Source organism: Schistocerca piceifrons, chromosome 2 (genome assembly GCF_021461385.2).
Source record: "Schistocerca piceifrons isolate TAMUIC-IGC-003096 chromosome 2, iqSchPice1.1, whole genome shotgun sequence".
Classification (NCBI taxonomy): domain Eukaryota; kingdom Metazoa; phylum Arthropoda; class Insecta; order Orthoptera; family Acrididae; genus Schistocerca; species Schistocerca piceifrons.
In genome coordinates, this window is record NC_060139.1 from 709,575,199 (window position 1) to 709,686,666 (window position 111,468).

General features: G+C 41.9%; 1 protein-coding gene and 1 pseudogene across 1 annotated transcript; both read left to right on the forward strand.

The window, feature by feature from the left end:
• The first annotated feature begins 4,414 nt into the window (after positions 1–4,414).
• LOC124775776 (esterase FE4-like) lies at positions 4,415–82,729 on the forward strand. Its single transcript, XM_047250606.1, has 8 exons — positions 4,415–4,438; positions 13,893–14,030; positions 32,286–32,417; positions 32,583–32,733; positions 35,189–35,332; positions 54,625–54,806; positions 72,164–72,296; positions 82,602–82,729. Exons 1-8 carry the CDS (start codon positions 4,415–4,417, stop codon positions 82,727–82,729), a joined length of 1,032 nt encoding a protein of 343 aa, XP_047106562.1.
• On the forward strand, positions 7,559–7,676 carry LOC124778646 (annotated as a pseudogene).
• Positions 82,730–111,468: the final 28,739 nt, after the last annotated feature.

The window sequence follows — 111,468 nt, forward strand, 5'->3', positions numbered from 1 at the left end:
GATCAGACGTTTCATGATCCCCATTCCAACCGAATCAGTCCGTGCATAGAGGCCAGACGTGGTGTAACGTTATACTTGTAATTTTTTGAATACCACAACAGCCTCTGACCGCAAATATTTCTTTATGCAATTCGCGGTTTCTTTCACTATGGTCGTCATCTAATTGATCTAAAAAGAGAAAATTTCCATAATATAAAAAATGTATGTATTAGTGCGCTACCAATTATTACAAGCGGTATTGTAATATACATAATCTGGAAGACGAGCAAACATACCTCTCTTTATGACGTTAACAGAGTAATCATATAAAATATGTGTTCATGAATGGCACCATGGCATAGAATGAAATCATGATAAAATTGATAAAAGAAGGCCCCTAACGTCGGGTCGTCACTGGCGTACTGTGTCTACAACTAAGGTACGAACAGTTGAGGGGGTGTGGCCGCTAGATGTCGCTGGCCGAGCGCAGTTTCCAACGGCCTGTTAAAAAGTAGAAATATTATCTGCATAAAACTAAATCGAATACACTAAAATATACTTTAAGAAACAGCTAGAGTTTTAACATGGGTCCAAATGGAAATATTAGTTTAATTTATAAAAAGGTAGCTGCAAACATGCGTCTGTGAAAAAGTACAACAAAATTAATTGACAGCAGTATGGCAAAGGATAACGAAGTCACATGCACAGCGGGCATACTACGAACGGATCTAAGAAACCGCGGGCGGCTCGGGACCAAGTCATAGAGCAAATGGACAGAATAAGAAACACATTTAATAAAAACTGTAAAGCTTAGACAAAGATATCATAATAAATGGTAATTTAAAATTATAAAACCTAGTTGCTAGTGGTTGTCTGTGACGTAAACAGTGCACAATTAAGCGAAATGAAAGCAACATAGCAAAACACGATAAAAAGGCTGCGTGCAGAGCAGGATCGCCCAATCCAACACAGGAAAAAGTGGGCAGCACTGGGACGGGGGAGAAACAGAGTTCCACTAGCACATGAGACCGACAACACCGTATCATATAATGAAAAGAAGGCGCAGGGTGATAATTCATTATGTTCACTAAGAAGTTTAGAAGACTGGCATTTCCTATTCCCACAAATCTCTGTGTCTTTCGAAAGATTCAATGGACGTCACTTAGGTGCAGTATATACTGTCTTCAACTATCTTCATATTGTAGTCTATGCTAGTTATGGTCTGCTTGTGCTCGATGAAGTGCTCTCCAGATGCAGTTCTGTTTCGTGGGCGTGTGGATTCCTGCAACCTGATGCTAAAATACCAGCCCATATGCCCAAGATAAAACTTCTCACAAGCAGTGCACTGTATTCTAAAGACGACTGAATTCAAAAATTTATTTAGTTTGAAACGTCCCCTTAGAAAAATTTATGAATTACTGTGCTGATAAACCTCTTACATTATTTGATTTTCAAATAGCTGAGCAGAACTGAACGTACTGACATTTCGCTCTTTACTTATTCTGATCAACACTAAACTGACACACGATAATTTTACCGCAACTCAATCTGACTTTCAATAATCCCTACAAAAGTATGGCCCTGACTAACATTAACCTGCACCTTTCACAAATCACTTACCTCACAAAAATCTTCGTTACTCGAACTACTGCAATAAAGCGAGTGCCACTACTGCCAGCTAAATGAAAGATTCAAACTACTGTACTGATAGGCATAGTTAGCAAATGAAAGATTTTGATAGAGAACAAACAATGTATTTACCTTAATAGTGTTCAAAAGTCATAATACACTCCTGGAAATGGAAAAAAGAACACATTGACACCGGTGTGTCAGACCCACCATACTTGCTCCGGACACTGCGAGAGGGCTGTACAAGCAATGATCACACGCACGGCACAGCGGACACACCAGGAACCGCGGTGTTGGCCGTCGAATGGCGCTAGCTGCGCAGCATTTGTGCACCGCCGCCGTCAGTGTAAGCCAGTTTGCCGTGGCATACGGAGCTCCATCGCAGTCTTTAACACTGGTAGCATGCCGCGACAGCGTGGACGTGAACCGTATGTGCAGTTGACGGACTTTGAGCGAGGGCGTATAGTGGGCATGCGGGAGGCCGCGTGGACGTACCGCCGAATTGGTCAACACGTGGGGCGTGAGGTCTCCACAGTACATCGATGTTGTCGCCAGTGGTCGGCGGAAGGTGCACGTGCCCGTCGACCTGGGACCGGACCGCAGCGACGCACGGATGCACGCCAAGACCGTAGGATCCTACGCAGTGCCGTAGGGGACCGCACCGCCACTTCCCAGCAAATTAGGGACACTGTTGCTCCTGGGCTATCGGCGAGGACCATTCGCAACCGTCTTCATGAAGCTGGGCTACGGTCCCGCACACCGTTAGGCCGTCTTCCGCTAACGCCCCAACATCGTGCAGCCCGCCTCCAGTGGTGTCGAGACAGGCGTGAATGGAGGGACGAATGGAGACGTGTCGTCTTCAGCGATGAGAGTCGCTTCTGCCTTGGTGCCAATGATGGTCGTATGCGTGTTTGGCGCCGTGCAGGTGAGCGCCACAATCAGGACTGCATACGACCGAGGCACACAGGGCCAACACCCGGCATCATGGTGTGGGGAGCGATTTCCTACACTGGCTGTACACCACTGGTGATCGTCGAGGGGACACTGAATAGTGCACAGTACATCCAAACCGTCATCGAACCCATCGTTCTACCATTCCTAGACCGGCAAGGGAACTTGCTGTTCCAACAGGACAATGCACGTCCGCATGTATCCCGTGCCACCCAACGTGCTCTAGAAGGTGTAAGTCAACTACCCTGGCCAGCAAGATCTCCGGATCTGTCCCCCATTGAGTATGTTTGGGACTGGATGAAGCGTCGTCTCACGCGGTCTGCACGTCCAGCACGAACGCTGGTCCAACTGAGGCGCCAGGTGGAAATGGCATGGCAAGCCGTTCCACAGGACTACATCCAGCATCTCTACGATCGTCTCCATGGGAGAATAGCAGCCTGCATTGCTGCGAAAGGTGGATATACACTGTACTAGTGCCGACATTGTGCATGCTCTGTTGCCTGTGTCTATGTGCCTGTGGTTCTGTCAGTGTGATCATGTGATGTATCTGACCCCACGAATGTGTCAATAAAGTTTCCCCTTCCTGGGACAATGAATTCACGGTGTTCTTATTTCAATTTCCAGGAGTGTATATATAGCAAAATGGCTCTGAGCACTATACGACTTAACTTCTGAGGTCATCTGTCGCCTAGAACTTAGAACTAATTAAACCTAACTAACCTAAGACATCACACACATCCATGCCCGAGGCAGGATTCGAACCTGCGACCATAGCGGTCGCTCGGCTCCAGATTGCAGCGCCTAGAACCGCAGAGCCAAATATATATAGCAGTTCATGACATCCAGTCTTACAAATTTAGTGTCTCTGATGGACACACGTCCAGATCATCCGCTCTCAAAACTCCGCCATTTCTCTCCCGACATCCACCACTGCTGGCGGCTCACCTCCAACTGCGCAACGCTTCGTACTGTTAACAGCCACCGGCCCAACACTACAATAGCAAATTCCAACAATGCAAACCAGCCACAGACTGCACACAGCACAGTCAGTGATTTTCATATAGAGCGCTACATGGCGTTACCAACATAAAAACCTTAACAGCCTACTTACAAGTTTGTCACATATCTTTCGTCTAGGCTGCATTTTTAGTGTTACTTATTTTTAAGCAGCATCAGACGGTTGCATTCTTTAATTGCTTCTAAAAGGGCTGACAAAATTGTCCGTAATATGTCATCAGGTCAAATTTTTTCTTACTGTTTACTGTTTTCTGTGGTTCTGCTCTTTTTTTCTTTATTTTGTTGTATAGACGGGTGACAGAGATTTCCTTGTACCCGTTTGCCACGACTGTCTGTTTTAGTATATTTAGTTCCTTACGAATTTCTCGTTTACCTAGTGGCAAATAGATAAATCAGTAAACCATGGAAGTAAAGAGGTATCTCTTGTACCGCAATGGGTGGCAAGATTTAGCGTGAATACATGTAAGTTTTTCTGTAAATACCAAATGTAAGCCTATTGTTAGTTTCAAAGATTGCGAAATCCAAAAAGTTAATACAGCTATTCTTCTCAGTCTGCGTGGATGTATAGCACAAAACCGTTGGGCGAAGACGTCGATATCTTTAGCGCTAAGATTACGTCCGCCACTAAGATGGCATCTACGTAACGCAACAGATGACTTGTTCTTTACAGTCGGAAATTTATAAAAAAAATTTATTTCCAAGTCCTTAACAAAAATGTCACCTAAATTGCCAGCCAAGCTATTTCCCGTTGCAAGGCCTTGTTTTTGATAAAAAAATATTGTTATTAAACGTGGAGTAACTGTAGGACAGTGAGAGCTCCAGAATTTCAACGAACTCTATGGTTTCTGCTGTGAGCCACCAGGTAGCGTCTTATCTCGATGGTTTCATTAAGGGTGACATTGCTTTATAGGTTAATGATTCCAAGAGCTGCCAAAATTGCATAATTATTAACTATGCTCGTAATGGCGTAAGCTAATTGGCAACTGTTCTTAACTCCGAGAAGTGTGAATGCTGTTTTCAGTTTAACAGTTAATGTTTTATTATGTTTACAGCTAGGGAAAGTCCTATTGTTAACAAAGATATGAAGTGGATTGCCATTCTTCTGTGTCTTTACTTGAAACCTCAGCTTATGGATACTGGCACTTATCATTTAAGAAGTTACTCTCTCTTTCTCTGTAAGTAAAAATGTAACGCTGTTAATTTTTTTTACTTGGGTACCTCAGTAATACAGTTCTGTACAAAAAATATTTTAAAAAAATGGTTCAGATAGCTCTGAGCACTATGGGACTTAGCATCTGTGGTCATCAGTCCCCTAGAACTTAGAACTACTTAAACCTAACTAACCTAAGGACATCACACACATCCATTCCCGAGACAGGATTCGAGCCTGCGACCGTAGCGGTCACGCGGTTCCAGACTGAAGCGCCTAGAACCGCAAGGCCACACCGGCCGGCTAAAAAATGTTTCACTTATGTACTCGTAGTCACACATTGTGATAGCAGTATTGCATTTATGCTGATGCAGGCCGGCCGGAGTGGCCTTGCGGTTCTAGGCGCTACAGTCTGGAACCGAGCCACCGCTGCGGTCGCAGGTTCGAATCCTGCCTCGCGCATGGATGTGTGTCATGTCCTTAAGTTAGTTAGTTTTATTTAGTTCTAAGTTCCAGGCGACTGATGACCTCAGAAGTTAAGTCGCATAGTGCTCAGAGCCATTTGAGCCATTTGCTGATGCAGCAGTGCATTCGACGACGCTGCCGTTGCCATAGCTGTTTCTAATGACGCTGTGGACACATAAACACTTCACTGCATCGATACAAATCTAAAAGTGCTGCGTCAACAATCTCTGTCAGCATTCCGCGGGCGTAATCTTGCGATATTTTCCGTCTGCTGGTCTTTGGCCAAATCAATATTATCAATAAATGTTAAATCAAATACAGTCGGGAGGTTAACGGTACACAACGATTTTTCTGAATGATTAACCGCGTAAAGTAATCGATACAGACATAATTCGGATTAACCTTATCATTACGGATATTTTAGAACCGGTAACTGTTAGTTGAATGTAAATACTCGTACATAAAACTGCAGCCAGCCACTTTTTTGAAAAGTTATTTATTATTCAGTAACCGGATTTCGAACCTTTTCAGGTTCATCTTCGGATGGTTTTCTGCAAGTTACATCACTATTTCTAGCATAATTCTCGGTACTGGCTCCGTATTATTTTATTCCTGGGCATTCGCTGTTAATGCCAATTTTGGTTAAAATATTTGCTCATAAATTGACTGTATTATACGTTAAAGCATGAAGATAAATAAGATATCAGATCACTTGAGGTTTGTTCTTATAGTAATTCATTTATGTATTTATTTTATTTTGTGCTCTCATGTCTGACTAAAATATTTGCCCTTCTATCGACTGTAATACATCTCTGACCAAAATAGGCCAATGCCATATCTTTTTGTCAAGATCTTTGATACAAGCAACAATTGTCTAGCACATGCTGGACTCTGGCAAAGTTTTGCTCTCACAATGTAAATGAATACAGTTTGTGTAAAGGTTTGTGAAGTGATGTATGAACTCGCCATCAGAATAGAAGCAGACAGATGGACACTAACAGGAAAAAGCCGCCCATATTGTCGAAGTAAGTAAAAAGCAAAATTTGCATCCATATCGACAGATAAACAATAGTCATGGTCATACACTAAAGCACGTTCCATCTTCTTGTCACAGAGCCAGTACTCAGCATTATGCTAGAAATAGTAACGTAACTTCCGGAAAACCGTCTGAAAATTCATCTGAAAAGGTTCGAAAACCGGTTAATGCAATAATAAACTATTCGAAAAAGTGACTGCCTACTACTTTGGTAGGCATGGGCTTCGTGTCTATATTTTCTGCAATAATGCGTTCACTGTGCTGTTTATAGTACCTTATCCGCGCTCCTATTTTTTTTATTTATTATTAAACCTACACGTATTTAATTTTGTATTTATAATCCTATATTCACGCGACCAGACATCTTGTTCCTCCTGCCACCGAACTTCACTAATTCCCAGTATATCTAACTTTAACCTATCCGTTTCCCTTTTTAAATTTTCTAACCTACCTGCCCGATTAAGGGATCTGACATTCCACGCTCCGATACGTAAAACGCCAGTTTTCTTTCTCCTGATAACGACGTCCTTCTGAGTAGTCACTCAACTGCATAAAGGCTGTACCAGTCTCCATATAAATGAATTGTCCTGATTGCTTCATTGACTCAACATTAGTCAGTTTAAACCACTTAACACAGAAACTTGAAATTTGGTGAGGGTGTTGTTCTTAAACTGTAGCATCTTTTAAGAATGGGTTTTTCCAGACAGGGAACGAAAGGTTTTCTTGAAAATATGTAACTATTATGTTCATTTTGAAGCTAGAACAACGAAAATACTTTTTTGTCACAAATAGAGAAATAAATGTATCAGTCTGTTCGGAAATTCAACACCTAAGTGGATGAAAATGTTTTACCAAAAATTCATTCATTATTAAAGAGCTGCTAAAGCACTGTTGAAGCTAAATTGTTAAAATTGATATTTGTCTTCTCGGTTTCAGTTTTTTGGAAATTCAGATCCTAAGGGGGTGAAAGTTTGTTTGGAAGTAAATCACTATTAAAGAAATACTAAAGAATTTTCAAAGTTGCATACATGGAAACTGGCATTAGACGTCTTGGTGAGAAATAAGGAAATGTGTGTTTGGGATAAAACTTTTTCTTTCGAAGTGTCACCACAAGAAGTAAAAAGGCCAGATTACATTCGGAAAAGGCAATGTTTCTATGGCCTTAATTAGTGTGAAAAGTTTAGAAGGGGTTACAATTTGTAAACTAAATCCAAGAAAGCTATGTAACTGTCACCACGACAAATCGGCCCTGTCCGAATTACACAGAGAAAGAGTCAGCTGTATCAGTTTTTCATGTTTATGAAACTATAGTTGTCGTAATTACTATGCAGGGCAACGGCCTTGCCGCAGTGGATACGCCGGTTCCCGTGGGATCACCGAAGTTAAGCGCTGTCGGACGTGGTCAGCACTTGGATGGGTGACCATCCAGGCCGCCATGCGCTGTTGCCATTTTTCGGGATGCACTCAGCCTCGTGATGCCAATTGAGGAGCTACTCGACCGAATAGCAGCGGCTTCGGTCAAGAATACAATCATAACCACCGGGAGAGCGGTGTGCTGACCCCACGCCCCTCCTATCCGAATTCTCCAGTGAGGTTGACACGGCGGTCGAATGGTCCCGGTAGGCCACTCGTGGCCTGAAGACGGAGTGCTAGTAATTACTATGCAAACGCGAGCGAGGTTGCGCGTTCTAAGCTACTAATGTTCATAAATTACGAGCATAGCTCCAACCTCATAGCCAGAAACAACAGTGACACTGAATATATTACCGAAATGATTGGAATACCTTCGTAAGCTTCATTAGTAGTGTTTATTTTCGGACTTGGGTCTATTCTGATATCATCAGTTCCCTTAAGTGTATTGGGTCACTGATGAAGCCGAATGGTTTGAGAATGGACACAAGTGACAATCTAGTTACCATCAATAAATGAGGGAGACTTCCTAAAGAATTTTTTTTCTGAGTAATCTGTCTTCTCACTAGTTAGATGCAGTCCGCCACGAAATCTCCTGTGCCAACCCCTTCATCTCAGAGTAGCACTTGCAACCTACGTCCTCAATTATTTGTTGGATGTATTCCAAACTCTCTCTTCCTCTACACCTTTGCTCTCTACAGCTCCGTGTAATACCATAGAAGGCATTCCCTGATGTTTTAACAGATGTCATATAATTCTGTTCCTTCTCCTCGTCAGTGTTTTCCACACATTCCTTTCCTCTCCGATTCCTTGCCTTATCAATCCATCTCATTTTCAACATTCGTCTGTAGCACCAATTCTCAAATGCCTCGATTCTCATCTGTTCCGGTTTTCCCAAAGAGCATGTTTCACTACCATACCATACCGTGCTCCAAACGTACATTCTCAGAAATTTCTTCTTCAAATTAAGGGCTGTGGTTGATACTATTAGACTTCTCTTGGCCAGTAATGCCCTTTTTGCCAGTGCCAGTTAGTCTGCTTTTGATGTCCTCCTTGCTCCTTACTGGTTATCTTGCTCCCTAGGTAGAAGAATTCCTCAAATTCATCTACTTCCTGTTCATCTATTCTGACGTTACGCTTCTCGCAGTTCTCATTTCTGCTACTTCTCATTACTTGCGTGTTTCTTCGATTTACTCTCAATCCGTATTCTGTTCTCATTAGACTGTTCATTCCATTCAGCAGACCATGTAATAGTTCTTCACTTTCACTCGGGGAACAATGTCATCAGCGAATCGTATATTGATACCCTTTCACCTTGAATTTTAATTCTACTCCTGAACGTTTCTTTCATTTCCATCAGTGCTTCTTCGATGTACAGATTGAACAGTAGGGAAGGAAGATTACATTCCTGTCTTACAGCCTTTTTAATCCGGGAACTTCGTTTTTGGGCTTGCAGTTTTATTGTTCCTACCCATCTCTCCCTACAGTTTACGCTTATTTTTCTCATAATTTGGAACAGCTTGCACCGTTTTACAGTGTCGAATGTTTCTAACTGGTCGACAAATCAGATGAACGTGTTATGATTTTTCTTTACTTTTGCTTCCATAATCAACTACAACGTCAGAATTGCCTCTCTGGTGCCTTTACTTTTTCTAAAGCCAAACTGACCATCATCTAACAATCTTCAGTCTTCTTTTCCATTCTTCTGCATATTATTCTTGTCAGAACCTTGGATGCATGAGCTGTTACGCTGATTGTGCGATAATTCTCGCACTTGTCAGCTCTTGATGTCTTCGGAATTGTGTGGATGATATTTTTCCGAAAGTCAGACGGTATGTAGCAAGACTCATACAGTCTACACACCAACGTGAATAGTCGTTTTGTTGCCACTTTTCCCAGTGATTTAGAAATTCTGATGGAATGTTATCTGTCCCTTCTGCTTATTTGACCATAATTCCTCCAAAGCTCTCTGATAAAATCTGATTCTAATACTGGATCCCCTGTCTCTTCTAAATCGACTCCTGTTTCTTCTTCTACCACATCAGACATTTCCTACCCCCTCATATAGGCCTTCAATGTGCTCTTTTCACCTATCCGCTTTCTCCTCTGCATTATCCAATGGAATTCCCATGCGCTCTTAATGTTACCACCTATAATTTTGATTTCACAGGAAGTTATTTTGACTTTTCTATTTGCTGGGTCAGTCCTTTCGAAAACCCTTTTTTTCGATTTCTTCACATTTTTCATACAGCCGTTTCGTCTTAACCCACCTTCAATTCCTATTTATTTCATTCTTCAGCGACTTGTTTTTCTGTATTCCTGAATTTCTACTTCCTTCTTTCTTGGTATTTCTTAATGAAACTTACGACGGTTTTACAACCATTTATTTCACTGAAACACATAGCGTAACGATCACTACGGTATAGTCGCTACCTCCCAACAGTAACTCATAGAGTCCACACTTATAGATCACCAAACAAGTCCATACGCCTCAAGAATTCCGCTTTGCCTGAGATTTCTGTAGACAAAAATAACAAGTCAATATCGAAGACCGCCTTTCACCAAATCCGAACGGCGTACGTCTGCGGAATGTAAGTTGATGGACTACCAGCACAAACTCGCTCGAAAAGGTACTATTACGGCTCTTGCTCTTTGCGTCCATTTCTTTCATGACTGACAGTACTTGTCGTGGGATGGCCACCCTCCAGTCATTGGTGGTCAACGATTGTGTGAAGGCTCACGCACATCGCCCTAAAGTCGGCTAGGTAGGGAGCTGCATACTCACGGTTGGCACGCGAGGGCTGCAGCCCCTTAGCTACACAGGCAAACGTTATATCGCGCTTTCATATCATATCGAAGCCACGTGCGGATCAAATTCGAAGCATGTACAACAAAAGTAGCAGTTACTGCAGGCGAGCTACAGACAGAGTGAATTAGCCGCATCGCAATACACTCGACAAGTTCAAATACACGTACGACCATACAGATTTAAGTTACTCGCGATATCCTTAAATCTCTTAAGACGAATTCCAGGGCAGTTCCTTTGGAAGCTTGTGTTCCGTCTCTAATGACTTCTTTTTTGACTGGACGTTAAACCGTTCCCTACAATATGCGGCTGGAAATGTTTATGAAAAAATCTTATAATTTATTAATCTATTTGATCTTTTAATGTCTAAATGGAATGACTTAAGCTAATCAGGAAGCTTATTTTTAATTTTCTAATACATGTTTCTGACTACTTTTATTTCAGAACTATGTCTGAATTCCTTGTTATTCCATTTTACCTAATGAGGATCGCAGAAGTTGCAACTGCAGTTCGCGCAATGAGCAACTGTGGAACTCATAATATTTTCAGAGCGACGCACACAGCACATTGATAGAGTAGACTATACAGTTCCTGATCTCTTAGACATCTATGATCTATTAGTGACAACTCTATCTGCACAACATTATATTATGAAGAGGTACAGTAGAAGGTCGTTTCTGACAGTGAAATCTAAGAAGTAGGTAAAGTGAAATTATTGAGATTACAAGTAGGTCATTACCTACATAAGAAACCCCAACACTGCACGTAATGAAGTAGCTTATTTCACTATCAGTAACAAACCAACATAAAAACGAATAAACCTATTTGTTCTGCATAATTCCGTGGGCCAAAAAGTTAAAAAAGAAAAACATTCCGAGAAAACGTTATATGGTGAGGCTACATTTCTAAATTAGAAAAATACGTTTCAAATTCTCATTCTAACAACACATGTCAAAATAGGAGGAGCTTACATTCAACACATATTTCTTTTCTGAAAGCAGTCTGGTTTTATTCAGGATTCCAGAACACAATAATATCCCCACTCTTTTCACTAAAAAATACTATTTTTCAACATAATCTCTGTTGAGTGCGAGAGCCTCATGATACCTTACTGGGAGGGCCTGTATTCCCGCACTGTACCACCCTACTGGTCGATGTCGGAGCCAACGTATTGCTGCATCAATAACATCCCCATTATCCACTTACTGCTTCCCATGGAGTACATCCTTCAGTGGACCAAACAGATGGAATTCGAAAGGTGTGAGATCCGGGTTGTAAAGTGGATGGAGAAGAACAGTCCAATGAAGTTTTCTGAGCTCCCATCGGATGCGCAGATTTGGGTGAGGCCTTGCTTTGTCATGAAGAATAAGAACGTAGTTTTCGTTTCTATGATGGCGAAGATGCTGAAATCGGTTCTTCGATTTCCTGAGGGTAGCCCAGTACACTTAAAAGTTGATCGTTGCACCATGAGAGAGGACATCAAACAGAATAACCCCTTCAGTCTCCCAGAATACCGTCGCTATGACTTGTTTGGCTGAGTGTGTGGGTTTGGACTTTTTCTTCGGACGAGAGATGGTATGGCGCTACTCCATGGGTTGCCATTATGTTTCCGGTTCGAACTGTCGAACCCATGTTTTATAGCCTGTGACGATGTTCGACAAAAAATTGTCACCATCAGCCTCGTAATTAGCCATAAAATCCTCACACATGACCTTTCGTTGTTCCTTATGATCTTCTGTTAGGCGGCGATGAACCAGGGGACACACACCCTTGGGGACCCCAACTGGTGGACGAGTGTGTCAGCTCTACCAACAGAGACATCCAGTTGGGCAGCGAGGTTTCGGACTGTGTGATCCGTCGATCACGTCGTATGAGAGTGTCCGCTCGTTCCAGCTGTTTACGGCCTTCGCGCAGGAAATCGGAAAGGTTTGCACGATGACTACTCTTCGCCCAACGACTCACCTTGCTTTTGTTCACTATCAGGTGTGCGTAGACATTCAGCAAGCGCCTGTGAAGATCTAAGATGCTGTGGTCTTCCACCAAAAGAGGCTCAATGGTTATGCTCAGCTGGAACGCCCTTCCGTTACATCATTTTGAAGGCTACATTCAGCGCCGCCATCTATCAGAACTTCATGGAACTATAGGGACTGATGCGGAAATATTCCACGTTGTCCCACAACATATTCAACATTCCCTCAGCCGCGAAAAAGTATGTGTTGCATTACTTATTGAACACTGCTCGTAGCTTCCAAAATTGTTTTTCACATTAGTGTTCTTTACGTTTACCAATATGGGCTAATTGCTCTTCCTCACAGAGAGAAATGGTGCAGCAGTTACCACACTGTCCTCGCATTAGTGAGGACGACTGTTGAAATCCGCGTCTGGAAATTCATATTCAGGTTTCCTGTGATTTCCCTAAATCGCTCCAGGCAAAGTCTAGGATGATACCCTCGAAAAAAACACTGTTGGTTTCCTTACCAATCCTTGCCACAGGATCACTTCAAGTTTGTACTCTGACTCTCATGACCTAGCAGTCGACGGAACCTTGAACCCTAATGTTGCTTCCTTCCTGTTTCATTCTTCCTCAAAAATCAATATAGTACGAGTAATACCAGAAGAAAAACAGTGTTTAGAAAGAATTCAAGGATTTACGTTAGTGCTCAAATGAGTTGATTTCATATTTTCTCAACAACTTTCCAAGCCGGCCGAGATGGCCGAGCGGTTCTAGGCGCTACAGTCTGGAACCGCGCGACCGCTACGGTCGCAGGTTCGAATCCTGCCTCGGGCATGGAAGTGTGTGATGTCCTTAAGTTAGTTAGGTTTCAGTAGTTCTAAGTCTAGAGGACTGATGACTTCAGATGTTAAGTCGCATAGTGCTTAGAGCAATTTGAACCATTTAAAAGCGAGAAAACTATTTCCTTGCCTTGATCTGTTCGATGACATTATCCCGACACACAATTCAAATGTTTCTGGCTGCCTCTGCTACTATCAGCCCTCTACTGAAACCAAACAAAGGAAAATGAGGGGAATATTCCGATTTCTCCACTTTCTACTGTCCACGGCTCCACTCACTGTCTCCGAATGATAAAATGACAGTATGTAAACTCTGCAGCAATAGTGAATTACAATAAAAATGTCAGTAATAAATAAACCCATAGCAACGGGAATACTTACATGAAAAACAGAAACACTGGACCTGAGCACCAACGTATCAGATAAACTTGCAAAAAACAATCACCTTGGAAATTTTATCCCACGTCCTTTATTTTGTGAGATCTTACTTTTATCTTCTAATTTCATTCCTTGAAAGAAGTATGTTCTCACTTTTTCCTTGTAGCTTGGTGACATAGGTCTAAATTATGTAGTCATTTCGATGTACCTTAAAGTAGACCTTCCGCATCCTGCCCTCTGTAACAATTTTTTTTTATTTTTCTTTACGTTTGTTGCAGGCCCAAGAGTATGTAACAGTGGAAATACAAGAAGGCACTTTGAGGGGTCAGGTGTCAAAAACTTTCACAGACAAAGCCATGTTTATGTTTGAAGGCATTCCATATGCCGAACCGCCAGTTGGAGATCTCCGGTTCCAGGTAAGTAAATACGCCTCTCTATCGTTTGCTGCACATATTCTGAGAGTGTCGAATAGAAAAAAGTTCACAAACCGTACGTCCTTGTTTTGAAATATAGACCAATGACAGTTACTAACGCAACAGACTTTTATTTCTTAGTGTGTTAAAGAAATTCTCTCGTGAATGGAAGTTTAAGTCCATTGGCTTTCTGAAGGCAAATTACTTTTTGAAGAGCAATAAGTTTCACGTTTTCAACTATTCGAATCTGCGTAACATGGGAGCATACAGGCTAATAGTGCAGTAACTGTAGCCCAAAGGCATATGTAACAACGTAAAGGACATCTACAAGACTTGATTCAAGAACAGCGATGCTGAGTCCATATGTAGGGCGTGATTACAATAATGCACAATTTTCTGGTGATCATATTGATTTTTGAGTTATAGAATACAACAAATGTTGGTCGGTTTTGGAGGGACGATGGAAATTTTTTGTGGTGATCGGAAACAGGAAGTCTTTCCGGAGGTGGGTGGCGATGATACAATTAAACTCTTTTTCTTTTTCTTTTTCTTTTTAGGCGGCACACATTCCTGCAGACTGTCGTCATCAGATCCATGAAGAAAAGTTGATTCTTTAAGGCACTCATGTGGTGACAGCAGTCTGCCGAAACGTATATGTTGGAATAAATTACGTACAATCTGAGCAGAAAAATTGTGAGTAAAGAATTAGTGTGAACCTCAAAAAGCTGCAGCTAGGACAAATACAAACAACTTTCATAGTTCCTATTCATACAAACTTCTTTAATAGTTTCTGTTTGTATGCAGCTGAACAGCCAGGGTTGAAAGTAGAGTCATAGTTATAATTATAACTATAATTATAAAACAAACCATCAACACTGTAAACGATTCGAAATTACCAGTTCTTGCACTCAGAGGTCCAGTGATGTCTATGGACTCCTCTTTGAAAACATATTCATGTAACTGTCTTAGACGTTGCACCCTACAGAAGGAAAGCTTCTTTTTGAGTTTTTCCAGGACTGGGAATAGCGGCTTTCGCAGAACCGTTTTACAGACACTGCATTCCACGTGAAGACATAATTTCCTCCTTCTGTCAAGGTGAACTGTCACAGTGTATAATTCATGTATACTGGAAATCCTTATGTCATTTTTAACTGTTCGTATATAGGAATAAAACTTGTGTTCCAGTTCGTTTAAACGTACGAATCTCTCACTTCCCCTATAAGCAAGAATGTAGCTTGACAATCAATGAATAGTTCCTCTTTATCAAAGCGCAAACGAAGAAGAAAGGGCGCTCAGGGCTGTCGACGACGTCAGCACAGACAGAGCAGAAACTCACGTAGGCCAAGATGGATAAATAAATTGGCAATGACCTTTCCAGTGGGAGCGTATCGACAGTTGTCTGAATCATTTCAGGAAAATCATGGAAAGCCTGAATATGAATGCGCGTACGGAGGTGTGAAGCTCTCTCTTCTGAATGCGAATCTAACTATTTAACTATAGCGCCACCTTTCTCTCTTTTGATAAATGTTGCAATTACGAACAAAATTCTCGATTCATCTCAGGTTGATTCTGTTCACTTGAGACAGACTAACTATTTAATTGCGAGCCATCCGCAAATGCATCGTTCATAAAGTTTGCCAGTGACTCGTCTTAGGGTTTTCTCAGAAGTGTAATGGAGCAAATATTTCCTGTAAAAGATATGAATATTACAACCTTCGAACATATACTAAGCAAAAAAGGAAACGTAAGGAACCTCTTGTGTGCAGCCACCCTATAATCGACTTTCTCAACATAGTGTTACTGACAGTGGCCACAAGTAATGATAGAGAGTACAAACATCTATTGATAATTGCACCAATACTGAAACTTTCGAATTGTTTTTGCGTTGGGTAAGGTAGCGTCACCATCGAAACAGTAAGTAGTAGTGTTAGCAGCAGCAGCAGAAGTTGTAGTAAAAGAACTAGTCACGTGTGGATCTCTTTTACAGTGATATTTGACATTATCACGTAATTCTGATGAATTATCCACGCTGAAACATCCTAGCAAATTAAAACTGTGTGCCGGACCGAGACTCACACTCGGGACCTGCCCGCGAAAGGCAAAGTTCCCGAGTTCGAGTCTCGGTCCGGCACACAATTTTAATTTGCAGGAAATTTCATATCAGCGCACGCTCCATTGCAGAGTGAAAAATCTCATTCTGAAATTATCCACACCTTTTGCCAGTCTAATATCGATTGTAAGCTCTCGACCTATCCACAATCGTTTTCTTTAGATGAAAACTCGTTTGTAGAGTATAACTAAAATTTTAATGTAATAAAAATTTATCTTGATGTAACGTATTACACACCTTCCACTGTTTTAAGAAAACTGTGTGAAATCATCTGTCCCTTTTCACAACTGAACTTTTTTACTTGTATTTAGTTTATCAGCGTTCGTCTTGCTGCTTTTGTGATCTTCAGTTCGAAAAGTGGCTTGATCCAACTCTCCACGCTAGTACGAGTGTTGATCCAGAAGCGAGATTGCCTTCATTTTTACAGATAGACAGCATTGTTTATTCTCATAAAAATTTACGTCTTTGGAAAGAAGAATCTCAACTCAATATTTCTACATAATTACCATCTTTTTCTATGGACTTTTGTAGACGGTGCTCCAATTTCTGTATCCCCATGTCGTAGAACTTTGTCGATAGTCCTTTGAGGAAGAGTTTCACCTCTTCTTTGACTTCGTCGTCGATTCAGAAGCGTTGGGCACCAAGTGTTCTTTTAACTTGGAGAACAAGTAAAATCACTAGGTGCGAGGTCCGGACTGTGAGGTGGATTAACAGTCCAATCAAAGTTTGTCAAAAGTTCCTGGGTTTGGCGGGAGACGTGAGGTCGTTCAAAAATGTTCAAATGTGTGTGAAATCTTATGGGACTTAACTGCTAAGGTCATCAGTCCCTAAGCTTACACACTACTTAATCTAAATTATCCTAAGGACAAACACACACAACCATGCCTGAGGGAGGACTCGAACCTCCGCCAGGATCAGCCGCACAGTTCATGACTGCAGCACATTTAGACCGCTCGGCTATCCCGCGCGGCCGTGAAGTCGTGCGTTATCGTGAAGCAGTGTTATACCTTCTGTCAGTCGTCCTCTCCGACGGTTCTAGATAGCTCGCATGCGTTTTCGTAGTGTTTCACAATAACTATCTGAGTTGAGTGTTGCCCCACGTTCCATGAAATCGACCGCCAGTATCCCCGTACGATCCCTAAACACAATGGCCATAAAGCGGATATTTTGAAGTTCTTTGCGACTGGTGAACTTGAATGACGCCATTCTTTGAATTTTTCTTTCGTTTCGGGAGTGAAATAAAACACACGTTTCGTCTCCCGTAACAACAGATCATCCATATCATCTTGACGCTTTTGAAGATACTGGCGAACACAGCGAAGGCACCTCTCCTTGTGTTCTGCTGTCAGCATACGCGGTATGCGGTACCCATCGCCCGCAGCACTTGTGATAGCCCAGTTTTACCGCCAAAGCTCTTTCAACTACACCGTAAGAGCTCTCAGGAATCCGAGAAACAAGTTCACGGACGGTAATCCTGTTCTGAAGTACTTCGCGTTGGGCCGTCTCGATAAGCGCCTCCGAAGCTGAGGGTCTTCCACTCTGTTCTTCATTGTGGACTTGCTTCAGACCGGCACTAAACTCCCTGCACCATTTTTGTCAAGTTGAACGGACATACATTTGTCGCCATACAGTTGTGTCAACTTACTATGAATATCCACGGACAGAGCCCCTTTCCCGCACTAGGCGGGATCAACAGTGGGCACCTCATTTGCGGACAGGTGCTGAGCCATTACAAATACTGAGCAGCGTAGCGAAGCGCCGTAGGGTGCAATCGAGAATGGGGAACTGCCGCGCACAGCTGTGTTGGCGGATTTCGCTTAGTAGCTTCCCGTGCGGGAGGAGCTCTTTTGGAACCTTATTTCTGGATCAGCACTCGTATATCGTGTGCAAGCCTCCACTGCAAACCGACATCCTTCTGAACCTGTCTACCTCATGATATCGCCGGATGTCTCCTATCAACCAACCTCTTCTTTTACTAAGTTGTATTTTAAATATCTTTTCTCTCTAATTCTATTCAATTTCTCCTCATCAGTAATTCGATCGGCACATTTAATCATTAGCATTCTTCTGGAGCATCTTATTTCGAAACCTTCTATCTTCTTCTTACCTGAACTGCTTTATAGTTTGCATTTCACTTTCTCGCAAGGCTAAACCCCACAAAAACATCTTCAGGATAATGTTCCTAACATTTAAATTTGTATTACATGTCACAAACTTTCTCTTTTCCAGAAAAGCTTTTCCCCACATAGCAATTGTTCCCAGTCTTTGACCTCCCTGACGGAATTACGATGTCCCTAGCAAACCTCGAAGTTTTTATTTATTCTCCGTGAACTTCTATCCCCTTTCCAAATTTATCCGTTGATTTCTTTACTGCTTGCTCAATGTACAGACTGAATAGCATCGGGGATAAGCAAAAATTTTGTCTCACTACCTTCTCAGCTACTTCTTCGCTTCCTTGTCCTTCAACGCTTACAAGTGCCTTCTGGTTTCGGTACAAGTTCCAAATAATATTTGGCACCGTTTACTTTATTCCCACTACTTTGAAAATTTCGTATAATGTACGCCAGTCAACAGTCTTAGCAACTTCCTCTAAATCACTGAATGCTGTAAATTTTGGATTCCCTTCCTTCAATCTGTCATCGAAGAAATGAAGCAAGACCAACATTGCCTACGGCGTTCCCACATTTCTCTGGAATTCAGATTGATCTTCCGCTTCTACCACTTTTTCTTCTTCTGTGAATACATAATGTTAATATTCTCCTACCATGTCGTATTAAAGTAACACTTCGGTAGTATTCACAGATATCAGCACCTCTGGAACTGGAAGTACTAAATTCTTTTTTATGTCAGGGCATTTCCCCTTTCTTATAAAGTAAAAAATAAAACCGATGAACTACAGGGACGTATTCCTGTCGCTAAATGGAGTAAAAAAGGTTCTTCAAACATGTGTCCGGAAAAGCGTCGTTTCCATTGTAGATGGCGCTGACAAATGAAAGTTCCTCTGACCACGCACGTGGGTTCCTTGCATGTAGCTGGCAGTGTGATTGACGTATTGCACTGGAAACAGCAGAATAGTCCGGTATTCATGTCGGCAACATGCCGAGATGGTGTTTGTCTACGGCCAAGCAGATGGAAACGGTCGATAGGCAGCACGACTATACCAGAACAAGTATCCTCACAGAGACCAACCGCATCACGCAACATTTCATGCCCTTTTTGGGAGTTTGTGTCATTATGAGTCCTTTCAGACAGACGAACGTGCAGCGAGGCGGTGGAATATGAGTACACCAGATTTGGAGGACCAGGTTATACAGAATATTGAGACTAACCTTAGTGCAAGCTACAGACAAGTGGCTCGTCAACACGGTGTAAGCCAATGTACGATTATGTGTATACTGCAACGAGTGTAAGGATTATCAACATCGGATTTCCTTCTACGGGGACGATTTTGTCGATGGGTTTCTCACCAGACTATAACGATTATATGATTTCTGTCATCAGTCGTTTTTTCCGACGACACAGTCTTTGCGCAATCGTCATCTGCAGGCTACAGACACGGCACATGATCAAAGGAAATTTCATTCGTCAGCGCCATGTACCGTGGCTACGATATATTTCCGGACACATGTTCATAGGACCTTTTCCCCTCCATTTTCAGTCCGGAACCTATTCATGCAGTTTGTCGGTTATATTAATGTCCACCCTGTATATTGCACATGGAGTGGAATAGTTTGGTCATAGTTGGTTCTCCCAAGGATTTCAGTGACTGAGGAATACTGTCTTCCCGCAATATTTTATCTCCCATCTTATCTTCACATACGTTAGTTTCCATTATTATAACATTGTTCTTGTTACCCTTATAGAGACCCTATATAAGCCTTAAGACACAAAAAAGGAAGAAAGAAGAAGAACGACGCAACACGTTACGTAAACTGGCCTCAAACTGATATTCGTGAAGGTATCTACAGAAAAATGCAAAATTGTAAACTTTGGTCGCCAAGCATGAATTCGTGACGCTGCAGTGCACTTTCACCGTGCAAGTAACAGGGATAGTAAACAGGGAACATATGGATACCAGGGCACAAAGTATCGTCGAACTTCATTCCGTATATTCCGTTGGACAGTGACGATGCCTTTCAGAAAGGAGCGTGAACGATATACGCAGATGTCAGCGTTTGAGAGAGGACGTGTAATCAAAGAAGCCAGCTGTTGTAATAGGCGAATCACTCAGCATTTGAGCAAGTGGGATGCCACTATTGGACGATATTGGCAGGACTGGGTGAACCATCCCCGAACAGAGCGTCAAGAAGGAAGCTGTCTACCAATAGAAACGACAGAACGTGAGGACCAAGCAGTTGTCAGAGAGGCACTCAGAACCACGGATTCATCTTCATCACAGATCCGACGAACCAACTGGTGCTTCAGTGACCACAGGGATCACTAATTGGCAGCTCACAGAAAGGGGTCAGAACTCGCGGCGTCCATTGTGTCGAATACAGTTGACCTCTGTGCACCAACAAGATCGGTTCCGGTGGTGTGTGGCACATATGGCACGGAATCTCATGGAATGACATATAACTGCCACTGGCGATGGGTTTCGCTTCTGACTGAGCACCGATGACCGGAGAACTCGTGTATGAGATGCCCCAGACAGCACTGGGCTACCATCCTGACTGTCGCTCGTCATCGTGTCCGACAGCTTGGAGTGATGGTCTGGGGTGCACTTTCCTTGAAACTGCAGATCCCTTACAGCACAGCGTACGTCGAATTTGGGCTTACATTTCAGCAAGGAAAGGCCCGCCTATGGCAGGGGTTTCTACTGCTTGTCTTCGTGCTTCCAATACCCTACCTTGGCCAGCAAGGTCGGCGATTCTCTCCCCAATTGAGAACGTTAGGAGTAATATGGGCGGGAGCCTCCAACCAGTTCGTGATTCCAAAGATCCAAAACACCAGTTGTACAGAATTTGGAACGATATTCCTCAGTAGCACGTATAACAACTCTTTTAATCAATGCCAAACCTAATAACAGCTTGCATTATCGCCAATTTAGCACCCATGGTCAAAGCGTAGTGTCTTTGACTAGTAATCGAAACGTCCAAGTTCCCGGGTTCGGACAATGCCACTGTTTAAATTTTGAATAAAAGTCGTCAGGCCTGGCGGCCGAAAAGTTCCGGCGTAAGAAATTACCGTCGATCTGCCAACATCCTTGTCAAAGAGGGCGGAAAAGCGGAGAGAATTTCGGGGCAATCTTTTGCCGCAGGGATGGGAAACTGCCCTTAAAAGGCGGAAGATCAGAAATGATCAACGGGATAAGTATGCTGAAGGGAATGACAACCACTGCATTAATGACACGTAATATGTATCCACAGGACATGTGGCCTGTAATTAATAAAGTGTCATAATGATCTCCACATTGGTAAAAGATACCTGTCTAGTTCCCCACTTGGATCTGTGGGAGGGGACTGTCAAATGGGAGGTGACCATGAGTAAAAGATTGAATAACCAACGAAAGTGTAACGTTCCACGAGTTTGGACATTAAGTGAGGGACGTTTGACGTGGTAGGGAAGCCAGAAAATGTGAAAAGGGAAATGCGGAGACACATTATAGATATTGTGGGGTCATGGGGAAAGAACACGAGGGTTTCTATTCAGTAAAGAGTAGGGAAACATAAATAGTAGCAGAAATTGGTATAAATGGAGTAGATTTCATTGTGAAGGTGGGCAGAGAGTGAGGTATCGTGAACAGTTCAGTGATAGCATTGTTCTCATCGGAGTTGACAGCAAACCATCACCGGCAACAATAGTTCAGTTATACATTTTGATGTGGCAAGCAGAAGTTGAAGAGATAGAAAATGTATGTGAGGTTATTAAGTGGGTAATTCAGTACATTAAGGAAGATAAATATCTACTAGCCATGGGGGACTGGCCGGCGGTTGTAGGGGAGGGAGTAGAAGGAAGGTATACGGGGCAATATGGGCTTGGTAGTGGGAACGAGAGAGAGAGAGAAAGACTAATTGAATTTTGCAATAAATATCAGTTAGCAATAGCGAATACTCTGTTCAAAAATCACAGGAGTAGGAAATATACTAGGAAAAGGCTGAGAGATAAAGGGAGATTCCAATGAGATTACATCATGATCAAGTAGAGATTCCGAAATCAGATATTGGATTGTAAGGCTCACCAGGAGAAGACCACAATTTGTTGATGATGAAGAGTAGGCTGAAGTTTAAAAGGCTATTCAGAAAAAACCAATGCACAAAGAAGCGGGTTACAGAAATACTAAGAAATGTACAGATACGTCTGATGTTCTGTGAATCTATAGATACTGCAATAATTAGTAGCGCAGCAGGCAGTTCAGCTGAAGAGGACTGGAAATCTGTAAAATGGGCGATAGAAGGAAGGTAACTGAGAAGAAACCGTGGTTAACAGAAGAAATACTTATGTAGGTCGACAAAAGAAGGAAGTACAAAAATTTTCAGGCGAAGTCATAAGTACAAGTCACAACAAATAGAAGTTCAGGGAAGCTAAGATTAAATGGCTGCATGAAACACATGAAAATAATGGAAAAGAAATGTTTGTCAGAAGGACTGACTCGTCATATAGAAATATCAAGACAACCTTCCGTGAAATTAAAAGCAAGGGCGGTAAAATTAAGAGTGCAATGCGAATTCCACTGTTAAATGCAACGGATAGGTAGAAAGAGTACAATGATGACCTCTATGTGGAGAAGGACTTCTCTAATGACATCACAGAAGAACAAACAGAAGTCAACAGGGAGGAGATAGGGGAGCCAGCATTAGAATCAGGATTTAAAAAAGCTTTGGAAGACTTGGAATCAAATAGGACGAAGGTAATAGATAATGTTCCATCAGAATTTATAAATTCATTTCCGGAAGTGGCAACAAAATAACTATTCATATTGGTGTGTGGCGTGGGTGAGAGTTTCAGAAAAATGTCATCCATACAAATCCACAAAAATCAAGTCACGTTCCACAATGTCAAATGGTGCAATATGTTCAAAATTCTGAGAAAAAATGGGTGTTGGCTACCGGTAAAGACGGGAAATATACGTTATGTACAATAACCAGGAAGGAACAATAAGACTGCAAGACCGAGACGAAGTACTCAAATTAAAAAAGGTGTAAGACAGGGATGTACTCTTTTGCCCCTATTGTTCAGCCTACATATCGAACAAGCAATGACGGAAATGAAGGAAAGTTTCGAAAGTGGGATTAAAATTCAAGGTGAAAGGACATCAATGATAAGATTCGCTGATGACATTGCTATCGGCAGCGAAAGTGAAGAAGAATTAAAAGATCTATTGAGTGGAATGAAAAGACTAATGAGCAGAAAAAATGGACTGGAAGGAAACCAAAGGAAGACGAAAGTAATGAGAAGTAGCAAAAATGAAAACAGCGAGAAACTTAACATCAAAATTGAAGGTCACGAAGTAGACGAAGTCAAGGAATTATGCTTTAGGTAGCAAAACTAGCCATGATGGACGGAGCAAACAGAAAATAAAAAGCATATTAGGAAAGTACTATAAGACAGTGAAACGTGGACTGTGGGAAAACCTGAACAAAAGAGAATCGAAGTATCTGAGACATGGGGCTACAGAAGAATGTTGAAATCTAGGTGGATTGGTAATGTAAGAACAGAGGAGGTTCTGCAGAGAATTAATGAGGAAAGGATTACATGGAAAACAATGACATGAAGAAGGTAAAGGATGACAGGGCATCCGTTATTAGATGAGGGAATATTTTGCACGGCACTAGAGGGATCTGCAGAGGGTGAAAATTGTAGGGGAAGACAGAGACTGAAATCCATCCAGCAAAGAACCGAGAATGTATGTTGCAATTGCTACTCCGAGATGAAATGGTTGGCAGAGGAATTCAATTCGTGGTAGGCCTCCTCTAATCAGTCAGAAAACTGAGGACATAAGGCCAACGCGTTATTGACTTGTTCAGTTTTTGAAGTTCCTTCTCTTGAATAAATTACCCAACCTTTCTGAAGTTTTAATCATTTGTTTCTCTTTATACGTGCATTACATGTATCGATTTACGCCCCATCTGGATAATTCCTTCACGGTGCATCATTTTTTTTGTCTTGGATTCTGTGTTCCTTGCACCTATCAGCTTTTCCTTCTTTACTTGGTACTGGCTTTCTACCTGCACAATTGATATTCATGCAGCTGCTTCGGTTTTCTCCGAACATCTCAGTTCTCCTATAGGCGGCATCCATATTTCCCCTAGTTATTCGTGATTCTGAATGATTGTAGTCGTCTTCTGCCCTATCATACTTACATGTTTGGTGCTCTCTGTCAGTCTAATTTTCAAACGACTGTATTTACTTTCGTCAGTTTCATTTGCTGCACTTTTATACTTACTTCTTTAGTCCATTAAATTCAATATATCATGTGTTATCTAAAGATTTCTATAAGGTCTTAACTTTTTGCCAATATGCTCCCCTGCTGACTTCGTTACTATATTCTGAAAGCTACCTGTTAGTTTTCTGTTGTATCACTGTCCACCGCTAAAATCAAATGTTGCCTAATGGTCCCTCTGAAACCCTCGACAACCTTCGGTTCATTCAATTTATCTAAGTACCATCTCGTTAATTTCCCACATTTATGGAGCTTCCTCGTTTTAATCCACAGTCGACATTTGCTGCTGAAACAGTCTTATAATTTAAAATATGGCTCCGAAATCTCTGTCTTATCACAAAGTAATCATTGTGAAACGTTCCACGGTCTTCTGCTAGTCCACATATACAAACTTTTTCATGATTATTAATCAAGTGCTCTGATGATTATACTATTGTCTGTGCAAAATTCTACCAGTTAAGTCCCTCTTTATTCCTTTTCCTCGGTCCATTTTCACCTGCTACTCTTTCTCCTCTTCCTTCCCCTTCTATCTAATTCCAATAACACACAGAGTTAAATTTTCGTCTCCCTTAACTATCTGAGTGATTTCCTTTACCACGTATAAATTCTTTCAATCGCTTCTTTAGCATATAAATGTGGAACATAAACTTCCACTACTATGGTGGGTGTTGGATTTCTGTGTATCTAGGCAATGACAATGTGTTTCCTATGCTTTTCATACTAGCTTTCAACTACTCCAATTTTTTAAATTCATTATAACACCCAGTCCTGCATTCCCGGTGTTTGGTTTCTCTTTTGGCCAGAAACACCGGTCTGTCTGCCGCTGAAATAGACTAATTCCCACTAAATCTAACTTCAGCCTATCCATTTCCCTTTGTAAACTCTCTAAGCTACCTACGCTATTACTGGGCCTAAAATTCCACGCTCTGAGACATAGAATGTCAGTTTGTTTTTCCTCAGTAGTCCTCGTTTTTAGATTCGAATGGGGGGAGTATTTTACCTCCAGAATATTTTAACCAAGAGGATGCCAGCATTATTAAGCTATACAGTAGGACTGCATGACTGTGGAAAGAAATAAAAAGAAATTAGCTATTTCCCCCACTCCCCAACCCCTGCTTTCAGCGGTTCGCGGCAGCAGCGCAGCAGGGCATGTTGGCTGCTACTGCAAGGCCAGATCAGTCAATGATCCAGTCTGTAGCCCCTGCATCTACGGATAAGGCTGAGTCGCATCTACAGTTCACTGTGATTAGCCTTAAATCTACATCGATGCCCTTCTGTTTTGACAACATTATGGATATGTCTGTTTATATCGTTGAGACTTGTAAGTCAACACATCGCGGTGAGATCCGTGGCTCATGGGCGACACACACACACATCGCCGTGACATAATAGGTTTTGTAGGAGACAGTTTCCACGAGAAAATCCAGCAAAGCCGGGTACATGAGCACTACCAATCTTAATTTTGATTCTACGTTATTAGAGGGGACTTGTATTGATGCAGTTTCAAAGAAACCTTAGGTAGACCTCAACATAACCCGACCGGAATGCCACAAGTATTTGACGCAACTTCCGGTGTTCGGAGATTTGCAATGGCCCCGGATCCAATCCGCTCAGTGGATTGACGACGACAGATGGTATGCCGGCCAGTTTGAATGGGCTTATAGCTAATATTGCCAAATGCGCATAATATGCCGACTTCATGAAGACACAGATTTAAGACCAGAAAAAATCAAGAAGTAGTATTATACCATACTTCGTGGTATTCCAGTTTAAGAACACGATATAATTCACATACAGGCCTACCAATGCTTGGAGGTCTGGTTTGACGAGGATGGGACGTGTAGTTGGCGGTGGCGATAGCCTTATAGTTGATACCATTTTGACATTTTCCTCAAGTAATGTACGAAAAACGCAGAAAATCTATATCATGATGTGGATTACAGCTTCCATCCTCCCCAAAACAACACCAGCCCACTGAAAATAGAGAAACATCGTTCGTTTATCCTTACCATTCAAATGTATTTCATTTATATAATCTTGCAAAGAATGAAGAAAGGAACATTAGGGTATAGCATGTAGTAGACGACTAATTCATTAGAGGCAGGATGCAATATCGGACTGAGGAAGGAACAACCCTGGTATTCACCGGTTTAGGGAAATCTCGTAAAGTGTACATATGATGGATAGTAACAACGACATTCCTCTTGCGTTGGCAGGACGAGTCTCGGTCTTTATCTGTACAAAAGCAACTGTGTATGGTGCAGTCGTCGTTGAAGACATGCGAGTCCATCACATCTCGTGGTTGTTTTCTGAAACTCACTAACCTGTTTCTTCCAGGCGATCTCCCTTTCTCTGCAGTTGATTCCCAGGATGTCGATATTTATCCAACCCTGCAAGGGATGCCAAATGTTACACTCTACCTGAATGGGAAGAGCAATATCAGTCTCTATTAATTTAGTACTAGAGCAATTGTACACGACGAGGTCGTCGTTGGACACATATAAGAATATCACGTCTTTCAGTTGTTGATCTGAAATTCACTGACCAGCTTCTTTCAGATGATGTCTCTTTTGCTGCAGTGAAATCACTGCTCATAGATTTTCCAGATCTGGATCAGGAGCTATAGCTACAATGCTAAGATGTGAATGGAATTCTCTGATACTGTTTGGTCAGTAGAGAACGTACATGATTTAAAATGGATGCCATATAATTTCATTTATCCACTAATGTCGTCATATACACTACACTACACACAATGATATCCAGTTTGCTCTGCAAGCAGAATCAAGAGATCACTTTACATGCACGATATTACACTCACAGGCCGCGAATTTATAATGTATACAAAAAATACAATCACTAAGAAGCCGCTTCCTACGTGTTGATAATGGAGGCCATCGATAATAACTCTATCTTTAATTACAGATGGCATGATCGGCGCAATGAATGTGATTCATGTAATGAGCAGGAGCTACGATCAACACACTACAACTCATGATGGATTCCCTCACCTCACTGTCATTCAGCTCCAGCGACACTGGTTATGGAATTGGTTGCTTGTTTTTCGGCCAATCAACGCCACGGAAATTTTGTCTGATTATGTATATTACAGCACAGCTCCGCCTATGGCGTTCTTTTATGTTGTTGACGCAATGACGCATCACCAAGGTGCCACGCTGGAAGTTTTGTGTCATATTCGACACCCACCCTCTCCCTCTCACAATGATCTGGCAACATATTGCACAACATTATGCAGTACTATAGACCACTTAATGACGTAATTGTTACATAGTGATTTGAACCACCATCTTCCCGAATATGAGTCCAGTGTTTAAACCTCTGTGGCATTGGTTATTGCAAAGAGATTGGTTCTTAACATAAAAGCCCAGTTCTACACTGTTGATTCGCTTCTCTGCACCAATCACTGTACTGTTGAGAGGTACTTAAGTAAATAAATTAGTGAAATCAAAGTGAAGTAGAAATTAGAATATAAATGAAAAACTTAGTTTAGTTTAGAAGAATTACACACTGGCAAACAGTGGGCAGAACAGCAGAGCAGAAGAGACAATGACCATAAAGTCAGCAAGTTCCACATAAGCGGACGCTGTCGATTCAGCCGTCAGGGCATCGCCCGACCGGCTCACGTGTTTCTCAGTTGTAACATGTGAGCAAAGGCCGTCGCCTACATTCCAAGAGCCAATGACCATCGTTAAGAAGATTCTTTGAGAAGCTTTTCAACGTGACAGAAGAGGAGATGACCGTGAAGTCGTTCACCTCCAGTAAACTGAAGTGAATAAATACGCGAGATGCAGTGAGCCTGACAGACGAAGGAAGAAGAGAAGAGTAGCAGTAGTTTTCAGTCAGTTTCGGTGCTGAAGACCGTCATGCAAGAAGAGACTACATCATGCACAGACGCACCAAGTCCGCCGCTGTAATGGAATAGCAAGCAGAAGCCTCAGCGCCAGAAGACAGAAGTTAAAAGGTATTTGAAGTCTGATCTTTATGTACCCGGGTGACTCGTGAGGATGGGAAGGAGACGGCCTCACATCAGTAGTCACCTGTGAGCTGGGATGAAGAGCTGACAGCCGAAGACTGGGAAGCGGGAGTCCGTGGTTCGAGTCCACCACACTGGCCTTCTCCCGCCGCGCCGCTCCGCTGGCCGACGCACAACACACGCGGCCGCTTAGAGAAGAGAAACACTGGGACGCCACATCCAAGGTATCACCATCCGATGCACGACTTCGCTCGCAATAATTAAACGGGCCACCTCGCGCTGCGCGTCTCCAGTCAGCTGGGCGAGACGGCGACACGAGATACACACTGTCACGCGTAATCAGACGCCGCCGCTGCCGCAGCAGAAGGCTTCACAAACGACACAGCTGTCGTTTTCCGAGCCAGAACATCGAGTAAGGAAACAGTTGCACGAAACTTGCAATAAAAGTTATCTTATGTAAAAATGATCTTTCATTCGACCTCATACCCGAGCCAAGGAAGAATCCACCCTGCCCACATGTTGTTAAGAGAGAAAAATTAATTTATTTAGTATTTTCAGCCTGTCATAACGCTTTAGAATCAAATGCCCTTTGCAGTAATGCTCATGCTGACAATTGACTAGCATAAAAAGAGAAAACCCAGTTACATTTAGTACCCGAACTGTTACAGTACATAATACATTCACTCGAGGCACATTATCAACTGACATCAGGATGATGATGGTGGCTTTCTTCTTTCCATTTTGGGTACCACAAAGAGATTCAGTGTAAGGTTTCATAGAAAAAAAATTATAGAGTGTCTGTCATATTTAGCACAATGACCTGGTCAACAACATTTTAAATAGTGTAAATGACCATGTCTTCACATAGTAGCCTAATCTGTTATGCCAAATGAACTTAAGCATTGTAGTTAAAGTGATTAAGCTCCCTTGTGCACTTCTGAGTTGAAGGTAATGAAATTAAATTTACTGTATAGCTCAAAATCAATAAACTGTTCTCATATACTCATCCATTACAGTTACTAAAACATGTGTAAATCATGATCCCAAAAACCTTAATGAACTTATTTTCTGGCATTAAATAAAATTCCAGAAATTACTCATGTGAACTGAGAGTCCTTCTCTTTGCTGTCGAACATGAAATGACGAACGGATCACTGATGAGGTAGTCCCACGCTAGGCACCAATAATGTAGTGAACTGTGAATTCTTCTCTCTGCTGGCAGACATTAAATGACGAGTAGATGACTAATGAGATTGTCCAACATTAGGAGCCAACAATTACTTGATATCAATAATGAAATGAAACCCTCGGCCACTCGAGGTGAGTTGGCGAAAGTGGCCGCTGCCGGACGTATTACTCTACAAAACATCAACGTTGTTGAATAATAACTATGCGTAGACTCAGGAATGCATTCAGTTGCTTGAACCCATACAACTAGTATAGTAGTGTAAACAAACCAGCCACTAACATGTGTATACTGGCTCTCTAATTCGAATACAGTGTGGGATGCGATTCTCGGCTGGTCAGAATAAAGCACATTCATAATAGGTCCGTGTGCATGACATAAAATGTCGGTTTGCCAATCTGTTCACTTTACAAAAATATTTATTCACTACATGAGAAATCGATATTTGGGAAACATGGTTAATGCACCGAATTAATTGGAGTATCAATACTGTGCACCTATCAAATCAAATTATTTATTTATTCCCTCATATATGCCATCATGCCAACAATCAGCATTCTCACCATAATTACACAAAACTTGATTGTTGAATTTCAGTACTCAAAAATTGGCTCTCTTGTGGCAAAGGTATATCTATTAGATATATTATTTGAATGTATTATCATTTAGTATTAAATATGACGGATGAAACAAAATGACGAAGGAAAAAATATTTATATAGGCTTCCTAGAGGTATATTTTTACAGAATGATACATTTCATTACTACTGATCTTCTTTGGAATTTTAATAAGCTTATACTCCATGTTATCTAAGTAATGCTCTACCGTAAAGAATGCATTGCTTCACAGGAGCTTCTCCACTATATTTTTAAAGACGTTAAGTTAGTTATGTAATTAGTTACTTTCGTGTTCCATGGATAATGTTGCACGAAACTATTTAAGCAGATATATGCAAGATGGCTGTGAGTGAGCACCACATATTATTAAAAAATGGCTCGGAGCACCATGGGACTTAACATCTATGGTCATCAGTCTCCTAGAACTTAGAACTACTTAAACCGAACTAACGTAAGGACAGCACACAACACCCAGTCATCACGGGGCAGAGAAAATCCCTGACCCCGCCGGAAATCGAACCCGGGAACCCGGGCGTGGGAAGCGAGAACGCTACCGCACGACCACGAGCTGTGGACCCGCATATTATTCTTACAAGACGTTTCTAACCACTGAAGGCTTTCTATCTTAAAGATGAGTTACCCCAGAACACAGTTTCACACGACAATATTAAATGAAAATAAGCAAAATCTGTCAAACTACTGATTTGTCTCTTCCCAAGATTTGCAATTATTCCAAGAGCAACTGTGACTCAACTAAGTTGTTCAAGGAATTAAAAATGTGATTTTTCCAGTTTAAATCTCGTCAATGAGAACATAGAACTATTTTGAAATTTCCAACCTGTTTATTATGCCCTCACCATGTGTTATACTTATCGTTGGTGTAAAAACCCCAGCTGTGCAGATCTAAAAGTGTTGTGTGCCTTTTGTAATTGAGGATAAAGCCATTCGCGTAATATTAATCAGTCATATTATTAACAAATTGTGTATCATTTCTTTTTTGCTGCATGTACGTTTGAACTCATTATAATGCTAATGTCATCTGCAAAAAGATTAATTCTGCTTGTTGTGCACTAGACAGAAGATCATATACATACTGGTATGTGTTAAACTTAACATCAGTATTCATTCCCAGGAATTTCGTATATATCATTTAAAATATCGCGATTTTCTGAAAGATTTTAAATTTTGTTTAAGAGTGTCAATTTTCCCTCCTCTGAGTGATACTCATGGATTTGTTTTCATTACTCTCAATGTATGTTAACTATATGTTGAAAAATTGTAAACCTCCTTGAAGGTTCCATTTGACTTTCCCTGAGAATTACATTTGTTTTGTTCAGTGATTAGAATAATGCTCTCATCAGGAAAGAGAAATTTTTCTTCATGACTGTTACTATTTTGTAATGCATAATCCCATAAGTATTTCACTAAGAGTTTAGATTTTTTAATGTTGTGGTATCTCTACTCTTCGTACTCTATCTGCTAGTTATGATCAGCTATTCATACATAACGATTCCAGCTTATTTCGTAGAAACTTATAGCTACTATTTTAATAGTCCTCGCACGGTTCTAAGAGAGTGTCTATGACGTACTCAATACTCTATCTTGTCAAGATTATCAAGTATCACTTTTGTGAATCCTACTACAACTGATTCTCTATTTCCATCACTTTGTAACCCGAATTGTGACGTACTTAGAAGGCTGTATTTGTTCAGGTAATGAATCAGTCTTTTTAAATTGGTTTCGTTACTTTTAAGAAAGAAAACGAAAGAAAACAGGAAATAGGCACTGAGAATTGTATATTTACGCTTCTGCAAGTATCAGCTTGGAACAGCTTCTTCGAACAATTTCCTTTTTCTGTTCGCTAATTCATTTTTGCACTGTTGACAGCTAAATATTGTTTCTGCTTCTTAGAATACGCTCTGCACTCACAAAATTTTGACGTACCATGAAACTTTCTGTTTTGCACAGCCGCCAGTGGCCAAAGCTGCGTGGTCTGGTGTCAGAGACGCCCTGGCGCTAGGGTCGCACTGTCCTCAAATTGAAGACAATGAAGCAGTTGGGAACGAAGACTGCCTCCACCTTAATGTTTATGGTCCAGAGGTACGTATAATTTGTAAGGAATTGCTGCATAAATCACTAACCTGACAAAACCTGACTGAAACCTTTAGGAATAATAGCGAAACATAGTTATGTCAAAAAACTGGTTATAAGATTCTGTGTAATTTTTCACACGACTCAATACGATGATTTTACGTATTTATACAGGCGGCCTTACAGAAACAAGAACTTAAAGCTGTTATGGTTTGGATCCATGGTGGATGTTTCACAGGAACTTCTGGTGATAGCGCAATACCAAATTACTACGTCGACCAAGACGTCGTCTTCGTCAGCATAAATTATCGTCTCGGTCTGTTAGGTAACAAATATCATTAATATGGACGTTAGTTCTAGCTTAAAGGAACAAAATATTACGAAAAAACGTTTCGTTCCACATTTAGATTAGTGAGCAATAGTGCTCTTTCCTTTTGTCCAGGTTTGTTAGTGATTTCTTTTATACTTTCTGATAAGCAGTGTTCGAGAAAATCCTACGTGTCTGGACATAAAATCTTTTGTGCGTGTAATTATTTTCTGCTGAAATGTGTGTCCAAACTTTACATCTAAAATAAGCGATATTTATCTACATTGTACAAGTAATAGTCTAGTATCATTCTAGTAGGTAGACTTAATCTTAGTTGCAGAACGGACTACTAAAAAATTCCTACGAAAGAGATCTGGCATAAACTGAACCCTCAGTCTACTCATTACCTCACTATACACAGGGTGTCCCATTTATCTTGACCGCCGAAAATAACTGTTTGTACAGATGCAAATTGCACAATGTTTCAAGTAAATGTTCTTTAGCCGTCAAGGGGACATCAATCATCATGATTTACTCCGTTGTTGCTTTGTTCTTTACAAAGATATGAATAGCGGTATGACTTTTTTTTAAGTCACACCCCGTATTTTTTATTCAGTAATTCATTCCCTCTCCTAAAGACCTATTCAGAGATGTATCACAGGGTACCATTCATTGAAACACAATGTTATTAATTACATAACACAACACTGACTTTCAGCCCGATATCACAAACACGTCCACTTGCTGGAGTTGTCAGAAAACAAATGAAAACCAAGTAAAAACATAACACAAAATTGACTTTGACTCTCCTGTACCATTGCTCAGGAGTAAACATTCATAAGTGCTCAAAGTGGTGACTTTGGACATCGATACACTGGTGCACTCATTGAACGAAATAATTATTTACTGCTTGCAGTGTTGCCTGCTAAAGTGAATTACAAGCAAGCACGATACGTTCCTGCACGTCCTCTGTAGTTGTTGGAATATCCCGATAGACAACGCCTTTAATGCATCCTCAAAGGAAAAAGTCCAGAGGGTTTAAATCAGACGACCCAGCAGGCCAGGTAACTGTTCCTTCTCGACCAATCCATCTGGCAGGATACCTTCTGTTCAGAACACGACGTGCACACAAGGCGTTATGTGCTGGACATCCATCGTGTTGATACCACACAAGCATTCTGGTTCTTAGCGGCATTTCATCTAGAAGAGGAGGAAGAATTCGTCTCAGGAAGTTGGCATACGCTGTGCCGTTTAGAGTACCATTGATGAAATAAGGGCCAATAATTGTAGTACCAAGCATCCTACACCAGACGTTAACTCTCCATTGACGCTGATGTTCCATCTGTCTAAGCCATCGTGGGTTGTCGCTGGACCAATAATGCATGTTCCTGTCCATTGTTTGAGAAGGAACATTCATCGGTAAATAAAACATTGGAGAAGAAGTTCGAGTTGGCGAGGATAAACTGCTGTGCCCACCGACACAACTGTACACGATTTTGGAAATCATTCCCATGCAATTCTTGGTGTAGGTGTACATGGTAAGGATGGAACTGAGGACGTGTAAGAATACGTGTTCAAGCTGTCGTGTGCTCACATGTCGAGTAATAGCAACGGAAGCGAGAACAATAACTCCGACAGCTTCGTCTGTGCTAGTGCTACGACGATTGCGTTGTCGTGGGTTGAAACTTCCCGTTTCCCGAAGCGTCGCAGCAAGACGAGGAAACATCCGTCGTTAAGGTGGGTTCTTGTCAGGATAACGCGCTCTGTAAAATACCGCTGCCTGCGTAGCATTTCGTCTCCTTTCAACAACAATAATAAAAGAATCATTATGTCGATGCAATTTGTAGGAAGGACAGCCTTTACTATATCCATACTCTACACAATAATACTTAAAAGGACTAAACTGCCGTATTAATGTACCCGTACATAATAAAACAGTACTACAATTACTGTTCTGCTAACTTACATTCCCCATAGACGAGTAGAATTTTTATCTTCTATGGTTGACGGAATGACGGGTGTGCATTCTACTTATGTTTACATTTGTCAACGTCGGCACGTGGATGTGTTCCATTACCCCGAGTACCAGCACTAAGCGCTGGGAGCGCAAACGTCAATGTAGTGTTATGTAATGAATAACGTTTTGTTTCAGTGAATGGTACACTATGATCCATTTTTCAATACGTCTTAAAGGAGAGGAAATGAATTACCGAATAAAAAATACACGGTGCCATTTAAAAAAGTCATACCGCTGTTGAAATCTTCGTAAGAAAACAAAGTTACAACGAAGGCAATCATGCTGATTGATGCCCCCTGACGGCTAAAGAACATTTGCTTGAAACATTTTGTAATTTGCATCTGGACAAACAGTTACTTTTGGCGGTCAAGATAAATAGGACGCCCTGTACATAATTATCTTACATCTCGCCTGCAATATTTCTAAATAAATCATATTAAAAAAACCGTTTTGTAGGTTTCCTAAGCACGAGTGACGAAGTCGTCCCAGGAAACATGGGTCTTAAAGACCAGACAGAGGCTCTGCGCTGGGTACAGAGGAACATAGCAGTGTTTGGTGGTGATCCAGAAAAAGTAACCATCTTCGGACAAAGCGCTGGAGGTGCATCCATTCACTATCATGTCGTATCTCCACTGAGCACAGGCGAGTAAAGCGTTTTTAAATACTAGACTAAATTAAACTATTAACTGATGGATCTTTTTAAAAACTATACTCGTAGGTCTGAGTCAACTACTAACTTGCCATTACATATTACATTTATTAGTCACGTCGCATTATAGGGACGTAGCTTCTTCTATGTTCCTAAAAGGCGAAAGAATCAGCAATGATCAACGGCATGAAGATGCACAAGGTAATGGAAACCACAGCTTAAAAGACACGTAAGGCGTATCCATAGCACCCTGGAAAAGTGTCATGATGATCTCTCCATCAGCAAACGATCCCGGATTGGTCCCCCATTTGAATCTCTGGGCAGGGAATGCCAAGTGGGAGATGACTATGAGAAAAAGACGCAACAACCAACGACGGGATGACATTCTACGAGTCGGAGAATACAATTTAAGTAGTCTGAAAGCAATAGGACAGCTAGAAAATTTGAAAAATACATTGCGTAAGATCGGTCTAGATTTAGTGTGGGCCACTGAAGTGAAATGGAAGGAAGACAAGGATTAGTAGTCCGATGAATATAGGGTGATATCAACAGCAGCAATAAATGTTGTAACTGTAGTGGATTCGTATGAATAGGAAGGAAGGGCAGAAAGCAAGATACTGTGAACAGTTTAGTGATGGGGTTGTTCTCATCAGATTCCACTGCAAACCAACGCCGACAACCATAGTTCAGATGAACATGCCAGCGTCGCAAGTAGAAGATGTAGAGACAGAGAAAGTATATGAATGTAGTGAACGGGTAATTCAGTACGTAAGGAGAGATGAAAATCTAATAATCAAGAGGACTGGAACGCCGACGTAACAGTAGAACGGGTTACGGGAGAATGTGGGCTTGGCAGTAGAAACGTGAGAGGAGAACAACTGAGTTCTGTAATAAATTTCAGCTGATAATAGTGAACACTCTGTTCCAAAAGCCCAAGAGGAGGTGATATACTTAGGAAAGATCTGGAGACTCAAGAAAGTTGCAGCTGGGTTACATCATTGTCAGACAGAGTCTCCGAAATCAGATACTGAACTGTAAGGCATAACCAGGTGCAGATATAGACTCACGAGGAATGCAACCTGGGATTTTTTTGCAGGAAGAGTAGAAGGGAAAACAATCGCAGTGTCAAAATTTTAGCTGCTATGACTCACTGCAAATATTTTTTAAAAATTGTTGAGGTTACTTGTGCTCTATGACAGCGATTTATGCAGCCCTTCATGCCTAGCCCGTGATCGGCTGTCGACATGGGAGCATAGAGCCGCGTAGTGCTAACATCCGGTGTGACATACACGGATTTGAAGCCTCTAAACCACACAAAAATATTACACATCGTTAATGTTTTGACTAAGACGCAGTTCGTATCGATAGCTAAATTGTAACTCTTACAAATGTGTATCTCTTACAAAGGTGATCAGCAAGGGCCAATAAATAAAGGCAGAGCCTGATGTTATAATACAGACGATTCTGATCAATCGTGTTTTAATTTATTGAAATGAAATGTATCTTATATGTAAACGAGTTTATAATAACTCCAATTACACTACTCTTGCCGGCCGGTGTAGCCGAGCGGTTCTAGGCGCTTCAGTTTGGAACCGCCCGACCGCTACGGTCGCAGGTTCGAATCCTGCCTCGGGCATGGATATCTGTGATGTCGTTAGGTTAGTTAGGTTTAAGTAGTTCTAAGTTCTAGGGGTCTGATGACCTCAGATGTTAAGTCCCATAGTGCTCACAGCCATTTGAACCATTTGGACACTACTCTTACGGTAATCTATATATTAGTAACAATGAAAAAGTTCCTTGTTTATTTCTCACATCGTCACAATAAAGTGAAGTGCCATTTGAATGACGGAACAAACCTTTTCCTTACAACGGGCACACCTGGCGAAAGAAAAATTAATAATTTCAGGTACTTCATAGTACGGTATTTACTGGTTTTATTGAGATAGAATGGTATTCGAGTAAGAAATGGTCCTAGCAGCTGCTCTGCTTATTGTGCTGCATACCGAGCAGCCTTCGTAAAATATACCAATGGAAACTGATAGGGCATAGATGTCTGACATTTAAGAATATTGTTCTACTGATGAACCACGAATGACACAGAGCTATTGGAAATTCTGTTGGCAGTCTCCTTAAAAATACTTTCCACATGCAAAAACCTGCTTTGTTGAGTGTAAGATTGGTTGATCTTGGTGGAATCTGAATTATCTCAAGAGTCTTCTCGTTATTCTCCTGAGGGACAGAGACATTTTTATATCCAAGCCAGAGTAAGAGCAATGAATTGATTTCTGCATTTCGAACGAAGTATTAAAAACTATAATTTCCTGTTTTACCAGATTCTGATGGGTCGATTATGAGATTTTTGCCACCAAACAGTCTTTTTTTCTATTTTCGTCCTAATATATCTTGAGGTTCCTGAAGACGTATGAAGCTGTGGAAACAGTAATACAAGCGGAGTTATCGCTGTAACTGTTGTACATGAACGTGACTTAGAATAAATAGATTTCGCAACGGACTGTCGCTTCAGAATGATGAAGTGTGGCTTGTACGCAGTTATTTTACGAAATCTGACAGACTGGCGCCAGAAACAACACACGTACGGACAACATCAAGGTTTGTCTAATATCAGCTGTTAGTTAATAGCATCTCCTCTACACTTTTATATGAAGCAAACTTGGCTGTTTAACGACTTCCTATACTGTTTGATTTCTTAATCTGCTTAACCAGGTCGAAGAAGCGTTGAAATCGGCGGTACTCATTTCAATTGCGACTTGGGGGGTCCAGTCTTGTAGATTTCCAGATTTCCATTGTTAACGATGCTCTGCCACTCACGAGCAACTCTACATGTTTTACATCTAAAGAAAACTTCTCTAAAGAAATGTTGGGCACGTTATTTAATCATCAAGTTGATTATTGATGGGGAGTAACAGAGCTTTGTGGTCACCCTGTAAAGGAAATGTTTCAGATAGTTTTCCTTTCTTTCACACTTTTGCAAATTTCACTTTGGTGAGTATTTGTTACTTCGTGTAACTCTTTTTCTTCCATTTATACAGTTCACAATCAGATTTTAGGTAGCGAAACGGGGTTTGGACACCACTTGACATTAACCGCTAAACACAATGAATATTAAATCAGTTTTATCTTCATTTTTGACAATTACACTACTGCAAAATCAAGTGATAACTATTACGGATTAAATTAGTTGCAAGTTTGAGTGAACAGTAACTGCGGACAAATATTTCAGACAAACTATAAACGGAAACTGAAATTTGCTGTAGAAATTACAATCACGACGAGTCGTGTTATCTGTTTACCGATGCACAGTCAACCAAGGATAGGCGCCTGCCATGTTGTGCATGGGGAGTCCGCTACGGCTCTGGTAGGGATGGAAATTTGCACCTCTTTTTTTAATTTTTTTTATACTTGCAGTGCGTCTTGGCAGCTAACATTCTGACAGTGTCTTTCTTTCGCTGTATTATTTATGTACACCAAAAATTTCTGAGCGTGTTTCGATGTGTCAGATTGGACCATTCCTTTGTCAGATCACAGTTCAGTTCAGTAATGATGACAAGTAAATTGATGTTTAAGAGAATCGCTCAGAAGAATCAGTGTGGAAGGAAGTGTGATACTGAAGTACTAAGGAATGCTGAAACTTATTTGAAGTTCCCTAAGGATGTGGAGACTGCATAGGGAATATCAGAGTAAGCAGTTCAACTGAAGAGGTGTGCAGATCTCTAAAATGGGAACAACAGATGCTGGCTAGGGAACCAATGAAGATAACTATGAACAATCACTGACTAACAAACATACTTCAACTGATCGACCTAACAAAGAATTACAAAAATGTTCAGGGAAAGACAGGAATACAAAATATGTCACACAGTAATTAAGTAATTCGTAAAAACACGGCACTCAAAGTGAAATGGCTGCAGGAAAGACACGCAGAAATCGAAAAAGAAATTAACATTGGCAGGACTGACTCAGCATATAGAAAAATCAAATCAGTCTTGGATGAAATTAGAAGCAAGTTTGGTAACATTGAGAGGGAAATGGGAATTTCAGTGTTAAACGCAGAGGAGAGATATGACAGGTGGAAAGAGCACATTGAAGGCCTCTGTGACGAGGAGGACATGATTGGTGATGTTATAGAAGATGAAGCTGATATCGATGAGGGAGACGCAGGGGATCCAGTGTTAGAGTCGGAATCTGAAAGTGGTCGGAAGAATTCAGATAAAATAAGGCAGAAGGGATGAATAAGAGCCCGTCCGAATTTTTAAACCATTTGTGGGAAGCGGCAACCGAATGACTATTTAAGTTTGTTTGTAGAATCTATGAGCCATCAGACTTTCAAGAAAATACTATCCACACAATTTTAAAGACAACAAGGGCAGATAAGCGCGAGAACTATAGCACAGTCAACCTAACAGCACATGTTTCCGAGTTTCTGACAAGAGTAATATACAGAAGAAAGTAAAAGAAAATTGAGGATTTGTTAGAGGTCGATCAGTTTGGATTTAGAAAAAGTAAAGAGACCAGAGGGGCAGTTCTGAGGTTGCGGTTGTTAATGGAAGCAACACTGAAGAAAATCACGAAACGCACGTAGTTTCTGTCACCTAGAAAAAGTGTTCGCCCATGTAAATTCGTGCGAGATAATTGAAATTCTGAGTAGAGTGGGCTTAAGCTATAGTGAATGACTGGTAATATGCAATGTGTACAAGAACCAAGTGGGCACGATATAACTGGAAGACAGAGAAAGCAGTGCTCGGTTTGAAAAGGGTATAAGACAGGGATAGAGTATCAGGACAACTGTTAATACATCCGAGAATAATTTCCATGGTACTAGATTGAGCTGTAGAGGGTAAAAGCTGTAGGGGAAGACAGAGATTGGAAAGCATGTAATTGGGGACCTAGTGTGAGATGAAGAGGCTAGCGCAAGAAAGGAAGGACTGAGGACAGCTTCAAACTAGTCAGAAGACTGGTGAACCAGCTACCATTTCAATTTCCATTGAAGGACCTACACTAACATCAACATGTTACAGAAATACGCTGCTTTTCAATGAAGCTGAGCAAAGATGTAAAAGACAGACCCATTTACGCTGTGCAGTAATCATGGTAGCCTCTGAATTTCAACTATAAACATGTTGGCTGAGAATGCTAGGTAGCAAAGGCGATAACAAGTTTCAGCAAATTTTAGGATCTGTCATTACTGTAAAATCCATTGAGAAGAGGACTTACGTATTCTGCCGTAATATACTTCCAGTATATCTACAGTAATGAAATAGCAACGTGCTATGTTTGTTGTTATAAATGAAGCTCTGTGTGACATGAACTTTGAGCAATTAATAGAAGACAGTTACAATTAACTTTCATAACACATAGTAATTTTTGTAATTCACATTAGTTTTGCACTCGAACATTCAAGTAGAAGAATTATCTATAGCAGTTTTTTTTTTAACTAGGTTCATGATCTGGGTGTAGGATGATTAGCGAAGGGACTGCTTTCGCCAAAGCTCCTTACGATTTTTGCGCACCCACTTTTCATTTAGAATATAATTTTGTTGACTTTATAGTGTCATTAGATATCAGTCGCCTTCCAGTTTGTCTTTTTTACTGCACATGTAGAAAGGGACGCGTATCAGCGAAAGGCCACATCACACGTCAGTTTTTACAGATGAGCTGCAATTGGAGACGCGTTTGTAACGTTCGATCTGCAAAATGTCAATTACTTGTAATGCCAAAACGCATTCACCACTTGTTTATTCAATGTGAATGTCATCCACGATTCCACTGAATCGGCTATATCAGTTCTACACAAGAAATACGAAAAATATTTAACGATACTTACGGTGTCTGGTTGTGATACTGTTGCACTACAAATAATGCTCCACCAAGACTGAACTTTATTGGATACAGCGTGCAGGTCTATTCAGTCGACCCATCGTGCACTGTGTTTCAGTGTTGGAGAAATTGGTGCTTCATTTTTTCCGTGATAACACGTATAATTCGTTTAATCAGTAACGCGCCTGCAGATCGGAGTTGTTCAGAACGACGCATACTGCAGTGTTTGGAAGAAGAATTTCAGTTCTCAGGCGAAAGGCTGTCATTTTTGCTCTTCGAATTTAGCTGAAAGCAAGATATCCTTTGCCGCCGACAATGTTCAGCAGACAGCTTCTGGACACAACTCTTACCGCTTACTATTCAGGACAGTCAAACCCAAATCACTTACGTTTATTTGTTTTTAGGTCAATAGGAACTACAACAATGTCTTATGATACCATAGATTGTGGAAAGACTGTTAACCGTCTTTCTTCGAGTCCTTCTGATAATAGCATTGGGGGGGCCTGCGACGTCCACGTTTGTTACGTAGCTCAGTATCCAAAGGGCCTTTTTTATTTTCGAGAGAGGCCTTTCTCGGGTCATATAATCACTGGCTAAATCCTTTACAGCAGTCAGAAGTGAGGAGCAGTAGGATTATGCGTCCCTTCGACGAAGGTCTAATTAGAGATGGAGAACAGGGTTCGCATAGAAAAGAATAAATATCGTATCTTATTCAGAGGAATCAGCCTACCATTCGCCTTTTACAGTTCATACCAGCAGGAATGGAAGGTAAGCTTCAGTCAGTGGTGCAACTCGTGAAGCCTCTAGGTTATCATGTAGCCTGCCTCTGATGCGCCGGCGGAAGTGGGGGTGAAAGCTTCAGTGCTATCATTGGTCGTGACGTGCTTAATGGTATGCGGAGTAATAGACTAGAATCATTGATGGTGTTACTTGCGGAAACAGTGGACAGTGCAGAATATATAAATCACAAAACTCTTTTGTCATTCTTATAATGCCAGTGACCCACACGCTTTTAGCAACCCAATGCCTACGCACATAATTTTCTTGTTACCCAACACTCTCTCCTAGGAATCACTGACTGCCAGATCTGATACCATTCGCAAAGTGCGTTACATGGTGATAATGGAGTAGGGCTAAGTTTGGGTAACTATCAATTTCTATTGACATTTAGTGAAAGAATGTAGCAGTAATGTGGAACACTGCCTCCGGAGTGCACGTAACATGGTCAGGACGAATTACTGCAGAACTGATTTCTAGCTACAGACGGCGACGTAAGGTGCCCAGTTTGTAGAGAAACTGGTCATAGGTTGGTCGTCGTACTTGGCTCTAAAGAACTGCCAGTACTGCAGTTATTAAAAACCAAAACTCGAGCGAAATTTTCTGCTTTAATGTTCAGCTCTTGTCCATTTATATTTCCGGATAAACAAAAACAAAGAGCCAGAAAAATACGTTGATTTTTGGTATTGATCAGTTGCAATACATTAGTTACTGTGCTTCATTGTTAACGTGAATCTATAGCAATTCAAGTTATACCATTTATACGTAATTCACTGCCGCGAAGGGTAGCCACGCGGTTTTGGGCGTCTTGCCACGGTTCGAGCGGCTCACCCCGTCGGAGGTTCGAGTCCTCTCTCGGGCATGGGTGTGTGTATGTTGTCCTTAGCGTAAGTTAGTTAGATTAAGTAGTGCGTAAGCCTAGGGACCGATGACCTCAGCAGTTTGGTCCCACGGGAATTTATCACAAATTTCCAATTTTTCCGTAACTGACTGAAAACAGGTGTCTGATTTTTCTGTTAGCATTCTGTACAATTACAACCATTAATTGGAAATTTTTCTTCCTCATCAGGCCTATTCAAGAATGCCATTGCAATGAGTGGGTCATCGCTAAACCCTTGGGCATTTTCCAAAAATGCTACAGATAGAGCAATTCGATTTGCTCAGTATTTGGGATACACAGGGAAAACTTCGAATGATCTCGTAAATTTTCTGAAAAATGTGGATCCCAAAGACCTAGTAACGAACGCAAATGTTGCTCTTTCCGAAGAGGTATGTATAAGTCTTAAACTGCATGATTCAAGAACAAAGCGTTTGGTACAACTGTTGTATAATAAAATAGGGGAAGTAATTCACCGGCTAGCTTAACTTACGTGTCATGTAATTCAATTGATGCTGTAGCGAAAAATTACAGATTAGCAAAGTTACATAATGACTGTGAATTACAGAAATATTGCAAAGCCATATTTTGATTTAATTACTTTGATATTAAAATCTGTTCCCAAAGTTTCCTTTTATGTTATTAACCTTCTCCTAAAATTTCATTTTTAAGTCATTCTTCTCACAAGTTTTCTGTGTACGTGACTAATAAACTTAAGTCGAGATAATCGGCTGCTTGCCTTACTTCAGATATGCAAGGTGTGGCGAGCATAAGTGGAGACATATGTATTGGTGACTGAGGACAGCGTACTGAACAACATTATATCAGTATTTACGTCACTTGCAGGCTATGTTGTTAGGCTGGTTAATACCTCCACGTACACGTGGCAAGAGCAATGCATAAATGCTTATTTTCGTCTGGGCAACGGGTCATGTGTTGCGGTGTGGACACGTGGATGGAAAACAGTTAGTCTATACTGACAGGCGTAGTGCCCTCTTAGTGGTATAGTTATGACAGTGCAGAAAACATCAGGTCGTAAAGTTTGTGACGTATCTGTGGAGCACTGTTCGATACAGACGCAAAAAAAAACAACACACTGAAGTTTGTACATATTACAGTACCACACATCAAAATATCTTCATCCGTAACACCCTGTACATTTTATTTATTTATTTATCTACTCTCTGTGACAAGACAAGGACCATTAGGACGTCCCTTACATGAAACCCAGTTTTCTACATATTTTACACTATGTTCATTATGAAACAGATTTTATAATATGTCTTACATTGAATAGGGGATAGTAAACTTAAATAACTGTAACAAAAATAGTTCAAATACTAGTAGCTATGATAGACGACAAGGTACACAGCTCGTATTAGTTCACGTGTAGCTGGGCAACACAGACAAATTACAGTCGGGTAAGTTTAAGCTGAGGGAATTGGCATCAATGGGCGTGATGGATCGCAAGTAATCAAGAGTGGAGGTAATAAAGCGAATTGAGTGACTGAGGAAAGGAAAGAGAAAGAAGAGTAACGGGAGAAGATGGGTGCATTTGCTTTAATGTTTGACAGAGAGACGCTGGTTATAAATGCCAATGTTGAAAGAAAAAGTTATGAGGTTGACGAAAGGAAATGCTTCAGCTGTTTATTATGAATGCGAAGCGCAGGGTAGTTGTTCGCTTCCAGAGACGTACAGCACCAGCAAAGACGTAGCTGGGTAGAGTACTTGGCCACGAAGAGCAATGTCCCGCGTTCGAGTCTAGGTCCAGCACACAATTTTAATCTGCCAGGAAGTTTCAACAAAGAAGGAGTTTGCGAATGATTTTGTTTAATGGATGGGCACCACTAACGTAGTAGGTTATCGATTGCTGATGTTAGGTACTGGGATTCATGTGCACTGAGGAGCCGAACAAATAATCACTTAGAATGTTAGCTATTACATTTGCAATTTACACTATTTCAATTTCCAACTTTCACTACCCAATATTTTGCGTGTTAGTTAACCCCGGTCCTCTGAAAAAGACATAATTCCGCTCCTAGTTATCGACTACTAAGAGAATCTTTGCACTTTGGGTCTGTTCGTGAGGAATACAGGAAGTGTTCTTCTAGTTCTGGGGTTTATGCACACTGGGGAGGCGATCTAGCAGTTCGTAGGAAGTTGGATATTCTGAAACTTCCTGGCAGATTAAAACTGTGTGCCGGAACGAGACTCGAAATCGGGACCTTTGCCTTTCGAGGGCAAGTGCTCCACCGACTGAGCTACCCAAGCACGACTCACGCCCCGTCCTCACAGCCTTAATTCCGCCAGTACTTCGTCTCATATCAGCGCACACTCCGCTGTAGAGCGAAAATTTCATTCAAGATGGATATTCTGTTTGCAACTTTCATTATTTTCGATTTGTAACTTTCACCATTCAGTTAATCTGCGTAATTGTCAATGGAGGTTGTCTGAGAAGATACAGATCCGTTCCTAATCATCGATTGCCAAGAGTATAACAGATCTTTGTGTCTGCCATGAAGTTAACAGGAGGTATTCCTTCAGTTTCGGCTGAGTTGACTAATCACGTCACAGCCCGCCTCGCTGCGAAGTCTGCGTCTGTGTTTGAGCAGACATTTGGTGTTCTTGTGAGCACAGCGGGAAGTCTCGTCTAGCAGTCTGGCTCAACGGTTGCCTGTTCGAGCATATTTGTGGTATGAAATTGTCTATGTCAAGCATAATTACTTTCGCTTTTCGCATAACTCAAGTGGGAGGATTTCACTGAAAGTTTTGTGGCTTAAAAGCGTGGCTCCGAAGTGGAGATCCGATCTTTGATACTTGTGCTGAGAGAAGGTTTCGATATTCAGTACATAATCACACTTCTTATCAGTGGGCTTTGTCAATGTCTGTCGACTTGTATAGATTTTGCTTTATTTGTTTTTGTCCCATGTGGGAACTCTATGTGGCACGTGTTTTCTGAGGTTAATGCTTCAAGACCTCTCGTCCTTTAGTTACCTCTGGAGACAACTATATGGATTTATATTGAAACATTCTTTTAAACAAAATTTTTATTGCCGTCGCTTTCCTGTTCATACAGATTTATACCGACTAACACTGGTAGTTAGTACATGATCACTCGATGCGGAACGCACTGCTTCATTTTTGTAGAATCGTTTCTGCAGTTAATTAATATCAAAAATAAAGTCAGTAACCCTAATCAGTATAAGTCTTGATTCTACGCATAACTTTTAGCATATTTAGATAGGTGTTGGACATGACACACATTGTAGAATCATAGCCCTTCAGTCTATAGAAAGGGCGTTTATCTGATGTCATGTACCTGTAAACCATTATAAAAGACTGGATTATACGGCACCGGGCTATAATCCACAGTTTTACATTTCTCATGCAAAGTTACATGTTTGTTACGATTTACTCTGGCTCGCCTGCTAAATATAATTTCTTACAAATCATATTTTGTAACACGTGAAGCTGCTGTGTAATTTCTTTTCAGTTTCAATTGCACGATCGGTTTCGGTCAGAGACCATTTTCCAGTTCCTGTTGTGCAACGTTATGGATTTTAATGGAAAAAGGATGTCTGAAATTTTGAATTCAATTTCCTTTTGCTATGTCCATTGAAAGTTGTTGCACAAAGTAAGCATCGACGAAATAAATTTCGGGTGAACAGCCTGGTATGAGTGTCCTTTGCACACTCATACCAGACTGTTCATCCGAGATTTATTTCGTCATAAAGTACGCCTGGAGAAATTCAAGAATCACAAAGTAAGCATTGACTGTTTAAGCAACAATCTACAAATGGTGCAGTCAGAGCGCATTACTAGTTTGACTGATGGGTCCCACTAATATGTGTGAGATGGCATACTTGTTAATTTAGGATATATTCGGACTTACTTTCAGAGGTAATCCTTTTTCCAATCTTCTGCCCAACAGAGGTGCTCATCCGATGTTGAACTCAAAGACTGCGCAGTTTTCTGGTGTGGTATTGGCGCAGCGTCGAAAAGAATAGGAGTTAATTATTCGCGTTATATTACTTTTGTTTCACTACACAAACTGGGATTACCGCAACCCAGAATACTGTCGGCGTTCAGAACAGATTAGTAAACAGCTCTTAATAAATAGTAGTTTCGATCGATGGTTTTAACTTCTCTAAGTGAAAAAGCTTCATGTTTCAAATATGACTTTTTGTTCTCCACTGTATCCGTCAGATGCCTTCAAACATATTTTAATTTCGCTCAGCATGTACGACTTGTTTTTGGGCAGAAATGTTCACAGTGATTTTACTGACAGCTGCTGCATTAAGTTTTTAAGTTCTTAATGCCCAACTTTTGTTGAACGGCATTATGTGCCACCTTCCACATGGTAGACGCAGTTGACACCTGATGCTCCCTGTCTGTGCCACGAAGTCCTGTCCAACCAGTTAGTGTTCCCAAGGCTCCCAGATGGTGCATCCGTTGCGGCTAAGCGCGACACCTGATTATTTGTGGACCGCCTCAGTCATTGTGGGGTTACAGAAACGACAAGAACCCAGTTCTCGAATCTTCAGCCGAACTACCGTTATTTCAGTCGTCTGGTGCCACGTATGAAAAGTTCTCGGAAGAAAGATAATTCCATATGTGGGCATATTAAAACACTGCGTTTACGAAGACGAAAGTAACTGCTCAGCCCATTAGACTGCACTGTGTGTGTCGGTAAGCCATATACCCTGGAGGGTACAGGTGCTGATAAAATGCTTGGTTATCACATACAGATTTACTGCCGGAGTGAATCATCACAGAGGACTGTAGGACTTGGTACCCGAAATGTATGTAGGTATCACAACTGATTTGTTTCAGATTATGAGGTATTGTACAGGAGCTACGCGTTCTGTGACTCTCTGTTAGCAATGTAAAAACGTACAGGTAGCAGCAATGAACTACCATAACCAAACTATGCATACTGTTGGACTATTTAAGAAATGAATGTCGCTATACCGCGGAAAATAGTCTCAGTTTACGTTAGATTAACGATTTGAAAATCAATTCTGTACAACGAGAAGTACCTAGTATCTCTTAAAATATTTACCAGCTTCTATGTTTGTATAAGTTAATATCATCTTTAGGAATACTGGACTGAGTAAAGTAATCTTTACCGACTGTCGTCTTTTCGTAGACATCAGCAAAATCAAACACAGTTTTCGGTATTCCAAAATCTATTACATAATAGTGAAACAGCATATAGTTTTCTGATAATCGCAGCAGAAACAGCAAGTCGTGTTGATATCTAACAATTAGTATCGCAAACGCCATCTACCTCACAACAAAAATAATTCAAATAGCTCACAGCTATGAGATCGTTAGTTACAGAATAGCTGCTGAGTCGTAGGGTAGTCGTTGCCGTCGCTGGGGCAATTCCTATTACACATGCATATCGCGTTATCGGTATGGCTTCACAATTTTTACCTGGAATCGGCTTGACAATTGAACGCAGTATGGGCAACGCACGTTATACGACGGACTTACAACAAGTAATGCAACACATTTTTTTCTTGTCCAGTTTCAATTGAAGACATGCGTAATTTCTTGTGGAACATCGTGGGATATTCCCACCTCAGCCCGTGTAGTTTCATGAAGTTTTAATACGTGCTGTCGCTATACGTAGCATTCAAAATGGTATCTGTAACGGAGGTTCCTTCCAGGCAGAAAGTTGTCGTTGAATACCAGGACATCGCAGATATTCAGACGTGCTTGCAGAAAGTACAGTGAATAATCGGGCGAGACGTTTGTCATCATTGCAACAGGGCCCAGAAACCTGTTGTATCTCCTACATGACTGCCGGCCGGACACATCTGTCATTTCTACACTGTTGGAACGTGCAGACACACTCATTCGAGGTGATCGACAGACCACAATCAAACACCGCCTTGCACAAACACTCTCATTCGAAGTGATAGGCGGATCATAATCAAACACCTCGCTGCACAACTGGACGTCTCTGTAGGTAGAGTTCACAAAACTTCATTGAACTCTTCTTCCTCTTCCAATCCCACACATTCCGACTGCCATTTGTTTGGCCCAATGGAGGATACACTCTGTGGGAAGCAGTACGTGGATTATGAGGAGATTATTGATGCAGTAAGTTGGCTGGTACTACGGTATGTGGGCGTAAAGGCCATCCCAGTAAGGTGGTATAAGGCCGTCGCATTGAACGGAGATTATGTTGAAAAATATGATCTTGTAGCCAAAAGAGTGGAGAATAACAGCGTGTATAGAAATACTGAACAAAACCAACAAGCTTTCATAAAAAAATGAGTAGCATTACTTATGGAACGCCCGTCGTATAAGCGCGCTATGTAGTAACCTGCGCATATGACTGCGTTTGCCACATGCTTTCGTGTGAAGTGTGTGCAGTGAGTATGTCGATTCAGTGAGTACCGCGGGCAAGAACGAGTAAATTAGGCGGCTCGCCGTCGACTGCAGCAGATTGTAGCAGTGCAGCAAGTCACTCACCGTCCCATCCTAGGAAACGTCTGCTTAGCAGCCACGGTATCTGGAGCCACAACGCAGAAACGATAGAGTACATCTGTGAATAGGGCACTTAATTTACCAGGGCGTACACGACCTGCGCAATGTAACGATAGAAATGTCGCCAAATGTCGTCGGGACTGATGAGTAGCGGCACACGATAGTACACACCGTAGGAGGGAAGCGAGTTACTCAAAGACTTGTTACTCGATTTATTCCGCTTGTGAACGCTTGAGTCGCCGGTCACCGTCGAACGGTACGAGGAACCTAAGTTCGACTATTCGGATGTTTGTCTACACGATCACCTAAGCTACCGTTGCTTTTACAACACTGTACCGGCTACGAGAAAAGGCTGGAGATCTTTCAACAGGCATAACGATGTTTGATTGTTCTCCCGCCACAGGTGTCGTGCACTTTACGACCGTGGACTTTACTGTCTGTAACATCAGTGAGGTGCTTCCGACCACATATATTTTAAATGCGGATTTTTCGATTATTTTAGTGGTAAGAGCATTCCTTCATGTTTTATACAGGCTTAGGATTAGCTATTCTTTAAATGCATTTTTCTTATTTTCTACAGTTTTTTCTTCCTGTAACATGACTACAATAAATTATTAAACTTCCGTATTATTTTATCAATTTTGATTCCTCATTAATTTTGAAGGAAGAGTTTACACATTTTCTTAAATCCCTCGAGTCATTACGTATTATTATAAGATCTTTTACTTTTCGTTAAATTTGTTGTTTCTTCTTTTGTAATGGCAGGCCAGTGGAATCTTACTTAATTTCGGATTTTGAATTTATTGCTCCCTCGATCAGCTTATTTATCAGAGAGTACAATTTCGTATATTTCTGATTTATTGAGGAGTTTAGTTTTTATGCCAACCTACGACAGCATTCTTGGTCCTGTGCCGATGGTTAAAACATCCCTCATTTCAACTAGTAAACTAGGATTTGCCATCGGTTAACTGACCAAACTGCTGCAATTCCTCTTTCACAATTCGGGAAACAGCCACTGTATTTTCTTCACGGACTCTTTTCTCTAATTATGCATTGATTTGCGCATCTTCTTTATCAGATGGGCAAGAGTATCACTGTTCAGCCATGATTGTGCCATTTATAGTTTTTAAACGGCCTCGGGACTTAGTCTGATCGAAATTCACGCACAGCCAGTTCGTTTACTCATCATATTTTCTGAGCATCCGATGGCGATGACAACCCTTGAGACAACATGGCCTTCCTTTCGTTGTTGCAATAATGATTTATGTTCCTCAGAATGTATATATCTCAATCAACGCACGAAACTGCACGGAAACGATTGGCTGTCGGCGGGGGTTCTACCTTACAGACGGTGACAACATTTCCGCTGCCAGTGAACGACTGGCGTAAATTATTAGTGAGGGCAGGCTCCGGTCGCAAGTACTCCGGTAGGTCGGAAAGGCCACAGTACACGTGGCACCTGCAATGCAGACGGAAATGCCACGGTTGGAAAGGTCACGTAACCACGGCACGTTTTTTGATGTCAGTCCTATGTAAGGTAGATTTAACGCCCCATTACGCTGACGTTGTAAGAGACAGGAGACACGCCCGTACGGGAAAAGCAAACCGGCCTCTTCTTTTTCGAATGAAGCATTCCAGACATTAGCCTTAAGTGATCTACAGAAACCACTGTAAAAGTAAATCAGGATTACCGAACGCGCATCTGAACCGCCGACCGCCACTGTGGTCGTTGACCTTTACCGCAGGGTGCTCATTTGAGGTGAAAGCGAATGCGACGTGAGCGCATTAGATTCGCCTCTGACCGATCTGCGTGAGTTATAGATAGTTGCTTTTGGTGTTGCGTTGAACCAAGGACACGTCGCTACTGTAACGAGGGTGAAAGATTGTGCTCCTTGGTGCTAAATAAGCGTGTGTACTTCAATTACTTATTAGTGAGTAAATATAGCATACATGAAATAGATGAAATAATGGACATATGTTTGTGGTTAATGATTTAGTGATTAGTCTTTCCTTGTCGGAAATTAAATATACACTCATGTACAGATAAACAGAACGCCTTGAACGACTAAAGATAGGACGATCATGTTCACGGGACATGTACATTTTTTATTAGCAATTTAGTCATCTCGGTTCAGCATGTGTTATGGTGCCTAGTACACACAGGGTCAGCAACGGGCCCTGGTAACTTGTTCCGTGCGTGATTGCATCGAGGCGTATAAGGTGCGAATTGTGTCCTATGGTATAGCCATCCACACTGCATTCACCTGGTTCCAAAGTTCGTCTGTGGTGGTTGGCATTAAGTCACAAAGCTGCGCCCGTCGTTTTACCATATTCCACACATTTTCGATTTGTGACAAGTCTAGTGACCTGACGGGCCAGGGCAAATGGCTGACAGCCTGTGACGTCACGAAGGCACGTGTTCGTGCAGCAGTATGTGGTCGTGCATTGTCTTGCAGATACATGGCGTATGGTGTGTCGTGGTCGGTATGGTTACAGGTTGTAGGATGTCATTCACACGGGCCAAATTGGTCACAGTATCCTGGACACGTACCAGTTGTTATTTATGGTTGTACCCAATAGCACCCATATCATAAGGTGTTTTTTTGGCCCTGCAGATCTCGTGTGAATGCAGTCACTGTGATGCCACTCCCCTTGTCTTCGGTGAATCAAAATACGGCCATCATTTTCAAACAAACAGGACCCGGATTCGTCCGAAAACACTATCTGATGCCATTCCTGTCCCCAGTGACGTCGTTCCATACACCATTGCCGTCTAGCATGTTTCTGCACAGAAGAGGACGAGGTGCACGTAGCCCATGCCATAATAAACGGCGACGGATTGTCTCCCCTGACAGTGTACGATGTGTTATCTTGTTCCACTCTTGCGCCAGATCCAAGGAGGACCCAGATCTGTCCCGCAATGCCATTGGGATGAGTTTTCTTCTCTTCTTCATCTCGTCGTGTTCTACGGTCTTCCGTGAACTATTCTGCACACACCCGTTGCACTGCCGAAACATTTCGTCCCACACGAGCAGCAGTTTCCCGGATGGGTGCCTCACATTCTCTCATGCCAACAATATGCCCCCTTTCAAACTCAATGATTTGACCTACAGTTCGTACATATGTCTGCGAGGCATCCTGCAAGTCTGCTCGAGTCACACTGATCAATTACATTCGTTTTACAGCGACAATGAGAGCTGAAGGTACATTTTACCTGTAGGTGTTGCGTCATGATACCGATGCTGACCGTGATCCCTCGTGTCGGTATGGTTCCAATGCTAATCATTTCTGCAGAATACACTAATGTACATGTCCTGTGAATATAAACATCCTATCTCTAGTCGTTCAAGATGTTCTGTTTTTTCTTTCTGAACGTGAGTATATTAAGAATGTACCAAAATCTTCTGTGACAGGATAGCAAAACTTTGTTCACCTGTGTCTGGGTACCCAGCGCCGAGCCGGTAAGCGATGGAGCATTTCTGACCGAAGAGCCGTGGATAGCTTTGTCGGAAGGGCGCTACAATCTGGTTCCTTTCATGACTGGTAACACTGGCCTAGAGCGAGTTGGACACACACAGCGTAAGTAAAGCAAATATTCCTCATCACTTTTTAGACAGAAGGTACATTCTAAAAAAGAAAGGAAAAATTTTGCAAGGCATTAGTCTTGAGTTTCGACATCTGCAGAAGTGAAACGTGGTGGATCACGAGAAAAGATAAGCTTTTGAAACGTGTTACAGAGGAGTGCTCAAGACTGAGTGGGTAACGAATAAAGAGGTAGTGTTCCGAAAAAGAAAAGTAAGACACATATTGATTAAAGGAGGAGATTACTGTCTAAGGTCCCGTCGACAACGAGATCATTAGAGACGGAGCACAAGCTCGGGTCAGGGAAGGACTGGGAAGGAAGTCGGCCGGCCCTTTCAGAGGCACCATCCCGGCATGTGCATGAAACGATTTAGGGAAATCACGGAAAATCAAAATCAGGATGGCCGGAGACGGGTTTGAACCGTCGCGCGCGCGCATGAGTCTCTGTGTGTGTGTGTGTGTGTGTGTGTGTGTGTGTGTGTGTGTATTTACATTACCTGTAATCCTCTGAAAACTAGAGAAAATGAAGTCAAATTCAAAATTTCTAATGAGAAAATGATAAGAAATTTGTATCAACTTGTATCTCGTAAATAAGCAGGTTTTTCTGTGTTTTAAGTTTTTGGTGTATGTCTTCCTTTCAGCTATCCTGTTCAACGCAAATGCAAAATTCTTACCTGCACTGCTGAACTGAAGGTCACTTTGGGAAAGAATCATAAATTTTGATTGTTTGTGTATGGATTGCACAATATCTTCTTAATGTTCGAGAAAGTAGAAAACTTTGCTGTTTCCTCCACGTGCCGGAATAGACTTGTCCAGCTTATATTCGAATTTAACTGTGCTATCCCACCAGACTTTTAAGTATTTAGATAAATGGTCGAACATAGTATTATCAGCATTATTTGTCGCTTTTTGACATAGAGACGGACGTAAACATTGCACATTGTGATTTGTACCGGTAATAGTTTATGTATTTAATACCATGCTCACTATGTATGTAGCCATGCCCCAGTTTAATGCTGATGAATCCTTAAAGTTAAAAGGATCAGATAAAACGATGTATATATGTCGGAAGATTTTTCGAGTTTGACATGTTCTAAAGCGTTTTGTATAATATACTACCGTATGCATGACATGTTAGTGCTACTCTATCTACATACTCTGTCCTTTTTTAGCTGTTCCAGTATACCACTTGGTAATGCCCATAAGGTCAAAATAAAGGAGTGAAGCCAATAATTTTTACACTCAATGGCAACTTTGAGGTCTTTTAAAAAGTGTTACATGGCTCTGAATTCCAACCAAGAGCAGTAAATGCTTCCTTTCCGATATAGATTTTACTGATTTTAATGTAATAGTTAAATGACTTTCAACCCTACGGGTATTTCTCATTTGAAGTGTCATCACTAGTGGCAAACTGTATAACGTTATCAGCAAAATTAAGGTAACTGAGAACCACAAACGCAGTGAAATCAGACGAACTGTCGAACTGCCACCACAAGCTAACAAAAGATAGTGAATGCGTAATAATGAATGTGTGCTTATGGATTTTATTCCTTCTTCTGACCGGTTACGGGTGATTTTGAAAATAAATATTAAGAAGTCCGCTGCTCTGTACGAAATCAAAGTTGAAAGTACGAACGATATCAGCGCATTCCCTCTGTTTTCTGTTGACAGCTGGTGGTTCATTATCAACGGAGGCCCAAATAGAGAACCTGAACGAGAACTTTGGCGAAATTGTGGGCTGTGATTTACGACTTCCGACGAAGGAAGAACGGCTAGAAGGCGCTGAGTCCGTCAAAGAGTTCTACTACAACGGCAGCGACATCACGCTGAAGGACAACTACACCACCGCTCTGGTAAGACACGGTTTGTGTGATGAGCTGCTCGAACCTTTCCCTCCACTCAGTCTTCTTCCTCACTGTTATTTACGTTTACCTCAGCCTCTCCCATGCCGCATACCCACCCTCACTTCACCCCTAACCCCACTTCGCCACCTCAATCTCCCTTTTCTGTCCCCCTTCCCCTACGCTTTGTGAAGATATGCTTTTATCTTCCTTCCCTTCAGTTGAAGTACAAATGAAAAGTAGTACGAGGTGTGATCAGAAACTAACGGTAATTTTTCAATTTCACTGGATTAGTACGTCCGGTTTACAAATTTTGTTCATACACATGTTTCTGATATATGTTTGCATTTTCCGCTGTTTTGTATATTTATTTTGTTGTTGACAGTCGAAAAGGTTATAAGTGTTTTCGAGTGCTCGGTGGATTTTTACTTTAAAGAAAGATGGATCAAAGAATCTGCATTAAATTTTGCTTGAAAAATGGAATGAAGTGCAGTATCACATTCTAAATGTTACCTGTGGCTTTTGGTGAATCTTCTATGAGTAAGACGAGATTTGCGAGTGTATAAACGTTTCAAACACGGTCGAGAAGACGCTGAAGACGACGACTGCCCTGGATGCCACTGCACGTCAGTTACTAACGACACTGTGTAAAAACTGAAGAACATGGTTCTGGAAAATCGATCGATCATCTTTGGAGAGGTTGCTGATAGTATCGGCGGATCCTTTCGCTCATGCCAAGCAATTTTTTCAGTTGTTTTGGACATGAAAGGTGTAGCAGCAAAGTTTGATCCGAAATCGTTGCGTTTCGACCAAAAACGAAGAAAGTTACAACAGTATGGTTGGTAGGTAGATTAAAGGGACAAAACTGCGAGGTTATCAGTCCTATGGTCCTTAGTCACACAGGTCTCAGATTAAAAACATAACCAAAAAGAATTCTACCTGCTGAAATCTTGGGAAGGAACAAAATGCTTAAAACTATGTGAGTAACTACACTGAAGAAAAAAAAAAACGAAAATAGCAAGCCAAAATCGAAAACATAAAACTAGAAGGAAAAAATCGGTAGAAGGTGTTAAAACACTTTAGCAGACGTCTGATCGCAAGAATAAAGTGGATGAGCCAGGCGATCTGCGGCACACTAAAATCTCCATCCTAAAAACACAAGGCCAGAGAAGCAGGGATAGTGAAAAGACGAAAATCAAGTCGAGCAAACAGCACCAGAGAAAGCGAGGAAGAATAAAAAATTCAGGTAGAGTGAAAACCTTGGAGAAAAGTCCCGGGGCCAACCTTAAGATTGAGCGATGAAAATCCCCCTTTCGAATAAAACTTAAAACTAGCTTACCAGTTGAGTCATTGTCACCTGACACCATAGGTGTTGCGTCAGGAAGGTTAAGAGTCCGTCTCAGGGCCGCTAGATTGTGACAGTCCAACAAGATGTGAGCTACTGTCAGTCGAGAATGGCATCGGCACTGGGGTGGGTCCTCGTGACAGAGGAGATGACCGTGAGTCATCCATGTATGATCGATATAGAGCCGTCAAAGGACGATGGAGTTCCCACGAGTGGTCACATGGATGTCCTCCACATACTGGTTTGTCTTCTTTATAGAACGTAATTTATTTGGAGTAGTGGGAGAGTGACATTCGGTATTCCAGGTCCCGAAAACTTTACGGCTTAAGTCTAATCGGTGATCAGTTTTCTGCAAGCCGATCTCCAGAGTCGGTTTACCGGTAGCCTGTTTGGGCACACTGTCAGCGAGTTCATTTCCCAGGATTCCGTTATGTCCTGTGGTCCAGATGAAGGGCACTGAACGTCCACGGTGTTAGAGGTCATAAACAGACTAACTGGATAGTTATTACCAAACAATGGCGACGGATCCTCTGGTCGAGATCTTATAGGCCGCTTAAGGGGTAACCACAGAAGAGGAAGGACTCATCACTGCAGGAGCGAACATGCTGAAGAGCGTGAGAGATGGCTACCAACTCTACACTGAAAACACCGCAGCCATCCAGCATGGAGCACTGTTCAGTATGTCTAGCGTAAACATGAGCGAAGCCAACATGACCATTTACCATCGAGCCAACAGTGTAGACAATTTCTGCACTCTGTAACTTGCCGAGAATAGAGAAAAATTGGCGGTGGAGGGCCTCAGGATGAACTGAGTCTTTTGGGCCTTGTGATATGTCCAGACAAAGCTAAGGCTGAGATATAGAGCAAGGAGATGTATTTGAGTACTCCTGAAGGAGTGCTGGTAGGGTCAAAAACTCGTTCAGAAGAAGGGACCGAAAGCAAACTGCTGTCGTAATCCTAGACCTGGGCCATCCTTGCGGGAGATGGATTACTCTGGTTGAGAGGAGGAGGCACTGATTCGTATGTTCAGGTGAAATACAGACATGTGCAGCATAATTAAGGAGCAGTTGTTGGCACCTGATTTACAATGGAGGGACCCCAGCTTACGCGTGTAGGTTGTTCACAGGGCTTCTTCGGAAAGCTCGCGTCACAAGCAAAACACCTCAGTGGTGTATTGGGTCTAGTATCCACAATGCTGAAGGTGATGATGAACCATAAGGTAGACTCAAATAATCAAGGCAGGACTGTATTAGAGCTTTATAGAGCTATAGAGGAGTAGAGTGATCTGCACTCAGCTTGTGTTACTCAGGTAGCGAAGGGTATTAAGATGCTACCAGCACTTTTGCTTAAGCTGAGTAATATGGGGAAACCAAGTTATCTGGGCGTCGAAGGTCGTAAAAAGCGATAAGTCTCCACTATGTTAAGTAGTTGGTCATTAAGACAAAGTTTGGGATGTGGGTGGACGACAGTCTTGTCAACTGAAAACTGAGAGCTGTGGGTGAGGGCGATGACTGCGCCTTTTGTATAACTCTGTGCAATCGCCGTTCAGCAACCTCAATACTAGAGGAGCAAAAGTGAATAAAAAATCGTTAGCATAAGAGAAACGGAGGACCCCACAGCTGCTGCTAAACCATTAATGGCTACTAAAAATAGTGGAACGCTCACTGCAGAGCCAAAAAAATGGCTCTGAGCACTATGGGACTTAGCATCTGTGGTCATCAGTCCCCTAGAACTTAGAACTACTTAAACCTAACTAACCTAAGGATATCACCACATCCATGCCTGAGGCAAGATTCGAACCTGCGACCGTAGCAGTCGCGCGGTTCCGGACTGAGCGCCTAGAACCGCTCGGCCACCGCGGCCGGCTCACTACAGAACCGTGCGGGATCCCATTCCTTGAATATGGGCTGAACTGTGGAAACTACCAACTCGAACATGGAAAGTATGGAGCAACAAAAAATTCTGTATTAAGATCAAGAGCAGGCCCTGGAGGCCACATTCGTGTAATATATCAATGATGTGCTGTCTTCATATGATGTCGTAGGCCTTTTGTAAGTAAAAAAGACACCAATAAGGTGTTGACGTCGGGCAAAAGATGTATAGATAGGAGCCTCTAGGTATACCAAATTATCATTGGTGGAGCGGCCTTGGCAGGGATGGAGCCAGAAGGCCCTGAGACTCCGGGAGCCACCACTGACCATGCATTCAAGCAATTTACACAGAACACTGGTGAGGCCAATGTGTCGGTAGCTGTCCATCTCTAGGGGCATCTTACCGTGTTTCAGCACTGGGATGATGACACTTTCCCACTATTGCTGCGAGAAGGCGCCCTAACTCCAGATGCAGTTGAAGATGTCAGGGAGGTGATGCTGGTAATCAACTGTTAGATGTTTAAGCATTTGATAGTGAATATGGTCTGGTCCTGGAGCTGTACCAGGGCAATGGGCAAGGGCACTGTGGAGTTTCCACTATGTATGGCTCAAGGTGGCGTGCAGTAAAAGATAAGCACCTTCGTTCCACCCACTGTTTTAGGATACGAAAAGCCAGGAGATAATTCTTAGATGCATGTTGGAGCATAATGTGCAACAAAATGTTCAGCGATTGCATCTGCGTCTGTATACATAGCTCCATTTGTGGAAATCTCAGGTACACCAGCAGGGGTCCGGAATCCGTAAAGGCATCTGCCCTTTGTCCAAAACTGAGAAGGAGAGGTAAGGGTCCAACTGTTGAAACACATCGTTCCCAGCACTCCTGCTTCCGCCTCTTTATTGGGAGCAGGGTAGCTGTTTAAAGGCTATTGGTTACTGCAGTGATGGGCGCCGCTTATGACATTGGAGTGCCCAACTACAATCTCTAATGGCGGCGGCAGCTTCTGCGGACCACCAGGGCACCATCTTTCACTGGAGGATCCAGGGGAACATGGGATTGTGAAGTCTGCAGCAGAAACAATGGTCGCAGTTGTGTTTTGGACCACCACATTGATATTGCCACGTGGTGGAGATGCAACTGTGGCAGCAGAGAATCCAGTCAACATTGATAGGAGCCCCCCTGGGCAGGTGACCAGAGGAGTGACACAGGGGTAGGGACAGGAAGATTGGAAAGTGATTGTTACCACACAGGTCACCATGAACTTTCTAGAAAATATATGGTAGAAGACCAGGGCTGCAGATTGAAAGATGAACGACTGAGTAGGTGCCATATGCCACACTGAAGTGTGTGGGAGCACTAGTATTTTAAGGTCGAGTGGTGTCAGTAGATTTTCGATACGTTTGCTGTGGCCAGTGCTCACAGTTTCACCCCACAGAGAGTTATGGGCATTGAAATCACCCTGAATAAGGAGAGGTGGGAGAACTGAGAAACAAGTGCAACCAATACATTTTGAGGTACTTCACCATCTTGGGGAAGACAGACACTGCATACAGTAATATCCTGTGTTGTCCTTGCCCTGACAGCTACGGCTCGTAAAGTTGTTTCGAGAAGCACACATTCACTACATACTGACTCAAGCACTTATACACATACTCCACCTGACTTCCTGTCATAGTCAGTACGGTTCTTGTAATAACCCAAACAGCCGCGAAGTGCAGGGGTCCACATTGCTGGAAACTAAGGTTTCCTGAAGGGCAGTACAGAAAGCAGGTGAAGTGCTTAAGAGTTGTCTTAACTCAGCCAGGTGTCGGAAAAAACCTCCACAGTTCCAACAGAGGATTTAGCTTTCAGTGTATTGGAAGGGCATAAAGAGACGGAGGAAGCAGTTTACGCTACAGGGTCACCTGCTACCACCGTTTGAGTGCTTGTGGTGTTGTATCCATTGGTTCTGAGGCTCTCGGGAGATCTAGGTCCTCAGGGCACACTAGCATCTCCATCACATTCTCAGAATTGGAGCGTGCTGGATGTGGTTATGTGGGGGCCATTGGGATTAATTGCGTAGCCACTGGTATACATGCAAACTTGTAATGTTAATTAATGAATTTTATGTAATTCAGATAGATTCATAATGCTGTCTATGACGAACTACATATAGTAGTCAGTATTTACTATGAAGGTATGGCCGTATACATTTCGTAAGAAAAGTTACCAACTTTGTATATGCACTACACCCACGTGCGGTATATGAAGAAGTATACTATTACATACATCTGTTAAAGAACACTGTAAAGTATTTTACTTATTTCATCACTGCACTTCTTACTTTTGCTGTCTGTCACATTCTTTTCTAAATATGTTTGACTGAGAAATATGAGCTTTACATTTTTCATGCAGAATTTCGAGATTATAAGCAATACCACCTATCGGTTTGTTGGTAGGTTGGTTGATTTGGGGGAGGTGACCAAACAGCGAGGTCATCGGTCTCATCGGGTTAGGGAAGGATGAGAAATGAAGTCAGCCTAGCCGTTTTGAAGGAACCATCACGGCATTTGCCTAAAGCGATTTAGGGAAATCACGGAGAACCTAAATCAGGGTGGCCGCACGCGAGTTTTAACCGTCGTTCCCACGAACGCGAGTCCAGTGTGTTAACCACTGCGCCATCTCGCTAGGTATATCGGTTTATGTTACAACTCTACTTATAAATTTTCCATAAGCAAAGCCCTCTGACGGTTTGTGTCGTAGCCCCAATTGAGCATTTTATAATGCAATTACTTGTAGGACAAATGTTATAGACGGTTTATTAATCTGATGATTACTTCACCAATTTTTGAACTTTCTATAAACAAGTCTATACGTAGCTGGCAGACATATCACTACAATAGCGCCCTCTTGTAACCAACTCTAATGAAGACCACATAACATTACGATCTGTCTACACTTGGTTGTGGTTCACAGCATATGACGAAGCACAATGTACCCACAGACAGTATTGTCAGTAGTATTTTAGCATGATGATTCTTATATTTTTTAAAATTTGGTTAGAATTCTCCAAAACGTTCAGCAGATTCATTGTCACGTTATTGTAACCACAACATGTTTATGATACCTTGTACACACTTCTTTGTAGCCTTTGACAATGATATAATATCGAAACGCGTGAGTCAGTTTTCATCCATTAAAAAGTGTAGCCTACCTACAAAAGTAAATCTTACGTATTAGGCATAATTAGACGAAAGACTCTTTACTGTTTGATTACGCTATTGCCGAACAATCGAGTGAAGGAGTTTCATCCAGTAAATACCTGGGATATGAGTGGAACTATTTAGAGTGAAAGGTCTCCATAAAAATATAATCGTAGGAAAGACCTGAAGGGTGCACCCATCTGCAGGTGGTCGCTCATGTCGGCACCAATGATGTGTGTCGCTATGGATCGGAGGAAATCCTCTCTGCCTTCCGGCGGCTATCTGATTTGGTGAAGACTGCCAGTCTCGCTAACGGGATGAAAACACAGCTCACCATCTGCAGCATCGTCGACAGGACTGACTGCGGACCTTTGGTACAGAGCCGAGTGGAGGGTCTGAATCAGAGGCTGAGACAGTTCTGCGACCATGTGGGCTGCAGATTCCTCGACTTGCGCCATAGGGTGGTAGGGTTTCGGGTCCCGCTGGATAGCTCAGGAGTCCACTACACGCAACAAGCGGCTACACGGGTAGCAGGGGTTGTGTGGCGTGGGCTGGGCGGTTTTTTAGGTTAGATGGCCTTGGGCAAGTACAGAAAGGGCGACAGCCTCAACGGGTGCGGGGCAAAGTCAGGACATGCGGGGACCAAGCAGCAATCGGTATTGTAATTGTCAACTGTCGAAGCTGCGTTGGTAAAGTACCAGAACCTCAAGCGCTGATAGAAAGCACCGAAGCTGAAATAGTTATAGGTACAGAAAGCTGGCTTAAGCCAGAGATAAATTCTGCCGAAATTTTTGCAAAGGTACAGACGGTGTTTAGAAAGGATAGACTGCATGCAACCGGTGGTGGAGTGTTCGTCGCTGTTAGTAGTAGTTTATCCTGTAGCAAAGTAGAAGTGGATAGTTCCTGTGAATTATTATGGGTGGAGGTTACACTCAATAACCGAGCTAGGTTAATAATTGGCTCCTTTTACCGACCTCCCGACTCAGCAGCATTAGTGGCAGAACAACTGAGAGAAAATTTGGAATACATTTCACATAAATTTTCTCAGCGTGTTATAGTCTTAGGTGGAGATTTCAATTTACCAGATATAGACTGGGACACTCAGATGTTTAGGACGGGTGGTAGGGACAGAGCATCGAGTGACATTATACTGAGTGCACTATCCGAAAATTACCTCGAGCAATTAAACAGAGAACCGACTCGTGGAGATAACATCTTGGACCTACTGATAACAAACACACCCGAACTTTTCGACTCTTTAACTGCAGAACGGGGAATCAGTGATCATAAGGCCGTTGCAGCATCCCTGAATATGGAAGTTAATAGGAATATAAAAAAAGGGATGAAGGTTTATCTGTTTAGCAAGAGTAATAGAAGGCAGATTTCAGACTACCTAACAGATCAAAACGAAAATTTCTGTTCCGACACTGACAATGTTGAGTGTTTATGGAAAAAGTTCATGGCAATCGTAAAATGCGTTTTAGACAGGTATGTGCCGAGTAAAACTGTGAGGGACGGGAAAAACCCACCGTGGTACAACAACAAAGTTAGGAAACTACTGCGAAAGCAAAGAGAGCTTCACTCCAAGTTTAAACGCAGCCAAAACCTCTCAGACAAACAGAAGCTAAACGATGTCAAAGTTAGCGTAAGGAGGGCTATGCGTGAAGCGTTCAGTGAATTCGAAAGTAAAATTCTATGTACCGACTTGACAGAAAATCCTAGGAAGTTCTGGTCTTACGTTAAATCAGTAAGTGGCTCGAAACAGCGTATCCAGACACTCCGGGATGATGATGGCATTGAAACAGAGGATGACACGCGTAAAGTTGAAATACTAAACACCTTTTTCCAAAGCTGTTTCACAGAGGAAGACCGCACTGCAGTTCCTTCTCTAAATCCTCGCACAAACGAAAAAATGGCTGACATCGAAATAAGTGTCCAAGGAATACAAAAGCAACTGGAATCACTCAATAGAGGAAAGTCCACTGGACCTGACGGGATACCAATTCGATTCTACACAGAGTACGCGAAAGAACTTGCCCCCCTTCTAACAGCCGTGTACCGCAAGTCTCTAGAGGAACGGAGGGTTCCAAATGATTGGAAAGAGCACAAGTAGTCCCAGTCTTCAAGAAGGGTCGTCGAGCAGATGCGCAAAACTCTAGACCTATATCTCTGACGTCGATCTGTTGTAGAATTTTAGAACATGTTTTTTGCTCGAGTATCATGTCGTTTTTGGAAACCCAGAATCTACTATGTAGGAATCAACATGGATTCCGGAAACAGCGATCGTGTGAGACGCAACTCGCTTTATTTGTTCATGAGATCCAGAAAATATTAGATACAGGCTCCCAGGTAGATGCTATTTTTCTTGACTTCCGGAAGGCGTTCGATACAGTTCCGCACTGTCGCCTGATAAACAAAGTAAGAGCCTACGGAATATCAGAACAGCTGTGTGTCTGGATTGAAGAGTTTTTAGCAAACAGAACACAGCATATTGTTATCAATGGAGAGACGTCTACAGACGTTAAAGTAACCTCTGGCGTGCCACAGGGGAGTGTTATGGGACCATTGATTTTCACAATATATATAAATGACCTAGTAGATAGTGTCGGAAGTTCCATGCGACTTTTCGCGGATGATGCTGTAGTATACAGAGAAGTTGCAGCATTAGAAAATTGTAGCGAAATGCAGGAAGATTTGCAGCGGATAGGCACTTGGTGCAGGGAGTGGCAACTGTCCCTTAACATAGACAAAAGTAATGTATTGCGAATACATAGAAAGAAGGATCCTTTATTGTATGATTATATGATAGCGGAACAAACACTGGTAGCAGTTACTTCTGTAAAATATCTGGGAGTATGCGTGTGGAACGATTTGAAGTGGAATGATCATATAAAATTAATTGTTGGTAAGGCGGGTACCAGGTTGAGATTCATTGGGAGAGTGCTTAGAAAATGTAGTCCATCAACAAAGGAGGTGGCTTACAAAACACTCGTTCGACCTATACTTGAGTATTGCTCATCAGTGTGGGATCCGTACCAGATCGGTTTGACGGAGGAGAAAGAGAAGATCCAAAGAAGAGCGGCGCGTTTCGTCACAGGGTTATTTGGTAACCGTGATAGCGTTACGGAGATGTTTAACAAACTCAAGTGGCAGACTCAGCAAGAGAGGCGCTCTGCATCGCGGTGTAGCTTGCTCGCCAGGTTTCGAGAGGGTGCGTTTCTGGATGAGGTATCGAATATATTGCTTCCCCCTACTTATACCGCCCGAGGAGATCACGAATGTAAAATTAGAGAGATTAGAGCGCGCACGTAGGCTTTCAGACAGTCGTTCTTCCCGCGAACCATACGCGACTGGAACAGGAAAGGGAGGTAATGACAGTGGCACGTAAAGTGCCCTCCGCCACACACCGTTGGGTGGCTTGCGGAGTGTAAATGTAGATGTAGACACAAGCTATTCTCGTCCAACATAGCATATACTTGTGTACTCCTTACTCCAGAATCGTTGCCAGATAGCACTGATAGAAGAAATAGAGGAAATCCGAAGAAGAGCAGTGTGTTTCGTCAAAAATTGATTGAAATGGCTGTAAGCACTATGGGACTTAACATCTGAGGTCATCAGTCCCCTACACTTTGAACTACTTAAACCTCCATACCCGAGGCAGGATTCGAACTTGTGACCGTAGGAGGCGCGCAGTTCTGGACTGAAGCGCCTAGAAGCGCTCGGCCACAGAGGCCGGCTGTGTTTCGTCACGGGGTTCGTTTAGAAGCACGAAAGTGTCACGTAGATGCTCATGCAACTCCGGTGGCAGAAGCTATATGAGACCCTTTTTGCATCATGAAGTGGTATAGCGATAATAAATTCCCATGGGCGTACATTCTTAGAAGAGTCAGGAAACATATTTCCTGGTCTACCATGTATGAAGATAAAAACATAGTGTTTTCTTCCTTCCACACACCATTTGCGAATGGAACACAACGGCAGAAAGTGTGTGTGTTACACCAAGTATCCTTCGCCACATAAGGTATTTGCGGATTATAGATGTATCTTTAGATGTAGACATAACGGAGAATCTTTGATTACTTTCAACTGTTGTCAAAATTCGACGTTGAATTTTGTGGTAACGCCACTGAACTAGACGCTACCGTATCACGTCCTATGTAATCTCAATGGCAGTGAGGTCTGATGATGGTGTCAGTGTATATGACGAACGAAGGGAAGTATGTAGTCTGTACACGAGCATTATCCTCGTGGAGGAATGTCAGTTGAACAGACTGTTTGATACTCAAGATGTATTTTACAACATTTCTGTTTCCTCATTAAGCAACTTACGTGGACTCTCGTTCTACGGCATGGCTCCATTCTCTCCTCAGGTTTATTCCTACGTGGAACTGCTCGATGCAGTCCAGTAATTGGGTGGTTTTCTTGTCGATAGTGCAGTCGCAACAGATTGTGTCCAATGCAAGGGCAAATTCAGTCCTCGTCACTAAACATATCTATTTTGTGTTTCTCGACATTATCGGCGACGTACATATTGTATAGTGATCCATCGCTTTCGAAAGTCTACAGAGCAGCTCTTTTGCTCGTAACGCACCTGCCGTTAGACAGTAACTCATAGTCCTATGTGCAAATCACGTTGGTCATAGTCTGTGCCGCAGTCTTTCTGTAATTAAGAATAGCTAGTCGTCTATGTGATGTTCACTACCATGTGACCCTCCCTTTTGTCCACCAAGGCATCGCCAGTATTTTGTTGATTCCTGCATTTGTAGCTCTCGGTGCTTCCCTGACACTTCTATAACATTTGTTAAACCCAAGGTGATGCTTAAACGAACAGTCGAGTTTCCCGCAAGTCGAACACATATTTTAGGAGTTCAACGGTTTCGTGATTATTATACCATTTCTACACAGTCAACAGCACGATTTTAACGAATAAACCTACTCAAGGGATACCCTTCGATAGCGATCGGCTTTTAATAGGTTCTAGTGTGGAGCAAAATAAAAGACACATAATCTTTTATACATGACCATACAGTCGTTAAAAAACTGAGTTAAAAATTTCTGAATGAACACCGTTGAAACGATAACAGGTATAACAAAATTCAAATAAAAGTTCTATACTTTATAAGTTAATTACAATGGTGCACCAAAATGACCGTAGGAGGGGCGCGGTTCCGGACTGAAGCGCCTAGAACCGCCCGATCACAGCGGCCGGCTGTGTTTCGTCACGGGGTTCGTTTTTCGAAATTCTCTCTCCACTATTTAGGTCTCCATTTAGACATTTGACTAATAGCAAAATGTGTGGCATCATTAATAATAGATTCAGTCTCATATGATGAAGCGGTATTCCAGAATATTTGTCCGAAATAATCTAGAAATATACCTATATTGCTGTATGCGTGCCCGATGTGTGTCTCTTCATTGCTAATTGTCATGCTGGGTTGTTTAATAAGTCCTTCCCTGATAAATTTATTATAAACATATATTCTACGCATATTGTTCCACAACTGTTCTTTTTTTTCTTTTAATGTTGTGAAATACAAAATATCTTGTACTGGATTCGTGTTTTCTGCTGTAATGTCGCGTATTTTTTTTTCAAGTTCAAGCCTTTTCACATTTGTGTTACCTCTGAAACTGAAACTTCTTGGCAGATTAAAACTGTGTGCCCGACAGAGACTCGAACTCGGGACCTTTGCCTTTCGCGGGCAAGCGCCCTATCACCTGAGCTAGCGAAGCACGACTCACGCCCGGTACTCACAGCTTTACTTCTGCCAGTATCGCAGGAGAGCTTCTGTAAAGTTTGGAAGGTAGGAGACGAGATACTGGCAGAAGTAAAGCTGTGAGTACCAGGCCTCAGTCGTGCTTCGGTGGCTCAGATGGTAGAGCACTTGCCCGCGAAAGGCAAAGGTCACGAGTTCGAGTCTCGGTCGGCCACACAGTTTTAATCTGCCAGAAAGTTTCACATCAGCGCTCACTCCGCTGCAGTGTGAAAATGTCATTCTGGAAACCTTTGAAACTGTTTGTATATTACTGTTGTAACGTTACTGAAAATCAGTACAATAATGAAGAAACAAAGTGTTGTTAGGGTCAAAAGGTGTTGAATGATTGTGATGCCGATGCGTCGTATTTTGGACGTGCAGTCTGCTGTTTCTCTCGGATCACATCTTCAAGAGTGAATATTTTATTGTTCATATACACTGATAAGCTAAAACATTATGACCAATACCCACCGCGACGTTGGGTGCTGCTTGGTGGCGTTGCGGGCCGTGACGTAGCTTCAGAAGTATGTAAGCGGAGCAAGGATGGACGGTGGATCACCGTAGCGAAGATATGGGCTGCAAATAGGGAAAACCACTGGGATAAGCGACTTTGCAAAGGCAGTATATTATAATGCAGAGTCTAAAGAGTATCCAGACAACGGCGAAGCTGGTCGAAACTTCAGGTGCTACTCTCGTTAGCATCTAACGAAAAAAGTAGGACGACAGTGGAACTAGCACGGCGCTAAATGGTTGGACGTCTACGACTCTGGTGTTCGGATGTTTTTCTGCTCTATAAAGGAGCACAGATGATGATCTGTGGCCTCTCTGACGAAAGAGCACAATGCCAACGCACGCATAACTTTTCGGAGCTCGCCGTTCATCGCACATTGTTGAACATGGAGCTCCGCAGCAAACCACCCCTACGTGTTTACATGTTGACTCTGGGACTTCGTCAGTTACGATTGCAGTGAACACAGTACCATGGGGGCTCGACCGTCGATCAAACTTGTCGGCTCTTCGGACGAATCACATTTTTGCTACATTAGGTCGCTGGTCGTCTCCACAAACGCCGTCGTCTCCACAAACGACGGCTCGAAAGGTGCAGCGCTCCACGGACGCAGGCTGCTGGGCGCAATATTGTGCTATGGGAGACATTCTCCCGCGTTTGCATGCGGCGTGTGGTAGTAATCGAAGACACGCTGGCAGCTGCGAAGCACTTGCATCCCTTCGTACTTGATGTCTTCCCCGTCGGCGAATTCATCTTTCAGCTGTACATTTATCCATGGCTCGGAGCTAGATTAATGCTATAGTGGTTTGAGGAGCATTGTAAAGAACTAACGCTGATGTCTCGGTGACGAAATTCGTCTGTTGTAAATCCAATTAAACCCATATGGGTCGCTATCGGAAGCCATCTCCACGTACGCAAATGAGCGGTCCGATATTTACACGAATTACGTGACCTTTGCGTTGGCGTCTAACGCCCTATATCTCCATAAACCTACCAACAAACTGTCGGATCCCTGATACGCAGAATCAGTGATGTATTTCTTTCGAAAAACGGACAAATAAGCTATTAAACAGGTGGTTAGTTTGTGTGTGTGTGTGTGTGTGGGTGTGCGTGGGTGTGTGTGTGTGTGTGTGTGTGTGTGTGTGTGAGCATGTGCGTATGTGTATATGTGTTTATCGTTTTGTATTTACTATGTACAAAGTTGAAAAAATAAAAACCAAGGTGAGGTAGATCTTGAATAGAAACAAAAACGTGTTACAGTTTGACTATCTGGTAAAAACAAATTTGCAATTGGGAACACAAAGATAACAAAAAGAGATCACAGTAAACGGGAAGCACAAATTGATGCACGTGGGACGCGAAATGAAAATTTATTAGGTATTTCCAAGTATAGTATTAGACAAATTTCGGATTGCCATGGACAAATCAATAGCGATAAATGATCTGGAGACAAAGAGACAGGCTTGATGAAGGGATGATGGTAATTCATCACAACGTTTGTTCAAGGCTTCCTAAAAACGAATTCATAATTTTAGACGAAGACACAGGATTGCTTCAAGGGAAACCAATAAAGTCATTACTCAGTCGCAAACAGCGAATAAAGAAGAAATGAGGACACTGTGAAATCGAAAACTGTATTAGTTGGAGCGGGTAATGAGTATTATTCTGACCATCACGTTTCAGTGCATGCAGGACGAACATTATACTTCAGATGAACATCCAGAGTTGAAATTCCAGCACAATTCCTGAATGCCTTAAAACATAATTACATGATACAACCCATGATACCTGCAAGCGGATATTTAATGACTCCCTTGCTCATAATTTTGAAAGAGAAACCTGACAAGTTAAAAAAGATCTATACAAAGCAGGTAATATCCCAATGTTCACTTCTACATCCGGTGAACTGGCAGCAGAGCTGGTAAGGAAATCGTTTGAACATGTTTATGTACCTAATACGAATAAAAAACCTGTCTTGTCTTTAGAGTCATGAACCGGACAAAACGAAAAAATATTTAACATCGTTACTAAACATGTAATATTTCAACGATTCCTGTCGGAACGCCGGTATGATTCAGGCATTAGATGTATATGCATTCCGGCTGTGGAAAAATTTCTTGAAAAATTTTTCAGACGTTATTATATGGTTAGGATGTTAACTTGGATTTAAGGAATAACATTCTAAAAGTTAAATACCTCATTCACCGTTTTCTTGTCCCAGATTTGTCAACCATTTTAAATATCCATGGTACGAGAGTGGTCATACTGAACAGAAACCACCTGAATGTGAGACTCCTTTCACTTTTTATTTAAAAACTGTGATCCTGAAACTGCAATTGTCCTATGTGCTTCGTGCACAAAATCGAAGTGCTTTCAGCATTTTTGACACGAACAGTTCTGTGTTTGCTCATTATTGTACAGATTTACAATAACGTTGCCACAATAATGCTTAAACAATTTAAAATATAACATAATTAAAGCTGGAAAGGTTACAACTCGAAAAAAAAAGATTTACATGAAATGAGAACAAAAAGCCCGAATCCAATACATGATACTTTATATTTTATGAAATTAAGAAAAATGAATATATACAGAACAATGTGAGTAGAATATGTACAGAAAAATGTGTATAGAATGCACATTTAGAATGTATTTATCACGGAAAGACTTATCAGACAACCCAACATGACATTTCGCATTGAAGACACACATTGGGGGCAGCACACTGTGCTATAGAAATATTTCTATCTTATTTTTGACCAATGCATCTTTGAATACCACTTCATCATATATGATTGAATTTGGCATTAACAACGCTGTACATATTGCCATTAGTCAAATGTCCAAATTAAAAACAAAATAGTGGAGAGGTAGCGAGGTGATTTCGAAAAAAAATGACCTTTAGACAAAGTTAGGTGCACAGTTGTAACGTACATCAAAAACGAAAGAACTCTCATTTGAAGCTGTTTTTGTACATCTGGTGCCATTTGGACGTTATTCATTCAGAAATATCAAACTCGGTTTTTTAGGGGGTTATTTCACCCCCTTAAAGGTCGTATTGACACTTATAAAGGAATATGTGTCGCATATTTTAGTGTGCTCTACAATATATTGAAAGCTGTGCAAAATGGAATTGTGTCCGTTGGGTAGGTTTACTTGTAGGACTATCCTCCATAAATTCACATGGCAAATATGGTTTTTTATCGCACACGTCAGTTATCCGATTTTAGGTTTTGTCTAATGTGAAAGCAGATCACTACTAGCACGGAAGATTATTGAGAAACAGTCCTATGCGCTTAATGTAAAACTTGACTGTTGGCTAACATAGGTAACATCTAATCCGGATATCACTGATTAGGTTTCCACTGACGACCGTTTGTCTGGTGAAAAGGTCTGGAAGAGGCTTCGCTCAGCGCTGTGAGTGAATATGATAAGCTCCTAGTTAAAATTAGCAGTGCCATTGATTCACAAGGCGCCACAATCACATTAGATTTGAACTTCCACACCTGACTGTAATCCACGTATTCTTCGTTTAAAGCATTACCTGGGATAGACACGTAAAGTCGATATGCGCTAACTGTCATGATTACATACTAGATATACAATGCAGTTTTTCCCAATGTAAGGGTAATTAAGGACACTCACGGAATGATTTTAGCCGATATAAAAGTCGATGATAGAAATATGTTCATGTTCGATATTTGGCCCAAAGAGGAGGAGAAGCAATAGCGTACAGGTCGCGTTACCATCCTGCGATCGAAAATGCTATCGTATATCCGTACGAGGGGTCAGTGCGGCAGATAACGTGCTGAAGGGGCCCGGGTTCGATGCCCGACCGGATCGGTGATTTTCTCCACTTGGAAACTAGGTGTTGTGTTGTCCTTGTCTTCGTATCATTTTAACTGACACGCAAATCGCCTACATGGCGTTACAGGGAGAGTCTAAGCCTATGTAACTTCGTATCGGGGTATAGTTTGGTCAGCATGAATCTTCTGCATTGTCGTAACAGGCTATCGTATCGTGCTTCCTCTGTTGAGATGACTGAACGGGTACCTCCTGAAAGCCAGAATTAAAAAAAAAAAAAAAGAATAAGACTAGCTTAAATCCCAATCATAGCGAAATATTAGGGCACATTTGGACGACTGGCTGGTTAGATATCTACTAGTGGCCAAAATTGCCAACACACGTGTTTGACTACCGACGCGAGGAACAGAGATGGCCGAAAGTTACAGAGAACCAGTCTCCCTTAATAGTGACTTAAGTAGTGGTTGGGTGTGCCACATTGGAAGCAAAAGCAGCAAAAATGCCTACTGACAGTCATGAAGCAATCACAGAGCCATACGAAAAGTAAGATATTATGACTCATTCCTGGTAGAGCATACTGACGTCATTCGTAATGTTTATGTTACAATTTTCGTAACGCTGGTCTAACAGAAAAACACATTTGAGGCTTACATTCTGAGTTTACTTCCCATTAGCCAAACTTCTATTCCGCAATTAATGTTAAAAGTAGCATACAATCCTTTCCAGCGACAGGGAAAAAAACATTTAATTCTTTTTTTCTATGTTCTTGAAAAATGTATACAAAATTTACATTTCATTTCTGCGCATATTCTGTATATCGTTCGATTAATTACACTCGAATAAGAAGATTGGCTGTGTGTTTACTGACTTCACAACAATGCTTATGATGCTTTCATTATGTTTCGCAGTTTGATTCGCACCTCTTCTTCGTGGAGGGAGTGGATGCCGCTATCAGGAGCATGTTTCGCTTATCCTCGCAGCCGGTCTACTACTACCAGTTTTCGTACGTCGGTCCCCTCAGCTTATATCCTGGTGGCCCAGGTACGAGAGGCAATTATTTAAATAACATACTCAGGAAATTCTCTTGAGCTATTTCATATCTATGAATTTAAGTAACTTCACCACAGCAAAGAAACTGACATGCTGATAATTTTGCTAATTCATTGGGCAAACGATACCACAAAAAACTATACTACACATTTTTCTTCACTTTTCGAGTACTCTGCACTGGCAACAAATACTTCTTTCAAGTTTATAAAATTGCTGAAAATTTTCAGCAAAACCTTCATTTATCAAAACTAAGTAATGAAGTTACACCAGTTGGAATGTGATGCTGACATTATTGATCTCGATACGTTATAGTGGCTCACCCTTTAGCACGTTGAACTGGCAGCAACTATCCTGGTAGTTCGCAGAAAAAGTAGGTTCTCAGGCACGTGTATCAGCGACATGCCGTACTGGGTCAATGCTAAATCCTTCAACAACAAAAAGTATTTTCGGCAAAAGCCTTAGCTGCTGTTTGATGTTAACTATGATTGTGATTGCTGGCTGTTGATTCGGACGTGACTCATCAGTAACAACTTTCTATGTATTCTGCTGTAACTGGAGCCAGTCGCTGAAATATTTTCCTTCAGAAATATGTTTCGTATGGCGACAGCATCAACTCATGTGTCTTTGCGAACGTTTTTCCATTCCGGTAAGGAAATTTTATGTACGTTCGCTGCTCCATTGGACTTAATAACGAGTCCTCACACTCATTACGAGTACAGTCGACTGGCCACAGCGGCAAACTACAGCTCAATGCAATAATCAACGCTGTCACCCCTCTCAGACATACTTCGTATAAAGTCTCTCATTTTTGCATATCGTGGAGAAAACTTTCCTAGTACCACTGGGAGAAGCTATTTTAAATAGTGTCGTTTTCGCAAGGCAGCTTTAGGCATTTCGTTTATATACAGATAGTGCTGAATTTTAAGGAGCTTATTTATTTTTATTACACACTCTAAGACGAAAATAGGCGCACCACAGAGGAATTATCCGAATGAGTCGGAAATCGGCAGATGCGCTGCACGTACACAGACAAACAAATGATTACAATTTCAGAAAAATTCGATGACTTACTCAAGAGAAAGAGCTTCATTAACTGATCGAGTTACTAACGCGTTGGTCCACCAGTTATTCGGCTTCTAATTAATTGACAGACCGATGTCCTTCTAGTTGATATTGTGCCAAGTTCTGTCGAATGGGCCTACTAGATCGTAAAAATCTCGAGCCAATCATGCTCCAAACGGGAAGAGACACGGCGATCTTGCGGGTCAAAGTAGAATTCGCCATGCCCCAAGACGAGTAGAAATTCTCGTCGTGAGCCGGCAGCCATTATCCTGCAATACTATAAGCCCAGGATGGCTTGCCACGAAGGGCAACAAAACGGGACATATAACATCACCGATGCTGTAATGTGCCGGGGGGGGGGGGGGGGGGGGGTGCGAGTGACAACTCAGGTGGTGCTGCTATCAAAAGATTCCTAGTTTTGGGGCAGTATGCCGGGCGACAATCAGTTTCCGCTGTCTACAGCATCTCCAGACACGTCTTCGGCCTGGAATCTCATTGACTGAAGTAGAATTCTCTTCAGTGACGGGTCCTGCATGAAACTGAGCCCCGATGATCAGCGAAGTCATGACTGGGACGCCCCAGTCACGTTGGGATGCCAGCCTGTTACCCATCCTACGGTCCGAAAACCAGGAGTGGTCTGAGCTGCCATTTCTTCTCATAGCAGGACGCCTTTGATTTTCATCCGCTCTGCCCTTATAGCACAGTGGTACGTCGACCATAGTTTACTCCCAGTTTTGTTACCCCTCACGGCAGGCCATCCTGGGCTTCCATTTCGGCTAGATAAGGCCCACCTGCACACGGCGGGATTTTCTACTGCTTATCTTTCTGCCTGTCAAACCCCACCTTAGCTAGCAGGGTCGTCGGATCTCTCTCCAGCTGAGAACGTTTGGAGGATTATGGAGAAGGTCTGCAAACCAGCTCGGGATTCTGATGATCTAACATGCCACTTGGGCAGAATTTAGCAAGATATTCCTCAAGAGGATATCCAGCAACTGTGTCAATCAATTTTAAGCCGAATAACTGGTGAACCAACGAGTTATTGATTTGATCAATTTCTTAAAGCTCTTTCTCTTCAGTAAAACATTCAGTTCCTCTGAAATTGTAATCACTTGTACATCACATCTATCGACATCCATCCATTACAGCTAATTTCTTTGTGGTGCGTTCTTTTTTGTCTTAGAATGTGTTTCCTATTTACAAATAGTGTATTTAAGTGCAGCAAGCTGCAAACAAACTTATTAAAGTAACACACATTAGTCCCAATAAATTTAATGAATTTGGTACACCAATTACAGGAATTTAATTAATAAACACCATAATAACTTTTATTTGTATGCAATTTATCTATTACGACCCTCTGATAAATTGGTGGTAGTTCACAAAATAAGTTAATGGTTTACTTGTATTTATTCGAATCAAAACAATTCGTATATTTCTACTAGAAAGATTTAAAACAGTAATATGCCCATTCTACTGAAGATCACCTCAGAGTCAAATTCCTGGACGTTACTTCGTCGGGACTTTGAGGAAAAACGAGCATAGCTTCCACGCAACATTCATTAGACTACAGAATATGCAGGTGAATATCGAGTACCTGCGCCCATACCAGAGAAAACTGTCTGGCACAACTTACTCAGATGATTATCATTGATGTTCACTGTGACAGTTCTGAAAGGCCATTCAGCAGAAACTGGAAAGTCTCAAAGGTGCAGCAGCAAAATTATCAACAGTAGGAGTGCATCCATTTCTACTGGAGTCTGCTAAGATTTGTCCTGCATCTGTATTTTCGTTAGATTAGCCACATCATATTTAGAGTCCTATAAATCTCATTTTGTGTAAGAAACTTTCATCGTGCCTGAATGAGACACTCTTAAACATCGCTAAAAATTACAAACTTTTAGAAAAAATGATACTTGTGGAAGAACTCCAGAGGAATGCCTGGTTTCACATCCCGCTACATCTATCTGTCAATTCCTCACAGTCTGGTCAAATGTATCCTGACCTACAATAAAACGCGGAACTCGCCAGTACGTGTCACGAGACACCTACCCGCCAGTGTAGTTGGTAGAGAAGCAGTGACTGCAAAATGGATTGCTCAGGGGCGCTCAGTGACATTCAACGTGGACTTCTCATTTAGTAACATACCCATCTGGGACGTTTCAACTCTTCAAAAGCAGCCCAAATTGACTGTTCGTGATGTGATTGTGAAGTGGACACGCACAGCAACAACAACAGATAGTCAAGATCAGAAGGAACTAACGGATTTACGGATAGGGACCGTCGAGCATTGGGGACGGAGGTTTTAAATAATCGCATGAAATCAGCGGCGAGAATCACCCGTGCGTTCCAAATCGCTACCAACAGTCCAGTTATCACAGTGACGGTGTGTAGGTTGTTCAGAAGAGTAGGGTGCAATGTTCAAGCAGTTGCTCACAAGCCACACGTTTCTACAGTCAGTGCTAACCGATGCTTGAGGCGGTGTTAAGACCGGCGCCAATGGACAATGAACGACTGGAAACCAGTGATCTGGAGCGATGAGTCATATTATACCCCGTGGCAATCCAGTGAAAGGATATGCGTTTGGTTAATGCCTGAAGAACATTACTTGTTAGGATATGTAGTGCCAACAGTGAAGCTCGGAGGACAAAGAATTACGGTATGGGGGTGCTTTTGGTACTTAGCGACGTTACATTTATTGCGTCTGAGAAAACGTTAAATGAGGAAAGATACGAACACGTTTCACACCATTGTGTACTGTGTGCAGTTATATTACGAATATTTGGAGGAGATTGCCACAAATTCCTCCAAAAAATCGTAACACAACACACACAGAAATGTCATACTAACAAATGTAAATCCACCTGATGATGGAGGTTTAAACCTTTGAAACGCGTCTTGGAGATAAATAAACAGTGACTTGTAACAGTAAAGTTGTTGTTCCATGTAATATCAGTAACAGTCACGGTAAAGCCTAACCTAAAATGTTCGCATTTAAATTTCAAAAGTCACAAGAGGGGGAGGTACACTCGGAAAACGCCAGGAGCTTGTGGAAGGTGCCAGCTGCATTACATCATATTGAAACAGATATTCCACGATCAGATACTGGATTGTAAGGTTTACCTGGGAGCGGATGTAGATTTCTGTTTCACTTGAGTGATGATATAGAGTAGGCTGAAGTTAAAAGAATCATCAGCAAGAGTGAAGGCACGAAGAAGTAGGAGGCTGAGGTACTGAGGAACGATGGTGTGCCTTCAAAGTTCGATAGGCTGTAGATACTGAGGTGATGAATACCGCAGTAGGTAGTTCAATTTAGGAGACCGGACATCTCTAAAAATTATAACCACAGGAGCTGGACAGACAATTACAGGCTTACGAAAGATGACTGTGAAGGAACTGTGGATAACGAATGAAATGTTTCAGTTGATGGACAAAAGGAGAACTGGAAACATGTTCAGGGAAAGAAAGGAATAAGACAATGTAAGTCGTCTAGTATTGATAGCAAATCGAAGTACAAGGAAACTAAACCGAAATTTTTTCTTGACCGGACATCCATAACTTTTATTCCTCATCAATAATAAAATCCGCCACAGCTGTAAAAATTATTTATTTCTAAAAATGAAAAACAATCCGGCTTCAGAAAATGTATCCCATCGTCAGGTACATTTTAAAATGTGAATTCACAAAGGATACATAACTGAAAAAGGTCCGGACGCACTAGTCTAACACATTATAACATCCATTATGCGTCGTTTTGGACATACAATTTAATACGCACCTGAAGACGGAATACATGGTTTGAAACCGTGTTGGACTTTCCTTTTTAGAAATAAATAATTTTTACCACTGTAGCGGATTTTATCATTGATGATAAAACGAAATTGCTGCAAGAAAAGCGTTAAGTAATAAAAATACAGAATCGTTGGAAGGATAGATGCAACATATTCAAAATTCAAACCCAACATTCACATCATTTAAAGCAGGGGTATCAACATTAATGTTACACAACGAATATTATTATCGATTGCGGAGATGAGAAAAGTTAGGTGGAAAGACTACAGTGGGGAGCACAGTTGAGTCTCTACGTGGAGGAGGAACTATAATACAATTTGCTGGCGTAGAAAAAAAAAAATAAAAAAATATCGACCAAGACCGATGAGTGAACAATGACAATGGAAGATCAAAATATCATATTAAAAAAGGGTGCGCTAGAGATAAAGTATAAAGTCTTCCTACTCTACTATTGAACCTGTATAGTGAAGAAGCTATAGCGGAAATAAAGGTTCCAGAGAGGAATTAAAATTAGTCGTAAAAGAATATCAATGATGAGATTGGTTGAAAGTATTGACATTCTCTGTGAAAGCGAGGAAGAATACAGGAGCGGTTAAATGCAGTGAGCAACGTATTAAGCGTAGAATGTGGTTGAAAGTAAGTCAATGAACACGAAAGTATTGAGGAGACGCAGAAATTAGATTACCAACCCATTTAATAAGAAAATGTGGCCCCATGTAGCAGAAGTAGTGAAAAGAATCATGATACGCTTAGGCAAAATAATTCATAACGGACGAAGGAGGTTCTTTTATCTGAAGGCCATACGGAAGGATGCTACAGACGGGTGTTGACAATGCAGTGGAAACGATAACATAACAAATGAGGCGTTTCTCTCTACAATCGACGAGGAAAGTAACACCTAGACAGCACTCGCTGGAGGACCCGACATGATGACAGTGTGTTAAGACATGAGTAAATTACTGTCACGGTACAAGAGGAACCTTCCGAGAGCACAAAGTGAGGCGGAAGATTGTGACTAAAATATACACAATAAATAATCGAGGACGTCGGATATGTTACTGAGCTCGAGCGGAAATCGTCGTGGTCCGCATCAAACCTGTCATATTACTCCGTCCCTCTCGCTTTTCCTGAAAAAAAAAATCTCACACGAAACTGATGCGTGAGAAGAGCTGGCGGACAGAGTGGTGTCGTCAATGCGCGTACTGGCTCCACAAAACGCGCAGTATCAATAAAAGTAAGTTGCGGCCTAGTTCCACACCAATGAACATTTGTGCCACGTGACTGGTGTCTTCAACAGCACCTTCTCACACGTCTATTTCAGACGCGAAACGCATTTAGGCATTAATAAAGATCCAATAAAGGAATCTAGGAATGCTTCGCATTTCGTTGCTCATTTGGTCTGTCAACACAGGAGGGTGAGAAGCTACACTCCTTCGTAGACTTCTTTCACAAAATTTAAAGTGATAAAATATGTAGAGACAGTGGAACACAAAATTGTAAAGAACCGCGCATATTCACGTCGAAACTGTGGTGTCACCGCCAGACACCACACTTGCTAGGTGGTAGCTTAAATCGGCCGCGGTCCATTTAGTACATGACGGACCCGCGTGTCGCCACTGTGTGATCGTAGACCGAGCGCCACCACAAGGCAGGTCTCGAGATACGGACTAGCACTCGCCCCAGTTGTACGACGACTTTGCTAGCGACTACACTGACGAAGCCTTCTCTCATTTGCCGAGAGACAGTTAGAATAGCCTTCAGCTAAGTCCATGGCTACGACCTAGCAAGGCGCCATTAACCGTATCTGAAGATAGTCTTATTTGTATTATCAAGAGCGATGTACCACATCAAAGAATAAAAGATAAGTATTCGAGGAGCTGCATACTTTTCTTATTAGAATTCACTACTTATCCTGTTCCAGAATTCACGCCCGTCTGCGTTAGATAGCGTGCATTTAGGCCGCCTCTATCTACAAGGTGTTGGCACATTTGCCAACACATCAGAAACAGTGATTATTTCTTAATGTAACAGAAATAAGATGTGAGCCCCAACCAAAGACGAGGATTTTCCTAGACGACTCTGGTTGTCAGTGTGATGATGAACAAGTCAGAATTGCTTCGAGGAACTCCTACGAGGTCTTTTTGGTATGTTTCGTTAACAACCAAAAATTCGATTTCGGACTAGAACAAATTTCTTACCACTACAATCGCACATGAGAAAGCCAAACACAAATGGGGGCTGGAAATGCTAACTTGGCAATCGATTGCTCTTGTGTATTAGTTAAAAACCAACATCCTATAGTCGACGAATATGTAAACAGAAAAAGAGCTGCCAACTTTGACGATCAAGATGCTTGCTTAATTATGTCTTATAAAAGCCCAACGTCAGAATAGTTAGCAATAATGCTATCAAAATAAGATGGATTTCAGAAAAAGTAATTTCGGTTATTTTTTCGTGAATGTTTGTGCACACTGTAGCTAATCGCTTTATGGACAGACTTCATAGTTCCGCCAGCGGAGGTATGATGGGCTTGAGGATTAGGCAGTAGCGGATGAGGTCCTGGATGCAGAGCGTGTGAAACAGGAGTGGGTGGTAATTAAGAATGTTCGCCGCTAGCAGGGACAGAACAAGAACTCTAGAACTAAGAATTTTCGCATTTTTCATGCTCTAATTACATTGCACTACACACGTTTCTCACTCTGCACGTAACAAGCTGATTTTCAGTAATTATTGTTTGCTAAATTCAGATTTGATTTTAGTTTTTCTCGATCACGTATGGTTTCTTCTCAATGTCTGTTTCTTCTCTGTTACGGAAATATACTTTAATTTAACAGAAAAAAGTTTCAGTTCAGATGAAACAGGGAAACTTTCTTTACTATGTCTATTTTGACATATCCGTTGGTCCATCTCATGTTAGCTGTCGTGAACACGAGTCACATTTCTGCTTTGTGCTGCCACCTGGTGAGTTTTTGTTCAATTTCGAAGAAACGGGATTAGTGCTGTACTGTAAAGATAGTTATTGCTGTACTCTGTGTTGTGATTGTGTGGGGTTTGTGATGTATGAGTATGTTCTGTCAGAAACTATTGTATAAAATGTCTAGAAAAGGTGTAAATAATCCCAGTAGGTCTTATTGTACATGTGAAGCATACACAGTGAAAAGCTGAGGGCATGAGCTTAGTCGTGTAGTTAATAAAACACACGAGTTGTATTTTGGCTCCAGAATTGGGGACCAAGGTAATCTTTTTGCTCCTCATCTTTGTTGTGGCACAGGTGCAAGTAACTTGCGTAAATGGTTGCAGTATTCTAGAGCAGCAATGCCACTTATGGTGCCTATTGTGTCGCGAAGAGACGCATCATGCCATTGACTGGTATTTTTGCTTGACCAAAGTCAAAGGGCATTCTGCAAAATCAAAATAGGCTGTCCAATATCCAGATCTGCCTTCAGCCATGCGGTCAGTTACTCACGATGCTTCTTCACGTCCCAAATCATCATGTACTCGGACCATTAATGAACATCGTCTAGAGATGTTATCAGACAGCAGCATCAAACAGCACAGCACGTGTTGGTCCGAATACGGAGCAATAGTATTTGCCACCAAAATCAACATTACCTCATTGCATTTCGCTGGGAGAACGTAACGACCAATGCACGGATTTGAATCTGTCACAGGCACAGTCTGAATTATTGGCTTCGTGATTGCAAGGTAGAATTTTCTTGCTCAGGTCTTAAAATGACTTCGCGTAAAAGGCGCCAGAATGCGTTTGAAACATTTTTCTCTTCCTTCAACGAATTTTTATACTGTAGGGACATTGGTGTTTAGTTTGGAGCACTGTGTCACGTTCACAACCCTAAGGAATGGCGACTCCTTATTGATTCCTCGAAATCAAGTTTACAGGCAGTCCTCCCTCATAATGGTAACAAAGATCTCTCAGTTCCAGTCGAAAACTGGTGAACAGGTAAGTTATTTGCTCAGTTACTTACACTATGACGTATATAACTGGATATTGTGTGCCGATCTGAATGTCATAGGGCTATCGACTGGTATGCAGCGTGTTTACGCGAAGTACTGATGCTTTCTGTGTGAGTAGGGCAGCCACAACAAGAAAGAACATCTAGTACGTAAAGAGTAGCCTAAGCGAAACGCCGATATTTCAGGTAAAATGTGTGTGTCGTTTGAGTCTTTAGTAAACCCTGAAGTATGTTTTCCACCCCTACATATTAAAATGGAGTTAATGAAGATGTCAGTGAAAGCACTGGACATCTGAAGACAATGTATCCCAGGATGAGAGGTGTAAAGATTAAAGAATGAGTGGCTCCTAGCCTCCAAATAGGACTGGTTATGCAAGATACAGATTTCACCAACTCGTTAGGTGAGACTGAAAAACATGCATGGAATACCTTCAAGTCAGTGTATACGCACTTTCTTGGAGATCACAAATCTGAAGGCTGTAAAGAGATTGTGAATAACATGATGTTTCCAACGTATGAAGTGTCGCATATCATCAAAGCTACAGTCCTTTGATTGCCATCTCGAGTTTTTTTCTCATAGGTTGGGGAATACAAGGGATGAACATGGGAACATTTTCATCAGGACTTTGTACTTATGGTAAAGCGGTTTAACTGTAGTTTGTCGGCAGAGGATTGTTGGTCCTTAGAGACAGTATAGAACATGAATACCCAAGAAAATGAATAAAAATGTCCTTCTAAACTTATCCTGGCGGAAATATTCGTCTTTCCAAGCTTCAAAACTTGATATTTTTCATAAATAATAAAATCTCTTCTTTTTGATAAAGGCAAGTGACGCGAAATTTTTATTTTCAAATCCTTATTCCCCATAACCCCGTCGAGTGAAAAACCATAATCTTATCTAGAGGGCAGACAAAGAGTTAAAATGTGTAATGAACTGTAATTCGTATAACAATTCTTAAGTAGATCTTAATTACTGACGTTGTTACAAGAGTTATTTTTATAGTATTTTACAGTACTATTATTGTTCCAAGTAGGAAATACCGTAGGTAAGTACAAATTGGCCCAAGAACACCAACGCTGGTCAAAACTTCCATGATTCGGGGATTAGAGCAGACGGTCTGAAGATTAACACGTGGCACCACTTGGCAATTTCTTTTTTGTGGGGGGTGGGGAGCATCTTTTGGGATGCGTCCTTCTACTCCCTCATTTCTGTACAGCGGTTATCGTTACTTGCTTCCTGCATCCAAAACTTTCAGTTTATTTTTAAAATTTTCGCTCGGAATTTGTGAACAATTTCACGTCATCGATATTACTGGAAAGGATAACGCCCGAAAATGATTGTCATTCCTATAGCAAGAGAAATACTTATGAAAAGGGGAAAATTATTCCTCAGATCTCAAAAGCTTAACTGCATTTCACTGCGTGCTAATTTTTATTTATTTTTATACTTTTTAATTTTTCATTATTTTTTCAGGCGCAGCACATGCCGACGACATGCGCTACATGTACACAACACCCACAGACCTGGATCCTGATTCGGATGGAGGAATTATCAGAGCTCAGATGATAGAGATGTGGGCTAATTTTGCCAAATATGAGTAAGTCATCTTCTGCTAGTCCTTAATTTTTATTTTATTTCCTGTGAAGGTTACTTCTAAAACCGTATTTTGAGATGCAGCTTCAATGTTCCATTATGAATAATGTTTCAAAAATGTACTGAGTGATGATAATAACACGTAAGTGATCTTTAATTTTTGTCGTCAACAACTGAACAGTGGTCTCAAATCGACAATCTCATTAAAATATACGCCACGTAAATAGCAAAATATTGTAGGCTGCAAGGCCCTGTGGTAATAAGGAGCCATGGGCTGAATTTATGTTAATCAAGTTTAGAGGTCTCAGCTGGAAAAATCTACTTAGCTCAAGACACAATGAGTTCGAAATTCTTTTCGTATCATCACCTTAATCGTTGCAGTAATAGGCATTCAGTCTACATGGAAACCTGGCAACTGAAGACACAAATTCTGAAAACCTGTGTTTGCGTAGGAGCTACCTGAGTCTACGCTCATATTTTCGTAGGAGCTACCTTCGTTCGCGTTCACTGTTACCACTGCTTTTATGATGTACAACATCTTCGTCCTGGCAGACCTGATGCATTAATTCAGAAGAACAATGGAATTTCAGAGTCTACAGTGCGAACTCACAAGATAATTTTGTCGGTTTTTTAAAATAATCTTTGTTGCAGTTCAAGCACAAATGTCTGTCACAGAGTGATACGTCGAGAGCCTTACTCTAATTATACGGTCGTGTTAATGCCAGTAATATCAGGATCACGATTACCGTTACGTAATACAATGTCGTAGTTGGTAGTTGGTGCGATGAATAATGGAAGAAGAGAAGCATTTATGGATCATGTTTGGATTCACCGGATATCTGGCGAACAGAATTTACTTGACTGGGTTCTGGCGCCACTGAAATTTACAAGAGAAGGTCTGGTGATCTCGTGACTTTTTCCTGTTTTTCCCGTGAGAACAAAAGTGTCGAGCGATAGGACTGATGACCTCAGTAGTTAAGTCCCATAAAGGTCAGAGCCATTTTGTCGAGAGATAAACAAAAATTGGCTGGTGCTAATGAAAACAGTTTAACAAATTAATCACTGAACTTCTTTACCAGCGTAACTAATTTCATATTCATAGTGTATCGGCCAATGAATTGTACCTCTGGAGAAAACCAAGTAAAGCTGTTGGTCTAGTCTGCCAGAACCCAATGGTACATCTTAGAGATGATTTAGCTCACTGGTTGCGATTAGGTGGATGGTTGAGTGCCACACCAGTTCACGCAAAACGCACCATTAGTGTATTCATTCTACATAATAATGGGAAAATAATTAAGTCTTTATTTAATCTGAATTTAGAACGAACTTCCCTCAAACATTAAACACTGTGAAAGTAGGAGAGACAGCCGTACACTCCACTTGTCAGTCATTTGTATCTCTAAAATAATTGTCTTTTGGGTGTCTGAAGTCTTTTACTCACATAGCGCACTGTTGTTTATTGTTTTTATAATCAGGGTACGAGGTTCTTCATTCCAGCGTAGTACTAGTATGCCCACGCTCACGATGACTTCATCGATGTTTCTCGAACTTCATCATCGTCTGACAAACTCGTTCCATCTTCGTATTCCTTCAAGTTTATTAGAAAGAACTGCGATGTCCATTTGGAGGATATCTGGTGTATGCCATGAATATGCAAACGTCTGACACTAACTCGTATACTACGAGTACTGGATGTGTGTTGGCAACAGCTTTCGTCCAGATATGACATTAAAATCTGTCTTAAACGGCGAAGTAGACTTCAGCGTTGATAGCGTCGTGTTGAGGAAGAAACTTTGTGTCCCCAGAAATAGTCACTGTATGTATTCGACATTAAGATTAAATGATAAATGTTATTTTCAGTTATTTTCTTATGAAAAGGATTTTCACGATTATCCTAAATAAGTTTAAAGAAATATTTTTTGGTCTGTTAGCACGAACACAATGTATTATTTTCTCCATCACCGTCCATTTGAGCTAGCACGCAATGTTTAATCCGTCTCCAGTTACTTTGACATCGACTGGCCGGTAAACTCTAAGTTCAATAGAGGACGGAACATAGGGGGCTTAAAGCTGATGGAAGGTTAGACCACAACAGGAAGTAGCTGCCATTTAAATACTACACAGTGGAGTGTGCGCTGATCTGAAACTTCGTGGTAAATTAAAACTGTATATCAGACAGGAACTCGAACCCGTGATTGCCTTTCACGGGCAAACGCACTTCCGACTGAGCTGTCCAAGAACGACTTATTTCATGGCTCACGAATTCATCTTGGATGGCTCAGTCAGTACTGCTCTTGCCTGCGAAAGCAGTGGTCACAGGTTCGAGTCCCTGTTCGTTGCACAGTTTTAATCTGCCAGGAAGTTTATCGTTGCAGTAGATGACACACGAAGAACATTTTACTGGTTTATAAATTTATCAACAAAACCTTTAAGTACATAAGCCACATAGTACCAAAATTTAAACTGAAGTTTTAGAAAGTATCGGTCACAATCCTCCTCGCCCTGCTTGAGTTTTAACAGTGAATTTTCGCTGATTACATGTCAAAATCATTTCGTTAATTACTTCAGTCCTGAAAAAAATCTGAACCCAAATCATATACGTATATTATCTACGTTATGGGGGACATCGGACTTTCGAATGTTTTAAAATAGTTTATTACTGCATTCCACTATAGCGTCAGTGTGAATTGCTACTGTTATGAACGCCAAAGTATTCAGGAACAAATAACTTTATTACTGAGCACACAGCACAATTTGATTACTTCATGCAATATACTGCCAGTTGTTTACAATGCTAAACACACGGCCTGTTGAAACCATGTCCAAAAACAAAGACCACAAGCACCGCGACAGTCAAAAATAGGATTAGGATAGCTGCGAATTGAGAACCGCAGTTGTTGACTCACGAACTCATTGTTGGAGTAATGCTGCAAGATCTTCACTGGTTGGAGTACTAGCACATAGTGCTTTGCTTCTCCTTTCTGGCGTTGTCTTCTGTTTTGTTTGTCTTTTTGTTTATCACTTGTCCGGTTATTTTTGTCTTTTGTGATGGCAGCTCTCTATGGGACACGTAACTGGTCTGTCGGCGCTGCACCCCGGTGGGACCATCTCTGCAGATCAGGCTACCACCCTAGTCAACAAAGACCAAAAAATGTCCACTGGGGTACAAAAATTCCGCACCCTGCAGAGGCCACATTAAGGTCGCTCTTTCCACGGTCCAAGCCGCGCTGGCAGTGATACAGACCCGACAGCAGAGTATAGTCCAACTGAAGTAGGAAAATTAGCATGAAAAATTCGTCTTGTTACAGATTTTTGTACAATGGTTGGGGAGAGTGTAACGAATAACATACAAAAGCTCCTGATCAGTGGGGTATGAGCTAGGGAGGAAGGCGATCAAGATGGTTCAAATGGCTCTGAGCACTATGGGACTTAAAAGCTATGGTCATCAGTACCCTAGAACTTAGAACTACTTAAACCTAACTAACCTAAGGACATCACACAACACCCAGTCATCACGAGGCAGAAAAAATCCCTGACCCCGCCAGGAATCGAACCCGGGAACCCGGGCGCGGGAAGCGAGAACGCTACCGCACGACCACGAGCTGCGGACGGCTATCAAGAGTAACGTGTCAAGGTTTTTCTTGAATATCTCGAAACCCGCGACATCTAGTGCAAATATTTCCCAGTATAAAATTAAACTACACTGAATTTCGTACAAATAGGGTCCTACACAGTTTTTCCTTGTTGCTAATAGTTTCCGCTTTACATGGAGTGGAAAAACCGCAGGTTATTGAGAACAGTGTTTCAGTTGCATAAACCTGATGCTTATTATTACACGAATAGGGTTAAAAACAAATTTTAATGTGTGTACCACGGCTTTGTAAGCGCAGTAGAACCGTATTAAGGGATAAACTACGTTCTGTGGAAATAAGATGGAGGACGGGAGGGGGTGTAGGCTAGAAAGGAATTATGAGGAAAGGTAAGTCGCATGATTGTGGTCACGCACTTCCTCTTTCATAGTTCTGCTATGTGAAGAGTGAGTAGGTGATTCCGCATTCTCTCTATCGCACTACGTCACAAAAACAAACTATACATAGTTGTATCGACCCTTTCGCAGCTCGACTTACCAGACACTGACGGCCTATCCGTCAGTGATGATGCAGTGTGCAGAGATGCCCGAGGATGTTTGTTTTCCGCAAAGTGCGTTAACACTACAAAGAAGAATGATGTGAACTACCAATAATATTAGCACAAGAAACCCATATGGACAGAATCTACGTAAATCTCTGCACACCAATGTAGACTGTTGTAAGGGAACTGCTTCGTAACCATCCCGTTCGGCAGTTGTAGCTTTCCTCTGGGAAAGGCGACTACATCTGCCACGAGCGCTTCAGTCTGCATGCGTACTATATTTCACCACTACTTTCTGTCCGGTTCTCTTAAGTAAGTACACAAAATAACTTCACTGAAACCACGTATATACAGTACTGTTATTTTCAGAAGTGAGTACTTGTTTGCAGTTTTATGACAGCTTTTATGTAAAACTCCATCCATCTCCTCCCCCTCTCCCTGTCCGTCTCCTACTCCCTCCTCTCTGTTCTCCAACCCCCAACGTCTGTCCATCTCCTCCTCCTTTCTCCCTGTCCACATCCGTCTCCCCTTTCCTTGTCTTTCTCCTCCACCCCATCTCTCTGTCAGCTCCTCCAACACTCTAGTCTACATCCATCTTCTCCTGCCTCTCTCTCTCTCTACTCATCTGCTGCTCTCACCTCTCCCTGTACATATTCTCGCCCCCCTCTTTGTCCATCTCCTCCGCCCCTCTCTCACTGTTGATCTCCTCTTTCCCTCTTCCCTTTCTCTATCTATTTCCTCCTTCCACTCCACCTACCCATCTGCTACGCACCTTCTCCCTGTCTCCATACATATTCTCCTCCCCCCTCCCCCTTTCTTCATCCATCTCCTCCCCCCCCTTTCACTGTCCATGCCCTTCTGTGTTCCTTGTCTCTTTTCTCCTCCCACTGTCCTTGTCCATCTCCTCCACTTTCTTTCCCCGTTCATCTTTCCCTTCCCTATCCATCTCCTCCCCCCCCCCCCCTGCGCTCTGTCCACCTCCTCCTTTCCCTTCCCTGTCCACATCCTTTCGCCTCTCTCCTTGCCCATCTTATAAACCCCCCCCCCCCCACCACCACCACCACCAATGACTGTGCCCATCTCCTTCCTTCTCTCTGTCTAACCATGTCCTCCTCCCCTTTCTTTTCCACATTATCACTCCTATCCTAATAAGAGGTTGCCGATTCTTAACTCCCACAGTATTCCTTTCATGATAGTAAGTAACATACACTACTTTCCATTAAAATTGCTACACCTAGAAGAAATGCAGATGATAAACGGGTATTCATTGGACAAATATATTGTACTAGTACTGACATGTGAGTACAATTTCACGCAGTTCGGGTGCATAGACCCTGAGAAATCAGTACCCAGAACAACCACCTCTGGCCGTATTAACGGCCTTGATAGGCCCGGGCATTGAGTCAAACAGAGCTTGGATGGCGTGTATAGATGCAGCTGCTCATGCAGCTTCAACACGATACCACAGTTCATCGAGAGTAGTGACTGGCGTATTGCGACGAGCCAGTTGCTCGGCCACCATTGACCAGACGTTTTCAATTGGTGAGAGATCTGGAGAATGTGCTGGCCAGGGCAGCAGTCAATCATTTTCTGCAGCCAGAAACGCCCGTACAGGACCTTCAACATGCGGTCGTGCATTGTCCTGCTGAAGTGAAGGGTTCCGCAGGGATCGAATGAAGGGTAGAGCTACGGGTCGTAACACATATGAAACGTAACGTCCACTGTTCAAAGTGCCGTCAATGCAAACAAGAGGTGACCGAGACGCGTAACCAATGGCACCCCATACCGTCACGCCAGTTGATACGCCAGTCTGGCGATGACGAATACACACTTCCAATGTGCATTCACCAACATGTCGCCAAGCACGGATGCGACCATCATGATGCTGTAAACACAACCTGGATTCATCCGAAAAAATGACGTTTTACCATTCATGCACCCAAGTTCGTCGTTGAGTACACCATCGCAGGCGCTCCTGTCTGTGATGCAGCGTCAAGGGTAACCGCAACCATGGTCTCCGAGCTGATAGTCCATGTTGCTGCAAACGTCGTCGAGCCGTTCGTGCAGACAGTTGTTGCCTTGCAAACGTCCCATCTGTTGACTCAGGCAGCACGATCCGTTACAGCCATGCGGATAAGGTGCGTTTCATCTCGACTGCTGGTGATACGAGGTCGTTGGGATCTAGCACGGTGGTCCGTATTACCCTCCTGAACCCACCGATTCCATATTCTGCTAACATTCATTGGATCTTGACCAACGCGAGCAGCAATGTCGCCATACGAGAAACCGCAATTGCGATAAGCTACAATCCGACCTCTATCAAAGTGGGAAACGTGATGGTAGGCATTTCTCCTCCTCACACGAGGCATCACAACATCGTTTCACCAGGCGACGCCGGTCAACTGCTGTTTGTATAGGAGAAATCGGTTGGAAACTTTCCTCATGTCAGCACGTTTTAGGTGTCGCCACCGGCGCCAACCTTGTGTGAATGCTCTGTAAAGCTAATCATTTGCATATCACAGCATCTTCTTCCTGTCGGTTAAATTTCGCGTCTGTAGCACGTCATCTTCGTTGTGTAGCAGTTTTAATGGCCAGTAATGTATGTACTAAGTTTGGTTGGAATCGATCGAGTGGTTTAGGAGTAGTTGTGGAATATGTTTTATAATGTGTATGATACATTCCTATAAACAATGGCTGAGAAGCGCCTTATTTGTAAGCATGATTTTGTTACTGACCCATGTAATGCTATTGAGAAAGGTATGTATTGATAATAGTGGTATCTTGCTCTAGTATGTCGTTGACGCCACAATGTGAAGCCAGTTGAACATGCTGTGGTCACTTGTAGATGAATTAATGGATGACCAGAAAGGTACTGCACACCTCTCATCATTAAATGGAGTACTGGTTGACTGCATACATCTCTTCCATTCAAGAATTGCTGGTACCTGTAGAGTGGGCTGTACTGAGTGGAGCCACTCACCATATACCCACAAGATATCTTGCAAGGTTGATGTCAATATGTCTGATGCAGTGGGACTGATATTGTTGAAATGTAGAACGGTAATCTACTGTAATGCGTTGCTTGACTTGTGTTGAAATATCTCACGTTCTACTAACCTAGGTGACCTGTTTCTGTTATAGAAGGAGCCAATTTAAGCCTGTGGGCATCTTCAGATGTTGGTAAAACTGGGGCTGCTATGATGGATTTGATAATCTCAAGCTGTGAAAAGAATTGCAGCCAGTGATAATGGAGACACTGAATTGGCATTGTCAAATATATACTGACAGCATGTTACATTTGGGGCAGGCTCTTCAGTGTGGTAAACAGCGGACAGTTCCGGCTGTTGTGCTTTTTTATAGCACTGCTCTTTTAACAACTGTAAATAAATACTAACTTAATAAACTGAAAATAACTCTACTATACAAAAACGAGCTCAGATATTTTGTGTAGCAACACGTGAGAACTGGACAGGAAATGGTAGTTAGGTATAGTCCATCTGTAAACTAAAAAACGACCAGCGCTTGTGGTAGACGAAGTCGCCTTTTCCAGTGAACGCTACAACTTCCGTACAAGATGACTGAGAATCCGTTTCCCCTGTAGCAGTGTAGAACAGTGAACAGAGATTTGCGTAGCGCCCTTTACACAAAATAAACACCCCAGGGCATGTCTGCACACTGCGTCACGAGCTGTTCGTAAGGTGAGCTGCAGAATAGTCAATATAACTTTGTGGTTTCACGAAATTATATTGACTATTCTGCAGCTCTCCTTATGAATCAATTTTAGTTGCTTTTTGTGATGTAAAGCGGTAGAGTAAATGGGTAATTGCCTGCTCGCTCTTTATATTCCAGATCTATGGAGGACTGAGTACAATCCGGCTACCTACTGCCCCTCTCATATCTATCCTCCATCCCTGAATTTCCACCCTGTTATATCCTCAGGACACACTTATCTTAATGTTGTTCTACTGCACTTAGGTGTGGTACACACAATTCGTATCTGTTCTCTACCAACTTCAGCTAACAATGAATATCACATCACTTGACAGTGCTTGCGGTTATTTCGTTTGTCTGTAAGCACAACATGCATAGACAGGAAATCTATCTGAGTCCTGGGACATCTGATCCGCGTCACTGCACGTACGTCAGAACCGACGTCTTCCAGCTCTTCACGGAAGCAGTCTGGATTCGCGCAGTGACGGGACCACCGAAAGGCCGCCTTGACAGATCAACCAGAGGTGATGGCGTGGGTGTAGAACGGTAGCTTCCGTGCCGCCGCATCGCGGCCCTCCGAAAATCCTCCACGGCTGAAACTCTCATCTGGTCAACTCTTGCAGACTTCATGGTGAATGGTGCAGTCGTGGTGTCGTCTGCTAAACTCGAAGTCAATAAACAACTAAATTCTGAGCCCCCACAGACTGCAGCACAAATCCACCTTTCGGAGGAATTAACTAACCTGGCTGCCGTCCATTCCAGAAGGCAGGATTCCTTTCCACTGGTGATTGGTCAAAGCAAGTCTCCGTTAGTAACATTTACTATGTAAACACAGTTTACATACACAGTCACAATATCAAGAGGCCTTTGTCAAGTCTTTCCAGTGTTGCCAACCTAACTGTGGTCGGCAGTCACAAAGAAAAATAAAGTATTGGAGTTCTAACGAGCAACTTCAACCTCAGTTCACTTATAATTGCCTCTTGCGTCCCTTAAATGTCTAGAGTGGCTACAATTAACATAATTTTGTGTTTCCGATAGAAAGTACATACTTTGCAAGATATTAGAAGACGTGTGATCAAGTCTTCTCGGGTTATCAGGCGAGTGGTGGCGTCGCCAGAAGATGATGGGTACGAAACTCATCGAAACGTTGCGACAAGACGACGCCACCACTCGGCTGAGGACCCGAGAAGAATTCATCGGTGGAATACGCCCAGAAAGAGTACAATCGCATATATTAGAAGAAGTATTTCGGCATACGAAAATAAAACTCCATTTAATGTGTTTGTGTGTATAGCATTTCTTCCTTACCGGTTTTTGCTATTTTATCCTGACAGCGGTGTACGTTGGCAGATTTTACGTCACATTTACCAATACAATATAAAAAACTTTATTTGAAATATAATTGTCGTAAAAGGCTCTAAACTAAATCTTAGGATAATGTATTAGCATTCATGCTTTTTTTTTTTCAACCATCGCACACATCTTCTTATGTTAAAGTCTCGTGGGGCTACTTCTTGCAAAACACGTATCTTATCCAGTTTCCTTAAGGTAATGTATTATCATAGTAATTTACAGAATAGATATTCAGTCATTTTGTCTCGTTTCGTCTGCTTACAGCCCCTCCGCTCTTTTTGTTTTTAGCAATGAGTCTATCTTAACTTTCTGTGTCACTATAGCTGCGCTTTCTTTTCTTCGTCTTCAAACGGGTGTCAGAACTGATACAGATGATAATGTCTTAAAATGCTGACTCAGTGCCAGATGAACTTGGATCTGGAGCGAATGTCGCTACTCTTTCTCTCATATTTCTGCTCTTCGGCCATGCAGACGCCATGGTGTCTTCCTGTTTGCAACATCCTAGCTTATCTACATCGGAACTGCTAGTAGTATTTGTCAGCACAGCGACCGAAATTGAGAAATGCTCTTCCGGTATAGTTAGCATATTCCCCAAGTACTGGGGTCCGGTGCCTAGAGGTTTCGCGGGAGCAAACATAGTTGAACAACGTAGGTTGTTGACGAGAACAGAAACTTTGAATTTCAACCTAAATTCTACATCAATAGGTATTTACAGTTTTCAAACATACGAGTACCAATTTCAGTTTTCGCACGTCTCTATGAAAAATTCGCTTCAGTACGAAGTACTTCTTCCTAAATTCTTCTCGTTTAACAACACAATTGACCAGTTGTGGAAGTTTCAGTTTTCCCGATACACAACTGACTAACTAATACCGTGCAGCAATGCGCGGCGCTTTCTGTAGTTCAAATGTGAAACTACAAGAAATCATTCATCTTACTCTATAGCGATCTTCCCTCAATTCACTCTATATATAAGCATGCAAGTTCCCATCAATTTAAGGGATGTGAGGTCACAAAAAACTAAGTTAAAAAATGTGGAATTAAGCTGCCTGATGACAAGCAGTATTTTAATTTATATTAGTTTTTACGCAAAGGAGTTTGTCGTTTGTATATTAGATTAACCCTAATGTATATTAATGTAGTAGCAACAATATCCGAGTCAGTTGTTCTTTGCACCCTTCGTTCTTCCATCTTAGAAAAGTAAAGTAATTTTAATTTCTACATAAATTAAAAGGAAAGCGAAACGATGCGTAAAATTTCTCACTTTGAAGGACTTTCTGTGCTGATTCCAAAACTAGTCTTAGAATGTTCCGTTCTATAATATTTCCGAACTTGTGGAGAACTACCAATATGACAGATATTTTAGTATTATTAATGCACTAGATGCGCTTAGATTAACGTTGTAAATGTAAAATACGATCTTTTGTTCTGTAGGATCAGAAGAGTGGATACTTCATTTGAATACAGCAGTTAAATATAATTTCAGTACTGACTGATAAATTCTCGTGTTGATGTTGTTGTTGTTGTGGTCTTCAGTCCTCAGACTGGTTTGATGCAGCTCTCCATGCTACTCTATCCTGTGCAAACTTCTTCATCTCCCAGTACCTACTGCAACCTACATCCTTCTGAATCTTCTTAGTGTATTCATCTCTTGGTCTCCCTCTACGATTTTTACCCTCCACGCTGCCCTCCAATGCTAAATTTGTGATCCCTTGATGCCTCAAAACATGCCCTACCAACCGATCCCTTCTTCTAGTCAAGTTGTGCCACAAACTTCTCCCCAATCCTATTCAATACCTCCTCATTAGTTACGTGATCTACCCACCCTATCTTCAGCATTCTTCTGTAGCACCACATTTCGAAAGCTTCTATTCTCTTCATGTCCAAACTAGTTATCGTCCATGTTTCACTTCCATACATGGCTACACTCCATACAAACACTTTCAGAAACGACTTCCTGACACTTAAATCTGTACTCGATGTTAACAAATTTCTCTTCTTCAGAAACGATTCCCTTGCTATTGCCAGTCTACATTTTATATCCTCTCTACTTCGACCATCATCAGTTATTTTACTCCCTAAATAGCAAAACTCCTTTACTACTTTAAGTGCCTCATTTCCTAATCTAATTCCCTCAGCATCACCCGATTTAATTTGACTACATTCCATTATCTTCGTTTTGCTTTTGTTGATATTCATCTTATATCCTCCTTTCAAGACACTGTCCACTCGGTTCAACTGCTCTTCCAAGTCCTTTGCCGTCTCTGACAGACTTACAATGTCATCGGCGAACCTCAAAGTTTTTACTTCTTCTCCATGAATTTTAATACCTACTCCGAATTTTTCTTTTGTTTCCTTTACTGCTTGCTCAATATACAGATTGAATAACATCGGGGAGAGGCTACAACCCTGTCTCACTCCTTTCCCAACCACTGCTTCCCTTTCATGCCCCTCGACTCTTATAACTGCCATCTGATTTCTGCACAAATTGTAAATAGCCTTTCTCTCCCTGTATTTTATACCTGCCACCTTCAGAATTTGAAAGAGAGTATTCCAGTTAACATTGTCAAATGCTTTCTCTAAGTCTATAAATGCTAGAAACGTAGGTTTGCCTTTTCTTAATCTTTCTTCTAAGATAAGTCGTAAGGTTAGTATTGCCTCACGTGTTCCAACATTTTTACGGAATCCAAACTGATCTTCCCCGAGGTCCGCTTCTACCAGTTTTTCCATTCGTCTGTAAAGAATTCGTGTTAGTATTTTGCAGCTGTGACTTATTAAACTGATAGTTCGGTAATTTTCACATCTGTCAACACCTGCTTTCTTTGGGATTGGAATTATTATATCCTTCTTGAAGTCTGAGGGTATTTCGCCTGTTTCATACATCTTGCTCGCCAGATGGTAGAGTTTTGGCATGACTGGCTCTCCCAAGGCCATCAGTAGTTCTAATGGAATGTTGTCTACTCCCGGGGCCTTGTTTCGACTCAGGTCTTTCAGTGCTCTGTCAAACTCTTCACGCAGTATCTTATCTCCCATTTCGTCTTCATCTACATCCTCTTCCATTTCCATAATATTGTATAAACCCTCTACATACTCCTTCCACCTTTCTGCCTTCCCTTCTTTGCTTAGAACTGGGTTGCCATCTGAGCTCTTGATATTCACACAAGTGGTTCTCTTCTCTCCAAAGGTCTCTTTAATTTTCCTGTAGGCAGTATCTATCTTACCCCTAGTGAGACAAGCCTCTACATCCTTACGTTTGTCCTCCAGCTATCCCTGCTTAGCCATTTTGCACTTCCTGTCGATCTCATTTTTGAGACGTTTGTATTCCTTTTTGCCTGCTTCATTTACTGCATTTTTATATTTTCTCCTTTCATCAATTAAATTCAATATTTCTTCTGTTACCCAAGGATTTCTACTAGCCAAAGTCTTTTTATCTATTTGATCCTCTGCTGCCTTTACTACTTCATCCCTCAAAACTACCCATTCTTCTTCTACTGTATTTCTTTCCCCCATTCCTGTCAATTGTTCCCTTACGCTCTCCCTGAAACTCTCTACAACCTCTGGTTCTTTCAGTTTATCCAGGTCCCATCTCCTTAGATTCCCACCTTTTTGCAGTTTCTTCAGTTTCAATCTGCAGTTCATAACCAATAGATTGTGGTCAGAATCCACATCTGCCCCTGGAAATGTCTTACAGTTTAAAACCTGGTCCCTAAATCTCTGTCTTACCATTATATAATCTATCTGATACCTTTTAGTATCGCCAGGATTCTTCCAGGTATACAACCTTCTTTTATGATTCTTGAACCAAGTGTTAGCTATGATTAAGTTATGCTCTGTGCAAAATTCTACAAGGCGGCTTCCTCTTTCATTTCTTCCCCCCAATCCATATTCACCTACTATGTTTCCTTCTCTTCCTTTTCCTACTGTCGAATTCCAGTCACCCATGACTATTAAATTTTCGTCTCCCTTCACTACCTGAATAATTTCTTTTATCTCGTCATACATTTCATCTATTTCTTCATCATCTGCAGAGCTAGTTGCCATATAAACTTGTACTACTGTAGTAGGCATGGGCTTTGTGTCTATCTTGGCCACAATAATGCGTTCACTATGCTGTTTGTAGTAGCTAACCCGCACTCCTATTTTTTTATTCATTATTAAACCTACTCCTGCATTACCCCTATTTGATTTTGTATTTATAACCCTGTAATCACCTGACCAAAAGTCTAGTTCCTCCTGCCACCCAACTTCACTAATTCCCACTATATCTAACTTTAACCTATCCATTTCCCTTTTTAAATTTTCTAACCTGCCTGCCCGATTAAGGGATCTGACATTCCTCGCTCCGATCCGTAGAATGCCAGTTTTCTTTCTCCTGATAACGACGTCCTCTTGAGTAGACCCCGCCCGGAGATCCGAATGGGGGACTATTTTACCTCCGGAATATTTTACCCAAGAGGACGCAATCATAATTTAATCATACAGTAAAGCTGCATGTCCTCGGGAAAAATTACGGCTGTAGTTTCCCCTTGCTTTCAGCCGTTCGCAGTACCAGCACAGCAAGGCCGTTTTGGTTAATGTTACACGGCCAGATCAGTCAATCATACAGACTGTTGCCCCAGCAACTACTGAAAAGCTGCTGCCCCTCTTCAGGAACCACATGTTTGTCTGGCCTCTCAACAGATACCCCTCCGTTGTGGTTGCACCTACGGTACGGCCATCTGTATCGCTGAGGCACGCAAGCCTCCCCACCAACGGCAAGGTCCATGGTTCATGGGGGGAGGCTCGTGTTGATACCTGACTCAATTTTGGAATTAGCGAAAGGAATGGTTCCCTCATGAAACAACATCGCTGCTACCTCTCGCGCTTCCAAACGTCTTTCTGGTCTGGGTACGTTGTAGCGGTACATCGGGAAACACCTCTGCTTCGCTCATATCTATCGTTTCCATGCGCACGTCACTGTCCGTAGACCTTGGAGTTCTTTTCTCCGTGAGAGGCCTGAGGGGGTACCCGACACAGCGATATCCGTCGGACGGCGATCCACCGCGCGTTTCACTCTATCACTACCTCCCGTTGGCATAGACTTCTCAACCCGAATCTGCGTTGGCTGTCACGGAGTGGCATTGTTTAAGGCCGGCGGTCGGACAGTGATTGGATGGCGGAATCCCGCAGATGATACATGGGGCTACGTGCAAGTCACCAGTGTCATGGCAGCAGGCATCCCGCCTTGTCGCTGCACAAGGTCACACTAAGGCGATAGGTACGATACGACGCAAAGGCAATTCTCCTCGGCGGAACGCATGGACACACACTGGACGCAACTGAGCTGGTTCGCACTGGGGCGACAGTGATTCAACACTGACGCAAAACAGCCGTTTTTATTTTCTTCGCGCAGAAAGGAAAATTTTATGAGAAACTAACTACAGTGACGGGTGCAGTTTTGCTTTATCTACGTAAAACAAATCGGATGACTTGAAATTTCACACACTGTGTATCGTACGATACTGGGCGTGCTGGTTGCGTCACTCGTATCGTGAGATACACAGGGAGTGGAATTTCAAGCCAACCGATCTGCCTACAAAATTGTATCAACATCTACATCCATACTGCGCAAGCCACCTGACGGTGTGTAGCGGAGGGTACTTTGAGTACTTCTATCAGTTCTCCCTTTCAAGTAGATGGAGCGAAAATACGTGCGTCGTGGTAATAGTCAAGCTTTTACAAGCTACGTAGAAAAGAATGAAAACAGGATTATGAGATTCGCGCATGGTCTCCGCTATGTAGTCTTCCTCATTCGATTTTAACGAAATTACTCGGTTAAAACTTCAATTTTTCCGCATCTTATACCCACACATCACAACTGGATAATGAATAGTTTTTCTTTTCGCTGTTGCTAATAGTTATTGTGATGCTTCAAAGTTAACTACAAACTACACGGATATTTTGAAAAGTTTTTTGTGAAAATTACAGTCGTTGGTTAGCTTACGTTTGGAGTGCCTGTTCCATACATTACTGCGTACGAAATATAGCTAACGAATAGAAATTATTTTCAAGTGTGGAAGGAGGGTCATACCTCTATTCATTCCCTAGGCAATACGTGAGATATATTGTAGATTGTAGCGACGTGGTTGGCAGGTAGGCGCCGCACACGTGGCTATTTCGCCTGCTGCGGTGCCTGCTATGTGGAGTGCGCAGCTGTCTCGCTTTTATCTTACTCGTTTGTAGCCGTTACAGACCGACAGTCGAGATGGAAAACTTAGTGTAGATGATCTGATGACTTTGACTGTATGTTTTTTCAGTCTATGCTACCTGGTGTCAGGAAACTTTGTGACAGGCATAAAAGAACTCTGAAAGCTACTTTACTCTTACTTACGAATGAGCATCTGTACGAAGCCGAGAAGGTCACGTCGGAATTTTCCTTATCATCGGCTGATTACATTTCTTGAAACACACTGTTTACCCCTACGCAGAATTCATCGGCCCCAACTACACCATGGATGATGAATGGCCGAACTCCAAATCCAGCAGTGTTCTTTTTTTCAATATCCCGTATGGTGAATAAGATTTTCACTCTACAGCGGAGTGTGCGCTGATGTGAAACTTCCCGGCAGATTAAAACTGTGTACGTACGGTGAATTATACATTACTGTGAAACTGAACAGTTATAGAAATACTATCCCAGCTTTATTAATTTATAAACATTATTTCTGCATGTACAATACAGAACAAGGTACCGTATTATGTGCTAAAAATTATGTTACTAAAAATAAATTTTTCGTTGTGGCATTTTCAATATCACTCAAAAACTTGTGCCAACATTCATGTATATCTACACCTAGATAGTTACTCCTCATGCCACCGTAGGGTGCGTGGCGAGGGCTACCCTGTACCAGTACTAGTCGTTTCCTTTCCTGTTCCAGAAGGAAAAATGATAGTCTGCATGTTTCCATCTGAGTCCTAAATTCTGATATCTTATCTTTGTGGTGCTTACGCGAAATATATGTTCACGGCAGAAGAACTGTGTGGCAGTATTCTTCAAATGCAGATTCTCTAAATGTTTTCAAGAACAGTGTTCCTCGAAAAGAACGACGCCTTCCCTCGAGGGATTCTCATTCGAGTTCCCGAAGGATCTCCGTAACACTTACTTATTGCTCGAACCATCCGGTAAGAAATCCAGCAGCCCGCCTCTGAATTGCCTCGATATCTTCCTTCAATCTGACCTGGTACTGATCCCAAACACTCGAGCAGTAGTCAAGAACAGGTCGCACCATCTTCCTATTTACAGGTCACCCACACTTTCCTAAAATTCTCCCATGAAACCGAAGTCGACTATTCGTCTTCGCTACACAGTTATCACACGCTCGTACCATTTCATTTCGCTTTGCGACTTTACTCCCCTATATTGAAAGACTTGACTGTGTCAAGCAGAATACTAGTAATACTGCATCCGAAGATTAAGGTTTCATCTCCCTACTCACCCTCATTTAACTTATATTTTTCCACATTTAGAGCTAGCTACCTTCATCACACCAACTAGAAATTTTGCCTATGTTGTCTTGTATCTTCCTATAGTCACTCAACGTCGAGACCTTACAGTACACCACAGCATCATCAACAAACAACAAGTGTCCACCCTTACCATCAAATTATTTATTTATATTGAGAACAATAGCGGTCCTGTCACACTTTCCTGGGGCACTCCTGGCGATAACCTTGTTTCTGACGAAATCTTTTGTAATGAGTAGGAAAAGTTGCGGTTAGAAAATTTGTGTCCTCCTTTGCCAGAGTAACTGATACTAGTTGCTCCAAAACGAGAAAACTGTCTGGACTCACTGTGCGGAATTCGCGGAATTTGTATTCGCATTCGGAGAGCTCACGAGAAACCACAGCTGACCCAAGTTTCATACGTAAAGCATCGTTCTGGTGCACTGAATATGTCAAGCAATGATAAGCCACAAAACGTCTAAGAAGAGCTTCTGGTTGCAGCTGAAACTGAAAAAGGAACATGATTTGTGCTGTTTGTTGCTTGTCGTATGACGAGTGGTATTGTACACCGCATCGCATATCGTATCATTGAATACCGTATCGCTTCAGTGTGGACCTCGCCTTACATCCCGCAGCGGCTTGCTCGTGTATCGTCCCTGGCGGGAAAAAAACATTGGAACTCTAGCGAGAACGCGACTCTTGACTGCGCAGGCTTCGCTCGCCATATCGGATTTATTGTCGGATACAGCGTGGGTTGCCAGGTGCTCTTTTTTTTTTTTTTTTTTTTTTTTACCGAACTGTTCGGCATTTCAGTCAAGAGGTCGGTGTTCAGTACCGAAGTATAAGTAGTTGGGAGTTTTTTACGATTTCATTCGTATCATTAATCTATTTATTCATTTGCAAGATCAGGTCCTTAACTGGGTGTTGTTAAAGTAAAAGAGGATTGGAGCATTCGTTGTAATTTGAAGTTTGCAGCAAGCAGCAACTCTTATTAAAAAATAAAGGTAAGAAATGAGCTATATATAGTGATTGTAAAAAAATGTTTAATATTCGTTAACAAGGGAAACTCCCCATAGCACCCCTCTCAGATTTAATAGTAAGGTGGTCCAGTAAATAGCCCGTGAGAAACTGAACACAGATCAAGCATGAAAACAGGAAGAAGGTGTACTTAACTGTGAAAAAAGAAACAAAATAGAAACTGTGAACGATCCAAGCTCAAGATAGGCAACATCGAGGAGTGTTGGATAGGTCTGACGTGGTTATGTGGTCAGGGTGTTGGACTGCGGAGGGGCACATTTGTGTTCAAACTTCCCTCGTGTTCCCTTTTTTCCGCCCAAAGATTTTGGACTGTCTGTCTGGTCATTGACGTATTTGTTCGCTGTATTCAAATTTGTATCTGTGTCGTGGTGTAGCGTCCGTTTCCAACAACGAGGTGTAAGGAAGGGATCTACCGTCGCGCACAGCTCATATTTGTTCCGCGCAAGTGCCAAATTTTACGACTTTTGCGCCCGTTTTGGAAGTTTTGGCTCTTGAATTTCTTTTGTTGTAACACAGTTTATTTGTTATTTTCAATTCTGTGAGAGGTCTATGCGGCATCTCGCCTCCTCTTACTATACATCACATTACGACAGCAAATGACTCATATTCAGTAACCACTGTATAGCATGACAGCTGCCAAGGCTACAAAAAAAAAAAAAAGCAGACACGTCAGTCACCGGAAGGAAAGTTCACAACTTTGTGGGAAAAATGATACACGAGGGTGATTTGAGCACTGATCTCCCGCTTTACAGTCCAACTCCGTGACCACATGATTAAAACGCCGTGATTCTTGTAATTCCCTCGACGTTGCACATTTTAAGGATGGGCCGTTCATTGTTTTTTTTTATTCCCTTTCTTACAGTTATATGTACCTTTTCCTGTTTTCACGCTTGATCTGTGTTCACTTTTTGACGGTATAGCCACTGGGCCATCCTACCACTAAATCTGAGGAGGTTGCGGTAGGGAGTTCCCCTTGTAGGTATTTTATTGCGTTTACCTTCAGCCCGCAACTCACCAAGTCTTTTCGCCAGACTATGCCCGGTAGTTTCGTCAACATAATTTGGGAACCTCAGATATAGCAGCTGCCAATATGTTGCATCCTCAAAATATAGATACCTCATTTGTATTTTTCAGCCATCTTTCGCTATATTTATTTCAAATGATGCTAAGAGCAATCATTATTAGTACATCAGCAAATTAACAAAGAACGATTACTAACTGTTGCAATTACTGTCTTTTCAGCAATCCAACGCCGGAACAGACTTCTCTGCTGACAGAAGTGTGGAAGGAATATAATGAATCGACCCAGTATTATTTGGAGATAACGAGACCTCTTCGCCTAAAAACTAAGTTATTTGAGCCGTATATGATCTTCTGGCAAAATCTACTGCCGTCGTAAATACCTATATGGTTTAACTACAGCGTGACCATGTCACTCCAATATAAGCTGCTGTTGAAATTAGCTTCAGAACTCTATTTTCAATTATCCAATCATACTCGAACACAAGTAAAAACATGCAAACGGTAGATAACTCCACATTTAAAATGTACCCTTAGCTTCTATGTGAACACATTTCACAATAAATACGCAGATTTTTTGTCGTATTTTTATTTTCATTCTTCCTTAGTACATCACACAGGCGGTTCAGCAAGTAAGGGAAATCACTCTTGCCGAAATATTCGTCAAGGGTGAATTCATCAACTCTTCTGATAATTTCTTTTTTAAGGAAACGTTGTACGTTTATTTAGGCAACAGAAATGTTTTCTCCTAATTATGGTAGAATTTTCCTAGAGTAGTTTTGCATCGCTATCATTTCTATTAAAGCAGCATTAAACGTTTTCGGCCTTGCAGTCACTTTTTGTCGTTAGACTTAACCAGACGTGCAGTTACGGTGTCCGCAACTTTTGCGTTGCGTGCTGCTGTATGATTCGTAAATGAAGTAGGATGGTATTTTGTTTCATTCGCAGACATTTAATGTGTGCTGTTAGCTTCAAACCAAAACATAACGTCGGAAGTCGTGAAATATTCGGAAGAAATAACGAAACACTTTCAAGTTTATAATGTTTAGCTACTCTCGTTGACTATTGTACTATTACTTGATTGAATGTGAACAACTATAATCAACTTACACTATGAGGAGGCAGAAGAAGATCTGTGGACACCGTAAATGCACTTATGCTTTATTTTCAAATGAAAATAATAATACTGCTCACGATTTGTGCAAATGTTTGTGCAGTACTCTTGAAGCACCAGATACAATAGATAATTGTCATAAACTTGCGAGTAATAATAACCTGAAGAACAGATTTTATCTAATTCTGTTTCCATAAACTACATTTTACGTATTATAACATGGTACACCAGTTTTATTTCTAAAAAGTGCAATGTCCACAAGGGCTGTGTTGACTGATATGAGGGTGCAACATGTCCATATTGAGGGTTGTGGTGTTAATTATTCAATTTACATGGCCACTGAAAGTGAGATGGCGCTGAGGAAGCCTGTCTGTGAACCCTCTGTTTGACTTCTCTAGCACTATAACTGTGCTAAGTTTACAATTGAACAGTGTTTGCAACACTCATTCTAGGGTACAACAATGTACCATCACAGAGACGTACAACTGACGAATAGGATCCTTTTGGACAGGATCGTATTGTGGGCTTGCAGGAAGATGGGTGGACATGTTGAACACAATGTATCGGTGGCAGCGGCACACCTGTAGACCAGGTTCTGGACGTCTGGTACGGACGCATGTCAATAATACGCATTGTGTGAGCAGCGACGGCCCACCATCCAGGGACGAAATCCGGGCATATGTTGCACCTGCTGTGATGACATGCGCCTAAGGCCATGCTACCACCTGTGTTTCCAAGAGTTTGGTTATTCACCTAACTGTTCCGTACTTCAAACCTGTGTTCGGTGTGCGCCGCAGAAATATAAGTGGTTAGGTATATTTAGTATGCCATTTATATCATTAATTTATCTGTTAAATAGCAAAATCAATTCAATATACATTTATTGCGCTCTCGTCTGATGGTGCGTGCTGCATGCGCGATCTTGACTGACAAGTGTCCGTGTCTTTCTTTCTCTGTATTCGGATGCCCACGCCCGCGATCGTCAGCATATGCTACGCACCCGTTAATCAGTTGAACCTCAGAGTGGGGATGGGGAAAACCGACTGGTTAACACCGTCAGCGGTATTTTACTACTGAATAACCGTTATTTTTCGCTATTTGTTTGGTCTCAGTTGCAACTTTTACTAATAACCAGGTAAAAAAACGAAAAGTCAATTACCTACTGATGCAGTGCTGAAATTTTTGGTTTTTAAATGAACGCGTCTTAAAAAAATTATTACGTAATTATTTTTCGTAAACTTTCTATTCCTTCGAAATGTTGCGTCATAATAGAAAATGGGAAAAGCGATCAGTGATATTTTAGTAAAAATGCCAACAGAAATGAACAACAGACACACGGCTTAAGGATTGTTAGCGTTGCTGAGACAATAATGTACCAGCTACCACGTGGCGTGGCCCCTTATATGGTACGTGTGTACGTACTGTGTGCCAGATTTGTCTGTATGGAAGTTTCTCACTGTAGCCTTCGGTTATGAGTTCTATTACAAAATGGCACCATCTCTTGTCCGCAACTATTTTACAAAGTACAGTGTCATTGAAGTACAATGCTCCATTTGCTTTAAAAGATGGAAAACGGGATGAATCACAACAACCTTCAACATCATGCGAGGAGCAAACTTACAACAGTTCATTAATAGTTTACGATGAAAATAGAAAGTATCTGATCTGCTGCCTGTGTCTACATAAAAGTCCTTTATCTACTTGTAGCCTTTCAAAATGAACGACTTAACCCGAAAAGTTTCTTCATCATCACTTTTCATCTTTTAGCACTGACCATTTGTAATGCGAAAATAGTGGTATAATTCTCGATTAAACATGATTTTCGAGTAGGCTTTCAAAAAATTAGAATCAATAGGAAAATACTGGTGATTTTTTTTTTATTATTCAATCACTTACCACTTTTCGAGAAAAGCAGCCAACGGTGGACAGACTAAGCTTTATTTTCTTTGCCTATTTAATTTAATATTTTATATCTTGAAACTAAGACAGTCATAATTTTTCACTCTTTGTTCGATTTTTGCTTTTATTACAGAAAGTACTAGGAATAAAAAACTGAGGTCGGTTATTTGAGATATCGGATATTTTGAGTGGTTTTGACAGTCAGGTTGAACTGGATATGAAGATAAAAAACGATGTAACTGGAAACAGGTAGTCTTAGGGATACCAGCCATCCCTACCTCAGAGCTGAACACAGTTGCGTTTAGAGTTTATGTTGTGCGGCCTATCGTATGCGTGTGTAACTTCAAAATGTGGACAAGCATAAAATGTTTCGGGTACTGAAGAGGACATTCACAAAGATAGTTTGTACGAAGACATCTGTAAATGATATAAAACATCGGTATTTTGCACGGACACATCCATATAACAACTAAAATTTTGGAAAAAATACAAATTCAAACTTCTACGTCCCCAGATTCGTTTTCGAGGAAAACGTTTTTAAGAGGAGGAAAAACGCCTAACATAGAAAGTTGTCAGATGGTTATTGGCGGTTACGTGTAATAATGGCTATGTGGAAAGAGTCTTCAGTCTCATGAATTGTTTATGTTCTGACGTGTTAACAAACTGAGTGTCAATATGGTAAAAAGAGAATTATTTCATTCGTTGTAATTTGAAGTTTGCAACATGCAACGACTTTTACCAAAAAATGAAAGGCGCTAGGGAGTTCAATTCGTTTTCTCAGAAGGGGAGGCCTACAGTGTTTGCCACATTTCGGTCGGTCAGCGATTTCGGTAAAACAGTTCCATTTTTAGTTTGCTTAGACCTCTATATGTCTCGTTCATGATGATGTGCCCATCATTTCGTTAATGGTCTTGGTTACTGTGATATTTACTCGAAAGTAAGACACTGAGCGAAATTCAAAAAAGTTTTCAATGAAAATTAGATAATGGCTCTGAGCACTATGGGACTTAACATCTGTGGTCATCAGTCCCCTAGAACTTAGAACTACTTAAACCTAACTAACCTAGGGACATCACACACATCCATGCCCGAGGCAGGATTCGAACCTGCGACCGTAGCAGTCCCGCGGTTCCGGACTGAGCGCCTAGAACCGCTAGACCACCGCGGCCGGCTGAAAATTAGAGGTCGATACATTTTGCATTTGGTAATATTACATAATATGTTACTGAATATGAAATATAGCTAACATAATGAATTTTTCTTTTGATTAGCATGGAGGTAACACACTCATTTGCGATCGCACTGCGCCAACGACAAATTCAGAGTGAAATATCCACAACGTTTCTCATATTTCATAATTGGTTTGAGATATCGAAATGAGATTTTGGAAAATGTTAATAGGCAAGGAGGAGAGTGTTTTTATGTATAGTCATTATGCAAAACTTCATTATCTAACATGTTATTCCACTACCTACAGACTTTTTCGATAAAAGACTGTAATTTTTAATGACCATCGATAGTTGTTGAACAGAGAAATCCTATGTGTATTGGAACAGCGTAAGTGAAGATATTCTACACTTTATTTTGTACTAGGATGTACTTCTTATAAGCTACTGACCTTACTTTTCCTCAGTTCCTCACTTAACAAACTTTATAAACCACCGTCTCAGAATTGTCTCGCAGTTGCATCTCCACAAAATGTTAGTGAGGTGAGACTGTGTAAACTCCGCTGTGTTTGTACAAATGAAACAAATTTTAACAAGGCAACCAGAGAAATGTGTAGGTTTTACTCAAAATTCGGCACTCATTACGCTTCTATGAAAGCGAAAAATGTTTAATAACCAGGCGAAAATAAATCGCTTTATTTTCAGAGGAATTCTATTTAGATACTGGAGGCGCCCTGGTGGTCCTGGTCGCCTACGGTGGACTGGAGGCCGAGCGGTGACCTCTCCAGTTGACAGTATGCTAGGAAATAACTGTGGACGCGCCATGAACGTCGAAGAAACATTATTAATTCATAACACCTTTATTCCTGCTGAGTACAATGTGCCCCACATAACATAGGCTGGCTGAGCTTGGTGGTATCAACGACCTTCCCCCAGTTCTCGCTGACTCTTAGAGATGACACCAGCTGCGGGCCACACCAGTCTTGCTAGCACAGCGCCGCATGCTGTGACGTAGCGGAGGAATGTCCTTACTTTGTACTTCGGCCGCGCGTGGCTGGTGGCACCCGGGTGGCCAGCTGGCTCAGCGGCGGACAGCAGGCCGCTTGCACGTAGGAGGCTCCAGGTTGGAGTCCCGGCGCTGTCGGCATGAGAGGCGTTCTCATAGTGTGGAGTGTACTCTATCCCACCCCGTCTTCTTCCCTGCTCCTCCTGGTATCTCGTCCACGGTGGGTGGGCGGAACGGGCTGCAGTGCCCCAGTGTCGTCGACTCACCCGGTTGTGAGGGCGGATGCACAGGGCCTAGGCCCCGCACGATCTCGACGACGGCTCACTGATGCGGTCAGCATTTTCGGCGAGCGAGTCTGCTGCGATATCTGCTAATCCTGGGTTGATGAATGACAGTGGCAGCAGAGAGGACCAGAGCTGGTACTGTCCCCTCACATGTGCTGCTGGATGGGCCGCCCTTACTGCCACATTTCCTTAATAAAGATTAACATGTTGATCACCGAGCAGAGCGCTACACAGCGACCAAGTATGCATGTAACTGCAAGTCTAACTGCGAGTGCCTTGTTGCTATCAAAGCTGGCGTATTTAAAGGAAGCACAAGCGACGTGCTGACGTCATGCTCGTTTGTAATGAACGCATTCGTTCTACTTATACTGCTGATTTATCTGTCGTACTCACCCCTTACGTGTTCTTGTGACAGAGTTACGTGTTGTTACGACAGACTTATGTGAAGTTGTGAAATGCAGTACACCTGACGCTATACCTCTGTCTTACACTCCACGAAAGTCCGTTTAACACAAACCCGTGTGCTAAGCAATTATCTCTCACCTGTTGTGTGTAATCAGGCCATTGCCCCTACATGACGATACATTCTGATACATGTGCAATCCTCCTACCTCTTGGCTAACCTACTGCCTCTGGCTCTCGGCATAGGTAACGATACTTTGACAATATTCCACGTTTCCAACTCTTTACTATTCTGCGACGCTACAATACTAACCAAAGCAGACGTGATAGATCTTTTTGTATGGCCACCATGTAAGCGTGAACATTGAGGGACCCTACTTAATATTTACAAAAAATGTGAGGTAGGATAGGTACCCTTCAGTTTAGAATGGCACTTCCCCTCCAGCGCTTGGAATTTCTCCCACAGCACCTGGCCACAGCACCCACCACTACCTCTGTCCCCACGCGTGCCCTGCCGTTTGCGCGTCTACCAGCCACGGTATTTAGAGAGGGCACTACTAACGTGACTAACTGAGCGCCTGTTACTGTCACATGTGTGTTTCATTTGATGAATTTGCTATTATATGCTTCTACAATGAAGAACAACCTGTCACCTCTCAGGTCAATAAAGTGATCATGTCCTTGAGCGTGTTCCACTTCTGTTCCGGCAGCACATTATGAACTTACACAACAATATGATGGACAAAAATTATTTTTGTGGCATTGTTAACAAAGCTCGCTTAGAAGCTGTTCGTAATTATCCCCTTGCACCAACCTATGTAAGCATGCCAAACAGACATTTCTTTGATTGAAGGAAAATCATAATCTAGTTGATTCGGTACTGTTTAAACAATATTGTTTCCCTGTCGTTTCTTACCTGCTTCAGCGTACAAATTATTTATGTTCTCTACTGATGCATGTTGCACTATTATAGACATCGCCTTTGACTTGAACGAACTGAATATAACTGATTTGGAGGCAAGTTAAGGGATCTGTAGCGAGAAATATCAAGGCATTTAAGCTACTAGATGTACTGGAACTAATGCACAAACTTCTGTCACGCGTCACAGATAAACGTTGGCTGGATGCAGAATGGCACATCTTAGAAGAAGAGAAAATGTGATGCTTGGATCGCTTCGTGAATTGTGTTGTGATCAACAGTGGCATACACACTGTTTATTCAACATGTAAAACTCACTACAGATATTCGGATTTAATTTATGAAATGTTCGGTATGCCTGCCATCATTGGCGACGATGTGGCGCAGACGAATAGCGATATTCTGCGTGACTCGCTGGATTGTCGAAACATCGACGCTGTCAAAGACCTCTTGAATGGCTGTTCTGAGCTCAGCAAATGGTTTTGGGGTCATTGCTGTGCACATTGTTTTTAACGTTGCCCCACAAATAGAAGGCTATGGCGGCCAATTAAGGCTCATGCCAGTGGCCTCTCGGTACCTCAGAGCTAGAATGCAGTCGCCAAAGTGCTCCCCCTGGGCATCACACATTCTCCTGCTTCGATGGGTTGGAGCTTTGTCTTGCACTAACCGCATCTTGTCGAAACTAAGGTCACTTTGGATAATGGGGATGAAATCATCTTCCTAAACCTTTATGTACCATTCAGTAGTCACCTTGCCATCAAGGAATACCACACCGATTACCCCATGACTGGAAATTGCACCACACAGTCACCCGCTGCGGGTGAAGGGACTTCTCGATCGCGAAATGCGGATCATCAGTCTTCCAAATGACTCAAATATGCCTACTGACGAATCCATACAAATGAAAGTGGGCTTCGTCGCTAAACCAAACCGTGCATGCACACACTAAATCCCATCTTGACCGGCACCCAGCTGCGCAGTTCGAACGTTCAACCGCAAACCGTTCAGAGGTTATGACAACTTTATTTCATATAGTTCAATAATTGTCACCCCGTAGCAGATAACAGTTGCAGTATTTAAATGTATTTTTGGATTTGAATGTGAATGGAATTCAGACATTTCCGGATGACTGACTATATATAATATGTTCAGTATTTCTACATTTAACTACACGGTGAAATCTTTGCAATACGCTTTTGCATCACACATATAGTGCACAGAAAAATTACCCTGTATTTAAGTTAGGAATTTTCAGCACTACTGTTTTGCTCTCCTTGTGGTCTCGTAAGGAACGTGTTGTATTGGAGTTTTGCCAAAAGTAATTTCATACTGTTTGAAGTTAAATGACGTTTGAAGCTCGTATTATTGCTCTGCTCGTCTCTTTCTAAGTCGTAAGTGTAGGTGCTCACATCACTGCATGTTAGTTGGACCAGCTGGCTGGCCAATGCTGTCCAAGTTACTGTAAATGCGGCGGTAAGGCGTTGACTCATATTATTGCTCAATCGATGTGCACCTAACGCACAGCATACAACTTATTCTCACTGTCGTACATGGCTGTACTCGATCTTGGCTTGGTTTCTGCTTCACTTGAAACGAAATCTAGTGAGATAAAAAAAGGAGACGAATACATGGTGTTAAGTTTACATCAGGTTTATTCTTCTGATGAACACGATGTAACACTGCAGCTGGTGTCAGCCACCAAGGCAGGTTTCGAGTGGTTACCTGAGTAATGCTGGAGAAGAAGTACAAATGCAATAAGCTAGATGAAAAAGAAAGGAACAACAAACATCATAAAAACAAGACAGCACAGTACGAGGGATATTTGTTTTTCAATCCCTGAATAGTCGCGAAATGGAAACCACAGTGAAAATCAAATATACTTTGCTTGTAACATTCAGCTACACCTTCCAGCTGTTTCTCTACATAGCTGCCGCTCCAAGTTAGACATTGTCATAGTGTGGTACCGACTTGCCAGTACCATCGTCATAGAAGGCAGCCATCGGCGCTTCCCACCAATTTCCTCTGCTGGTATGGAGCTCGCTTTCTGTACGAAAATGCTGCCCTCATAGCCAACAGTTCATGTGAGCGAAACAATTAAGATAAGAGGCCGCGGAGTCAGGGTTGTGTGGTGGGTGGTCAAACACGGTCGATCGAAAACGATGCAGGAGCCTCGTTATTGCACCTGCAGTGTGTGCCGAAGCATTGTCACGAAAGACGAATCGCATGACAGTCACGTCATGTGGCATGAGTGAAATCTGGCTCTTGTACTAAAGGTCTTTACATCCTCGCTGTCCACTTAGAACTGCAAAGTACAACTTGACGCGATCGTTGGTAACACTGGAGACACTATGCAACACTTCTGTGAAAAGCTCCATTGGATCAGCTATTAGTTAACACCGAAATTCAAATTGTTTCAGTGGCACATAAGTTGAGGTGCAAAGATTACAAGGCGCCTGTGTTAGCAAACCACACACAGTAAACAAAATATCAGAGGCTCTCATCCCTACCCTCATCTCGTCCACCACCTGAGGGGCGAAACAGGCTTTTTTCAAACGGTGAACTGCTACAAGTGCATCTCATTTATCTGCGGCATACCGCCATCCCACCGGAGTCGCTGGCTGCACCCAGTCCAGTATCGGCCCTTCGTAAAACAAAAGGATGTAAAGCTACCTAAACACTACGAGATAAAAATGAAGGCTGCCACGCCCTATATCCCACGAATTGATCGGGGCACAGCTGCCTATGGCGACCACACACACACACAAACACACACACACACACACACACACACACACACACACACTGGACCTTCACCACCCCGCCCCCACAAGTGCCCCCCATTCTGAGTGTGCAAACACTCCACTGTAACAATTTTTTTTAATGTAAACGCATCTCTTATTATCAAGCATCTATTAAAAGGTAAAACAAAATTGCAACGATAAAAACTTATACTTTCCACGAAGATAAGAGGAGTCCATTTTCCTTTAGTTTTATGAGCAATATCGGTTTAGTTTTTATGTTCAACCACAAATCAATTATTCATCTCATTTTTGAGACATCCAACAAAGTGGAAAAAACACTAAATCTAGCACCGCCTTCGATTACAAATTGTCAGACTGCAGAGGCCTATACATGCCCACGCTGCATAAAGTTCTGCAAAAAACTTCAACTATTTCCCTGCGAAAACTACCGATTTCCTCAGAATCTCCTTGTTATTTCTAA

Excerpts from the sequence above, each read along its gene's own strand:
- LOC124775776 (XM_047250606.1), top strand. The coding sequence starts at position 4,415 with ATGGTTTCTGCTGTGAGCCACCAG. Across the intron at positions 35,333-54,624 it reads CTTCGGACAAAGCGCTGGAG|CTGGTGGTTCATTATCAACG; the intron begins GTGCATCCATTC and ends TTCTGTTGACAG. Across the intron at positions 54,807-72,163 it reads ACAACTACACCACCGCTCTG|TTTGATTCGCACCTCTTCTT; the intron begins GTAAGACACGGT and ends TATGTTTCGCAG.